We start from the raw sequence: 121,896 nt of genomic DNA, 5'->3' as shown, positions 1-121,896 counted from the left end.
CTTTGAACTGATTAATTACATTGAGCTTGCACTGCAATGCCTTATTAGATTTTTGCTACCAAACTGCATGAATTACTGCAACTTATATTTAGAGTATATCAGTAGAATTCAGCTAACAGTATACTATGAAGGGATACTTTTTAACAGTGGAAAGCAAAAATCACATCATTTCGTTGTCATTAAAAGTATTCAGATTAAGCACAGCGATGTTGCAGTCATGATATGCTGCTCTCCCCTCCATAAGCTACCTTCATTGGTTGAAAGTATCGGCACTTGGTATCAGATGGAGCAAATTTTGGGAGCGGCATACCATTGGTCGTTTGCGCCACATGATTTGCAGTTTCAGCCGCTCCTCGTGAGCCCGCGTTTAAGCTACGTGCACGCGCATCCTTCTTTCCTCCTCTTTATCGTACCCGACATTGATCCCCGTCCGCTGACGACAATGATCTGCTTATTTCTGTCCATATTTGCTCAGATCTTTCAGTCAGGTTGGTAATAAACGTGCTTGTATCTGCTCCTCTGTCACTCACGGGCCTCCAGTCTGACTTTCACAGGATCATTTTCTCCCAGGAAACCCTCCGGACAGATGCCTCGGCTAGCTGCAGGCAGCGGCACAGTTAACCGGTACAGCAGTGGTGTTGTGTTGCCTTTACTAACTTTAGTTTGACAGAAGAAACTCGGACTGACTAGTGGTTAGTTTTTCTGTGACCGTGGGTGATACTGCAGTGTGGCCAGCTTGTTAACTAATCTATGCTGAGAGCCGCGTGGTCCATGTGTCCTCCTCAGCGTGAGAAAAGTTGATTCATCATCCTATTAATAGCGCGTGTGTGCGCTGATTGGCTGCTGCAGGAAGAGCTTTGCAATGGGGCCGAGAAAGAGGGGACAGCCAGACCGGTCCGAGCTCGAGGATTTGGTGGCTAAACACGCGAGAATCGAAGAATTTTGTGAGGAACACCCAGAAAGTTGTAAGCGCGAGGTTTGTGGCACGAGCAGCTGAGCGTTAGGGGCGTTAGGTTTGATCCTCCACAGGCCTCCACGGTGTGGGAAATGTAGTGTGGATGAGTGACGAAACGTCTCTCCCACTGACAACGCTACGTGCAGATGAACAGAATCAACCTTTTGGCATTTACTTATCTGGATGATTGAGCATGCATCAAGACGTAGTGTGGTTAAAACAGCAAATGCACCTAGTGCTTTCAGACGTGTGCACTTTTGCTTGCGAAGTTTTAAAAGGGGCTTTCTGTGCTTATTTTCAACTCTGTATTTCTATTGTTGGGCTCTGCACGATTAACAGTTCCAAATATTCATTGTAGACGTTTTACTGATCTGGGTGTAGCCATTCAGTTCATCCCTGTGGAAACAAGAGGTTTAAACCAGGGGTGCCAAACATAAGGCTCCAGGGACCAGAATCACCCGGCAATAAATAAACATAAATTTGGGGCTCTTAACTGTATTTAAGACCTCCCCCACAAACCCCCCCAGAAATATTTCTGGTTTTTTGTTTCCACAGTAAAATAAGTGGTAGAACTTTATAATAATGTCCCACTATTAAGCATTAGTAAAGTTTAATTCATCATTTATATCTTTACTCCTCTTTAGCATGTGTTTTATAAATACAGATGTTTATTCAGCTGTTACTGTTTCACCTTGTATTACTATCACTGCTAACAATAATCATAATCATGGTCATAATAATAAAATGTCTGTATTTAAAAATTGCATACTGAGGAGGAGTAATGCTTTGTAAATGATGAGTTCAGCACTTGCTAATACCTTAATAATGCCAATCTGTGTAACATCATTATATAGTGCTACCAAATAAATGCACAAAATACTGTATTTACTGTGAATTAACAAAAAGTTTCCTCCTTATATTTACAGGACAGTTCGGCCAACAAGCTATGAGAACCTTTTCCATAATTTTACACATTAACTTCTTCCAGTTTAAGCCCAAAGAGTTGTGCTGACAGCTTTCTTTCATTAACTACAACAGTGAGAAAACTGGGCTGTACTGTTGCCATCACACTTCCTTTTCTTATATTGAGAGATCTCTGGGACAAATGTGGCCCACGCTGATGTCATTCTTTGATATTTTGACCGGCTTTGATGTGAGCAGCCAACACTGTAACGGTACATATGTGACATAAAATAAGGAAATGCACAACAGGCCCCCTTTAATGTGTCTATGCGCAGAGTGCAGTGGCTACAAGCAGAATAATTGTAATTGTATTGCTCATTTAAGCTCAAGTGTAAGCAAGTTTTATTCAACTCTAGGCTGGACTGGGGTGAATGAACGCACCTTCATTGCCGTAAAACCAGATGGCGTGCAGCGGAGACTGGTGGGCGAAATCGTGCGTCGTTTTGAGAAGAAAGGCTTCAAACTGGTGGGGCTGAAACTTGTGCAGGTATGCCTGGAGCAGCTGCGTGTTTCCAAAATATTTTGATCTGTGACCCATGAACCACGGTATTATCCATTAATCTGTCGTGTGTGTGTTTGTATACCAGGCCTCAGAGGAGCTTCTTAGGGAACACTACTGGGACCTGAGGAGCAGGCCCTTCTTCGGTGGACTCGTAACCTACATGAGCTCGGGACCAGTTGTTGCGATGGTGAGACTCCTCGACGTGATGCGCACATTGTTCCACGCTGAGGTTTTCGCAGTAGCTTGTGGGGTCACTCAGATTACAGATGTGCTGTAGTGTACCTCTCTGTGCTCCTCCAGGTGTGGCAGGGCTTGGATGTGGTCAAGACTGCACGGAAGATGTTGGGAGAGACCAACCCTGCAGACTCGCTGCCTGGAACCATCCGGGGAGATTTGAGTGTGGAGGTGGGCAGGTGAGCGATTTCACTCTACTTAAAGGAGAATTAGATTTTTATGCCATGCATTTTTATTTATTTCAATTCAAGCTGAATGTCTCAATTGATTTGTATCATTGTGATGGTACACAGAGGCAAAAACTGTCACTGACAGTTTGCTGATATTAATTGCAGAGTTCAAATGATTAGTTAATCAATATACATGGTAATTATTGAAATTTTAAGCTTTCATGCTTTTTTTGGAGCTAACAATCTTAGAAACATGTTCTGCATGGCCTCTAGTAAGTCTGTGAGGAACCTTTGAGTCTTTTTTGATCAAGATAGGTGCTGCCATTCACATTTTAAACATGCTGTCTCAGAGTGATATTCAAAAACTACTTGTTACAGCTAGACTGTTGTAATTTCTTACCATCAGGATGTCCTAAAAGCTCCCTGAAAAGCCTGCAGTTGATCCCGAATGTGGCATTGAGAGCACTGGCAGAGACTAGAAAGCTCTATATAGCCTTTCATTTTACATGAGTCCTTAATTACACCTTCCTCTGTCTCTTTCTCCCTCTGTTGTTGGGACTGCTGTCCCTCCTCCTGCACTTCTGCACTGCTGGTGCTAGCAACAACAGCCTCCTGTGACTGCGAGAGCTTGTTATTAGTTGTTGCTGGTACTACTGTTGACTGTGCAGCTGCAGCAGCTGCCCCGACAGCTAACATGTCAAAGGACCTTATTATCCTAAGGGTGCCAGTAGAGCTGGGCGATATAAGATTTTTTCATATCACGATATGTTTTTTTCATTTCAGGCGATAACGATATCTATCACGATATAAGCCAAATAACTATATTTGTAAGATTTAAATGTGCCGTTGCTCACAAGTAAAATGTGAAATAATCAGCAGCTTGTTTTTATTTAAATATTTATTTCCCATAATAAGTTCAACAGGGTAGATGTACTTAAGGAACATGAGACTTTTTCAGATAAATAAAGGCAAATATTGCAAACTCAACAACAAGGTGATTCAAAGTGCTTTACAGAGGCAGCCGCTAAAGCGTTTAAGTTTCAAAATAGAACAAACGAAACAGACTAAATTGTCAATTCCACTTAGAAACAAAATATTAATTCTAAAAATAAATCTTAGTTTGTTTTACAGAAGAACAGACAAAACTGACTAACTTTTGTCAATATCAAATAAACTGAGAACTAAAAGGAAATTCTCAATCTCTCCTTTTCTAGTCCACACGTAAATGCAAAAACTGAGTTTTCAAAAATATCCACCCTGGCCGGAGTTTTTAAAAATCTTCGTTTTCAGTGACCAAAAACGCCGTTTACGTGTGGACGAAAGGTGCAAACGCATAGAAAGATCTGCGTTTTCAAAAATACCCGGGTACGTGTGGACGTAGCCTGAGCATGCACCAGTTTATTGTATTTCCAGACTTGCTTTCGGCACAATTTACAGTGCACGCTACTCTGTTTTTTGTCAGACTTGAAATAGCCGAAATACCTTCACACTACAGAACTTCTATGGCTCTTCCGTTCGACAATCTCTCCGGCATTGGAACCATCATCTGTTTTCTCTTTGGTCACGCTCGGTTGATTTTTCTAGTCGGCACACTCATTTCCTCCATTACCCGGGCGGTATGGTGGCTGGCTGCTTCCCAAACAAATACACATGTGCGGCTTGGCACTTGTGCTGTACGTAACAAGTCACGTGACGTGACGCTGCGGCTGTGATTGGTTCGGCTCTGCGCTACTTAATTTGGATTGGCTGTTCTTTTTTTTTTTTTCTTTTTTTTAAGAGGACAAGAGCGGCGAGGTCTATCGCAATAGTTTAATTTTTCTATCGAGAAAAAGTTATATCGCGATACATATCGTTATCGTTCTATCGCCCAGCTCTAGGTGCCAGTATACCTTCCTCATTGGTGGCTTGCTTACTGACACAACATCATCACACGGTCACTTCTATTCATGCTCAGAAAGATAGTCGCCACTCAGACAATGCCGACGCATAAGCGCTGATATAACATCAGGCTTTAAGCCTTCCTTTTTGTTAAAATTATAGTTCACGCTGGATCAGGTGACCCTGAATCCTCCCTTGTTATAGGCTCAGACTTCTGCAGGACTTCCCATAATGCACTGAGAACTTCTTCTCCACTCACCTCTTTTCACTACTGCATGTCCAGTGTTGGGAAGGTTACTTTTAAAATGTATTCCGTTACAGAATACATGCCCCAAAATGTATTCTGTAACGTATTCCGTTACGTTACTCAATGACAGTAACGTATTCTGAATACTTTGGATTACTTAATATATTATCATGCTTTTTACAACAACGTGAATGTACTATTGCTGTGTGATTTATTACTATTACTGAAGGTCCGCGACTCCGAACTGTAGTAAAGGGACCTCTGACTAATACGGTGGGGTCCCTGTCGGCTCATAGCCGAAAAATAGCTTTACTTTGTTGTGTGGGTCAACTTTTCTTGCGAGAGACAGAGAGAGGCGTTGAAAGGCTGCTCCAACAGAACTTATTGTTTTCGGAGGAAAACACGAACACGGTGTACAGTCGAGTCCTAATAGCTTACTTACAACTGGGCTCGTCAGGCACTCTTATTGGCTGAAGTGGTTATTATTATATTTACATGCTTCCAGCTCCCGTTTTTCCTCGATGACAACTCGTACCTTTCCACTCCCCTTTTTCTCCCTCCTCGCGCTCACAGACACATAACGTGTATGGCAGTGCATTCTCCCTGCAACACGGACTACACTGCCCATGATGCTACATTCTTTAGAGCTATGCTTGTAGCATTCTGCCTGTTAGCTTAGCACAACAACAACAACAACAACGAAAAGGCGCTCTCTCACCCAGGAAACACACAGTCACAGAGAGAGAGAGAGAGCGTCGCCCTGTAACCATGGCAACCGTAACCCTGCCGCCTGGAACAACAGAACGTAGCTGTCAAACAAAACCCAAACAGTCCTGACCCGCGACAAAATGAAACAGGAAAGTACCGCAGTGTAATCCATTTATTTCAACAAAGTAACTGTATTCTGAATACCACATTTTTAAACGGTAACTGTAACGGAATACAGTTACTCTTATTTTGTATTTTAAATACGTAACGGCGGTACATGTATTCCGTTACTCCCCAACACTGTGCATGTCATAGTTTTGTCGTCCCTCTCACAAAGCTCCTGTTTTGTCCTTGTTTCCCTGTGCGCTCCGTTTCCCTTTTCTCTCGTTTTCATAAGGGAACATGTGATTGTTGGGCCTTTGCTTTGCAAAATAAAATGACCTGTTGTTGTCAATTGGTCCTATATAAATAAAGCTGAATTGAATTACTGTAAACATCTTAAATCAGACTTTTTGAGATGTCATCAACTTCAAAAAGTCTTTATTTGGAAAAATAAAGTCAATGATGAGGACAAACAGGTGAATTGTCCCTCAGACCCCTGCTTATTATTAATGAATGACTCAGTTTGTGTTTGGGGCAGATGGTATTTCGAGTCTCAGTGTTCTTTAAATGTTTGTTGGCAGAAACGTGATCCACGGCAGCGACTCTGTGGAGAGCGCGCAGAAGGAAATCTCTCTGTGGTTTCGTCAGAGCGAGCTTCACCGCTGGGAGAGCAGCAGCAGCCGCTGGCTCTACAACTGACTTTCTGCACGAACACTGTCCGATCGTAAACGTTTTTTTGTTTTTATCATATAAGGTGGATCACGTCATACCTCAGATGAACTGTTTGGCTTTAGTAGTTTGTAGATACTTGAAAGCTCATCTCTGCCGTCCTGTATTTCATCTTTTTCATACATTATTTTATATCTTAAGGGAGGTGAGACGACACTACCAAGCAAAATGCACTAAGTGAGCAATAACCTGGCTTCTGCTTTCTTTCCAGCTTTTGCTTGTTTTTTCAGTCCACAATATTAAAAAGTAAAACTCAGTTCATGTATGGTACAAACATGTAATGTTTATATGAAGCGTGTCCCATAGATGAATGTTTTTTTATATTTTATTTTGGCACTTCTAACTAAACGGGAGCAGTTTACCAACACATTGTCTTTGCCTTGCACACATGTTCAGCTTCTTGTACTTTCCAAGTACAAAGATCATGTAAAAGTACTTGAATGTAAACTTTCCAGCTCCCCAAATGCATATAGCCTGTTAAAGTGATGCTGCACTAAATAATGTTTACCTGATTGGTCATGTTTATGCTTTTATTGGCTGTTAAGAAGCTTTATTTTACCACTGTCCAAAAAAAAAAAAAGAATAAACCTAACATACTTTTTAAAATGTTCTTCTTGTTGTGAAGTGAGACACACACACACAGACGACACAAACCCGGGTTAATTGTTCTGAGCACACATATGTTTAATATTTAATACACAGAGATGGAGATCAATGCGAGAATTTCCATACTGAACAAAGAGGATGGGTTTCAGTGGAGATTTACACAACTCCCTGTACATACGATGACAACACGCCACTGTTCACCGTCCCATCAACAGCCAGGCAGAGAAATGAGAGAGATGAGATCTGGACTGAACCCTCGACACAGTGGAACTCCTTTTGTATGTGGACACAATCTGACCTTAGAGCCCCATCAGGACTCTTATGGAGGCGACTCATTGTGACATGTGAAGCAACATGTTTTAATCAGCAGCTGGGAGAACCCAGGCTTCTGCAGGGGGTTGGAAATTAAGTAATTTGACTTCCTATTTGTTCCGTGTATGCTCATCCTGACTTGAACGCCACACTTTTGTGTGAACTTTGACCTTAAACCGAGGCCTCAGCTTTCTGCTTCCTCGCACACCGTCTAAGAATATGTAGATGCATAAAGCAGAGTCCCTGATTGTTAATGGTCTGCCAGATGGCCGTTGGTAGGACTGATGTCTACATGCCGGTGTTGCCTTTCCTGCTGCTGCTGTTCTTTTTCCTTATTTTTGTGCATTTTGGGGCTTTGCTTTAAAATGAGGTGGAGTTTTCACTGATGATTAACTAAATGGAGGAAGATGAGGAATAACTCTGGGGCAGATGCAGGACAATTGAGGTAAATATAGGAAGAGATACAGTGTGCTTACAGGGTGAATATAAGGTTGATACAGAGAAGGGAGGTAGTTATGAGGCTGGGTTACAAAGCTCATGAATCATTACAATGCCCTGCGTGGGACAGAAACAGGATGGCAGGCAGGTTTCTAGGTTTTAAGGTCTGGGACAGGAGGGGGTATAATAGTTACAAGGGACGATACACGGCTTTAATGGTCGTTTTAGAGCCAAAGGGGGGACTTTTACATGACCGGGGGAAAATTACAAGGTTTGGGTGGCTGAAAGCTTCTGGGCAGGAGAAGAGATCTCGTTAAGGAGATGGGTGGATGCGTGAGGTGTTAAAGCAGATCTCAGGTGTCACTCGGGTACATAAGACACCTGCCAGACGATGATGTGGCTCCGCTCAGCTTTGCACAAAGTAGGTTTGTTCTGCGAAGCCCCACCACCACCATTTTCTCCTTCCTCCGTCTCATCATCCTCTCCATCGCCTGAGAAGAAAGAAAAAACAAAGCAGAGCCATGAAAACATGAAAGCAAACTTTGTGCTCAAATAGTTACAAGCATTTTGTGTACTTTTTGAAACTGTTTCATTCATCATAATTTGATGTGATACTATTGTACTTTTCATGAGTCTAAATACACTCACGTTGCTCTTTCAGACAGCTAATCAGCTTTGCTGTTCAAGCAAAAACAAAGACCGTCTGCTGTTATTTACACTTAACCAACTTACCTGGATGCTGTGGTAAAGAAGCAGGCATGAGAAAGTACATAACTATGCTGGTGACATGGATTATAAAAGGCATGTCCTATTCCAGTAGGTTTCTTTAACCTTTAATTAACTAATTACTCATTACTTGCTAATGAACCATCCAAGTCCAAGACCATTACAGGACCAAACGGAAAAAGTTCCAACTTCTCAAATTAAAAAACCATGGCTGCTAGGGGTGAGTGGTTCAATCCAGGTATCAGAAACACAAGTACCAATGCTTTTATTGGTATTGGACCGATACTAGTGCCACAGGATCGATAATTTAGTTTGTGAAAATGGAAAAAAACATAAAACGTGTGTTTTGTTGTGTTAATTATTACTGTGGAAAGTAAAAACCACAGTGATTTATTAGCCCTCTCCTACATAAGCTGGCTTTAAAAGTTGTACCTTTATTAGTGTTGGGTACTTACCTTACAATATAAAGTGCCTTGAGGAAACTGTTGTTGTGATTTGGTGCTAAGTAAATAAAACTGAATTGAACTGAATAAGTTAAAAGTATGAATATCGGTATTAGTATCGGCAATACTGTATTTACTCGATATCAGATCGATACCAAAATATGCAGTATCGGATATACGCACTGGTTTCAGGACAGGTTTGAATGCTCACCTATGCGGAAGTCGATGTAACCCTCGCCTCCACTCAGCACCAACACGTTCTGAACACTCTGCGCCTCCGTCTCTGTGGGAGCGGTGGAGCCCTGTCCTTCTGATGGACTGTCCAACACACTGCCATTTAGGGTAGCCAGGACATTGCCTGTCACCAAAAGAAAAAGAAAAACAGGAAAGAAAGATGTTACTGAAAATGACATTTACGTATTGAAAGTGTCACTGATGACACCTTCACAAAGTAACAAAACACAATCTTTCTTTAACGTCAGATTAATATATCAGAAAGGTTTGGAAAGAAGCAGAGCTTAGATAATAAATAGTCACTAACATTTTGGGAGCGATGGAACAGTATTATCACAGATTTGTGATGTCTACATATGTGTCTTTTAACATTTAAGGCAAGACGTGTAAATTTAAACATGCCTATTAGTGCACAGTCCATTTAAAATTCAGAATTAAAGGGAGCAGAGATTCAGGCAGAGATTCAGGCCTACCCGGCACAGAGACGAAGAACTTGACAGCATCACGGTGTCCATGGAAACAGAGTTGGGCCTGTGCCATTGAGCAGTAGGGGATGAAGCTGCCGCTGCTCTTCTCAGAGCCATCGTCGCCGTACACATGGATCACCCCGCCAGAAGATGTAGGTGACACCTTATTGGCTGATAGAGAGAGCGTAAAGGGTAAGAGTACACGAGTAACACGTGTTTGTGAACAAATCACATTCGGTAGCATGACATCATCAAATAAAAATTAATTTTCCACAGATCAACTGAAAACAAAGGATTTTTGAAAAAAAAATCTCAGCTCGCTAAAAGACGCCCGCTGCATGCAATGGATTTGTTACGCATAAAAATAAACAAATCATAGACATGCAAAACAAATCCCAAGTAAAAAGCTGCTTTTAAAGTTCAGCAAACTGTGAAATCCTTGCACACAGTGTACTCTGTGACCTTCAGCTAAACTGTTGCACTGCTCAAAGAGCTGGACACGTACCCAGAACAAGCACATAGCAGACAAAGTTTAACAGCAAGTGACATGTTGTATCAGGAGACACGGAGGCTCGACCGGGTGAAAAGGAGGTTAGGAGCGCTCCCACTTACCCCTCAAACCCAGGAGCTGTCCTCGGTGAAGGACCACCGCTACGGGAGGCGGAGGAGAGTGGAGGGAGAGCGGGAGAAAGAGCACAGCAACAGTAACAGTTACGACGGAGAGTTTGTGAAAGAGGTGAAACCACAGAGGGAAGCAAAGAAAAACAGAAGGTGGAGAAAGTTGGGGAGCTGATGGGGAGAAGAAGAAGGAAACTAAAGAGACTGATAGAGAGTGCTGCGGTAGCGGAGAGTGTTTGTGTGGACAAATGAGCCAAATTCGGCCACCTAATGAATTTCCTTTACGGAGGACATTTGACAAGATTGGGTTCATGTTAAGTTTACTGTAGTCCTACCTGCTGAGCTTCAGATTCAGCACACATTCAGTTTGTTTGTCTTCGTTCACTGTCATCTAAATTTCATTTACACTCTTTTTTCCTCTGTCTTTTGCGTAACCTCTGTGCTGCTCCAGTCCTGCCTGTTTATTACAAAAAGAACTAGCTGAGACCAGAAACTGCATTTCCTCTAGGAGCCACTTACCACCAATCGTAGCAGCATGATTGAAAAGGACACAGATTGTGGAGCGCATGCAAGTCAGACTTTAGGAATTCTGCTATTTAAAATCATCATCTCACGAGGCTGTCCTTAACTTAAAACTTGCAAAATCAATTTCATTATAAAGTAAATAAAGTATATTTTGATGATTATGATCATGGTGTTATGTGTGATTGATTGGGAAGTGTCCCTTTCTAATGGATTATTGAACTCATGTCTGTGTGGTTCAGATCATTGCAGAAGTTTTGGTGAGTTAAAGTCCTAGTGTTTAATTATCCAGTATGGGTGTCTGTGTTACACCATGGGGAAGCTGATAAATTAGGACTCCATCACTTCAACCTCATCAGGTTAAAAAAAACAAAAAACAAAAAAAAAACTTTAAAAGTTGAATTTTAAAAATGCAGTTTAAAAGCAGTGGGTGAGGTCACAGTGACTACATAAATATTTGATACTGCTTATAGCTGAGGGTGGAGCTGGTTTGCATGGAGATGCCTAACAAGTGCATTAAACATCTGCTTTGATAGCTTGGGCAGGGTTTCTTTGTAGTGAGTGTGGTTATTACCTCCCTTTGTGTTTATAATGGCTTGCTCCATGAGTAATATAAGTCAAGTTGTGCCCATTTGGTCAGTTTATAAGTTCTTCTTTTATTTTGTAAAGTGCTGTTGTGTTTTTGATTTACTTTTTAACATTTTGGAGGGTAAAATAAAGCCAACTTTATGAACTGTACACTGTACTCCTTTGGGAGCCTGGTCCCGTGCATCAAATGTAACAAACATTTGCTGACAGGTTATCCAGATATTCTGCTGTGTAAACCACCTAAAACTTCAAGTATTTATGACAAATAATCACCTTTGATCCTTTAGGCACCAAAAAATAAAGAAAAAAGACTCATACTCTCTGTCAGTGGGATGGAGATGATGACACCGTTTCCAGTCCCGACCCAAAGACGATTTCCACCAATCAGAAGCGCTGTGATTCGCACAAAAGAGAATCCCAGCTTGCCGGTACCTACAAGACACAACCAGAGTGAGTGGGATGCTGCACAGATCACATGCAACTCCAAAAGTGAAACGTCACACTTCACAAAATAAACTAAGATAAACTCACCCAGCATCTTGCTGACGTATGGCTCTATGTCTACATCCTGGAGGTGCTGGTGCGTGTGCGCATGATAGAGACGCAAGGTTGAATCCAGTCGGATCGACACCCAGACTCCATCACCGATCCAGGCTAGCTGCCGTACCTGACTCTCCCTCCGAGGGTGGGCATCGAAGGACTTCTGCCAAACAGAAAGGATTTAGTGGTGTTTATTATATTATTACAACTAAAAACAACACGTTTGCAGGACTGAAGCTGCAGACGTTTCTTCAGCACAGCGATGCGACAGCGGGCTCGTGCCTCACCTCTATCTGCATGCTCTTTGGCTGAATGACGTGGATCTTGTTCTTGTAGCCGCACCACACTTTATCGTGGACGACGGCCATGCAGCGGATGGAGTGATGAGGTCGGCCGAGGTCCATGAGGTGGTAGTTGGACAAATCCCACTGGCCATCTGATGACAGAAACACACACATTAGCTAAATGTGTTTCTGTGAGTTTTTGCACATCTCTGCTTCATTAAATGAGGTAAATAAAGGGACTGTCCCTGTAACTGTCCTCTGGAAACACTTTGAATCACAGCCTGTTAGACAACTGATGAATCTCAGACAAGAGATTTCTCAAGACCTGAGCTGCCGAGCTAACCTAGCTAACAATAATACTGTGGGTTGAGGCTATTTATTTATATAAAATCAATATATGGAAGAATTAATACAAAGGTAAATAAACATACATATAAATGAAATCATCCCTACATTCCTTTCTAATGTGCATTTTTGTGCCTTTTGTGTCATATTACTGGAGTCATTTATCGACTGCTTTCTCTATCTTTGATTTTGACTGTGCACGCACATTGAACTGGTGGCAACGCTCCAATTCCACCTGCAACCATAACTTCCCCTAACAGACTAACGTCTGGTGTCTCTGTTAAAGTTCGATTACCCTCCGATCTGTGGAATATCGCGAGTGTCCCATCGGCGAGGGCAACCAGCACGCGGCCTTTCACATGCCTGCAATTACAAGGATGGAGATCACTGGACAAACTGAAACTCATAAAAATAAAATCCTCGACTCTGCTTAAAACTATATATAAAAATAAGAGATGCATTGATGTCTTTTTCTTCTTCTTACACCAGACTGAGCACTGAGTCTTTAAGTTTGATGGAGTGGAGACACTTCTTCCAGTTTCCCACAGCTGAGTGGACATAAAGCCTGGAAGGAAAAACAGAATCAGGTTACTCCCGAGCTCACAGAAACTATAAGATGCACAAGATTTATGTGTGTTTTAGCTGGAAGGCACAAGGATAAGGATAAAGTAACTGTAAAGCTGTTATGTTTATCAAAAAGCATCCATCAAATGTTGATTTAAGCTTTAACTTACTCTAGTTGACTCTAATGACTCTAATGACTCAGGGTTAAAAATGCTGAAAAACGCCATAAACTGCTGTGATAGTGGACACTGTGAGGCTTCAGCAGACGTTGTGAGTGACTCACCAGCCATTCTGGGCCCCGAGCCACATGGTGGGGGCCACGCTGGTGTAGTTTTTGGTCTCATCACCTCCATCCTCTGACTCTGGAGGGTGTGATGTTTCCTCCTTGGACTGGCCTGAGCTCCTGTGTGGAAAATTCAGAGTTTCAGGTTCCAAACAGGGAAGTTGATCCACTTTTGATGGCATGCTTACAGTAACTGTTTCCTTCCCTTGTCTGATAACGTGCTATTTAATTTATCCTAGACAATCCTGAGGACTTGTCAGACTTTGACCTCCTACCTATCAGAGGCATCTGCTGGACGAGGCTGAGGATCAGTGAAGACGTGCTCAGTAAACGGTCCCGGAGGTCCAGATCTCATTTCTGTGTTGCTGGCCGTTGACTCGGGAACTTCTGTGGCCTCCGTGGCTTCCTCGGCTGATTGGGCTGGGTGAATCTTCCCATTCATCGGTGGAGCAATGGGAGCTAAAGCAAAATGACACTATGACATCCACACCTCTCACTTTCCTTAAAAGTACATGAGTGAAGGAGTATCTATCATGCGCCCACCTTGTCCTTTGTCCATAATTGGCGTATCTGTGCGAGAGGAACAGTTGCTACGTGCAACGCTGCAGTTGGTGGCGCAGCCGACTAGAGTGATGCCGGCCAACATGCCCTCCACGCTGCCGGTGTCCTCTCCTCCCCCTGCTCCACCTTCACCTGGATCCAACACGATCTCTCCGGCTGGATAGTCGTTCTCGCTGGCAGCTGTGCACAGGCACACACCCACAGACAGACACACAGACGCACTTTAACATATGAAAATGCAAGAAACCCAACATTTACCGCAAAGCAACAAGAAGTTGAAGGCAGTCACATGTTCGAACATCTAACAAAGCAGCACTTCCACTCTCACCTGGCACGCTGGAGATGCAGAGTACATGGGCATTGCAGACATTGAACTGGTCAACCAGTGAGCCGGGCTGGTTGGCATCGATGATGACCACCTTGCTGGCAGAGTGGGTGCTGGTGAGGATCCACACTCGACTGCTCATTGTGTCTGTTTCCTGGAGCTCCTTTGACTGAGGGAGCAAAGGAAAGAGGAGACAAAGATGACAAAGAGAAAGAGCACAGATGTCTTTAAATGATCACTGCTCCCTGATTATTGTGGAAAACGTGACGAGGAAATCTCACAGAAGTGAGATGTGGATAATGTGGACCTGCTGTTGTTAAACTACGTCTCAATACCTGACAACAAAAATGGCATCTTAGACACTTTCCTTCTCTACTCTGCACATTAGATAAACATGGAAAACCCAGCAGAAAATATCACTTCATTGCCGACCAGCTGCGTTACACATTTTCCTAGAGTAGCAACATGAAACAACAAGCTCTGGTTTAACTCTCGTAAAGACGACATGTGACGACCGCCCCTGGACCCTTAATGATAATTAGAACAGATTTGGATTCTTCAAATACAGCAGAGATGAAATATGATAGAAATCACTCAGTTACACCAAGTAGGTGTTCAAAGGGGGAAAGTCCTCTCCACCCCGAAGAGGAGGTGTGGCTTGTTTCCAAACAGCAGCACATGTGCCCATTGTCTCAGTGCTCTAAGAAGCCCTTAGGACAGGGATGTGAGTCGCATACACCACCCTTTTTTTAACTTATTGTAAAAAACACAAATATTTCTATAGCATGCGGTGAAAAAATAGGAACTTTTCTGTCATTTAACTGTTTTTGTATTACTTAAGTACTTATGGTCTCAGGTCTGTATCAGTAGAAAAAGATGTAAAACAGTTAAAAGACCCAAGTTAAATAGTTTTCCACATTTTCCAAAGCTGAGCAGTGGGCCAGATCTGAGGCTTTGAGATGCTTTTATTTCTTTTTGTTTCATAATCGATGGGTCAGTAAAGGAAGCACCGAAGCACCATTCATTAGTATTTGGATAACTCCGCCTGCTCCTACAATGGCTCCTGGACAGATCTTCACTTAATCCTTCTAAGCAGAATTAAATTTGCACACAGCCATGACTCGTGTATGCTATCTAGAATCGTTTTGAGCCGTTAAATGCATCTAAAGATTTTTTTTTAGACAAGAAGACAGGAAACGTGGCGAAAGACATCCAGTAAATGGCCTCACTGCACATTTGCACCCTTGTCTACTCGGTGAGTGAAACCAGCACCAGCAGAAGTATTTTTAGACATACTCTAATCGACTGAGGATAATTCTTGCACATATTAACTTATAGTGTTCTGCGTTAGCCAACATGAATGCCTGTTTTGAAAGCGAGCTGTAATCACCTTCCTCTTCTCGGGAGACGTGTGGTTCTTCTTCTTATCAGCTCCGTCCTCCTCAGCGTGCAGAGGGTCGGTGCTGCACGCTGGTGCTTTCTCTGATGTCTCCTGGCTGCTGACTCTCCATCCTGTCAAATCCACTCCTGCTGCACACCACAGCTACACACATGTGCACACACAGACACACAGGCATAATAAATACATATATACATATTATATTAATATATGTGTTTTCTAAAAGCAAGCAGATGCCTGCAATAGTGACCTTTTTAAAAATGATTTGGAGGCTTAATGTGGCTCCCGGTGCAAGAGTCATAATTTGGGTCTTATAATGTCGCCTTCAGATAGAATAATTATTTATAGCTAAATAACAGAGTTTAGCACAGAGACATTCAGCTCAAGTGCTTTATGATGACTCTGTGAGTGTGGGCTGATCATATTTGATTAGCAGTGACTGAACACCAGCTGTCACCAGATCCTCATGAAAATGTCGCTTGCAGTGAGATAGCAGAAAAGAAACACAAACAAATGTTTTCAGGGCAAAATAATCTGTATAGTCATGTGACTTTGGGTCATGAGCCAGGCTTTTGAGTGATGTGGAGTTCATGATGTGTTCTTTTGAGTCTTAGATGTCTATTATGTACAATATTATTTCCTAGTTCTGTTATATTCTTTCTTAGTTCTCGGTTCTTCCTTAGATGATGTCTGTTTAATGCTCATATGTCCTATTCTGAGTGTCAGTGTTTATGTTTCCTGTTTAGTTTTGCTAGTCTCTCATCTCCTTAGTTAGATTCTGTTCACCTGTGTTTTATTTCCCCCCGGCTGTTTCCGCTCTCTCTTTTACCTCGTGTGTATTTAAGTCCTCAGTTTTCCTCAGCTCTTTGTCGTGTCCTCCACCATAGCTGTGTGTCTCTCTGCCTTCTGTTCAACTCAAATACTTACCTAGTTTCTGAAGTTTTTTGTTATTCCTCTGAATGATCAGCATTAAAAGTTGATTTTAAGTTCACATTATGTCTCTGGAGTCCACTTTCTGCTTTTGCACAGCTAGACTTTGACATTTGAAGTTTTTTTCCCCCCAGTATTGATCATTACAAACGGTTAATTACGGGATACAACATGTCTCGAGATCTCCTTTACTGAAAAGTCTATTCTTGGTTTGTGTGACCTGTGTGCTTCATGGGCAAGTCACTAGAAAATAACTTTCCCCAAGAATGCCATCAACCTCCAGCAACCAACAATCATTGTTCCTTTACAAATGGTTGCCAGATGGTCACAGAGCAGTCTCAGGGCCCGTGTGACTGGGGTCTTATTCACCATGGTTGCCATATGTCCGAAATGGCAGGCAAGTTAATGTCACATGGTTAGTGGTAATAATTCTACAAAACCTAAACAAAAAGACATTTAACGACAGATCTGAGGTGTTTTTGTTTTTTCACAGAAAACCCTCATCCCTCCTGATTTTCTCCCACCTTCCTGTTGGGATCCTTCTCCACCAGAGGGCGACAGTAAACTGGGACGGGGACATTCTTCATGCGGTTATCCTCTTTCTCGTTGGTTGTCTAAAAGCACAGGTGGGAATTTGTCAGCAGAAAAGCAAAAGCAGTGAATTATCATCTGGTCTCCAGTTTTACTGGACACTGAAGAAAATGAAAACATTCCCAGTATGTGAATGTGCTGTAAACAGCACATACACAGCAAGCATTAAAGGAAAACTCCACTGCTTCTCTCCTATCTGCAACCCTGTAAAGCCTGAACCATGAAATAATTGCCAGACAATTTACATTTTTTAAAAATGGGAGGTTTTTTTTAACCTATAGAATTTTTTTTAAAAGATATGAAATATCAGTTTGCATACATGACTTTTAAGTTGTATAAATCTTGCTACATCTGGCATTTTTGTGCAATTTATTTCTCAAAGTTTGTTAAAAAAATCACAATGATGATGTAGATGTCTAAAAAATCTAATGTATAAAATAAAACACTTGGCATTACAGGGGGCTAACACAATCTCAACTCCTTTTTCAGTTCCCTGTTTTTCCCAGGATGCCGCAGGGCTGTCCCCAGAGAGCGTGTGCATTATGCATGAGGTGAGACACATAATTTTAGGGTAAAAGCATTTTACCACTTAGTTAAAGCACCTTTATAAGGAGGTGAAATGACTGGCACAGTAAATATACACAGGTGCAAAACAGTGCAGCTCTCTAACCGAAGTATAATCTTTACACGGCTGCTAACATTTGTAGCTCTACTTGAAAAATCGTAATATATTGATAGAATTCTGTTAGCAAAAGGAGTAAAATGAGACATCTAAACATCTCGGGTTGACAAAACTCTGCCTAATGACTTGGTGACTGTGAGTATTTTTCCAAGTGGATTTTTCCTTTAAGATATTGAGATAATGCACAGGAGTAACATCCATATGTTAAGTAGGGCAGGTTGAGACAGACAGAGGTTAGAGGTTAAAAGGTTGCAACACCACTAGCAGAGGGAGAGGAGATCAGATGGAATAAACTCCACAGGAAGGCCTTCATCAAAGAGCAAGGTGTGTAACACATGTATGTTTTCGAAATACAGCCTTTTCTGATTTGCATCATGCTGAAAAACAAAACTATTCATGCATTTCCAGAGGAACAGTGAATGTACTGTACAGTGGCAACCTTTTCCTCACAGAATAGTCTTTTTGTTAAAAGCCTTCACTTGAAGTGCTCAAAATAAAAGTCTTCCTTAAGCATCTGCACGTCTTTCCTCTGCTATTAGCTGTCCGCTGCTGTCTAGGGGTCAGAGCTTTGGTTGGAAGGTTAAAAGGGAGAGGGAGCCATAAAGGCGCATGCTGGCACTCTGTCGGTCTCACTTGCCTGCTGCCTCTTCAGCGGGCTGTCCTGAGCGCTGTCCGTCTGACCACCAGTCTGTGGGAGACCAGAGTTAGAGCCACCTGCCTACCAGCACCTTCTGCACTCTGGCCTTCAAGCTGCACAGAGCCAACCTTAAAGTCCGCTGGCCGAAATTGAAAGCACGCTTCCATGCTGCGAGCTTAAAATCAAACACTGAGGGTTGTCGGCTCGTCTCCGTGCTGATCAGTTTTAAAATCAGCAAACCTCATAAAAGCCAGAACCCAGAATAAACGGATTCCTCTAACAATTATGTATATCCTGATACTCTCACTGGCCACTTTATTAGGTACACCTGTTTCCACATGGCGGGATCTTTGTACATTTATGCATTTAGACAGACGAGCTGATCTGAGTGTTTCACAAATTGATGATCTACTGGGATTTTCCCACACAACCAACTCTAAGGTTTACAGAGTGTGGCCCTAAAAAGAGGAAATATCCAGTGATCAGATATTTTTCCATCATGTCAGTAAACAGGAAGTTTGTTAGCTAGTTCAGAGTCAGTCATGCTGTCCAGCATGTCAAGCAAATGCTCACTAAAGTACCAAATGCGTTTAAACCACAGCTGAAAATATTTCCAACCGTCTCGTTTACTTCTGTTGGGTAACTTTAAACAGCTCTGCATGCATTAGCAGACAAACTTCAAAAAGACCACATGTTCTCACTGGCTTTTGCGTACTTTTATTTCCTGTTTATACAAATGCCCCGCAGGGCCAACTAGTGATAATTTCACTTTGAAGCTTGGGTAAGCAAATTTAAAATCACTGAATGAAATCTTCTCTCACTGACAGTGTGCTGCAGAATAATGCTCAATGCCCTCAACTTTCACATATAAGAATTAGCATTAAAAAAAGAGGCATGTATAGTTTTAAATAAGATCCAGTAGCTGTTCAAAGGTTCAGAAATGACTTCATAGACTGTCTTGATGCATGCTCAGTCATCAGTCATCCAGGTAAGGATCCCAGAAAGTTGATTCTGTTCACACATCCAAGTGACAAAACGTTTCTCCGACTAAAGACGCTGCGTCCAGATGAACAGAATCAAACTTCTGGGACTTTGAATATTGGTTTTACTGAACTTTTAGTAGCAAACGTAATTGAGAACTACTAAGAAATTCATTCAAACCCAAGTAATTGGCACTCTCATTTAATATGGAGATAATGTGGAACCTGGAGTTTTTCACAACTTTACAAAAGATTTTTAAAAATTATTTTGAACGCACTTAAGTATTCACCCTCTTGCCAGTCAATGCTTTGTTAAAATCTTATGTTTCTCCTCATGTGTGTTTTCTTGTTCGCACAGGCAGCACTCTGGGTACCTGTTTGAATCGAGATGGCACGCTCCAGCCGCAGGTCTGCATGATGCCGTCATCACGGCGCACGTGCTCACGAACCTGCCGGTACTGTTCACGGCGTTGCTCTCGGCGGGCCAACATCGCCGAGTCACTGAGGAGAGACGCAACACCGTTACTGGCCAGTCTGGAAGAAGCGGGAGGCAGGGAAGGGAAGAGAAGAAAAAAGCGAAGCGTTAGCAGCCTGGCCAGCCAGCAGCAGGAGACAAAGAGAAGAGAGATGAAGAAGAGAAGGCAAGTAAAAGCAAGTGCAATAACTACCGCCAAGCAATCTTCTAAAATGACTAAAAGTAACGTGCAGTTTAGTGTTTTAAGACATAAAAGAAGAAAATTGGAGGCCTCTGTGTCTGTGTGATTGGGAGGTTGGTGTTTTTGTGGCTTTTGTGTCTTTACCAGACAAACATTTGTGGTCAAAAAACTGCGTTTAAGGGGAAATAAAAGAGGTCTGAGTGGCCACAAGCGAGCGAGCAGCGAGCTGTTTAGCAGACAAGTGTGGGAGTTTAGAGTGATGCGTGATGTGGGGAAGTTCAGCCGCCGCTCACTCTTCAGGGAAGAACTCCAGGGTACGGTTGGAGGTGGAGATCTGACACATGGTGTGGCTGCGTCTCTGAGGGAAACCGGCCGGTGAGGGAGATTTGTAATGGATGTTGACGTTGCAGAACGGCCGCTTGACGGGCGGCGGGCTGGATGATGAGCTGAAGAGACGTGCGAAGCTAGAAGATGGACAGAAAGAGAAATTTGCTTAGGATATTTCTTTTTCTTTTATATCACTATAGAAAGCTGATTAAAAGCAGAATCTCACAATTGCCAGATGGTAGACTTCTTCTTCTCTTGGATGGGAGGATTCTCACGGGATGCTCTGAGGGGGAAAGAGAGATGAAATTAAAATAATAAGACTACTTATAAAAGTTATTTATAGTACTATAATATAACACTTTTAACATTATAAATAGGGCACATGAAGTGAAAACAACTGGAAAGTATAAGAAAATGACAAAAATTGAATAAAAACAGTTAAAAATGCCGTAAAAAATATGATGCCACTCAGAAAAACCACCTCAGAACAACAAGATACTGACACAGAATATGGGTTCACATTTAAGGAAAACTCTGTGTTGACTTTAAGCCCAGAAGCATTTCACTTCCTGTTCTCTCAAGTCTACCTGATCATCTCTGTCCACCGTACGGCCTCCTGCAGCTCCATCAGTCTCTCTTTGTACTGGTTTCTCTCCATCAGCACCCGGGCCATCTCCATCCGGGTAAATCGCCGCCGCTGGGTCATTGTCATGTCGCCGTCTTGCATCGGCGATGAAAACTGGTCACATGAAAGAACAGAGACCTGGTGTTAATTTGGAAATCCCTCTCTACATCAGCCTAAAACTAGCCTGTGGCATATGCATGCACTGGCCACTTTATTAGGTACACCCAATCAACTGGTTGTTAACACAAATATCTATTCAACCAATCGCGTTGCTGTATTTGAGAAAGCGGTGATCTACTGGGATTTTCTCACATGATCATCTCCAAGTTTTACAGAGAATGGTCCAAAAAAGAGAAGGTGATAGGAACAGTACTTCAAAAAGTGCTTGTATATATGGGTGAATGAGGATTGTTGTACAGAGTACTCGAGTAGAGCAGAAAAGCCTACGTGTGCTACTATTGGAAAAACTTTGACTGGTCCACTGTGTCAATTTGTCCTGAAACATTTGGATGGTGGGGTTAGAATTTGGTGTAAACAACATGAAAGCATGGATCCATCCTGGGTAACGCTGGTGCTGGTGGTGCAGCCGACAAATCTGCAGCAACTGTGTGATGTTGTCACTTCAATATGGAGCAAAATCTCTAAGGAATGTTTCCAGCACTTTGGTGAATCTGTGCCACAAAGTAATGAGACAGATCTGAGAGGATAAGATGTCCAAACCAATACTAGACATTTCAGTCTGAAAGCTAACTGAAGACTTTCTATTCTGCTTCTCATATTTGTATAGAGACATGAACGCATCAGTAGTTCAGCCTGAGGCAGGCACAGTTCTACTCACATCATCACCAACTTCATCCTTGGAGTCCCGAGAAGCCCCCAGAGCCTCTGCTCGCAACCTGCAGCCAACAAACAAAAACACAGATTACATACTCCTCCAAAGCAACTACTAAACAATAACATTTGAACTCAATAAAGTGCTAAAGATGCTTATTAGCTAACAGAAATAGAACAGTTAGATGTCGGCATGTCTCATTAAGATCATTTTAATCATTTATGTTGCTGCGGGTTGATTTGATTGTTTTACTGATGATCTTAAAGGTGGGTGTCATGTGAAAAAACCTATTAAAGTCTAAATTACACAAAAGCAAGCACAGCATCCTGCGTCTGTGCAAGGACTCAAACATTCGTTGCTATTTTTTACCTCTTGAGTTCTTCTTCGAGTTCCTTGATTCTGGCATCCACCTTGTTCTTTGACTGTCTCACCGCCTCCAGCTCCTCCCTCAGTACCTCCCTCTCCCCCGACAGCTCGTCCACTTTGGCAATAAGGTCATTTTTGACAATATTTAGAGCATTTCTGCCAAGCAAAGGACAGAAAGGGGATATAGTGGGAAACTACCAGCTGCAATTTCACATTCACATGTAGGGTTTTGGTCTAAGAACATGTTGTATAAGAAAACAGGAGGTAACCATGATCAAGTGTCTCAATACTAAAAACAAATCTTTCAGCGTTTCCTTTGAATGAAATGCAGAAAGGGTGTGACGTTAGCATCATCAGGCGCATATTAGGCTTCACCGAGTCTCTTACTTGGTCTGTAAGAGCTGTTTGTTCTCTGCCAGCATGTTCTCCCACTCCTTGCTCATCCCTGAAACAATCACATTCACATCACTGTTACTCCCCCACAACAAAAATCATAATTTATTTATAAGCCGATCTATTCAATCGACTGATTGATGAGAAAACCATTTATGTGTTAACGCTGCTTTCAAGGCAAACCAAAGTAAGTGTGGGACAAAGGATGAGTTTTCATATAAGAGGTTTAATAAGTTATTAATGATTGAAGTTCTACTATTCACAACAAGGAGAAGTCAAGCTAACAAAGGACTTATCTGTAAAATGTTGGAAACATACTGAGAAATCTTAAAAATAACTCATTGCTCTTATCATTTATGTCTTGAATGTAGACAGAGTAAAGTAGGTTATTTTCACCTTAAACACAAAATCCAAACTAGTTGCAAAATTTTTAAAATTCAGGGTTCATCTTTTAATGATTATAGTATTAGTGTTATCATGCATAAACATGTCATCGTGTTGAAAATTCAATTCTATTTATCGACGTTATTGCCCAAACTGAACTGAAACCCCCCCCAAAAAAAACAAACCCCAAACATGGAAGCAAAAGCAAAAGCAAAGCTCACATCGACTCAGAGAAACTCTGAGACATGAGAACGCATCAAAAACAAGCAAAACAAAAACGCCAATGGGTCTTTATAGGTGTTACATTTAGTGGATTATATTATACGCTGGATTAAAAGTGTAAGTTTATGTTGTGGTGTGTGATGTCACTGCAGGGATGGAAAAATAACTCCTCAGTATCAGGATGTCATGTTTTAACACTTCTGACAGCAAATTTAAAATGAGCTCAAATTAATTAAAGAATTTCATCCTGAAGAAATAAAAAGAAAGTTTTCACATCATTCGATGCAGACCTGTGAAAAAACTAAGCAGACCCCATGATTCAGTAGAAAAACCTTTAACAGCAATAACTTGAATTAATTGGTTTCTGTATGACAGTCTGGCCTACTCTTTTTTACAATGTTGCTTCAGGTCATCGAAATTTGTGAGCATTTGTTTATGCACAGCTCTCTTATGGTCCCACCACAGCATTTCAGTCAAAACCTTGAGTCTGGACTGGACTGGTTCATTGCAACACCTTCATTCTTTACTTTTTCAGCCATTCTGTTATAGATTTGCTGCTGCGCTTGGAATCACTGTGCCATGACCCAGTTTGAGCCGTCTGACAGATGCTTCACACTTGACTGTAGAATATTTTGGTTGACTCAATGACTTTAAGGTGTCCAGGCTGAGAAACAAGCCCAAAACATCACCCCTCCACCACCGTGCTTGACAGCTGGTATGAGTTGTTGGTGCTGTGCAATATGAGAAAGTATCTCCATACTTGTTCAGTCTTTTTCTAATTGTACTGTCATTATCAGTAACATTTAACATGCCTATAGACGCCTATAGAATTTCCTGAGACATTCACTCATGGGAAGATTGGCATCTGTCTTGAATGTTTTCATCTTTCTCACTGTAGAATTAAGTTGTTTGGAAATGACCTTTTAACCTTTCCCAGATTGTTGGGCATCAACATTTACTCCTCGAAGATCATCGCTGATGTCTTTCCTCCTTAGCGTTCCTCCAGACCAGCAAACTGCCAAAACCTCTGCTTTGATGGAGGTGCTCACATTCGCCGATGATCAGTTAGTCAAGTGCATTTGCTTGGCAGCTACTGACCCTCTTAATTCCCACTGAATCACAGGGTGATTGAATCACATAGTTCTTGAACTGCACACAGTCATATGAAAACTTTCTTTATCACATGACCGCTTTTGAGCTCATGCATTTCTTAATTTGTTATCATTGCCTGACTCTCTTTTGTTATTATATCTTCCACTATAAATACATTTAGTATTTGTTTGAATAAGAGCTCTGCAACATCTCTTTAACACTGGATTATTTTAATGTTCTATAATGTCCGAAAGATTTACTGCAATTACCGAAGGATGATAACATTTCAGGCATATGAGGAATAAAAAAAATGACAGAAAATATAAATAAGAAGCCACATAACATAAACAAACAGAGGGATGTGAAAGCTAAAGCAAATGTGAGCGCAGGCATGGGGCGCCTTACCTAAGAAATCATCAGGGACTGGAAGCAAAACAAGGAGAGAAGAAAAGGAGACGAGAGAAAAGAGGAAAGGGTGAAGATTAGAGATGGAAAAAAGAAAAGGAAGAACGGGAAGAGAGGAGAGAAGACGCTGATAAGCATTTATTGATTTGGTTTTTAGGCATGGCTACAGAACCAAAGGACAATCTGACCTTTATATCATCAAATCTATTAGAAAGACCCACTGAAAGGACCCACCACTGAAATCCTCACTGAAAATTAAACAGGGATGGCTTCTAGTAATAAAATATTATAAAAATAAACTATTAACTGCTACTTCACCGCTACCTCAAAGGACTGGAACTAAACCACTGCACTGCTTGCTAATTGACACTTGTCATCTACTAGCATAGCATCACAATAACTCCAAAGTTACTTTGTTATCAATTATATCCACTGATTAGCATCTACTTTTAAAAGTGGATTTTGGAAAGTAGAGAGGAGTTGAGAGAGTTAAGAGAAAACAATACCAACCAACGTGTGTTCAGATACACACCTGAGAACTCGCCTATGGGTGTCACCGGCAGAAGCACATAAAAGGGGAAAAAAGGAAATGGGTGAGAGGTTAACAGATGGACAAGGAGACGGGGTCAGAGTGCGCTTCCTGCTTCTGTAACATAAAACTCAGGGATAGTGAGTCAATACTGATACACAAAATCTCCCAGAATCTCCCAGTGTGAATAAGCCCAAAACGGGGTGTGTGCGATAGTGGGCATCTAAACTGAGTAATGTGAACATAAGTGACAAAAACATCTGTTCAAATCTGCTCCATTTACTGTTCCTCTGCCCCTAAAACTGCTGTAAAAACAAGAGCAAAGTATAACAAAGACAAACAATGAAAGAAAAAGTGCATGGATGTGTGAGATTGTGTGTTTTTTAGGATGACTGTGTGGTGATGCAGACGTGCGCTGCAGCGCCCCATGCAAGACAAAGAATGTAAAGTTAGTGCAGCGGCAGATTCGCACAGCCTCGCATGGAGCTCGGAGCCTGCAGTGCAAAGAAAATACAAATGCTGGCTCTGTGTAACACGCGCACACAGCACATGCATCTGCCCTTATTTTCTCTATTTAGAGTGCAATAACATGGCATATTGGCCTGTTAGCTTATAGTAAAAGTCACCCTGGGAGGACGAGGTAAAGATGGCACTTTTATTTGTTTTCAAGTATCTCCTCTGAAGTAAATCATGTGCTGCTGACCAGCATTGCACTTTCATGGGAAAATGATTTATCTTTCAGGCTTTGGGGCTCTTGGATTAGGGTGTCAATAATGAATACATCAAAACATACTGAAACCAGAATCCTGTTCTTACCCAGCAGCTCAGCACCTGCATCCACATCCCCAATGATGTCCGACTTGGCGTCTTTGATCTCGTGGTAGAGAGAGTCTGTGTTGATGCCGAAGGCCTCGTTAACTATGCCCTGGGAGGGGCTGAAACACATGAAAACACATTTATTTTTCATATATTTATTTATTTAATAAATATATAATATAATGCTGTTGACATGCAGGACTAATCCATCAAAGCTCTGACCACCTAAAGGATTTCTAGACCTGTTTCTGTCTTTGTTTTGACAGGAAAACATGGATGTTGATATCCTTTTACACTGTGTGCTTAAAGCAGCTACACTGTTGCTTGTACCTGTTTCCTCCTCCATAAATACGGGGGTCCAGACACATATCCAGCTCTGGTGTAGAATCGATGAGCTCCTGAAACTCCGACCACTCGTCGCTGCTTCCCATACCTGGAAGAGCAGAGTACCGAGTGTGGCTGTCTGAACGTTTTGTGAGCAACTCTGCAATCTACTGACATTTTATGCAGCGTAACTTCAAACCTCTGAAGTGAGGACACGCTCAGTGACATCCTCTTACCGATGCTGACATTCCTGGTTTCCTGGGAAACCTGCACCTCCATATTCCGGCTGAGACGCTTAGCGCTTTTCCTGCGGTTTCCAGGCCGCGTGACGTCAAAGTCGTGCCCGTGGAAGCTCTCGTTGATGGGGGTGACTGTGGCGGACGGGACAGAGGAGGTGGGTGTGTTGGACTTACTTCCTGTGCTGCTGGGTGTGGCCGCCACCGAGTCCGACTCTGATCCGTCCTCCTTGGTGAGACACAAATGACATTATATGAGCATCGTGCAATGAAAGAAGGCCGGGGATGTCTCTTACTTTGCTCACTGATTGTAAAGTTGGGAATTTTCTGCTGTTTTATTTTGGGAATGGGTTTAAACATTTATCTTAGATAACAAATAGGTAAAGTGACGGGGCTAAATATGTAAGGCAAAACACATTAGACTCTTGTGGATAAAAAAAATTATGCTGAGTCATTTAAATTGTATTGAGTATATTAAAATTCTAAATTGTGTGTTTCAGACTGAGTTCAAGGAAATGGGGTTTCCTTGGATAACATATGAAGCACTGTATGCTGTCAGTTTATATGAACATTAATAAACATGAGCTTAAACTTTGCGTAAAAGCGTAAACTAAAACACGACACAAAAAGCAGCTTCACAACGCCACAGTAAAATAAGGACACAAGAAAAAACTGCATGAAGCCAAAAACAAACATCTAACGGCGGTCCCTGCTTGCTTGGGTCAACATATCGTTTATACCTAACTAATTAGATTAAAAAACAACAACTGAGATTTCCAATGCAAAATTAATTTCCTCAAAAGTGACACAAGCAGGCGTGGGAGGGGAGGTGGTCCGTGTGGGTGTGGCCGGCAGCAGTAATGCCAGCCTCTCCCCCTTTCCACTCCCCAGGCTGCTGTTATGGCCGAGGGAGGAGGACAGGGCCATTTTCTGTCCCACCTGGTAGGCAGAGCTGAAGGTAGAGTGGCCGAGCTCGCTGACCTGCCAGATGTCTTTCCCGGGAATCATCCTAGCCCCCCCGAGTCCCCCACGTACCATGCCATCAGGGTACAGGCTCAACGATGGTGGGCGCTCTGCTTTGCTGCTGGAGGAGGAGACACAGAGGTGGTGGAGATTAGGTGAGACTGCCTCTTGGTTATTTCAGTGTATCATATTCAGTGCCCTTCCCCCCCGGGGTGCTGGAGCTCACTCTGGCAGGCATATAATGCAAAGCAAAACCAGTTTTTTAAGTCTGTGCCTGGGTTAAACTATAGCCCAAGAATGTCAAACTCACTTTACACCGTGGCCACATGCAATTCACTTTGATCATACTATTGAAAACTCAACCCTTTGTCAATTTAAAGCCTTTTTACTGCACCTTTAAAAATCCAGAGATATCTTAAATATAGGAAAAAGAAGTGCACTTCAACAGTTCAATTCAGTTTTTCTACAGGATGAAATGCTAAAATGCCTAAACATAAATGCTTTTCTATCATTAACATTGAAAAAAACAAAAAACTAGTGCTGTCAGCGTTAATCTCTTTAAAATGGCGTTAACGCCATGGCTGCATTAACGCGGCAAATCTCCGTTAACGAGTTACCGCGGATCGCCCCGTGCATGGGGCTGGACAGCGTCAACGCATTAACAAGCTAACCGCGCTAACACGTTTCTGTCTTTTAATAGCTTAACTCTTACTTGTCTGCTTTAGAATAGTATGAATGGCATTTGGGGAGGTCTTTATCAGTAGGAAAAGCCCTACAAAAAGCTCTATGAATGTATAGTTAGTCCAAAATCTTTCCCCCCTCCACAGTTTGTATCCAATGGGCCAGACTGGAGTTTTTGTTGGGCCGATTCTGGCCCTTATGTTTGACACCCCCGCTATAGACAGTCACTCACACTCTCATTCATGACTCTTTGTTGCTGTCTCTGTACAATAAAGGTGAAGCTGTCAGTTAGCTTAGCTTAGAGTGCTATTTTGTTTCAGTCCACAGGCAAAAAGATCCACCAACTGTTTTAGCTAGCAGCAGAGGCTCCACATCATGACCTCCAAAAACTGCTAAAACAACAGACTGATGGTTTAACACTTGGCTTTTTTATAGATTTAACCCCGTACATGTAAACTAATGAGTTTTAGATGTGCTATGGCTTTGTTGCTGCCTTTGGAAATGTCCAGACTAGCTGCACCATGTGTTTGTGTGAAGCTACACTAACCTTTGGTTTAAACATCACAATTACTGCCCAGACATGACAGCATTGATCTCACTAATCCCAACAAAAAGCATCCAAAGAAAAAACAACCTCAGATCCTGATGTTTAAAATTATATATAACAAAGCAAAAGACAAGCAGGACAGGCAGACAGACAGACGGGGGACAAACTGACTGGCAGAAACACATGAGGGAGAAAGAGGAGAAGGTAGGGGGAGATATCGGGAAAATATGCTTAACATGACCCTTGATCCATTCCTTAGTCCTTAATTTAAGATTGAAGTACAACATCACTGATGCATCCAACATAATAAATAGATGTTTAAAGCATTGGTAACTAGCAAATTAAGTGCATTAGGGAATACTTTCATCCATAAAGTGTGGAAGCGCAGCAAATATAAGGGGAGGGATATTTTTAATTCAGACTCGAGGGAAGCGGAGCGAGGCAGTCGAGGAATCATGTTGGATTTACCTTTTCCTCCATGTGTGTCGTTGACTGTGCAAACAGCAGCACAGAGAGCAAGCCAGCAAGACAGACAAGACAGACACTGATTAGAGAAGGACAGGAGACAGGAACATGCCATGACGCATAACACCGCACAAACAAACACGCACTTTTACACATTTAGTTAAACTACAGTTTGTTTCGTTTTTTCTGCACATCTTCACTGTCTTGTCTTTAAAACTGCTTCGGATAATCAAATGTTCACTTTATTAATTCTGAACACCCCAGCAGGACTCCCATAACCACCTATAACACTGTCCTCATGCATTCTCCAGTATTAAGCACAGTTGATGAAGACTTGCAGGATTGTGATGCATTTCATTAGACGCTGTAGCCGAATTGACTTTAGAGATACACGATACACAGTGGCATGGAAAGCTTTGAGCACGACTGGTCAAAAGTTCTGTAACTGCATTACTTAGTGAGGAAAAAATGAGCTGAGGTGAAGATGAAATATTCTCTTTAACGTTTAAAATCTGGTGTTTTAACTTTTTGGTGTTTAACTTTTTCTAGTATCTCAGTTTTTTGGGGCTCTGGCTTGTTCACAGTCATGGTTAAGAAAGGCCAGCGGAAGCAAAGTCCTGTCCCAGCAGCTTAATGGCAGCAAGACGATTAAAGTAATTGATGTCCAAAAAGGACGAAAAGTCAACAAAAATACAGCAAACTCAATCAGAGCCTCGGAGAAATGGCAGCTAGTGACAATACTGGAGGTTTTGTTTAGTTCAGAAAGAAAAAGAAAACTTTCTGGAACAATTACAAATCAAACCCTTCTCTCACTTCAACCCTTCAACAAGATTTAGGAGACTCTGGAGCACAGATATAATCATCACAGGGAAGTTATTGAAGGGAAATCTTTCCTGCATACTTAACACAAAGTTGCATCAAAACTTTGCAAATGCCAAAAAAGGAAAGGGGGAAAAAAGGGTGCAGATTATCACCATGAGACCATCTCTGCAACTGTTCGGGGTTGAATCAATAATGTTTTGGATTCATTTTGCAGCCACTGACATTGGACATCCACTCGTAGAAGGACAAATGGATTCAATTAAAAACCTGCAAATATATCACTGTTTAAAAAAAGAAAGAAGAAAAACCGCAAGCTGAAGGTTTTGCTACGACTTTTATGGTCATCTGTAACCTAAACATAGTCGGTCACAGTCTTTCGGTAGACTTCAAGAGAACCTGCATGCAAGAATCTCACAGTTTGACACCTTTTACAGGAAAAATAGGCTAAAAAAATCGAAACTAAAACTAAAAGATAGGTACTGCTGAAAGCAAGCTCATCATTTACTCAATTGATTATTTACAGTATCAGAAGTCTGGAGCAAACTTCTTGCATGCCTTTCACTGTGGGTATTTTATGAGTTAGTGGACATATTGCTAAAAGTGACTAATCTGGAGCCTAGGTAGGCAGCTACACCAGATGTCCCGCTCCTCTTCTAGCTGTCGAGCCCATGGGATTGGCCCTGGCTCAACACAACAAGCTGGCACATTAAAGTCAAACTTCCTTCGTTTTTCTAATTATTTTCCACAGAGGTTTATAATGACTGTTGTGTCTGTTTGCACATCGCCTCTCCTCTCTGTTAGCGGGACACGGCAGCTGTTCAGTGTGGCTGATGACAAACGGCGCCGGCTTCAACACAAGAAATGTGCTGCAACACGAAAAGCCTGATAGATCTGTGCAAAACATGATAGTTCAGATCCACAGAAACAGACAATTACACACACACAGAATATAAATGAAAGAAAAAACAAAACACTCACGATCGTCCACAGCCGGTGCCTTCTGATTGGCTGTTACTCCCCGCCTGCTGCATTTTGGACCGCTCTATGTGCTCGACGTACGTCTGGATCATCTGTGATCCAAGAAATCAAGAACAAAAAATCGTTTTGAGAACAACCGGAGAGCAGGGCAATATCTATCTTTCTTACACTATATTTTACACTATTTATTTATTTATTGTACTTTTGCTTATAGTATCTTGTGGTGTTATGTAACTGAATGTTGTGCATTATGAATGTAAAAGCCCAGCAAGGAATAAGAGTTAAAAATTAGCAATAGCTATAAATGTCAGTTTCATGCTCCATATTGGTAGCATGCTATAGTGCTAATGCTAAGTATTCAGTCAACCTTCCAGACTGTTGAATTCAGGTGTTCCAATCACTTCCATGTTCACAGGTGTATAAAAATCAAGCACCCAGGCATGCAGGCTGCTTCTACAAATATTTGTGAAAGAATCTGTCGTTCTCACGGGCTCAGTAAAATCCAGCGTGGTACTGTGATAGGATGCCACCTGTTCACACATGAAATTTCCTCACTACTAAATATTCCACAGTCAGCTGTTAGTGGTATTATAACAAAGTGGAAGCGATTGGGAATGACAGGAACTGAGAGCAGGGTCAGCCGATGCAGAGGCGGATAGTGTGCAGAGGTCGCCAACTTTCTGCAGATTCAATCGTTAAAGAACTCCAGACTTCATGTGGCCTTCAGATTAGCTCAGAGCAATGTGTGGAGAGTTTAACAGTTCCATGGAAACAGCTGCATCCAAGCCGAAGTGACGAATCACGCTTCACTGTCTGACAATTCAATGGATGAGTCTTGGTTTGGTGGTTGCCAGGACAACGGTACTTGTCTGACTGCACTGTACCAAGCGTAAACCTTGGTGGAGTGAGGATAAAGGTGTGGGGATGTTTTTCAGGAGTTGGGCTCAGGCCCTTAGTTCCAGTGAAACGAACTCTTAATGCTTCAGCATACCAAGACATTTTGGCCAACTTCATGCTAACGACTTTAAGGGAACAGTTTTGGGTCCCAGATGGTCCAACATGACTGTGCACCATTGCACAAAGCAAGCTCCATAAAGTTGTAGATGAGGAAGTTAGGTGTGGAAGAACTCAACTAGGATGCACAGAGTCCTGACCTCAACTCAACAGAAAATCTTTGGGATGAATTAGAGCGGAGATTGTGAGCCAGACCTCGTCAGTGTCTGAACTCACAAATGTGCTTCGGGAACAATGGTCAAAAATTCCCATAAACACTCCTAAACTTGTGGAAGTCTTCTTCCCAGAAGAGGTGAACCTGTTATAGCTGCAAAGGGTGGGCCAACATCATATTAAACCCTATTGATTAAGAACAGGATGTTACTCAAGTTCAAATGCGTGCGAAGACAGATGAGCAAATACTTTGGGCAATATAGTGTATGTTGAACCACATCGTCCTCTTTAAATAAATACATTGACAATATAAAAGATTAGAGTTATTTCATGATTGACCTATAATCTACTACACACTGTGTTTTGTGAATTAATGGATAACCAGACTGATGGGGGTCAAAAGTGCTTTGAATACTTCACATATATCACACATATTTAGATACTCTGAGTTGTAGAAAACAAAAAAACACCATTCTGCTTCTTTTACTGAAACATCGCTCATGATGGCTGTATCATTCAAGCTTAGTATCATGAATATTTGAAATGACTGTGAGCATATTTGGTGGATTATGCCGATATGGGGCCTAATGTGTAATAAATCCTAGCTAGAAATCAAAAAGAAAAGAGTAGGTGTTCAGCAGAATATCTAACTCTTGTGATTTCACAGGAGGGCCCAAGGTTTGCTCACCTCAGTGTGGCGCTGATGCAGAGCGTTGTACTCTTTCTTCATGTCTGACTCTCGCTCTTCCAGCCGAGTGACTGTGAAGCAGACGGACACAACATCAACTTCAGCAGCAACAAGAACAAAAGTACATTTAAACAGCAGTGACGTCCAGCTCACTTTATAACCTTTCACCAATTAAATGGACATGAAGTATCATTTTGGATTGCATAGTAGGAGTGCAAAGTTATGAAATTGAAATGATTGCAAATTTATGTTTGCCTGCTTGTATTTAAATTGCTGCACTATTTAATATAGTAATCATTGGGGGAGAAACAAAGAAACATTAAGGGTACAGTGGATCCCCGCAAACATACAAATAAATAAATCCCAAAGCTAACTGGATGCCTGTATTTATAATGTACAGCAAAGAAAATCAGTGTTTCATTTCAAAATCAACCAAAGTCTAAAAATACATCCTGAGCGTGTCTACTTCTCTTTCTGCCTTCCCTTCAAAACTACAGTGGAAATGTATCCTGGAGCCTCTGTGTTATCTCTCCTGCTGTCCTCCTTCTTACACACACACACACACACACACACACACACACACACACACACACACACACACACACACACACACACACACACACACACACAGCTGTTAAACACTATTTCCAGTGTTTTGAATGAGCCTCAGCAGCCACATGTACAGCATATTCTATTAGACAGGACAGTGTAGTGTAGACAGGAAGGCAGTGGAGAAAAGCGGGAGCACGATGACCTTCAGAGGACAGCCTGGGGCGGACTCAAACCCAGGACCCTGCAGTAAGCAGTACAACCTTCGGTATAAGGGTCACCCTTTGAGCCAGGTGTCCTACATGCACTGCATATAACATGACATCTATGCACTCACTCTGGTCAGAATAGTTCTTTGCCTTCAGCTCCAGCTGTTTCCCCTGTAGCTCCAAAAACTCCACCTGTATCTGCAGGTCCTTCTTCTCGGCCTCCAGCGAATCCTCAAATTCAATAAATTTCTGATAAAAGGCAAACAAGAGAAAAAAATAGACTGAGAAATTAATTTACAGACTCTAAAAGCGAAAGGTCACATAAAATTTGCATTTTTGTTATAATTCATATGAAGGGAAACAGCATATCATTTTACTTCATATTGTCTATGAATTACATAATTGTTCATATCAGCTTCAGAGCAGTGTGTTTTCAGGATACATCGGGGCTTTTGTGCACATGTCAAAAAATGAAAACTGAACTCACTTTACATGTGGTTATATGTGCCAGTAGTATCTGTGTATTATGGTAAAAGTATTTCACAGTTTGTCTGTAATAGATTTATCTCACAATACAGGCAGAAACACAGAGCTGCCTACTCCCCCCGCCATGCTGCCTGTTCCATTTTTTTAAATAAAGCTGCTCACAATGACGTCCTTTTTTCCGCAAGTCCACAAAGTCTTAATACGGTAATCCTCTGACTGCAGACAGACCTTGGAAACACCAACGTGCAGCAGATACACGCCACACAAAATAGCAAGCACTGCAACACAACAGCACTCTGAAAATACAACCAGTGCTGATGCTGTACCTAAAGCATTAATTGCAGGGAATGAACAACACTTGTCATTGACACATGTAGAAATATCTCCACGGCTACAGGGAAAAGGTCACTAAAGAATTTAACCAAGTTTAATGAGTTACCGAATATGTGGCAAAACACACCCTGACCCACGCAGCACAGTAAACAACACTAATGCTGTGGTCTCCTTGCAGCTTTAGCAGAAGGAGAATGTGAAATTCTTGGAGAAATTGCAGAGTGATTGCTGCAGCATTCTTGTAGCTGCTGCAGTTTTTGCACTGTACTCATGGTGCAGGAAGAGCGAACCTCCAGCCTTGTCACTGCTGAACATCCACAGCATTAACATACTATAGATTCAATGATAAACGACCGAGTTTACGCATCAAAACACTGTCTTTGTGACACACTAGATGTCTTTGTTTTTCGCTGAAACAAAACACAGCAATATCTTTCGTCCTGCCCCCCTCAGACTGGGAAGGTGCCCTTCAAGTCCATCCCTCTATCCCCCATGCCTTTATCTGCACGAGGCTCCTAAACCCGTGCAAGTAAAGGCACATCGCTTTCCATTAAAATGCAGTGTTAGTGAGGCACAGCTTGCAGTGTGCACTGGTGTAACTACAGAAGCAAGAAAAACACGGTGCATTCTCATAAATAACTTTAAACTGTGCGAACAGCACTCAGACAGGTAACGTGACACAGCGTAGGAATGAACGTTTGCGCGGTCCAGTCGGAATAATTCTCATTAAGCAATCCTGCGATGTGTGACAAGTGAAACTAAGGAGCTTTCCTGACAAACTGACTCTAAGTGTGACTGCAGTGTGGTCACACGCTCAACTGTGACCACACTGATATCTGAGGAGTTATATCTGAGTGATATCTGAGGAGGGTGTGAAGTCACAACAGCATTAGGAGGAGCAGAGGAAAATCTGAAATCTTTGAAATTATTATAAAATCTAGAGGTTAAGATAACATGTGGAGCATAGCTCGTTAATCCTTTGTATGTAAATCACATTAAGAGAGATGGGGAAAAGATGGCTGGAGACAAACACAGGATGTTTTAGCAGGAGATGCTACAAAATGGTTAAATTTGTGCTTGTGGGTATCTCGGTCGAACGCTTCATGAGTAAAAAGATGCGGCTGTTGTCTTTGTTTACCATTAGCTCTAATAACTTTGTAATGTGAGCTGCCTTTTCTGCTTGTTGTTGTCCATGTCTTGCAGGAGGAGGCATTATTGTTTTCCTCAGACTCTGTTTGCTTCTTTTTCCTCTTATTATCCTTAGACTCTTTCCGATCTGGCCTGGGCTGCCTCGCCTCTGCCGTAGCTTCATAAAACCCTCAGTCTGTTTCTTTCTCTCTGCTTTTGTTATTCTCACTCTCTCTCTGCTTCTCATGAGCACAAATCAGATTACAGTCCCAGACTCCCCCAGTGAGCTCTGTGTGCTATTGATTTCCTGTGACTTCTACCCATTTGCACATCATCCCATCCCCCTCTGCACCCCAGTGATGGAGAAAACTGTCTGTTTATTTGTCATCTAAGGTCATCAAACAAGTACAGGTTTGTGCAAAAGTGTGGGCAGCCCTGCACGAAACTTCAAATCTTAAATATGCAATGTCTTCGAGACAGCTTGTGCCAGAAGTGCAAAGAGAGATTTGCATGTGCGTGACAAAAATCTAGGCAAGAAAAGAGTCCCTGCTGACGACAAAGAGAAGATCTGAGTTCTATACAGTGTTTTGGGGGTTTTTGGCACACATATAAATAGCATGTAAAGGCATGCATTGTTGTTACAGTTTTCCTTTTCAGTTTCTGCAGAGGCACGACTGATGGCTCAGCACCTACTTTAACCTGCAGCACATGTTCATTTTCAAGTACTGGCCCTACAAAATCTCATTTTCACAATAAGCATTTTCAGTCTGTAATGATATTAAACCGAAGCTTAAATACAAGGCAGCTTAAAGTGAAAACAAACTAGATAACTAACAGAGGGGACGGCGCTGGGGAGAGCAGATGACAAAGTGGGCTAAAAGCTGAGCTAAGCTGACACCAGCAAGGCTGCCACTGATACTCTGAGGCCTCTTTGGATGGGAGGAGGATTAAAGTTGCTTTATGATGTCTGCCTGCAGGATCTCACTGCTGTTATGACACCACTCAGGTAAAAACAGAGGAGATAAAAGTGGCTGCAGGTGGAGTTCAGTCTGTAATTTAATAGCCCCGTATTGAAACACACTTTTTGTTGTTTGTGTTCCTGTTCTTTCACTGTTTTCGAGTGCAAACGCCCACACAGAGAGTCACGCTGACTGTGCCTTTATCTTCATGCATGTCCTGCTAACATGTCCTCCCTCACTTTGTGTTTGCATACTGTGTTTGTGTTATATTTGCATATACTTCTGCTGTGTTGTGTTAAAGTTTAAGGAAGGAGCACTTAAAATTCCATGTGTGATGATGGTGGTAGCAGCACTGTTAACGGTTAGCTGGAGTACTGGCAGGAAAAAAGTGATAATAAAAATCTGTAATAGTGACAAAGCTATTAACTTTAACTTTAAAGTTAAACAGCAATATTTGGAAAACTTGTAGTAACAGAATTAATCGATGTTAGATTTTAACTTCATTTCATAAAGAATCTGATGTTGATAAACAGACAACGAGGGTAAAACTGTAAGATGTCTTTTGTTTCAATGCATGTGCTTAACTTCAAAGGTCAGAAGGGGGGCACAGGGTGGCACTGCCCACCCCCAGAAATATGATTGTCTCAGACAGTTCTTACAGTACAGATGCGAGCTGGAGTATAATGAGTGATGGTGTATTACTTGTAGCACATTTACTCAAGTATGTTACTGAAGTTTTCCTGGTTTCTATTTCCACTTCACTATATTTTCAGTACAGTTATTATCCTTGTACTCCATACCATTTAATTTACTCTAATTTAGCAGATTTTAAAATTTAAATCTATGGATCTAAAAATCTATATTATTATTATTATTAACATTATTCATAAAACTCCCCGTAGCAACATGATTAACATGATTAAAATTGTCTCCAGTCGTAAGATTAAAGTGATAAAGACATAAATGGACCAATAACTATGATCCGGTAATGCAATGTTTAGGATTCTGCCATAAACCCATATTTGGATGCAGGATTACAACTTTTACTCACCTAAAGTATCTAAATACTTATTTATCATGTTGCAAAAACATTGTTTTAAACCAAAACAATGGTTTACCTTTATAATAACACCATCTGCATGTGGACTCGTAATTGATAATTATGATAATTGTGCCTAGTGTTTTCAACATTGCTGTGCACCCCTGCCTTGGTCTGCCCATCCCTGGGCCCCCTGATTTCAGAAATCCCGGAAACGTCCCTGTTGTTTACCTGGTTGACCCTCTTTAAAAGAAAAAGAAACTTCCAGTGGTGTCTCTATACTGATTTAAATATCCCTAAGTAATGTAAGCAGTGTGTTTACGAGTGACTGCAGTGCATTGACACTAATAATACGTTTAGCAATCCCTGTCACGGGCCTAAACATGAGTCACATGTGCCTACAGAACAGGACGGCTGGAAGTGATGATAATGACGGGCCTGCGGTGGCCGGTGGTGCTGTGTGGGGAGCTCTTTTAACGCACCTCCTCCGCCTGCTTGCGCAGCGCTTTCTCCCTCTCATACTGGGTGATGAGCTGCTCGTTGTCCTCCTTCAGCAGCTCCAGCTCCACCTCGTGCTCCTGGTTCTCCGTCAGCACCGCGTCGAGGTTTTCCAGGACGTTTACCACAAGCGGCATCAGCTCCTTCACCACCTCCTCATCGTAGCTGTGTATCAGCCGCTCGAACTCCCGGTAGATGCTGTTTGCCAGGCCCGACACCCGCTCCGACATCACGGAGCCGGAGCCGTAGTCGTCCTGGTAGACCACCTCGTCTATCTGCAGCTCCATCATCTTGGCAGCTGTGGTCCAGATGAAGCTGCGCCTCCTCTCAACAGTTTTTCAGGCCCTCCTAAAAGGCGAGGGTGTCACCGCTTTTGAATGCGCTCAGCACGGGGGAAGGGGCACATTCAATCACAGTCTGCCTTCAAAAAGGAGAACAGTCATGCCATTTTGCAGCAGGTTTACAGAACGGAGGCAGACTGTTGTGTGCGCATAACCTTGATTCCCCTGCTGAAAATATCGGTTCTAATAAACTGATATGAATAGACCCCCTCCTCCTCCTCCTCCTCCTCCTCCCGCTCCTCCAGCCAGTTACGGGCTATCTCCTCCAGTCGCGGCCCTGTTATCCCTGTCCTCCGGCAGAAAGCATCAGATCCTGGGCGCTGTGGATGGGCACTGGGCCAGCCTGTAGATCGTCCATGCCGAGAAGCGAAACGCCTTCGTCGATGGTATTGCACCTGCCTCTCAGCAGCCGCAGCCATGGACCCCAGCCATTGCTGGCAGGGAAAATAAATAATTAATAAATAGGTAAATAAATATTCTAGTTAGTCTTCCCGATAATCGCCGATGGCCGATCCCCCACTATAGTCTCGTTTTATCCATATCTTTTCCTCTTCCGGCAGGCCGCCGATGCTGCTGGCCAGACTCGGGCGTTTTTTGGTGATGTCTCCCTGTGGGAGAGGCTCTCTGTGCTGCTCAGATGGAGGAGCCAGCTGACCGACTCTGGCTGACGTCACACCGTCTGCATAGAGCAAGCAGAGGCAGTGCGTCAAGTCAGCGAGGCAAAACCGGAAGTTGGCTGCAAAATTTCACAATAAGCTGCATAGGTTAGAGCAGAGTGCTAGCATATAATGGGCAGGTTTTTGACAGGGCTTCCACACAAACGCAAAGCAGAAGATGAAGCAAATATGTTTCCAAACTAACTTCCTTCCAAGCCAAATACTAGAAAATATGATGAGGCATATCTTATCTTGCTTTTGGCTTCACCTGCACAAGTGCCAAGGTAGGTCTCCCCAACAGAATTAGTTCCCCCTGCGTCGGGAGCACGCGCTGGGCTGTCCAAATCACGTACAAACAGTATCCCACATTCTTGATTTTTAGTTCACAAATACTTCTTATAAACTACTCCTGACCAATGACTACAGTCATTGCTGCTGACATTTTGGAGATCTTAGCTCTTTATACAGTAAAGTTACAGTGGGACACAAATAATATCAGGCTGATCCTGCCACAAATCACGGACAAACAGTATACCACAGTTGTTTATGTTTTTGAACCCATTTTGCACAGAGAGACATGAAACATGTTACTTTGTGTCTCTGTGCAGGCCAGGGCCAATTATATGCCGCAGCCTAAAGGCAGCTGAGTTGCAGAGGCCAGAGTGATCACCTGGCTTTGTGGCATAGCTGGTTCTGGCCTTGGACTGTGTGTTTTTACTTCACAGGCAAATTGGACACTGGACTGTTTTATCTTTTACTTTTTGATCATTGTGTTAATAAATTACCTTTTAGAATTTTATTGACTGTCATCTTTTTGCCTATGGCTGCGACATTGGTCAGACCTAGAATCTTTTTGTGTGTGTACAACTGTGGCAAAAGTGTTCCCTCAATGGCAGTGGCCTTCTGCAGCAGCTCAAAACAGCTGGAGGAGCTCGAGGAACGAGCCAATAGGATGAGCCGAAAGCGGGCAACATATGACAGACGCTCACATCCTATGTCAGTACCTCACTGGATCCGAGCTCATCTCAGGGAGCTGATCGGTCTGTATGAAATGATGAATAACTGTGAGTTATTGTGCCAAGACCTGCAGTTCCTCTAATGGCCACTTGAGTCTGTCTCTCCATAGACTCTCATGTTAAAATGTGCAACTGTAAAGCAGAAATAAACACGTTTACAGCTTGACACAGGGACCTTTTTGGTTTTGTGTGACTACTTTTCTCCTTCCCAAAACCTCTACCCTGTTTATATTTTATATACAAGTGAATTTATAATGTCAGTGCCTTTCCCAAGAGTCTTGGGGATCATCAAGATGTTTTTGGTAAATGTGAGAGGGCCTTTGGGACCTTGGTTTTCTCCTTGAACTCTCCCATGGATGCCATTTTTGCCCAGTCTCTACCTGATTGTTGAATCATGAACACTGACCTGCAGTTCTTTAGATGTTGTTCTGGTTCTTTTGTGGCCTCCTGGATGAGTCATTGCTGCACTCTTGGAGTAATTTTAGTAGGCTGGACACTCCTGGGAAGGTTCTAACCCTTTAATATGATCTATGGTTTCATAATTGGATCAATACAAACACAACTGGATTGATACTTTGTTTCTATCCTCAAAGTTCAGCATGTATCCCATTGTCCATCCATCCATACATTTATTCTGCAATTGCACAATGACAGACCGCCAGTCTGTCGCAGGACTACAGATTACACCGAGACACAGCCAATCTAATCCCACTTTATCCCACCGAACTGTGCATTTTTAAAAGCTTGTTTTTATTAAAAATATTTTCATTCCAAGTCTTTATAGCCTATAACAAACTTACACAACAGAAGCTGACCCAAACTCCTTTAAAGACAGCACATTTACATTTCAGGTCTCTAAAAATCCACAGTATCAATACACAAGAAAACTGTGTTAACTAGTATATTACTGTGGGTTGTTAAACTTACAACATTGTTGTGTTGGTGTTCATGAAAATGTGTTCTGAACTTGGTAAATGTACGATGATTCAGCTCATAAATAATAACACACTGCTCTCCCCTACATAAGCTCCCTTTATAGGTTAAAAGTATCGGTATCTGCAATACTGCTCTTAATTTACTCGATAACGAAATTTGCAGGATGCACAGCACTGCTGCTGATGAGTAGCAAAATAACTGAATGTGTCAGGAAATAGTTCACTAGATATATAAATAAGTAATTAAACTATACATTTACTTAGTTTAAAATGCTCTGTATTTCTATTTTTAAATAATTAATTACACATTTTTAATTAATTCTAGTTTTATTCCAGACCCCAATATACTGAGGGTGGGCTTGCACTTTGGGGTCCCCCAGTTGCTGCCCTATGTATTTGCATAATGATCTTAACTGCTTTCATAGAGAAACACCTTTAAAAAAGCCTTATAATTTAACTTATAACTTTCTTACAAGTGTGGTGTGTATTCTCAACATAGGAATGTACCGCATTAGGATTTAATGCCGCATTTGACCTCCGACCTTTTGTTCTGACTTGTCATACAGACTATAGTGAGGGTCAAAAAGATGATAATGTTATTTAGAGCTATGTTCCTTACTGCTTTTGGCAACATTTAGGAGATTATATACCAATATATGTGGATTCTAATATCACATATCCTGTCGTCCTGTATCTCTGTGAGGTCAGAGGTCAAATTTACAAATAAATACCTCTTATCTGTGACCTACTCCTACATAAAGTTTGTGTAATCAGAGTAAAACATCTGCCATATTTTAATACAATGGTTGCTACTAAAATGTTTGATTTTGAATAGAAGACAAGCACACCATGTTCAGTCTAGGCTGAAAATGTACACATTTGTGTGACAATGAAAACATGCAATATTCACAATATAATTTTTTTTAGGACTTTATTAATGAATAAAAAAAATCAATTTGGAATGCCCAATAAGATCGCAGGGCTCGCAAAATCGCCCGTCGGGTTATCATAAAGCCCGACGGGCGATTTTGCGAGCTCGATTTTGGTCGCCCGACCGAAGATATCGCTAGCTCCGGGACGTCGGGCTAGCGATTTTGCGAGCCCTGAGTTGTGTATTAGTTGACAAAAATAAAACCCCAATAATCTGACAATTCCCTCTGAGCAAGCACTCGGCGACAGTGGGGAGGAAAAACTTTCTGCAAGCTGCACTACATGACAGACATCTTCATTAGGAGGCAAGATAAAGATCACTATTTTACATGTTTATAGTGAAATAAATTTATATTAAAAAATACTTGTATGTGCATGAATATGTTAAGAAGCATATTTGATTGTTTGCTCTACTTTTTAAAATTTATTTATACTGTAAAACTGTTCATTTTCATTTGTTGCCTCAAGGCAACACTGCGCAGTTAGCCCAATTTTTTTCAGGCAATATAATGCATTTGGATATGTGTGTAGAGATGTGTTTGTGTGCATTTATATGATCATAGTCAATGTTTTTTACTTTAGAATCTACTCATAATTACAGGACATGGATGTAAAAACTTTTTATGCAAGGAAACCAAAGGAATGTGCACTTTCTGTCCTCAGAAAGTGAGGACAGTGAGTTTTCAGGGAGTGACAGTGAAGTAGAGGAGTGGATCCCTGAATGAGGTTTGAGGGACACTTAGGAGCTCAGGGGTCAGGGGTCAGTTGGTAAAGTAACTGTGTCTGTGTGTGTGTGTTAGTGCCCACATACCAAGCAGGTCTGGCCAGGATCTGGTATCAAGCCGGGACTTTGAGTAATCTGGGAGAGTAGAAAAGCGCTACATAAAAATCAGTCCATTCACTGTCTGAACAGAGTTTCAGCATGTTACTTTTGCACTGTTTTGCATGTTCTGGCACATGTTGTTATTGCATGGCTTGATTAAGGTACACATTATGCTGACATCTGGGGCCAGAGCTGAAACCGTTCTGGGCCAGCACAGGGCCAGAAGTGTGTCTACAACTGGCCCGTGGCTGCACACCACCTACAGATGGCCCACATACCGCAATGAATAACGGCCCTTTGGTGGCCCAGATCATGTTTGCCAGAGGTAATCTACACATGGGCCAGCACAGGACGACCAGGGTGTCTGAAACTGGCCTTGTGCTGGCCCATGTGTGGGCCACCTCTGGCAAACCAGGTCTGGGCCACCAAAGGGCCGTCATTCTTTGCGGTATGTGGGCCATGTGTAAGCACATTGTGTGGGCCTGATCCCTGCCATACCAATATTGCTGTGTGGGTGTCAGTGTGTGTGGTCATGTATTACTTATTGTTGTGGGGACACAAATTTGTTTACACACTCATATTATGAGGTCTCGCCTACTTTATGGGGACAAATTGCAAGGTAAATCATTCAATTTTAGGGTGAAGGCTTGAGTCAGGGTTAGGGTAAGGTTCAGGCAGGGACTTGTGATGGGTAGAGTCAGGATAAGTCTCCAGGAAATTAATGTAAGTTAATGTAATGTCCCCAAAATTTTTTGTGCGTGTGCGTGTGCGAACCCTACAGCTCGACCCACAGAGGAAAAGAAGCTTCTGATGAAAGGTTCACTTTCTAATATGGTTACAGCATGCTCTTTGTAGACCCTAATAATGAGCTCGTAAACATATCTGTGGTCTAATGCCATGAATGTCAGTATTACATCTGGGTCTTTCCACTTCTCTATGAGAGAATTGTACATCATATTACTGAGGAATATCACATGTACAGCGGGGATTGGAATCCTTTTGATTCGAGGCCAGACTTTACTGAACAACTGTTTGGCGATAGTATCAGCTTTTTCAGAAGAGCAGGGTGAGTCTGCATTTTCGACAATCTGCTTCACCAAGTCCTCAATACACATTTCCACAGAAGACTTGTATTTTTGAACCTCTCCAGCTGCCCTAAGGGCAGGATTCTGCAACGATTTGATCAAGTGATTTTTAATTGTATGAACCGTCACCCTGCGCATTAAGGGGTTCCTGTCATTCAGTAACTTTAACAAAGGTTTTTCTTTGCAAAGTGTTTGGAGCTCTTGGTAAATGGTCTTATCGAGACCTTTTAATTTTTTTTCATCTACATACAGGTCTTTGATGTTGACATCAGACACCACATTGTCAAAGAGCAGCTTGTGTAGTTTAGCTGAAGGTTTGTAGCGGGACGTTTTTTCAGCATGTGAGAGTACACCATGAATAAGTGCGCTCACGTGCTCATTTTTGCCAGCATCATAAGATCTGCCAGTAACTCCAGATGATGATTTTTCTCCCGGTATTGGAAATATAATATCTTTAAATTCGTTCAAAAGTGTCTGGGAGATATTGTCAGTTTCTGGTAGCTGGTCTTCATCATCCTCTGTTTTTCCACACCATGCGAAAAACCTTGTAAGTAGGTTTCGCTTCTTTCGAAACAGGTGGTCTTTGAATATCGAAATCACCACTTGTTGGTACGGTGAAGGTACAGCCAACGCAATGATAACAAGGTTAGGTGTAATACCCAGTACCTTTGTAATGTCTTTGAAAATTGCCTTTGCAAGACTTTTGATCCTCTTTTTTTATATTTAGAGTTTCTTCTTTAAGTTGCGCCCACAGAGCTATGAAGAGACCCTGCTGAATCTCATCGGATGGCGACACATTGGCCTCTCTTGAGGCATGTGTGATTACTGCCTTTATGAGCTCTTTAACAAGCAACTGTTCCCCTGACAGTGGAGCTTCCACTGTCACATCATTACAAGGTGCAGAGGGCTCAGCCTCGCACACGTCACACTCCTTTGTGGAGTCCTTGGTGGGCTCAGGCACTGGTGCATCTTTTGGCCCCTCATGATTCAGTTGCTGGGTGCATGAATTGTGGCAACATGCACAGTGCTCTGATTTCTCCCCCAAGTTGACACCCGGCCCTTGGCCGAAACCACCCTCACAGTCCTTGATCATTGCCATGAGTTCCGTTAAGCAGATGTGAATCACCGATGATGTAATGCTGCCAAGTGAACGCATGGTGTTTTCATGTGGGCACCCTGTTTTCAGTGCACCCTACTGTTCGTCTGTCATAGTAATAAAGAAGTCCCTAATTTTGTCTTTTATATTATCCCTGGAAGAATTCATGTTTATATTTTCAGGCGTTTTCTGCAAACTATTGTGTTTGGCTGTGAAACACTAATGCTTCTTACTAAACTGAACGGGTAACTAACAGTTTCACTCAGTAGGTGGCAGCAAACTACAAACAATGGTTGCATTTTACACTCATCCGTTTTCATTAGAGGCAGAACCCAGAAGCACATCCAGGTTTAGGTCTACTGCTTGGTGCTACACAGAAACAGGCTGAACAGACCAAAACTTACATACATTTGGATAAATCCAAGTAAGAAGAAACCATGTCAGTGAACATCCATAACCAGACATGGATTAGCCTACACCTAAACCTACTGATATGTTCACTGACTTTTTCTCTTAGTCTGGAAATGGACTTAATCAACCCATTACTCAATTGAATTGATTATCATGACCCTCACTAATATCCACTTAATAAGTTAAAAGTGATGTGCAAAACCCATCAGCCAAAGTAGTATAAATATTTTAACTTTTAGCAAACCCAGCAGGTTATTTAAGTGATTTCACATCATATTTTCAAACGGCTTGTCCATTGTTAATATATCCCACATAAGAGAAGAGCAGTCATGGAGTTGTTGCTCCTCATGATTTCTAACTAGTCAAGCTATTTAATATTTTTGTCCAGCCAGTCACTCAGAACCCATTTTTGTCATGTTTGAGTCACTTATAGCCACCACCTTCAGCTCAGGAGGACGCTAACAAGTCGAATGACCTGATAGATGTTTGCTGAACATGGTGGTTAACATCAGCACCTACATTAAAACCAACACAAAGACCCTGTTTTGTGTGGGCTGCTCGATACCATGAAGGAAGACCTCTGAACATCTCAGTTTTTATATATCTTAATACATTCTCAATCATCCAGGTAAGTAAATCTCCAAAAGTTGATTCTGTTCATCTGGACGTAGCGTTTTCAGTGGGAGAAAGTTTTCGTCACTTAAACAAGTGACTGCTTCGGTCTCAGCTGACTGCAGCTTTCCCCAGTCTTATACAGTACATTTGCAAAATGACTGAAACCAGCTCACTGAAGGAATAATGGGCTGGGAGGTCAGTTCCTTAATCTTAATTATGCAAATTCTCATGACCACTGATCAAAGACCACTGATCAATGGCCATGAGTACCATTCTCAGAGAGTTGGGGAATGGCTGCAATCACAGCTTTGTAAGATGGCGAAAGATGTACCCTTAGGCCCCCTCCTCGATTCAGAGATGACCTCCTTGACTCCGCTTAAACCAGCGTTCCTCCCTATCCAGGATGTTACATCCTCATCATTGAAACAGTGTCCACTGCCCTGTAGGTGTAAATAGACTGCAGAGTCCTGGCCTGATGAGGTAACTCTTCTATTTATAAGATTGAGGAAACCTGCAGTCAGCTGAGACTGAAGAAGTCACTTGTATGAGTGACGAAACGTTTCTCCCACTGAAAATGATACGTCCAGATGAACAGAATCAACTTTTGGACAGTTTTTATACACAAATACACAAGCAAACAGTGTTTTATGTGCTGTCATCTGTACCGTTGCTTCAAATAGAAATGTTTAAAAATTCTATACAGATTCTGTGGCTGCGAAGCAAAAATAAACTCCCTCCGGGCAGAAGTGGCCATTTTTGTATGTGGGGAGAAAAAAAGAAGCGGCTTCCAGAGAGTGCTGCCCGAGGACAAATTCAGACAAAAGCACCACTGTCAGTGATTCAAAATGGGACAGACAACACTGGATTGTATGTCAGATTTACACAAATCCTCATAAGCATCAACGGGAGAGACGAATTCCAGTTTAACAAAATGTACATGTTTAAATTAATCACCCCTGAGTGTTTCTCAGTTTTTAGTAGATGATGAATGCAGACACAGTAAACAAACTCTTACTGCAAAACAACCATTTTATTGCAATACACAGGTTTTCTTTCTTCTGCTGCGCTCGCTGCCTACCAGGCACATCGACACGGAGGAGACAGGCTGGCACCAGAACACCACAGGTCTGCCCCGAGATGAGTGTGAAAATGTGATTATCATCGAGCCCACCTGGACTTCAGGTAGGCCGCACGCTTGTCCAGAGTTCACTTTGTCTTCAAGCCGTTTTAATTTAAAACATAAACTGAGGCCTACCCCAAGCTAAAAGAAGGCAGATTATGTTCTCAGATAAAGCAAGCAATGAGGGCGAAGCAGAGAAAGTACCTGCACAATACATTCACATAAATCAAAATGGAATTTCTTTGAGGACACAGAAACATCTGGGGAGTAAACAGCTGTTTCAATTCCTAATCACAGATTGTGCTCTGTTGTACACGTTTTTAGTAAGGCATAATTAACAAAAAGGCTAGAGAGATGAAAGGATGCCAAGCTTATATCAGGCCTCAGTCACATGGATTGTTTCTTAAATTCTGAAATTAAGTGGTCATCCAATAAAGATCTGGCACTTCATAAATTAAACTGATGAGAGGCTGTGTTCACCCCAGAAAGCTCCCAAAAATTTGGGCAAATGTCTGCTGTGAAGTTTTTAGCCAAACCAAATTGCAGGTCAGTTTTAAATCTGAAAATTGTGCAAGTATGCCAAACTCTAAACCGTTCTTGAGATGCAGAAAAATTACACACAAAAATTAGATGATTGTGCCTCCAGACAAATTACTCTTACAAATGCTTGTAACACAAACGGTGAAAACAGTAACTGCAAAGTTGAAACCAAACTGTGTTACAGTTAAAGTGATAAGGTGACAGCTAACCATTCAGCTGACTCATTGGTGATTGTAATGATTGCAGGTTTCATTATAGAAGAATATCAAGGAGAAGACAGATGGCAGGAAGTCAAAAACGAGGGATGAAAGTGCAAGATGTTGAGGACAACTTAGGAGCCCAGGCGTCAGGTGTGAACAACAACAACAATAACTGGGCTGTATTTAGGTGTACAGATCACATTCCATCAAAAGAGCAGTGTAGGAATGAGAGAAGATTAACAGGGGAGCACACAAAGAGGTTTATGGACACAAATTCGGAGAGGTGGCACGCTCAGCTGATCAGTAGAACACCACACTAGATTTTCCTCCAGGAGGGTTGAGGACCCTGTTGTGGGAGCGAGGCTTGGGTCCCAGGTGAGGCTCGTGGTTCTTCGGCGAAGTGTCATCAGGAAATGAGGAAGGTGTGGGTTCAGGCTCCGAGGGTGCCGAGACAGCAGCGGCAATGGCAGCGGGTGGCTCTTCCTTAGCTGGTGCATCGGCTGGGGGTGCAATTTCTTCTTTCGCCTCAGGCTGGCTGGCTTTGGCTTCAGGAGCTTGAGGAACTGAAACAAACACACTGACATGTGATATCAAATTGGACACAGCCACCGTGACCCGACCCCCTGGTTTTTGCACTGTATGTGTTGTGTGTAGTGTGATGGACACCACCATGTTGATTTTTTGGATTCAGAAGTGATGATCATTAGACGAGAGCATGGAGTACCAAATTATAATCTAAAGCCAGAAAGCGTGAGTTCATGTAAGACACCACAAGCCCTGCCGTTTTCAAGTGCAGTTCACTAACTAACAGAGGAGGGGGAAATCACATATTTGTTACATTTGAGATCTAAGTGAAACTAGTAAGCTTTTAAAAAAAAAATAATAATAAAAAAAGAATTGCAGAGATTGAGGATAGTTTATTGAGACTATCACATATTTTTATTGTTTGCATGAAGCTATATGCAGTTAAGCAGTGGAAATGCACAGATGAGAGCATAAATAGACTCAATTTATTTTTCTCTCTCATTAACTGAAGACTGATTAAAAGTTTAGGGTGTAAAACTTAGAAAACGGTACAATATGATTAAATCTGATCTATCTGAACAGCAAGGCTTAGCAGAGGTAGTTTAATAGTATAATGCAAAGAAATTATACACAAAGAACATGTACAGTACTCACCTGGTGATTCAGGTTCAGGTCCCACACTTAGGTTGTCCTGTATTAAAAAAACAAAACAGTAAAGATAAGGAAGAAAGAAAAAAACCCCACAGGTGTTCTTGTTTCACTGCACACAGTTAAAATTGAAATTAATAATGTTAATGGGTTAATGTCAAATGGACATGAGAACAGGACAAGAAAGTGCAATTATTATACATGACTGCATACATTTCTTTAGTTTTAAAGGTCATAATGGTTATGTTTGCCACATTTTTTTTTTACTTTTGCAAATAATCTGAATGACCCTCAGTACCTACAACTCAAAGGTTACCAATATCAGGACCTTTGTTGAGTCATTAAACAATGTGCTAAAGCTAGAGGTGGCTTCAGGCTTTCGTGCTGACTTAAACACACCTTTGCTGATTAGTAATCACAGACATCTACAATAACAGGCTGACATCAGCCAGGTTTGCAGTCACTATCTATGCAAATTAGAGATCATCTCTGAGGTTACCGTACCACCGGTCTCACTGGAGGCACAGACAGGTAGGTGTTAGGGTGGGGCTCAGTTAGTGTGTATTTATTAGAGATTATTATTGAAGTGCTGCCTGTCGCAAACCTATGTATTCCTCACTAAAGAGACTTTTTTTTTTGCACAGGCTTGGAATAAAAATGTTCTGCAACTCATAAAATACAAGTCAAAAAGTACCTTTGGCTTATTTGGGTGGCTTCGGCTTGGACTTTGGGCAGGTCCCGTGCCTGCAGGCCCAAATATGTTGCTGGTTGGTCCACCTGGTGGCATGGGTCTCTGTGGTTGAGCAGCAGGCTCAGATTCACCAAATATTCCACTACTCTTTCCACCTATAAAAGATTAACCAACATACCATATAGTGACACGATCTTCAGCAATGGTAAAAAAATAAAATGCAATTTCTGTGTCCATTTCATAAAGAGTCACTCTTCTGTACCAAATGTAGCACATACCCAGTTTAGTTTTGCATACTGTGTGCACTTGCTAAATGGCAAGAATGTTCTGACCATTTCAGAGAAAAATATTTATGACCATCAGGGCAATCAAGTACCCTGAACTGTAAATAAACCCAGCTATACCAGAGTAATATGAGCAGGTGTATTATGTGCAGGCACAGAGAACAGCCAACATGTTTACAGTCGAAATTTAACATTGTAGTAATAGTTTTCACACTCTGAACATGGATTTGCAGAGACAGAAAAGCCAAAGCATCAGCCACCAGCAGGTTAATCTCACCTGGAGGATTGGAGCGTTTCGGTGCACTCTGGGCTTCCTCTGGTGGAGCAAAAACTTTGGAGGCCATCTTATTGGGTCTTTTTGATGCTGCAGAGTCCTCTTCATAGCCACCAAACAGATTGCTGGAGCCACCTCCAGGAGGCTGCAACACCCTACAGATTAACATACAAGTTAAATCTTTAAATAAACAGAATGCGGATTCATGTTTACAGTCTACTGTTACTGTCATGTCTTACATTCAAAGACTTGTAGGAAACGTTAAGTAACCGGGCTATAAATATGTTAGCTGGGCCAACTGAGCTAAATAACAGGTTACTTGATTATAGACTCGGGAATGGCGCCATATACGCATGGAAACCATTGTCTGCTATAGATTATATCAGACAGACGCTTTACTTTCTTTCGTTATTGAAAGTTTGATCATTCTACTTGGGGGAGCTGATCCGGAAACTGGTGCTTTCGAGATTTAAAAAAAAAAAAAAAAAAAAAAAAAAAAGGCACCCGAACCTCTTGCTATAAGGAAAGTGTGACCATAACGCCTCTGTTGGCGGATACAAAGAAGAGCCTTCCGAGGAGCATTTCACACTTCCGCAGGCGCAGTAGACAACGCCTGAATGGCTAGCTCGAAAGCTATCATGACTAACAAGTTTGCTAACTCAAACCACTGCAGCTCCACTTAAGCGTCCACCCAGACATTTAAGCTTTCTGGGAGCACTGCGTGTTCGAGATATGCTTAAAGAAATTAGTGGAAGGAAAAAAAAAAACCTACGAAGTTCTGACAGGCAACGTTATACTAAATTCTGGGCTGCTAACTGTCCGAGCTCCTGGCTGCAGTCGGAATAAAACGTTACTGGCGGCTCTTATTCGCACATAACCAAGCCGCGCAGCTGTTGTCTTTACCTTGAACTCGGTTTCGAACCACTATCCAACCCTTGAAACATGTTAGTCGAAGTCATGGTGGCTCTGTTTTGACCCTTCAAGTTTCCGAAGACAACTTCTTCGTCAGTTTGCCAACTGGACGACGAGCGAGTTCCCCCCTCTGCCTGCGCGTGCCCGGCTCAACTCCGTAGTGAAGAATTTCGAGCCCACCCAACTATGACACAGAGGATTATAACTGGTCCTCTGCCAAGCTGAGGTGCGCTCGTTTCACTGCACCCAGACTCCCATTACGAGTGAAAGACTTTGGAGAAGCAACTGTGCATTGTTCCCGGAACAGCACTGAGGCTATAGTTTTCTTATTTAAATATGATTTACACGGCTGTTTAATTATGGCAATAGGTTATACACATCTTCTACAAAAGCAGGAAAGTTTCGCCTTGTGAGTCTCAAAAACGCTTTAAACAGTAGTAGACATGGACTAATTTCCACGTGTGCGCTTGTTTTATTCTTAAACAGATAAGTCTGAGATGATGATATCAACTCAAAACGTAGTGCTCAACACAGTTAGTGTTTTGTTTCAGTTCTTCTTAGACATGTGGGGGTTTTTTATACTCCAATACAAAATTCAAGCGCATCCTCTGAGTTCCGCCTACTGAATTGTTCGTCAAAATGTCAATCATTTTTTGGGCGGAACTTGTTTTACAGGACCAGAAATGTTAATTGCAGTGATAAACTATTGTTAAAACAAACAAAAAAAATTAATAGCTAAAAAAAAGGTTAGATTATATATCACCCAGAGTCGCTTAAAATGTTTAGTGTACTAGTCGGTAAACTTGGCGAGGCGTGACAGGAAGAGAATGACAATTGGTCTTTCGTTGTTAACTCTTCCACTAACAGTTGGCGGAGGTTTCTGTCAATCAAACTTTAACCGCCGACCTCGTGTTTTTTTAGCCAATCACAGTCTTTGTTTTTGTATAGTAATGGGCGTGTCTGCGCGCGCTGACAACGGGGCAGCTGGAGCTGTCATCGGTAGCAAGCTGGAGGTCTACAGTCAGCTAGCAATGCTAAATTGTGTCTCGTTTGGGAATACTACCAGCAATCTTCTGCTTTAGGTAAGCTCAGTAATATTTACCAATTCAACAACCTGTTTTGGACTCTGTACAAAATAGCCGTTATGCTAGGAGCAGTTTTATAACGTAAAATCTTGTTTGACTTGTTATACTGTTAATGTTAGCTAGCCAACAACAGCAGCCATGCTGGACATAGTAGCGGGCTATCCACGGAAGAAATATTTGACTACATTTAATATATTTTGCTACATCTACTTACTAGCAACTGCTTGTAAACACCTCAAATTATTACACCACCGCACTTCCAAATACACGTGAAGCTTCCGATATAATATTATACTCGTGATGAGACTATTACAGCTGCTAAGTAGTTTTTAATGTAACACTGCTGTGGGACGCGAGTAATGTCATTTAGTGAAGTAAAAAGAGAACCGCGGTGTCAACTCAGATTGCACTGAAAGAAAATGATAAAACAGAATAAGTACAGCTATAGCTGTCCATCACTTGAAGTTTAAAGATCTTATTAAGCTCAATTGAAACATTAAATAGCTGAATCAATTATCTAAGGCTTTCATAAATTATTAATTCGTCTCAATTTGTGCCAGAATTGCCTGATAATCAGCTGTATGCTGACACGAACTGAGAGATTTAAATGCTGTGTGGCAAAAGAAGACATTCGTGATGTTTCCCCATACTAAAGCTGCCCAGGTCTGATTTTTTTTTTTTTTTTTTTGTCGTCCTTAAGCACTGGACATCCCCTCTCCTGATTATTCAGCAAGCATAAAATTAAGTTGTGGGAAAACAGTAGAGCACATAGGATAAGAAACTCTGCAGTGTTTACACATTTTAACACAAGTGCAGCACCCCTTCTACTCCTTCAGCTCCTTCTACTCAACGTGTACTTAAAGCCACGTCCTGATTTTCCTCACGTGCCATCGTGTGTATTTATGAGGGGCTGTAGTATTGCTGGCAATTAATAACATTATCATGGCAAAGGTTTGAGCATAAAATGATTTCTTTTGCAGGCACAATTTCTGCTTATGATGACGTAGTGTGAAGCGAAGTCCACTCACAGCCTAATAAAACTATACCTGCTTATATCAATTCAAATGAGCTCAACCGACACGGGCTTTTTGTAAATTATTATCCATCAAAATGCAGTTAAATATCTCGTATTTGCGGCTGGTTTTGTGTCATTTATGTCTCGTTGCATGGAAAGCATTGAGTAATGTTGTTGCTGATAGAAGAGACAGTTGAACTGCGCAGAGAGTTCAGCTCAGTCGAATCAGGAGCAAGGAGAGGGCATAAAAGCGGAGCGATCGCTCTCGGCTTTATTATGCTCAATTTGACCACTAATTGCCAGTCTAACCGCTCGGACCCATGGTGAAGAGAAAGAAGACATCGTCTACTACAGAGGAGCACCAAAATGGGTAAAATTAGGTTTGAAATAAACACTTTATTTAGAGGTCGAAGGCACCGAGGGGGTTTTCGTTGTCGTTTCTGCAGGGCGCTAAACTGAAAAGCGGTCGCTTTTGAATTCAGTTTAAATTAAATCGTCATTATTGGCCATTAGAGCGGAAAGCTACTCGGAAAAGCATCGCTGCCAGTCTTCTAACTGCTTCAGTTGTTAAATCTAATTTATCTCAAGGCATGAAATGCATATATTTGGTGTTGTTTTGACGGGACTGAAGAGGGGATTTGAAACAAACAGCGGCGGCCATGTTGAGAGACAGTGAACGTCGTCTTTAGAAGTTAATTTTGCACATCGCTTTGCTCCTAATGTGACGAATTTTGTGTAATTGTGTTGTGGCAGCATGACACCGGGCTCCAGGGAGGGGATCGGTGTCGATGGGAGGAGGAATCCGTCCAGAAAGCCCGACGGTTGCGACGAAGAGGAGAACGGAGAGCAGGCGAGCGAGGAGCGCAGTACAAAGGGAGAGGACGGAGTGGAAATTCTTAATCCATCAACCACGGGTCTCGGCTCCGGTTCAGCCCCGGTCCTTCCTGCTTCTGCTCCGAACCGAACCGGACCAGGCTCGACCCAGCTTCCCCAAATATCAGCTGAGCCCGGCCCTCCGGGCCCCGACCAGCATCATTTTCTCCGATCAAGCGTTCGACCTCCGAGCAAACGGATACGGAAGGATTCAATCGGCTCCTCCATCAATGGACATGGCGGGGCAAAATCGAAAGGTAAGTGAGTGACCAGCTCGGGAAAGAGTGTGTACAGGTGGGATCAGGAGAGATTGGGGGCTGCGCTGTCAGTTTTAGTTTTCTCTGTCGGTGCTTGTAGTGTGCTTGTCTGTGATGCCGTTGTGTTGCCGTGTATCCCCTGTGGGCCACTTGCTGGGTTGTACTCTGGGTACATTTTTTGGCTGCTCCAGCCCATGTTGCAACACCATCCTGTACACCACTTATGCGGGGAAAAAAGAAGCAAAAATCAGGAGAGGCCAGAAGTTAGATTTTAATTAAGATGTCACTTGATTGTTTTTGCAGTTTCTTGGAAACTGGCAGCAATAACAATAAAGGCACGGTGTTGTTATCAGCAGGAGGAATAAATCACAGGCTTAAAATGGACCTGATATCAGGACAGGAAAGGGACATTACTGAACAGGGTTGCTTACAGTTCTTTTGTCTTTTTTCTTATTATTTTCTTTTGGGACTATATAGGAAATTGGACTAGAATGGTGTTGCAGTTTTCAGCCAATCATTTCATTGACCCACAGATTTAGCCTAGGCTACCTTTGTTTTGTTTTTTTTATCACCCCCTTTTACAACAAATACCAGTAAAGCAGAGATTGTAATTTATTTGCCATTATTCAGTTTTGGTTTTGCAAATAATCTGAATGAGCCTCTGTAGTAACTCAGAGGGTGACTGATATCAGGAACTTTCTAAACAATGAATCAAAGCTAGAGATGACTTAAGGCTTTCAGGATGACTTTTAAACACAATGAAGGATTCCCCTGTAGGCTACCAATCACTAATAGTATTGTATTTGCTAAGTGTGAGCTGGTTGGTGTCAGTTTATCTATGCAGACGAGGCATTACCTCCTGGGTTTCCACACTACCTGTCCCTCTGGAGGCACAGACAGCTTTGGGTGGGGCTGAGACTTAGTAAGGTGGTGGTGGTTTTTGAGTTTGTTAATGAGGCTATGCCACCCAGTAATCTGTGTGTTCCTCATTGAAAAGTGGAATTTATTTGGAAAAATATTTCAGTACATTATACATCTGTGATTTTAATTTGTACATTTTTCCTTTTAAACTTGCTTTGTCCACAAAACAGCAGCCATTGATCAGATCAGAAACAATATTATTTACTTGTGTATCCTTTGACAGGTATGACTGGTGGATTTTTGTTGTTTGAAACAGAAAAGCTCTGATTGTGTCAGAAACTATATTTAGATTGAGCACAAACGTTTGACTGTCTGACTAAGAAAGCCTCACTTATTTTTATGTGATGCTATATCGGTGCACTTCTATTTTGAAGGCGACACATCTAGGTTATTGTCTGTGAGCCAGTCACATGCTTGTGTTTGTAAATTAACACCCATTTGGGCTAAAAAACAAAACAAAAAAAACAACACTTTTTTTTCTTTCTTTATTTTTTTTTTATAATGTAGCACAGTACTGCAACAGCAACTCTCTGGGTGCTCCTGCTAATGTCTCCTGGTGTTGTGCACAATGCTGGGCCAGAAAACTTGGCCAGTGGAGCCCACCATGAGTTGGTTTTGGAACTGTGTAATGTAGACCTGACCATAGGGACTGATTGCTTTTCCTGTCTCCTTGCCAGAGCTTAACCACAGAGAGGGAAGCTCTGCAGGTTCTGTGCGCTGTAATGGCAGTGGGTGGCTTTGTGTGCATGTATTTTAACATCTCGCAAATCACACACCTCAGATCAACCTTTTTTCGTTATGACATAAAAAACAGCCAGGGTGGTGAGCTGATATTTAAGTTGTGCCTTTCCTCTGAATGTTTCTGTGTTAAAACAGGGGCAGAGAATGGCTCCTCTTCCCAGGGTGTGGTGGGACAGACCGGGCCTGTGGTCAGCTCCACGGGGGGAGTATCCAAGACCTCCAAGGGCCAAGGGTCTACAGAGAAGGAAGAACAAGCTGGTAACCAGAAAAGAGCCCGTCGGCAGTGGGAATCCTGGAGCGCCGAGGACAAAAACAGCTTTTTTGAGGGTCTTTATGAGGTAAAGCTTGCAACAACCTTTTACCAAGTTAAAAGTTTACCATGTGTAGATCTTTTGACGTCGTAGATTCACGGCTGCCCTCCTTTGTTCCCAGCACGGGAAGGATTTTGAGGCCATCCAGAACAACATTGCAATGAAGTACAAGAAGAGAGGCAAGCCAGCAAATATGGTGAAGAACAAGGAACAGGTCCGCCACTTTTACTACCGAACTTGGCACAAGATCTCCAAACACATCGACTTCGCTAACGGTGAGTTGCTTTTTTTTTTCTCTCTCTTAATTCACCTTGGAATTTTTGATCCCCAAATATGAAGTTTGTACACTGTAATGACTTTATCGAATGACGCCTCATAAAAATGTGTACAACTCATACAACAAGGTGATGTCTTAGGCTGATCTTAATTGGTTTATTTTAGGTTTGTGTTTAGTTGTTTCAGTTATGCTACTTACTGCAGACACTGTGAATGAGAAGTAAAGAAGAGATGCTGTTAAACAGCCACATATATTATTATTTTTTCCTACAACAGAACTCACACTGACATTTTTGTTTTTTAGCAAGCAAAACATATGTTAAAGAAGTTCACCAGATAAGCTGGAGCTCTTTTCCCCTACAAAAAGCACCCAGTGTTACTCTCATGTTATCTTTATGTAGCACGCACAGGCCTCCACCAGTGTTGTGACTTGTGCTTCCTTTCCTTCTCAGTGTACTCCAGGGTGTTAAAGAAATCTTCCCAAGAACTGTACGGCCTCATCTGCTACGCCGAGCTTCGCAAAAAAGTTGGAGGATGTAAGTGAGGGCTGTGAAAGCGCTTGGATGCAATGTAGACTGCGTGTGTTTTGCTGTTTGTTCTGCTGGTTGTGGACACAGGGGATGTGATTAAACTCCAGATGATCCCTGTGGCTCGGGGCAGTTGCCCCTGAGGAGCATGTCTTAACTAGCTGTCTTGTGTTTTGTCTTTGACAGTGATGGATGATAAGAATGTGGCAAAGCTGAACGAACTCATCCAGCAAGGGTAAGTCTGTGGCAGAAGCTTTGGCTAGTGGGTTTACGTACACATCTGGGATTGTGATACTTTAAACTGATGCACTAGATCACATTTGGAAAGATACAGATTAGCACTTTGCTAGTATGAAAAACAAATCTGAGGGCTGAGTTGACAGTATGTAGTCAGATGCTTTCTCTGTGGCACGGCAAGGTTTAGAGCTTACAACATATATGAATAAAGATTCTTCTGTTCCACCAGGGCCACCACCGTGCGCTCTAAGGGGAGGAACCTGCGGATCAAAGCTCCAATGTGCCGAGCGTTGAAGAAACTTTGTGATCCAGATGGTGAGTATGAGCCTGCAGAAACCCAGCACACGCGTTACAGAACAAGCACTGAAAACCTCACTGATGGTGAGACTGGGGGGTTCACGGGGGCGGGGCTTTTTTACAAAAACCATGGCATCAAGTGGGCTGGTGGTGTTTCCATGGTAACTTTGGGTGCAAAGTGAGGAGGATGAAGGAGATGACTGTTCTGACCAGCTGTCATCAACCCCTCTGCTCAATAACACCCACTCATCACACTTACTGAAAATATTTGCTTTCATCAAGGGTAGAAAAAGACTGTCTCTTGTCATTGTTGTATGTAAATCTGTGAATGGATCCCACTGAGATTGATGGCTGCCTTTTCATTTTGTCGTGGTTGATTAAGTGAGAGAGCATAGTTGAGTTTATAGGTTTTGGGCTTTTCTTATAGTGGCTGAATCTGTAATTTTGTGTCCTGCAGGAGTGAGTGATGAAGAGGACCAGAAGCCGGTGCGTCTGCCCTTGAAGGTGGCAGTGGAGCTCCAGCCACGCAGTAACCATTCCTGGGCCCGAGTTCAGAGTCTTGCCCACAACCCTCGCCTCAGGTCTGACATGGATAAGAACCACAATATATTTTCAAAAGCATAACATCCAAGAGTCGGAGAGATGTCATACCTTCATTAATTCATTTTCTATTATTATTTTATTTATTTATTTTATTAGTTCAAGCCATGGTGATGCAACAAAGCCTGAGCTAATTTAAGAACCTCTTCTTGGCTTCAGACTGCTTATTTCAGTTTGATGGTTTGCATGTTTTCCACCGTTTTCTGGGTCAGCTCTTGAGAAATGAAAGTAATAAAATTTCTGGGGGTTTTTTTTTTGTTTTTTTTTTGTGCAAATTAAATATGTGTGTATATGGTTTTTTTTTAAGCTAACTCGTGAAATTTGAAAAGTGTAAACACCCTCAGACATGATGCTGTTCAAAGTTTAAACTCTATTTCTTTCATTTTTAATTTTTGTTCTCAGTTCAGTTTTCAGTTAGTGTTCAGACTGGGTTTGCTTCTTTTGAGGTTCAGTTTCGTTTTTACTGGTTTCAGTGTTAGGGTTTTTTTTTTTGTTTTTTGTTTTTTTAAATTATTATGATAATAAGGGTTATTTATCATGGGTAGGTTGAAGAAGGGTAAAGACTTTGTGAAAATGGCTGAATTACAGCAATGTCAGTATGCATTTGTTTGCAAACGTGACAAAACAAATATAGTAAAACTATACATTAATGAAAATTTCTGTTTTATTTTAGTTATTTTTGGAGCACGTAGTTGGCGTTTTGATTTTTCCCACACAGGATTATTTCGGTTTTAGAAAACTCTATTAAATTTGATCCACAGTAGTCTAAGTGTAAAATGTAGAAGTAGTTTATGTCAGACGTATTCGACCTGGTAGTGTTGTATTTTGCAAAGTTGACATCAAATGTTTTTTCTGTTTTCTCAGGATGGTGGTGGAGCTCCACAGGAAAGTTTCCAGCCTCATAGAGTATCTGAAACAGAAGTGGGCTTATCATGACCAGCGGATTGTATCCTTTTAAAAAAAAAAAAACATTACAGTGCAATATGTATGCAAAACTCTTCAGAGTGTTTTTCATTCCTAGTGTACATATTAGAAATGTACTGCTCTAACATGCTGCTTTCTGGGGCATATACCAGCTTGTGTCGAATATAAACTGGTCCTTAACGTTGAAAACTCAGCTTAAGAGTCTCATGGAGAGAGAGGCTCTAGAAGGCAACCAGACCAGCACAGCCTCTCCCAGCATAACTCAGAAGGAAGAACTTTTTCTTTTTCCAGCTGAGAGCTGCACATTGACTACACTGCCTGGGGTGGCACGTGTGGTTCACTCCAAAGCCTCCTGCACTGTCCATTGGATCGAGAGTGGCAAGAGCCGGCCTAATGCCAAGGAGTTGCCAGCTGCCCAGATCCTGGGCATCCATGCAGCTCCACAACCTCGAACTGGCAGCAAATCTGGGCGGGGAAGCGCTGCTGTTGCTGGTGCTTCACTGACTATAACGGGTGATGCTCGTCGAACTGAAACCCCCAACCCTGATCCATCAGCAGACAGTTCTGCAAAGGTAGAGGAGAAGAGACTTCAGTCCCCTTGTGTCCCAGTTTCCTCTCAGCAGACTGTCAGAGAAGAGGGAGATGGGATGGGATCTTCTGATCCAGGAAAGGCCTGCACTGGCGTTGAGGTCAGTGGTGGTTTAGCCATGACCAGAAGCACGGACAGGTCATGTAGTGGTGCCGATGGCTCCGCTGAGCAGTACAAAGAGGAGCAGAGCACCAGCGCGTCTTCCTCGGAGGCAAATCAGCCTCCTTCAGTCAAACCTCCAGTGACTGGCTCAGACGAAGCCGTGTCGCAAGCTTCCCCACCAGCGACCAAAGAACGGGTCGTTGAGCAAATCAGAGAGGAAGGCTGGAGCGCCCGTGACGCAGAGAACGTCACCCTGGCCGAGCTGTACCTGATGTTTGGGAAGCCAGGCAAGCTGCAGCTGGAGTACGAGTGGCAGCCGGTCACAGCTCCACCCAGCAACTCAGAAGAGGGACAAGCCTCAGTGCAGCCAAAGCCCGACAGGACAAATCGAGTTTTGCGCTGCTTACTCAAGCTGGTTTCCACTGAAGTCAACCCCAAACCTCTGGTAAGTTTTCCCTTTTCTGTCTTCCAAGATTGTGGCCTGGTGTGTTGTTTAAATTACAAGTTGAAAAGATGAAAAATGTGTAATTATCAGTGGCATTAAGGCTTAAAATTAAACATTTTTAAGATGCAGCAGTGTGAAGAGTTTATATTCCGTACAAAGCCAGCTGATGAAAAACATGTTACTGGTTATGTACTATGAACACCACAGGTTTTTTTTTTTTTTTTTTGTCTTTTTCAATGAAAGTGCTATTTCGAGATAGGAGCATATCATGTGCCTTTTCCTTCAGGCTCCAGAGCTGTGCTCCACAGCCACATCACCCCTCAAGACCTATCAGGAGGAGCAAAACCAGGTCCTCACACCTCTGGCGAAGGGTCCTGTTGCAGGCGCCCGTAGCCCCAGCTGTGGGCGGCCGCAGGCGTCTTTGCGCATGCCCAAGTTACAGCTGCCAAGTGCTGGAGGTATTTATGTCTCTCTCCTGCTGGCTTTTGTGATAAAGTCTTTTCTGTACTTACAGTGCTGTAGTTATTAAACAGCGAGAAGTAATTATGCAGCACCGATGCTTCCTCTTTAGAAGTTGTCTTCAAATAGCTGCCTTTCCTGATGTGGCACCACATCTGTTTCAATCCTGTTCAGGTGGGCGCAACCTTCCCCGCTCTCTGCTGGGTTCTACTGCAGTTGGCGAATCAGAAAGCAGCGTGTTCGCAGTACCCACCACGCTGCCACCCAACAGCTCACGGCACAACCGAATGTTCTCCCCTAACAAAGAGGCAGAGCTAGCCTTCAGACAGCAGCTCGACTCGATCAGTGTAAGCCAGAATAATGCATCATTTTTTGTTTATGCCAACTGTACAGAGACATAATTCATGTATTAACGAGCATTAATATGTGCTTTTTTCTTTTCTTTTTCTCACAGATGCAGTCAGATCTTTTCCTTTCTAGACAGCGAAAACCTCGGAACAGACAACTTCGCAAACCACTTGTAGTTCAGGTGAGAGCAAGATCATTATCCATTCATCAGTTCTGGGCTTGGTTGGGTGGAAGGCGGGTTTTCCTAAGTGTGTTTTTGTTTGGCCACTTCTTTCTCGTTCACAGCGAACACTGCTGCCCAGAACTACAGGAGACACTCCTCAACACGTCTGCTCCTTCTCCATCCTCTCCAACTCCTCTGCCACAGGTACTCCTCAGATGGCAGGACAGAACGATAGAATATGTCGTCAGCTGAGGCTGGAAATGTTTAGGGCGTAGTTTTACAGTATGCATTAATGAAATCACAGCTAAAAACGATTTCTCTTTCTCAGCAAGACCCTCTGGTAATTGTCTGCTCTCTCACTTCCTGTTTCTTCCTTCAGGAACTGGATCTTTCCGGCCGATCCATCCCCGACTAGCTCCTTCCTCTCGCTCTGTCCAAACTAAAACAACCCCAGCAACATCCAGCTCTGCGGGGGCCAGCCAGCTCTCTAGTATGGACTTCTTCTGTTATCTACTACATTTTTCTGTTTTATTGAAATATTGATAAACTCTACACCAAATATACTGCAAAAAAATTACATATTGTTGTTTTTATGGGGTCAACAACTTTGCTTTTATAAGCACCCAGTTTCACACCTTGGCTCAGGCGATTAGAGGATCATCAGGGGTCCTTTTGTCCCTCTGTGGGGGGATACTCCCACTAGGTTTAAATCTGGGACTCCCCACCATTTGACCTTAGAACTGAAGAAGCTTCTCGGATGAGAGGTGAAACGTCTTCAAGTAACTTAAAGAAGTCCAGACGCTTTTCTTTGCAAGCTCCTTTGACTACGATGACCTGGATGACTGAGAACCTTCACAGACATATTTTATAAAATTGCTTAAAAACATATTTAAGGTCCAAGTTGTATTTGTGTAAGATTCCTGTGTCAAAATCTAGAACTCTGAGAAGGTCAGTGACAGACAGTATTTCTGTGCAGACGACAGAAGCAAAAACATTTTTCCAGAAGACCTTGGACCATCCTTTTTTTTTTTTTTTTTTCTTCCTGCTCTGCTCTTCACATGCTGTTGCTGTTGATGCTTATCAGGAGTGATATGACAAATCTCTCGTTTGCCTGAACTGTTAATACTTTCAGGTGCCATTGACCTGGCAGCTAAGTCTGCAGGCATCATCCCAGGCAGTCCCTGTCGGGAGGTGGATTCTTCCACTGTGGATAACAGCGCTCTTCTCGCCACCACTCCCATTGCTGATGCTGAGCCAGACTCTCAACTCCACCAGCAAAATGTTCCAGAGGTCAGAGACAGACACACACACACACACACACACACACACACACACACACACACACACACACACACACACACACACACACACACGCTAGAAGCCTCCTTCATTTGATGTCTCCTCCTTGCATGTGGCATTAGAATAAATGCTATTGCCCATTACCATCTTGGTGTTACATTTAAAACGGTCAGTTTTTGATTTATCTTACTTTAATGAAAGTTATTGCTCACTCTAATGATTTTCTGTTTATCTGTGCGGTGTAGGCCAGGTTTTGCATAATGTTTTTCTTTTTACTGTGCATCTGTCGTACAAGACTTCACAAATGATTTAGTAATTTTTATAGATTTTCTTTGTAGACATTATTCTTGCATACAGTTGTCATATTCATGATCACCTGTTTATTTGTCTGTTACGGTTTAAAAACAAGCTGCTCCAAACAGTTTGCCCTGATGGGATAAATAAAGCTGTTTGTATCGCCATCAGAGCGTTTCCTTGCTCACAGTGGACCTTTGTGAGGGAACACTTGGCTTAGTTAAAGGCAGTGAGTCTGCGTAACCTCATTTGTTTTCCAGTCGTAGCTGATCACCATTTGGTAAAGAAAATTGTCAGCTATGCTTGAATAAATGGTTTAAAAAAATGTGATGTGCTAAGTTAAATCGCTCTTTCCATAGAATGGCGTACCACCTCCGTCTCCTGGAGTCACCGGCGGGGGAGACTCACTCCTCTCTCCCCCAAGCGTTGCCTCGCTCCTTGATATCTCACTCCCAGGCCCTCCTGAAGAGGCTCTAACCCCCGGAGAACCTCAAACGCAGATCAGCGACTCCATCATCGAGCTTGCCATCAACTCCACACATTACGGTGCGTGCACGTGCAGACGTCTTACCCGAGCCATATTGACAAGAAACTGCTAAATAAAGCTTGATGATGTTTGTTTAGTGAAATGGAAAGTGAGAGTAGGTTAGAAAGGTTTTGTAATTACCACTGAGGTCAGCTTTGTGGCTCCACAGCATTAATTCCTCTGCAGGTTGTGGAAAAGAGTGCACGTTGACATCCAAGCAGCTAAACATCTGAGCCTGCTGAGTTTAATCGCTGATATCTCATTTCTGTTTGCCTGCTGCACTGCAGGTGAGGAGGCTGCTCTCTCTCCAGCCAAGCTGGGCAACAGCGACGGCTCCAAACTGCTGGCCTCGTCTCCCTCGCTCAGCCCATCCAGAGGCTGGATCCCTTCACCCAGCCACGACCCTCAGTGGTACCCCAGCGACTCGTCTGACTCCACACTGGGATGCCTCCTTTGTAAGAGTTTTTTTGCTTCCTTTCTCAAGAGTGTGTCAGAAGTTACATTTTAGGCCAAGAAGAACAGAATATTAAGTGGATGTATTTTTATCATTACTTCCCACTAAAAATGCTGCATACAGCAGCACGTGCAGTCAACATTTACAAAGATTTGTTTGTAAAATCCCCAATATTACTAACATAGCTGTATGATGAAAGGCCATTTACTCAGTCTTTTGCTCTTATTTTCCTTGCAGCCAGCATGGTCTCTCCTGATAAGGGCAGACGGACCACCCTAACCCCCACTGGCCCCTCCAGTGGCACAGCTCTACTCGGTCCTAGCCTCCTGGACTGCAATTCTCATGATTCCTTTCAATCCCGTGGCCTTCCTGATGTGGCAGAGGTAAGTAAATGCTTGTTGATTAAATGAAAGAAAGTTGTGACTGAGAAGCAACACTTGCCACAAACACAACACAATCCTCTGAATCTCAGCAACCAACATGTTATATGTTATTAATTAGTCTCTAAAATGTAAATGTAAAAACATCACTTCCCATTTTAAAAATAACCTGCATTTATATCCACTCTGAAAATGTGGTTCTTATCCCCTTTTGGATCTGTCCTGCTGTGCAAGTGGACTCTGACCCAGAGCCGGTTGTGTTAGGGACCACATGGTACCTTTTGGATAGATCAGCTTCTGGGCTGATCCACCAAATTTTAGGTGATTTTTAATGAAAAACTTGTTGAGTCACACCCTGAGATTCAGACACCATACCTTTTGAAATGCTGACAGCATTTAATATCTGAATCTCAGTCTGTGAACACGTTTCCATTTTTAGTGCTCTCTCTCGCTCTCTTGCGTGCTTTGATAGCGACTTTATGAAGAAATGAATCGGGAGTGTCAGTTAGCTGGTTCAGGTGTGGCAGGAGGGGATGAGGCAGAGAGAAGCTCTAAGTTTGTTAAAGAAAACCTGCCAGTGAGCAGGTTTAGTTCAGATTGTGTTAAGTGATTCATCTCAGGGTTAACAAACGCAGACTTGTTAGCTTAAACCTGTTTCCTGGGATGGGGCCCAAACCTGCCTGGGAGGTGAATAGAGCCCAGTGACTGTTGCCTCCTGTGTTTGGACTAACACATCTGCTTTTTCAGTAAATAATTTAATTTCATTGACAGATATTGATGTGATGAACTCCCCCCCCCCCCCCTGCACTCTTGACCTAAAGCATGAAACTGTTCGAGGGATGTCTGGAAAAATCTTGTTTTTTGTTTTTTTTTTCTCCTTCTTGGATTTGCCCTTGTTGTCAGTCTGAAAGCTCTTTGGTGTTGCTTGCAGATGGATTCTCAGCTTGCTTGTATGATGAGTGAGAGCAGCATAGACTACATCGCTCGCTTCAATGATCTGGCTCAGGAGCTCGCCGTAACTGAGCCCTCCATTCCACCTCCCTGAGGAAGACTCCACCAAGCCATGGTCATCTGTACCTCTAATCTACAGCCAGTTCCAGGCATTTCCACAGTTCCAGGAGAGAGAGACACAAACTTCTGGGCCCACACTTGGAAGCAGTGACTACTGCTAGAAATTCAAAACCGATTTGCAGCCAGCAGCTGCAAATTACCCCAACTTTTACCACGTCTGGTTCTCACACCTGTCGATAAGCAGGCCGGTCCTAAAAAGAGACCAAGGCAGAACTTTGCTCACCTAGAGCATCATGTTGTTGGTGACAAGAGGTACTGTAAGTGAGGAGAGGAGAGGTTTCCTCTCTGTCTTCTCCCTGTTTGGAGAAAGAAGACTGGGGAGAAAGGCCAACCCCATCCCCCCTCAAAGCCATCCATGGCCTGTTTGTAAAAGTGCAATAATAAGTGGTCAACCGTGACCATTGTTCAAAAGCGAGTTGCGTTGGTTTCACTGAACTGTTCTCTAAGGAACAATTCCCTTTAAATACAAACACTTTAGATAAAACAAATGAGTTTACAAAGATACAACCTCATGTACAGGAAAATACTATGCCATATCCGAACAAAATATCTGCAACGATCTTTCATGTCTCTTCCTGCTCTCGGTGTGTGAGTGCATGAATGTATCTGTGTGTGCGTGTGTATTAAAGGCTGTAAGGCTGACCGCTCAAAATGTGCAGTTCAGATCATCAGCTGGTGGCAAACAGCCACTGGACTGTGATTTTTATTAAAAGTAATGTCGGTGAGAAAGAGATACTTGGCATAGTTCAGTAGCAAAAGTGGAACAAAACAAAGTGATGTGTAGAAGTTCATTTTTCCTGTTGGCCTCCTTTTTTCTTTTCTTTTTGTTCCTCATCTCTTATGAGTTCAGGTGTTACAGATTGTGTTGTAGTCACACGTGTTTGGAATCGGGTTCTTCATTTCTCAAACCCACATTTAAAAAAAAAACAAACAAAAAAAAACAAAACAAAAAAAACAAACAAATACAAATAAAAAATGGCAGCTTGTTGGTTGACTCCACTTGGGTAGCTCCACAGATGCTGAAAATGTTATTGGAATTATTTTATTGTTGCATTCATTTCTCATTAGTTTTGTGTGCAGAGATGCAAGTTCAAATATTGGATTTTGTTGCATAAACAGGAATACCTTTTTAGATATTTAAGCCCTCTTCACACGTGTGGTATTTGGAGACTGAATCAGAATGTTTTAAAGAGTCTGTGCTGACAGTGCTTATAGCCACAAACAGCATAATGTGCGTAATGTACTGTTCTTCATGGTTGTTGCGTCTGAATGAAAGCCTTGAGGAACGTTCACATTAAAACGTTTCCTTTGACTCGGCGCTTTCCCAGCTCCTCATTCGCAAGCTGCAATAGGGAGAATTTCCCTCCTGTATTGTAGATGTGAGCGTGAATTGCACAGGAAGGTTTTAATGAAGGGAGATGAACAACTCAAAAAGATGCGCGTGAGCGGCAGCACTCTGATGCGTGCCTGTCTGTTAACATACATTCAGGCTTGCGCTGTTTTAAAAGGTGACCTATCCAGACCTGAAGCTGCCAGATCAACAGCAAGGAGGGCGTGTCTTTGTTTACTTTTGCTGTCGTTTTCAGTAACGCTGACACAACAGGTGGGCGCTCTCTTGCCGACGCCATCGATTACAAGGAAATCTAACAATGTTGCTCATTTACCTTCCTTAGTTCTGTTGCTTTCTTGCCGTCCTAATTAGTTCAAACAAATGAGCTGGCTGCAGCCACACATTCATTTTGTTTGACAAACTAGAATTATGAATGTCCTGGCTACTATTGAGTTCCCAGTAGAAATACACTCCATAAGAGCGAGCAGTTAATTTAATGAAACACTAAAGCCATAGTTGACTCCATTTATTTTAATTTTTGTTTTTTATTATATGCCCCCAAATTACTTTCCTCTGACTAGTGGATGCTAACAAAACACTATGACTAAAGAGTGGCTCTTGCATGTTACAGAAGCAGACATCGTTTCTCTGAATTTTTCATGCAGTACAGACTCATTGCCTTCACATTTAATTTGATCAACCAGCATCATCTCTATGCAGCTGTGTGAACCCGTTTGGTGTAAACTGTTAGACCTCTTTGTCATTCCACAAACGAGATTGTAAGACGATCTAACAAATGTAAGCGCTCCTGTGGTGTTAGTTTGTGAACATTTGGAAACGCTTGATCTTGTCACACTAGATGATTCTTAATAAGGAATCCTATTGAAGGATGTATTTGTACAAATGGAAATTCCAGTATTCACTGCGCTTTTGTAACATAATGTAAATCAATATTTGGACTATTTATTGTTAATATTTCTGAGACAAGTGTTTTTTCTGTTTTAATTTAAGGTGACATCCAAGAAAGGAGGAAAAAAAAATACTGTTTTCAGTTTGTAAAAGGTGTTTTATTCTGTGCATAAAGATAGTTATAAAAACCTGCCTGTTTTCTTGTATTCACTGTGTTTGGGGGATACACAGCAGTTCATATGCAAGCTTGTACAAAGTTCGGTCTTTGGCCTTGGGCTTGTTTCTGACAGGTTTGTCAGCTTCTCCAGAGATGGATGAGTGGTTTATCCGCACAGACTCCACACTGAATTCCTCGCTGCTCCCAATAAAAGTACAATCATGCTCCAATCCAGACGACACTTTAAAGTGACAAAGAATATTAGCCAGAAACAAAAACTCGACTGCACGTACGTGTGCTGAAGTGACTCATTTTCAGTGATGTGCTCTGCATACTGCATGGAAAATATGACCCAGAAACAGGTCGGGTGCTGCACCATTTTTCAATGAGAAACTGTTGGCAAACGTTGACTTTGTAACCACAGTAGATATTTTAAAGGAGAGTAAGTGACACAGTTGTGGGTAGACATTCTGCCAAAACATCAGACATGATTCCTTTACCACAGTTTGGTTTATTTAAGCTGTTCTGTTTGCATCAGGAGTCCCAAATTATGGAGTTCAAATTAAACCATCTCTTCTCACCAGCCTGCAAAATGTGATACTGCAGGCTTTTGCCAACAATTTTTGTTGTTTTTGGGTGGGAAGGGTAAAAGTTTCTCAGACATGACAGACAATATCAACATGTAAATTAGACATTAAACAATGAATAGTACAAAAACCCACTCCAGCTCTGTCCCAGATGTTATAAAACAGATCTCCTCATTTCCTCCAAAGTCTTGCTTATTTCAGGTCCTAGACCTCACCAGCTCGAACATCACTTATCCTTAGGTTTTTGCTCCTTTCGAGCGCGCGAGGACATGAGCTTGAAGAAAAGTGCAGGCCAGAGTGTGCGGAGGTATACTGCAGCAGTGGGCAGAGGGCCGGCCAAAACCACGTCTTTACTTTGCTGACGAACAGCCTTTAGGACTTCCCACGCCACGTCCCTGGGGTCCCAGCCCGTAGCTGTAGTTCTGTCCAATACTGAGCAGTAGTTGCAAAGACAAGAGACATGTTGCATCATTGATACAAGAGAGTACAGATTACTTCAATTAATTCAAATTACTTTTATTTATATAGTACCAAATCACAACAGCAGTTGCCTCAAGGTGCTTTTTAATGTAAGGTAAGAAAGACCCTACAATAACTTATAAATTACTCTGGTTATGTTGCTTCTTACTTTTATTATTTAGTTATAAAAATCCATTTGGCTTGTAGTCTTTTCCTTACGTAGTCAAAAAAAAAAATCAGTAAGAAAACACAAAATCCCAGCTGGCATCAAAGATCCACACACATTCCAACACCACCTTAATAACTCTGAGATTTATCACCTGTTACCAGCTGACTCTTAAAAATGCTGCTTTTGCTACTGTTACTCTTTTGTTCCATCCTCTCACTGCCTCACCTCCATACTTGGATCCATCTCCTGTGACAGCGTTGATCGACAGGTTGGTTCGGATGTACCCGGGGCTGATCACAGTCACTGGGATCCCGTAGCGCTCCATCTCTGCCCGCAAGCAGTCGAAGTAGGCCTGGGTGGCGTGCTTGGACGCAGCATCTGACCAGCATGAGACAAATCAGAGGCTTGCTTTAGTTACCCTCCTCCTGCTGGCAAACTCATGTTGTGTTTGTTTGCATTAATCAAAGACGACTTACAGGCTGACCGGTAAGGAATGGCTATCTTCCCCTGGACGCTGCTAATCACTACAATATGGCCGCTGCGCCGGCGAACCATGGAAGGCAGGAGAGCTGTGGAGAGAGGAAAGAAATGAAAGAGAGAGGGCTGACTCATATTCATGATAATCTTCACCCAAATCTCTACATAAATGACTTATTAACTTCACATTTAGCTCGGCTCTTTCAACCACAAGCCAAAATAAATGAAAACATCCCGTACGCTGAAACCAACAAGATTAAACAAACCTTGTGTAAGAGCAACGGGCCCGAAGTAATTTGTCTCCATAACATCCCGCTGAACTGAAATGTGAGTCTCTAGTATATTGCCACGGTAACTGATTCCAGCATTATTAATGAGGATGTCCACTTGTCCGTAACATTTCAGGATCTCTTCTGCAGCTCTCTCCACCGTGTCCGTTTTAGCCAGGTCGAAGACAACAGTACAGGGAGTGTGAATCTGGTGGATAACCAAAGCGAAACAAAACGACTCTTTACATATGGATCCTTAGAGGCTAAGCTATAGTTCAGACAGACCAGACTTTATTGTGTTACTCCTTTGTGTGTATATACATACCAGTTTCTGTGTGTTTGCTGAACTCGCTGTTAGTTCTTGGACCACCTGCTGCAGGCGAGCTGCGTCACGTCCACACAGCACAAGCCGTGCACCTGCAGCGTGGAAGACCCGCGCACACTCTACAATGCAGAATTCTCGTTGTAGATTAGTGAGCATAAAACAGGGGTGGGTGCAGAGAGCCACACCACTAAGCTGAACTCAAATCTGCTCAGTATCTCTTTAATTCTTACCAGGAGCACTTTATAAAACTGAAATAAGCATAGAAGAAAACTGCTAACATTTTTATCATGATATAATAAACATTCCCCAAAACAATTGTGCACAAAATGTCCATATTTTTGCAAAATTTAAAAGACTTAACTTTATTTTAAAATAAGTGCTATTGCTATTTTTAATTATTTTTTCTTGCTCAGCTACAGGAATCTAGTCCGTCTTGAGTTTCTACAAGTGCATCCAGTGAATCAACAGTGCAACAAACTGAAGTTAACGGTTTTAGTTACAACACCAACAGCATGGTTCACTGACTTGCACAACACCTTCTGCTGTACGATTCAGCGGAAAAAAAAAAGCAATTTTACTTCTGGCTTCATTTCAGTCACTTTATCTTGCATCTGCTTTAAAAGTCCCACATTTTTCCCTGTCAGATTTTGACAGGTGTAAGTTGTTTACAAACAAACAAACTTTGGTAGTCCCTTTTACTGAGCCTGTGGCTGCTAAACTCTTTTCGTTGTCCCATGTAAAAAATTCATTAACAGGGCTGGGTCATCACAACTGTCATCCACAGCCACCAAGCACTCTTTGATAAACTCCTCAGAAGATGGCTTGTTTGAAATCACAAAGCTGGTCTTGCCTGCTCCATCCCTGGATGTGTGAGGCTTAGTGAAAAGTCCTGTTGCTTTTCGCAGATTTGCTAGCAACAGTCCAGCTCTTTTCTCTCTCTGTTTAGTCTCACAAAGGGGATTCAATCTGTAATCCATAAACAGAGCAATCTGCTCTCCACAAACTAAACACATGGCTTTACCTCTGACTTCAGTAATTAAATATTTAGAAGTCTACGTCCTGTTAAAAACTCTACACTCCGTATCAATCTTTCCTGTTTTTAAAGGTCAGCTGACATCTTTCGGGGCTAGAAACTCTCAGAAACAAAAGATCAGGCACACTTACAGAGGAGATGCATTCGCTCACAAACATGTGTTTGTAAAGTAAAAAAATAGCATTCATGTTCAAAATAGAAGTGACAAATTTGTAATGTGGTTTCCTACAAAAATCAGGAATCCACTCTCTGACCAGGAATTTATCAAAGAGTGTTTGGTGTCTGAAATGGGACAAAATGATTCATGTATACGTATATATGTTTAAATCCTAATTTCCCATTGATCGCACGCAGACTGGTCCGAAACAACCAACGGGCAGTACAATGTCCAAATCTGATAAAGAACTACAACTACATGCTGGCATCTGCACAACAACACTGAAGAATGAGATTGCACATTATCTAAATAAAAGCCTACTAGCACTAAAGCAGTATGGTTTAGAGAGTTTGCACATGTAAGCTGAAATGAATGAATGGAGGCTGACCTTTCCCGAGTCCAGAGCTGGCCCCAGTTATGACCACTACAGCACCTTGGACTGAAGCCCCTTTTCTGAGACGTACAAGTATCCGGTACAACAATACGACTCCCAACCCGGTTAAAACCACCGGTAGCATTCCTCCTCCCATCACACGCTCCATTACTTGGCAATCACCAGCTACCTGCACGTAAAAAAATTAACAGTAAATACCTTATAAGAAATTACTTACTGTACCTTTAAAGTCCATCTGAATGCAACTACCAACATGACAATAATAAACACACATACAGCCAAAAAGGGGGGAAATTAAATGGTAATTCATTGTAATAAGAACAGTAGGAGTTATGGATCTTCCTTTATCTTCTTAACCACTTAAGCCCCACCTGCTAGCAACAACCAATAACTTGATATCACCAGACTTCGGACAATCTTATTAAGCAAATGTTAACTAAATACATGTATCACTTAGCACATTAATATTCGCATGGTTAAAAAGTACAGTTCAGTATGCCAGGTGAACACCTTGCACATGCACCCACTGGGTTTAGCACTAGCTTGTTCTGCGCAGGCAGTGTCAAAATAACGGCTACTGAGGCTAAAGCTAACAACAGCTAGCATCTCTAGCAAATACTACCAAGTGTTGGTTTGTAGTTCTGTTTTTTACAGGTCTCACCTGAGCCGAGCTGCTGAGCAGAGCAGCAGTAATGTGTCAATGTGTCTCCTCTTCTTTTAGCTGATCTTCTTCCTTCTGTTTTGTCTTTATTGACGGTTAGAAAAACAGCTTTTGGTCGCTTTAGCGCCACCGTCTGATCTGGAGTGTGCACTTAACAAAATGCGCTCTTTCAAATGATTAACAAATAAGGAAATAAGCTATTATTTCTCGTAAAGCTCATAATTTGATAATTTGCTATATTAATGCTTTACATTTATATTTAGAGGTCTTTTTAAACCACTAGTGCCTATTTAATCAGCTGCTATCTTCTTCATTGCTACATGATCCATTAGAAGTGTGCTCTACATCTCATTTCAGTTTTTCTTTTTAATTATTTAAAAATTCTTAGTTTTAGTTTACTTTATTTTTATTATTTATTACAAAATGTAGGGTATTTGTCAGGGTCATATTCTTCAGAAGTTCAGAATGGAAATTGCATTACAATCAAATCAAATCAAATCACTTTTTATTGTCACATCACATGTGCAGGCACACTGGCACAGCACATGCGAGTGAAATTCTTGTGTGCGAGCCCCACAAGCAACAGAGATGTGCAAACACAACAACACAAACGAGCAAAATACAAGAATGGCCAACCTGAAACTAATAAATATATGTACAATATATAATAGTGTATGCATTTCTGGATGTGTATACTAAATATTTTCCTACGTGTGTGTGTGTGTGTGTATGTGTGTGTGTGTGTATACACATTTTTACAAATTAAATAGTAAAAAAATAAAATAAAATAATAATAATAATAATAATAAAATATATAAAATATACAGAGTTGAATATGTGCAAAACAAGTGGCATTTATATACAGTGTGGAGTGCAAACACAGGAAGTTGACTCAGAGTCATGCATCCTGACTGTGAATAAATACAGCTGAGGTCAGAAGTTTACAGGGACTCACTATGGACTTTAATTTCATGATCTCTTTGAATTGTCCTGGGTGAAATGATTGTACAGCACACATTTTTAATTTCTTTAAAATTAACAAAAATTAGGTAAACAAGTTTGAACTGGTTTTGAACTTTCTCTAATCCAAGGTTACACGAGGTCAAACGTATGTACCTCTAAGGCTGTTGCAAGTTAAAATTTGTGCTTTATAAATATAATTATAAACGATTTTAATGTAACGTTTTTTTCAAGGGATGATTATACAGCGTACATCTTTAATGACTTTTAAAAAAAGACTTCTTTATTTTGGATTTTCTCTAATCCACACAGGGTCAAAAGTATATATAGGCCCAAATATATACATACACCCCCAGTAATATTTGGTTAAATGTCCTTTAGTAAGTTGCACTTCAACCAGATGCTTTTTGTAGCTATTGATGCTACCACCCTGGTTAACACTGTTACTAAGTTTTAAAGACTCAACATTACTGCCCTGAACTTACCTCTTGTCATTGTGGCCAAACAGGTCAATCTTTGCTTCGTCTGACCATAAAACTCTGATTTATAAATCAAATCAAGGTACGGTTTATCATCTCATGTGACTTCTGATGTAGTTGTGAGTTCCGGCCACATTTGAGACCTATCGAACACATTTCCCAAGGATACCAAGAATACACCGTTGTGTGGATTGTGATCTGGACTTTCAGAATCAGAATAGTTTATTGATCCCTTGGGGCAATTGTGTAGAAAGCATTATTTTTGCAAGAATTAGTTTCCAACCTGTGTGGTGTTGTAAACAGGGACTATAACTGTTTTTTTTTTTTAAAATCATGTCTAATAGGATTCTTTTTTTGTTCTAGTTGTTGATGCATCTTTAATTAAATCTTTCCCTGCAGGTCTTCTATGGGTGGAGCCTCTAACCTGTTTGTGAGTCAGTTTTCAGTCCAAGCACAAAGTGTTTTATGTGCTGTCGTCTAAAATATTATAAAATTGCCTAAAATAGAAGTGTTTAAAACAGATCCTGTGCAGCTGCAAAGCAAAAATAAAAAACTCCCTCCAGGCAGAAGCGGCCATTTTCGTATGTGGGGAAAACCCCCACAAAAACAGAGGGGACAGGCTGGCACCAGAACACCACGGATGTGCCCCGAGATGAGTGTGAAAATGTGATTATCAACAAGCCCACCTGGGCTTCAGGTAGGCCCCACGCTTGTCCAGAGTTCACTTTGTCTTCAAGCTTTTTAATTTAAAACATAAACTGAGACCTACCCCAAGCTAAAAGAAGGCAGATTATGTTCTCAGATAAAGCAAGCAATGAGGGCGAAGCAGAGAAAGTACCTGCACAATACATTCACATAAATCAAAATGGAATTTCTTTGAGGACAAACATCTGGGGAGTAAACAGCTGTTTCAATACCTAATCACAGATGATGAGGACGAAGTCGAAGTCCTGCTGGAAACAGCAAAAGAAAAGGTGGTACGTCAGGAATTTCACAACAGCCAAGTTATTGAATTATTATTGAAACGCCACAAAGAGGAAAAAAATAAGATGCAGCAATTTTACGAGGAAAACACTAAAGAACTGGAAGACAAAGCCAATGCTGCAGACAGAAAGTTAGAAGAGGTCATGGAAATGTACACAGCAAATTCAAAAGTGTTAAATGTTTTGGTGTTAATAGTCTTCTTGCAAAAGTAGAGTTAATTTTACTCTAAGCAGAGTCACATTCTTTTAATGTAACTCTGAGGTGTAAAATGATAGTAGTTAAAATCGAGTGTTAAAAATGAGTGTTTCTCTGTCAAATCTGGAGGTGTTACAATGGAAACATTAACTCTTGACCTCTTCACTCTGAACTCCTACAGGGGCTATGACACTAATAGAGTAAATTCACAGACTCCGCCCCCAGCACGGCTCCAATCGAAGCTGAAGTGAAGCCGTTTCAGAACATTTTGCTCTACATATTTGAGTTGTTTGCCATGCTTGGTAAGTCATTTTTTCAAAGATTGTTTCAATTATTATAATTATGGAGTTAAATCAGGGTCATAATGTTTGTGTAGTTGAAAGAAAAATTTGAAATCGAAAATATGTAAACTGAAAGCAAAAGTCACATTTTTAGAGTGAACTTTGAAAAAGAAAGAGTTGGATTTAAAATAAAATCAAACGTTTTGAATATTTGTATTAACTGAAAACCCAATGGTTCTTTTATCTATAATTTCTCTGAGTAAACTTTATTTAAAAATTTTCAGTAATCTTTTTTTCATTATTATTATTTTTTTTTTTTGAAACGATGATTTATTGATTTTGTCAGAACAACACGAACAGCAACAAGTCAGCACAGCCAAGCACACAAAAAAAAAAAAAAAAAAAAAAAAAAACAAAGCAAATGCAGGTATATGAGTTACCAGTACACACGCCTGGGACAAAATATGTAAAGCGTTTCACATTCGAAGTCAAGGGAAACAATAAATTAAAAAAAAAAAAAAAAAAAAAAAAAAAAAAAGGGGGGGGGAAAACACAGACATTAATCAGTGTGTTTAAAAACAAACTGCGAGTCCCCTTTATGTAATAGCACAGTAAGGTCATGAGGTAGGTGATCAAGCAGAGGCTGCCATATGCTACAGAATGCATTACAATTGCCCTTTATGATGGCACTGAGGCGCTCCATCGGCAGCACCCTGAGCAGTTCTCTGTACCACTGTGTAACAGTAGGAGGCCGTCTCTGAATCCATTGAAACAGTACACATCGCCTCGCCAAATGTAAAAGTTTACTTAACAAAAGCATCTGTACAGAAGACAGAGAGAGCCCTTCTATAGATAGACCCAGAACGAACAGCATAGGGTTCAGTGGGATCGTTCGGTGGAAAATAGAGCAAAGCTCTATAGCAATATTCTTCCAAAATCTAGTAATTAAAGGACATTGCCATATGCAGTGGTAATAGGTCCCTACAGCCGTATTGCACTTCACACAAAGAGCAGAAATCTGAGGGTGAATTTTATTTAGGAACTCCGGCGTACGCTGTAGTCTATGTAAGATTCTGTACTGGCTTTCCTTTAGTCTGTTACAGGGAAACAATTTCATGGCAGATCTGAAAGTTTTGGACCATGCTTCCGCACCAACCTGAGCTTCGAGGTCGGTTTCCCACCGAACCCTGGCCTTATCAGTGGTTATAAAGTTCAAAGACAACAATTTCCCATAACAAAGAGAAATAAATTTCTTTTTTGTAACCATTTCCTCGTTAACTTTGAGAAGAAAGCTTTCAACAGGGTTCAAAACTGGTTGATTGGCTGGAAATTTAAGGGAGTTCACATAATGCCTTACTTGCAGGAATCCAAAGAAGTGTTTCTGTGGTAAATTATACTTAACTTGAACTTGATTAAAGGCCATAAAACTACCCCTTTCGAACAGATCACAAATAAATCTTATACCTTTGGAATACCAATCATCAAATATATTAATGCCAATACCCGGGGGGAAAGCTTTATTCCTAGTTAGAGGCTGCAGTGCACTAGAGAAACCTCTTCTTCCGACGTGGGCAGTGATATCACGCCAAACCTTTAAAGTGGGCATCAAGACGGAATTAGTTCTGACACCAAGAGGGAGGTCCGCCAGGTCAGTGGATAAGAGACTAAGAGGTGAGAGAGGGTCACAGCACCAGGCATCCACCGATGGTTCGCCCCGGTGAAGGAAGGAATGTAACCACCCTGAGATTATTTGTGCATGGCAAGCCCAGTAGTAATATAAAAAGTTAGGCAGTGCCTGACCCCCCTCATCCGTGGGCAGTTGTAAAATCTGTATCTTTAGTCTAGATTTCTTCCCACGCCATATGAATTTAGAAAGACATCCCTCAATCTCTATGAATGTTTTTCTGTTGATCCTGAGAGGCAACATTTGAATGGGGTATAATATTCTGGGTAGCACATTCATCTTGATTAAACTTATTCTACCCGTCCAAGACAGGGGGAGGTCAAACCACCTATTGAGGTCATTCTTGATTGAGGCCACAATCGGCTTGAAGTTCAACTTGTACAACTCCGCTGTGTCTGCGGACACCCTGATACCTAAATATGTGAAACCCGTGGTCGACCACCTGAAAGGGAAATTAGGAGGAGCGTCCCACCTCCCCCCGTCACCCAGTGGCAAAGCTTCAGATTTATCATAATTTATCTTATACCCTGAGAAGAGGCCAAATTGGTTGATGATATGTGTCAGTGCAGGAATAGAAGTTTCTGGCTTAGTGAGAAAGAGCAACACGTCATCTGCATAAAGGGAAATCCTGTATTCAGTATTCGACAAGGTCACCCCACAGATCTCAGGATCAGTTCTTATAGCCTCTGCCAGTGGCTCCAAAGCAAGTGCAAACAACAGGGGAGAGAGGGGGCATCCTTGCCGCGTTCCCCTACCCAGTGGGAAGACATCCGAGACCGAGCCATTAACCAAGACCCTTGCAGCTGGGGCCCCATACAGCAGTTTGACCCACTTGACAAATTCAGATCCCAAACCAAACCTGTCCAATACATCAAATAGATACTCCCACTCCACCCGATCAAATGCTTTCTCAGCATCCAAAGAGATCGCAAGAGCCCTATAATTGGTGTTCTGAGAGAACTGCGCAACATTTATGAGTCGGTGGACATTGGAGCGGGAGTATCTATTCTTGACGAATCCCGTCTGGTCAGGCTTTATCAGAACCGGCAGAACCTCCTCTAAACGTCTGGATAAAATTTTGGACAGAATCTTACAATCCACACTAAGTAGACTTATAGGTAGGTAGGATGTACACAGATCCACGGGTTTATCCTTCTTTAAGATCAGGGATATATGGGCAAGGTTTAGGGTGGGTGGAAGCACGCCCCTCTCAAGAGATTCTGTATACATTCCCAACAAAGGACCCGCCACATGTTTGGCCATTTTTTTTATAAAACTCTGGCCCAAACCCATCAGGGCCCGGAGCCTTCCCGCTCTGTAAGGATTTAATTGCATCCAAGACCTCCTGCACCCTGATAGGGCTGCAAAGATCCAATCGACTTTCCTCTGACAGTATAGGGAGGTTAACAGTGTCAAGAAACAGTTTCCTGGCGTCTACAGTATTTTGACACTCAGGGGAATATAAGTCTTGATAGAACTCTTTCATTATTTTGCTGATAAGTTTAGCCTCAAACTGTAAGACACCTGCCTTATCTTTTAGAGAGGGTATTGCATAAGAGCCCCGTTTCCCTTGGGCAAGTCGGGCGAGCAAGCGTCCAGGTTTGTTGCCTGATTCAAATAATCTATGCTTCGCATAGAATATTGCAGTTTCCGCTTTCTGAGTTAACAGTTGGTCCAGGGCCGATCTAGCTGCATCCAACTTCCGAAGCACAGAAATAGACGAGGATTTCTTAAACTCCCTCTCCAAGTCAGTGATATCGCGTTCAAGCACTAATTGTTTGGCTAAGTTGCTCTTCTTTTTTGCCGAGGTAAAAGAGATAACGGAGCCCCTGAGAAATGCCTTACCCGCCTCCCATAGAGTAGAAGCACTAACCCCCGGTAAGTCATTTGTAGAAAGATAGAGTTCCAACTGATCTTCTAAATACTTTACAAATTTAGGGTCACTAAGGAGAGCTGGGTTTAGCCGCCAATGTCTAGACGAAGGGTCATAATAAGGTGGTGATAGCTCCATTGAAACTGATGAGTGGTCCGAAAGCGCACATGTGCGGATCAAACAGCCCCGAGTTCTGTCAAGGACAGATCCAGAAACAAACATGTAGTCAATTCTGGAAAAGGAAAAATGGGGGCGTGAGAAAAATGTGAAGTCCTTCACATGTGGATTACAAACTCTCCAAGCATCAAAGAGACCAAGATCTGAACAGAGGTCCGTTGTAGCCTTTGCCATTTTTGAAGATGGTTGAGATTTTGGTGGATTATAATCAGTTTCAGGATTCAAGCCACAGTTAAAATCCCCACCAATTATTACGTGGTTCGGACACACAGGGGAGGTTTTTGCCAGAAAATTTGAATAGAACGATCTATCAAAAGTATTTGGTGCATAAACACTTCCCAATAGAATTAATTCCCCATATAGAAGCCCAGTAATCAAAATAAATCGTCCGTCCGTATCCCTTACAATAGTATGTAGCGTGAATGGTAGATTTTTATGGACCAATATTGCGACGCCTCTACTTTTAGAGTTAAAGGAGGAATAATAAATTTGTCCCACCCAATCACGTTTGAGTTTTAGGTGTTCGGAATCTGTGAGGTGAGTCTCTTGCAGTAATGCAATCTGCACTCTATCTTTTTTGAGTAAGGAAATTATCTTGCGCCTCTTAATGACGTGGTTAATTCCCTTGACATTAAGAGTAATAATTTTAGTGTTACTCATTGCAAAAGTAATCTGTCATTGGACAAGAATCGTCAACCCAAGGCAAACAGAAAGAGCCATCATAATAAAAGACATGTGAAAGACTTAACCCATGGCCTGAACCGGCCGTGCTGACATGAACAAAACCATCACAAAAAGATGGCAAAGGAACCTTCACCCACACAACAAATTGCATACAATAACAGAATTAAGATAAACGTCAAGGTATCACGGACTAAAAACAGACAAACAAGAAACAAACAAAAATGAAAATGCCACCCACCGGGTGGTGTCACAAGCCCAGTGCAGCCAAAAGAAGTTTCACTCCACGGGAGAGAAGGAGAGAGAAGACAAGAAAAAGAGAAAAAAAAAAACAAAGCAAAACCCCGCCCCCGCTCCCCAAACCTGAATGGAATCGGGTTACTGTCAGTTGTGAATCAAAATTAGAGACTGAGTAAACAATTAGGCTATTTTCCCCGTTAAACCGTCTCTGCCTCCTCAAACTGCGTTAAACGCTGCGGACTCAGGCGTCCAATGACACGGTCCCAGTTAAGTCCGGCAGTGCCACAGTTTGTACGGGGCAAGCATCTATTAATCCAGCGCATTGATGAAACTTTGTGCATCTTTAGGCGATTCAAACTTGTGCTCATTGCCATTGTAAGTCAGCACAAGCGTCGCTGGATAGCGCATCCTAAAGCGGATGCCCTTGTCGATTAAGGCACGGCAAGAAGCATTAAATCCCCGTCGTTTCTCACGGATCGCGTAGGAGAAATCCTGATGTATGAAGATCCGCTGCCCGTCGTGGTGGAGTTCGGGGGCCGCTTTCACTGCAGCCATAATCCGCTGTTTATCTCCGGAGTTGTGGAGCTTGATGATCACCGGCCTGGGGTGAGCACCCCGCGGGCCGAGGCCCCGGTGTGCGCGGTCAACTTTAATGCGGGCTTTACCCGCGGAGCTGTGTCTCAGCCCGAGTGTGGCAGGCAGCCAAGCCTCGAAAAACTGAGTAGGGCTCTCACCCTCCGCACCTTCTTTCAGGTTAATGATGCGAATATTGTCGCGCCTGCTGCGGTTCTCTAAGTCGTCCAAACCTTTTGCCATAACCTTAATCCTCCCCTCCGCTTCAGCCAGCCTCCCCGCGAGGTCAGTCACCCCATCTTCCATATCTGAGATTCTCTGCTCTGCCTCCGTGACGCGTTTGGAGACGTTTTCCAGCGAGGACGAAATTTTCTCCAGTGTCCCCGACAGTGCAGACAGTTTTTGGTCAATTACCTCACTGATGCTATCGGTCACCTCACGGACGAGAGTTGCGGTGTCCACCGGGGGCGAGGGCTGGTCGCCCATTGCTACTAGCATGTCAGTTTGGCTAGCATTGTTCATCACAACGGCCGTGGTCTTTCGAGATTGTATCTTCGTCTGCTTCGACATTATTTAACTTCCAAAAAGCGTATTTAGGACTGCTGAGTATTCCCAAAGCTCTCAGTCACTAGTTTAGGTAAAAATATAGACAGTAGTGCGCATTACACTGTGATAAGTACAGGTGGGAGCGGGAGCACAGTGAAAGCACGTCTTCTAGCCTACCATATTCACCGGAACTCCTTATTATTATTTTTTTAAAAATCTATTCAGTCTCAGATTACATTTTTTCAGATTCAGATCTTTTAAATTAATGTACAAAAAAAATTCTTCAGGTTCGGATTTTTCTCTCAGCTTCAATTTTTTTTTTTCCACTTTCAGATCTCTATTTTTTAGTTACAGACTTTTGGCCCTGTTTTGGCCTGGTGGGCGTGGCTACACAGAAAGGGGCGGGGAATCATGAGTGACAGCAGACCGCTGCAGGCTCAAGATGGTCCATTTTTCATGTTGCCTTCAGGAAACCTGGGAATGAACATAATTTATCAAACACCTCCTGCACTGTGTTATTTGATAATGTTTAGAAAACATGTCATGCATAACTGCTAAAACTCAGTTACTAAAGCTCTTTCAAGCAGTAATGTGTACAAATTACGCCGTAACATCAATTATGAGACGTTTTCCCAGCCACTACGTGAGAAGTGGTCATTTTCCATGCTCTCAAAGTAGCGCGCATTGTATCGGGTGGGGGCTGCCTGTTAACTTGTCCCTCAGTGAACGATGGCGTTGTCTTCCAACAACACTGCTGGCGGGAACAATCAGGTGAGTGTTTAAGTTTGGAACAATTACACTGCAGTCTGTGAATACTACGAATTTAAGACGTGGCTATTGTTACGGTAAATTTTTTCGGCTATTCTGTTTTTTTTTATTTTATAACGATTTTTGCTGAAATGCTAGCTCAACAGAAACGCCTCGCTATCATTTTCGGCTGAAACTTACGTCCTAGTTGATCTGTAAGCTTGGAGAACAACAAAGTTAGTGAAGTAACGTAAAATTCTTTGTATTTAATTTAGGAGCAGCTAAAAAGAGAGATGCTTCAGCGACTACTGCATAAAGTTTCCCAGGTCATGCACAGACAACCCCTCGATGTGGACTATTTGCAGTTTGTTATCGACCATGGTCCTTTTAAGATCTTTGTCCGATCAGGTTGAGATCCCTCAAAGTATTATAAATGCTCTGATAGAGCTGTCAACTGTGCTCAGTATGGAGGACGTCAATGAACGAACCCCCTTCCAGATGTCACTGTCGGAAGGAAAGCTGGGACGTCCAAATTACAATGTATCGCCTGTACAGCTCCAGATACTGACAGAAATGTTCTTATCAATCACCCAAATTGCAAAACTTCTTGGAATATCTGTGAGGACAGTGAAACGTCGTTTGCATGAATATGGCATTTCCATAAAGCAGTGCTACAGTACAACAAGTGATGAAGAGCTGGACAATTTAGTAAGATCTATAAAGACAAGAACACCTCATGTTGGATACAGGATGATGAAAGGGATACTTCAAGCCATGGGCCACCATGTACAGTGGAAGAGAGTGTACTCGTCGATGCACCGTGTGGACTCTGCTGGTATTTTCTCAAGAATGACAAGGCTGGGATTTGTGGTCCGAAGGACATATTCAGTGCAAGGTCCTCTTTACTTGATGCATATAGACACAAACCATAAACTAATAAGGTAGGATGAAGTCTGACAATACTGCTAAATACTGAATTATGTTTTATACCTGTTAATGCCCTAGTTGTTGTTTTTTGTTGTTCTTTTTACAGATTTGGCCTGGTGATATTCGGAGGGATAGATGGGTACTCAAGAAAGGTGTTTTTTCACTTTCAAAATTGAGCTGAATGAGATGTTAATTGAAAAGTGAAATACTTGTGTTTTGGTCTACCATAAAACTTACCATATACTGTAATATAGAGATCCTTCTGTAGAACAAAATGTTCCTAATCTGTTTATGTTTGTCAGTATTTGGTGACTTTAAATGCTTGGTAAACTAATTCTTCAAGTTGCTAAAAGGATTTTTTTTTTTTTTTACCCTTTGCATTTGGGTGAATAGTTGATTACAAGTACTGCTACATCTCATGGCAGCTTGCTACCTTGGGAATTATGTAGCCTGCTTTTTTTCTTGTACTTATAAATATAAAATAAATGTACCAAGCTACAATACCTGATAAACATGTTTCTATCTTTAATTATAGTAACTTGACCAAGTTTCCACTTAATGATATTTACATCTCTAGATCATGTACCTGGGTGCTGCTGCCAACAACAGAGCATCAACTGCACTTGCTTTCTTCTTGGAGGCTGTACAAAAGTATGGCTTTCCATTGAGGTAAAATCTACACAAAGTTAATTTTCACAATGATTGTGCAAATGTGTAAATATGATCCCCCCCTTGATTAGCAGTGTAATTATTTTGACATGCAATATGTAATACTGTAGCCTATATGATCAGTTGTTTATAAATCCCCATACACTTGTTTAAATGGTTCAAACATTTAGAGTTCTTGAAAGGTGTGCTTATACAGAGCTGCACACTGTTAAATGACCAAAACAATAAACTTCTAATAACCAGTCTAAAGTAAAATTATATTAAAAACACAAAGGCTGCAATAAATTTCAAGAGTGACATGTTTTGTTTTTTTTTAGATTTAAAACAAATTGTACTGTCGATGTTTAATTTTGTTTCAGAGTTCGAGGGGATCAAGGGGTGGAAAATGTTGGAATAGCAAGATGCATGTTCACCATCCTGGGCTGTGGAAGAGGAAGCTTTCTGTCAGGCAAGAGTGTTCACAACCAAAGGTATGTGTAGTATTTGTATAAATGTCCCATGGAAATAAGAAAAATGTTCTTATATATTTTTCAATTCAGTGAATTTCTGGGTAAAATTATGAAAACGTTGCCATATTTTGATGTTGAACAGAATAGAGCGCTTGTGGCGAGATGTGTGGATGGCTGTTTCAAGCGTGCACTATGAAACCCTTCACAACCTCGAGGATGAAGGCCGTCTGGATCCAACTGATGGTTGGAAAGAGTTGGATTTAAAATAAAATCAAACGTTTTGAATATTTGTATTAACTGAAAACCCAATGGTTCTTTTATCTATAATTTCTCTGAGTAAACTTTATTTAAAAATTTTCAGTAATCTTTTTTTCATTATTATTATTTTTTAAAAAATCTATTCAGTCTCAGATTACATTTTTTCAGATTCAGATCTTTTAAATTAATGTACAAAAAAAATTCTTCAGGTTCGGATTTTTCTCTCAGCTTCAATTTTTTTTTTCCCACTTTCAGATCTCTATTTTTTAGTTACAGACTTTTGGCCCTGTTTTGGCCTGGTGGGCGTGGCTACACAGAAAGGGGCGGGGAATCATGAGTGACAGCAGACCGCTGCAGGCTCAAGATGGTCCATTTTTCATGTTGCCTTCAGGAAACCTGGGAATGAACATAATTTATCAAACACCTCCTGCACTGTGTTATTTGATAATGTTTAGAAAACATGTCATGCATAACTGCTAAAACTCAGTTACTAAAGCTCTTTCAAGCAGTAATGTGTACAAATTACGCCGTAACATCAATTATGAGACGTTTTCCCAGCCACTACGTGAGAAGTGGTCATTTCCCATGCTCTCAAAGTAGCGCGCATTGTATCGGGTGGGGGCTGCTGTTAACTTGTCCCTCAGTGAACGATGGCGTTGTCTTCCAACAACACTGCTGGCGGGAACAATCAGGTGAGTGTTTAAGTTTGGAACAATTACACTGCAGTCTGTGAATACTACGAATTTAAGACGTGGCTATTGTTACGGTAAATTTTTTCGGCTATTCTGTTTTTTTTATTTTATAACGATTTTTGCTGAAATGCTAGCTCAACAGAAACGCCTCGCTATCATTTTCGGCTGAAACTTACTTCGAAAGGTAAAGTAATATTAACAATTTGATCCTTCCCCAAAAATATGGAAAACATTTTAAAAGACTCCATAACTAATCGGGCTTGGGATGCAGTCTTCATCACCTGCGCTACGGCAATGTTGCAAGACTCTCATCCATCCATTATCTGGTTCCGGGCTCCGCTTCAGTAAATAGACCCAGACTACCCTCTCCCCAGCCACTTTAGCCTGCTGCTCAGCAGGAATCCTTGTTTCTTCAAACAGTGTAAATGGTAAATGGCCTGTATTTGTATAGCGCTTTACTAGTGCCTAAGGACCCCAAAGCGCTTTACATATCCTGTCATCCACCCTTTCACACACTGGTGATGGCAAGCTACATTGTAGCCACAGCCACCCTGGGGCGCACTGACAGAGGCGAGGCTGCCGAACACTCTGACCACCACCAGTAGGCAACGGGTGAAGTGTCTTGCCCAAGGACACAACGACCGAGACTGTCCAAGCCGGGGCTCGAACCGGCAACCTTCCAATTACAAGGCGAACTCCCAACTCTTGAGCCACAATCGCCCCAGTGTGCTGGTCATTCTCAGTCTTGATGCTTAAATCTTTCCCTGGTTTCTTTGGAAAAAAAAGTTTTCTTGGAAAACGAAAGATGCATAACCCAAGGATCCCTGTGACACCACCTTTTAAAGCATGGAAGCCTTTCAGTTTCTATGTATACTTGCTGAACTGTAATGCAGAAACAACACCTACCTCCTCTGAGGAATTTCAGCTTGCACAGGCAGGACTGGGTAAAAGACATCTCACAATGTCCAGGGACATGAACCATGAAGAGGTTAAAGGAATAAATATATAGATTTTCATAGGGCTGCTCAATTAATCGAATTTTAATCACGATTACGATCTGGGCTTTCAACGATCATTAAAAATGACTGAGCCGATTATTAGCCCCTCCCTAATTTATCCGCGACACCTTAAAGGCCGGTCCGTGAAAATATTGTCGGGCATAAACCGGTCCGTGGCGCAAAAAAGGTTGGAGACCGCTGATTAAGAGGACCCGAGGGAAGCTCGGAAAGCTAAGCAGAAGTTATTTGGAGAGTGACTGCCGTTGGTTGAAAAGAGAGGTATGTGTTATGAGCTTACTGGTTTGGTGTTGATAAAAGGTGTCAATATTATTGTCTCAAGTACACCTTTCTGTATACTATGATTTCTTTTTTGAATCATCCATCCATCCATCCATCCATTTTCTTGGCCGCTTATCCCTTGTGGGGTCGTGGGGAGTGCTGGTGCCTACCTGTATGTATGTATGTATGTCTGTATGTCTGTCTGTCTGTCTGTCTGTCTGTATTGCCTCAAATGGAAAAAAAATACTGTGATATGAAAATAATCTAATTTCACCCAGCTCTAAATGAATGTTTTACATCGGATAATTCATAACTTTCTTCTCTCAATAGAAATGGTCGCCGGAATCGAGACTCGTTTCTTTGAAGGACCACCACACCAAAAAAGTCCACGCTATTCCCTTACTGACTTTGACAGTGGACTCTTCAGGCATGTTTATTTTAAAGAAAGGGAAAACTGTCATGTTTTATACTATAAGCAATACACTCATGCTGTTTGTATAAGTAGGACTGTTGGTGAGATTCTGGCCGTCAGTTTGGCACAAGGAGGTCCTGCCCCTACATTTTTCAGCCAGTGGGCTTACAGTTACCTCTGCAATGGGCAGATCAACCCAACACAGCTGGATAAAAATACAGTGGCAGATTCACAGTTGCGGTTACTGATTGACCAGGTGCTGTATAACTAGTAAAAATATTGCCTTAGTACACATTGCAGCTATATAATTTCATCTGTTAAATTACTTTTAGGTGGAATCTTCAACTGAGCAGTCACTTCAGGGCCTTACTGATGAGATTTTAAACTGTGGATTCACTGGAGCCATCTCGGTTCAAAAAAAGGAACCGATTGTCCGGTATGCTGTGACATGTTTTCGTTTTTCTATATGAATGTAAGAAAAATAGCATCTGAAGATGTTGTTTAATCTCTTTTTTGTACCCACAGAGCCATTACACTCCATGCTGTGCTTAGATTGCAGCCAATGTTGGAACAACTCAAGGAGGGTTTGCAGCTGTATGGCCTCCACCTGCTGATTAAGCAATACCCAGAAATCTGCCAGCCTCTCTTTGTCCTAGGGGGAGATGTGAAAGTGAGTACAAACGTATTTTCAGTTTTACATGTATGTATTACATACATTTACACATTTTGTTACATTACAGACACAAATATGAATCTATTTTATTTGAACTCTAAATGAAACACCTACACAAAGTGGTGTACATTAGAGAAGTGGAACAAAAATCATACATGATGCCAAATATTTATTACAAATAAATAACTGAAAAGTGTGGTGTGTGTAATTATTCAGCCCCCTTTGGTCTCAGTGTAGTCAGTTGCCCATAGACATTTCCTGATGATTGCTAAACATACAGTAAAGCCAGGGCAACAATAGAAAAACAAAACATTTCCATGTGTTAGAACGGCCCAGTCAACGTCCAGATCTCAATCCAATCCAGAATCTGTGGCAAGATCTGAAAACTGCTGTTCACAAAACGCTGTCTATCTAATCTGACTGAGCTGGAGCTGTTTGGCAAAGAAGAATGAGCAAGAATGTCAGTCTGTAGATGTGCAAAGCTGGTAGAAAAATACCCTAAAAGACTGGGAGCTGTAATTGCAGCAAAAGGTGTTTCTAAAAAGTATTGACTGAGGGGGCTGAATAATTACACACACCACACTTTTCAGTTATTTATTTGTAAAAAAATGTTTGGAATCATGGATGAATTTTGTTACAATTCTCAATTGTTTACCACTTTTTATTGGTCTTTTATGTTGAATTCCAATAAAATATATTCATGTTTGTGGCTATAATGTGACAAACTGTGGAAAAGTTCTAGGGCCCGAATACTGCATCCCTGAAGTAATCAAGCCGTTGGGTTGCTTTGCTTTCTAATATCATCATAGGTTAGTGCCGAGTTTGTCATGGCGTCCATTCACCCTCAGCTGAGTGAGAAGGGAGCCTCCAAGCATCAGGTTGAGCTGGACCTGGTTAACTTCATTCAGGACTTGCTTTATGAGTCAGAAGGTAAATGGTTATTTTTGTCTAGTTTATAGTTGTCACATTCCAAAATTATATTCTAAGGTTTTTGTGAAAAAAGTTACACTTGTATCGAATTCAAATATTTAGATATTTTTTTTGTCCAAAAGGCCAGGGTTCTTCAAAACGTCTTAAAATTCACTCTTATCCTAACAGAAGGTCAAGAACATGTAGCTGACGAAGATGGCCCAAGATCTATCACACCTGCCAAGTTTCTGCAATGGATCACCGGTCAAGGCCATGTTCCTCTCCTCCCCTCAGAAAAGAAGGACTTTGCTGTGGTGGTAAAATTTAATCATAATTGTGAAGCTGACTTTGGAAATCACAGCATCTGCTATCCTGTTGTGTCATCCTGTGCTAAGACCATTGTCCTGCCTGTGAAACATATGAAGTCCTATAGTCAATTCAGAATGGTTCTGCTGGAGGCTTTTCATCTTGGCCAGGAATTTAACAATGTGTAAAGCATAGCATTGTCTATCAATAGTTTTGAGGTGTAACTCAAAATGCTGCTCCTTCCATTTAATGTTCAGGAAGCACATTTCAAAGTTGGAGATTGACAGCCAGAGTTCTTTAATGAGTGGCATGAAGCACACAAAAACATACAGTTTTACTGTTGAAAAATGTGCCAGAGACAAAAAAAAAATAGTTTGTAATGTGATGTTTGAGCGTTCACATAAAAATTTCCTGGCAGGTTCATTTTACATGTATATCACATCAAATAAAAGTCTGAGCTATTCATGAACCTTCTCTGGGTTGAAAATTCAAAATAAAAATGTTGCTGCCTAGGAACGGTGAGTTAGTACAAAGTTAAGTACATCCAAATAAATGTCTCAGCCATGTGACTGAGAGGGCCTTGTTACATTGACAGTGTCTCTTAGTCTTGCCATGTCCTCCTCAGATAGAGGACATTCAACAGATGGAAGAATTACTCCAGGATTGCTCCCATCCAGCTCACCAATAGAGTTGACATCCAAGTACGCATCCTCGATTTCCTGTGATGATTTAAAAAAAAAAAAAAAAAAAAAAAAAAAAAAGATATTTCAAATGACAATTCAAGACAAACAGTCAGCTCCATAAATATTGGAACATGGGAATTCTACTTTTGGCTCTATATGCCACGCAATGGATTTGAAATGAAACTAACACAATTGACTATAACTGCAGAGGTATTTGAACTGTTTTCATATGTGCCTTCCACTTAAGGGACCAAAAGTAATGGAACAATTGGCTTCTCTGATGTTCCATGGCCAGGGATGTGATATTCTTGTATTTAGTGAAGCAACTCCTGACAAAAACAGCAGGATAAATTTTGAAGTGTTTTGGGCAATATATATGCTCATATTCAGCCAAATGCTTCGAAACTCATGAGGCAGCACTTGATGGTCCAGATGGACAATCACTTAAAGCATTCTGCAGAAAAAAAACAAATAGTTAAAAGAAGTGGAATGTTATGCAGTGGCCACGTCAATCACTTGACCTGAATCTGACGGAGCAGTGTTTCATTGCTGAAGACAAAATTGAAGGGCAAATGCCTCAATAATAGCTGGAAGTGAAGACAGTTGCAGTAGAGGCCTGACAGAGCATCAGCAGGTATGAAGCCCAACATCTGCTGAAGTCTGCGATCCAGTTTCAGTTATGATTAATGTTCTGTCTCATTACTTTTGGTAACTTAACAAGTGGGGGGGTACACATGCAGACTGTTGTAACTCCTACAACTTTTAACTGATTTGGATGCAAATACCCTCAACTTAAAGCTGATAGTCTGCAGTGACAGCACACAGTGTTTTTTTTCAACATCTCCAAGTGCACTTTTTGAAACTTGATTAAAGAAGGATTGTATAATTTAGATTTGTTTTAGTACCTCCACTGTGTCTGGAGTATCAACTGGATTCTGGTGGAGTCCCAGTGTCCACAGTTGTTGTGGGGACAGATTCCTCTCTGTCCTTAGAGGGTGGTTATCCCAACCCTGTCTGAAGACATCCAGATCCCTCTGCAGACGTGGAAGAAATGTATGTTGGGCACAAAACATGTGGACACCAACCATCAGTTGGATCCAGACGGCCTTCATCCTCGAGGTTGTGAAGGGTTTCATAGTGCACGCTTGAAACAGCCATCCACACATCTCGCCACAAGCGCTCTATTCTGTTCAACATCAAAATATGGCAACGTTTTCATAATTTTACCCAGAAATTCACTGAATTGAAAAATATATAAGAACATTTTTCTTATTTCCATGGGACATTTATACAAATACTACACATACCTTTGGTTGTGAACACTCTTGCCTGACAGAAAGCTTCCTCTTCCACAGCCCAGGATGGTGAACATGCATCTTGCTATTCCAACATTTTCCACCCCTTGATCCCCTCGAACTCTGAAACAAAATTAAACATCGACAGTACAATTTGTTTTAAATCTAAAAAAAAACAAAACATGTCACTCTTGAAATTTATTGCAGCCTTTGTGTTTTTAATATAATTTTACTTTAGACTGGTTATTAGAAGTTTATTGTTTTGGTCATTTAACAGTGTGCAGCTCTGTATAAGCACACCTTTCAAGAACTCTAAATGTTTGAACCATTTAAACAAGTGTATGGGGATTTATAAACAACTGATCATATAGGCTACAGTATTACATATTGCATGTCAAAATAATTACACTGCTAATCAAGGGGGGGATCATATTTACACATTTGCACAATCATTGTGAAAATTAACTTTGTGTAGATTTTACCTCAATGGAAAGCCATACTTTTGTACAGCCTCCAAGAAGAAAGCAAGTGCAGTTGATGCTCTGTTGTTGGCAGCAGCACCCAGGTACATGATCTAGAGATGTAAATATCATTAAGTGGAAACTTGGTCAAGTTACTATAATTAAAGATAGAAACATGTTTATCAGGTATTGTAGCTTGGTACATTTATTTTATATTTATAAGTACAAGAAAAAAAGCAGGCTACATAATTCCCAAGGTAGCAAGCTGCCATGAGATGTAGCAGTACTTGTAATCAACTATTCACCCAAATGCAAAGGGTAAAAAAAAAAAAAAATCCTTTTAGCAACTTGAAGAATTAGTTTACCAAGCATTTAAAGTCACCAAATACTGACAAACATAAACAGATTAGGAACATTTTGTTCTACAGAAGGATCTCTATATTACAGTATATGGTAAGTTTTATGGTAGACCAAAACACAAGTATTTCACTTTTCAATTAACATCTCATTCAGCTCAATTTTGAAAGTGAAAAAACACCTTTCTTGAGTACCCATCTATCCCTCCGAATATCACCAGGCCAAATCTGTAAAAAGAACAACAAAAAACAACAACTAGGGCATTAACAGGTATAAAACATAATTCAGTATTTAGCAGTATTGTCAGACTTCATCCTACCTTATTAGTTTATGGTTTGTGTCTATATGCATCAAGTAAAGAGGACCTTGCACTGAATATGTCCTTCGGACCACAAATCCCAGCCTTGTCATTCTTGAGAAAATACCAGCAGAGTCCACACGGTGCATCGACGAGTACACTCTCTTCCACTGTACATGGTGGCCCATGGCTTGAAGTATCCCTTTCATCATCCTGTATCCAACATGAGGTGTTCTTGTCTTTATAGATCTTACTAAATTGTCCAGCTCTTCATCACTTGTTGTACTGTAGCACTGCTTTATGGAAATGCCATATTCATGCAAACGACGTTTCACTGTCCTCACAGATATTCCAAGAAGTTTTGCAATTTGGGTGATTGATAAGAACATTTCTGTCAGTATCTGGAGCTGTACAGGCGATACATTGTAATTTGGACGTCCCAGCTTTCCTTCCGACAGTGACATCTGGAAGGGGGTTCGTTCATTGACGTCCTCCATACTGAGCACAGTTGACAGCTCTATCAGAGCATTTATAATACTTTGAGGGATCTCAACCTGATCGGACAAAGATCTTAAAAGGACCATGGTCGATAACAAACTGCAAATAGTCCACATCGAGGGGTTGTCTGTGCATGACCTGGGAAACTTTATGCAGTAGTCGCTGAAGCATCTCTCTTTTTAGCTGCTCCTAAATTAAATACAAAGAATTTTACGTTACTTCACTAACTTTGTTGTTCTCCAAGCTTACAGATCAACTAGGACGTAAGTTTCAGCCGAAAATGATAGCGAGGCGTTTCTGTTGAGCTAGCATTTCAGCAAAAATCGTTATAAAATAAAAAAAAACAGAATAGCCGAAAAAATTTACCGTAACAATAGCCACGTCTTAAATTCGTAGTATTCACAGACTGCAGTGTAATTGTTCCAAACTTAAACACTCACCTGATTGTTCCCGCCAGCAGTGTTGTTGGAAGACAACGCCATCGTTCACTGAGGGACAAGTTAACAGGCAGCCCCCACCCGATACAATGCGCGCTACTTTGAGAGCATGGAAAATGACCACTTCTCACGTAGTGGCTGGGAAAACGTCTCATAATTGATGTTACGGCGTAATTTGTACACATTACTGCTTGAAAGAGCTTTAGTAACTGAGTTTTAGCAGTTATGCATGACATGTTTTCTAAACATTATCAAATAACACAGTGCAGGAGGTGTTTGATAAATTATGTTCATTCCCAGGTTTCCTGAAGGCAACATGAAAAATGGACCATCTTGAGCCTGCAGCGGTCTGCTGTCACTCATGATTCCCCGCCCCTTTCTGTGTAGCCACGCCCACCAGGCCAAAACAGGGCCAAAAGTCTGTAACTAAAAAATAGAGATCTGAAAGTGGGAAAAAAAAAAATTGAAGCTGAGAGAAAAATCCGAACCTGAAGAATTTTTTTTGTACATTAATTTAAAAGATCTGAATCTGAAAAAATGTAATCTGAGACTGAATAGATTTTTAAAAAAATAATAATAATGAAAAAAAGATTACTGAAAATTTTTAAATAAAGTTTACTCAGAGAAATTATAGATAAAAGAACCATTGGGTTTTCAGTTAATACAAATATTCAAAACGTTTGATTTTATTTTAAATCCAACTCTTTCTTTTTCAAAGTTCACTCTAAAAATGTGACTTTTGCTTTCAGTTTACATATTTTCGATTTCAAATTTTTCTTTCAACTACACAAACATTATGGCCCTGATTTAGCCTTGAAAAAAGCTTGCATGTGAATTTTCAGTCAAACTTTTGGTCAAATACACCTAAAACAATGTCTAGAATGTGAAATGTTGGTATAATGGTGCTACTTGAAGCCTGAAAACGATCGCCCATAAAAAAAAAAGAGAAAAAAAAAAAAAACACGAGCAAACAGCAGTAGCTGATGTCCTGACTCGATTCTACGTTAGCATAGATCCCTCCAGAGTTTTGTGCACACGGTTTAGGTAAAAATTAAAAAGGTTGAGGTTTTACATTTAGTTCAGTATTACCTGTTGCCTGTGTCTTTGTCTTTTGGGAAAATACTTTACACAAGTAATGGCTCAAAGAGGATTCCTTTTTTTTTTTTTTTTACTGTGCTGCAATTGTTTACTGGATTATTTGTGCCATTAATTAGTGTCAACTAATTTTTATTCGATCTCCGCACAGGATATGCTTGTGAAGATGGAATATGGGGGAGAGCAGAAGTGCGTTGAAGTTCCACAAAGGGATGAATGAAGGACATGCATATTGTATTGAAGAAATAAGTGATGAGAATGCTGTTATTTGCATTTACCAGCTCACCTATGTCAGACCTTTTGATAAACAAAATTCTAATGAAAGTGAGAACATGTACACTGTTACATCTTTCAGAAAATGTTTTGAAATTGTGGTGCGCAGTTCAGAATAAATGTTTTTCAAAAACCATTGCATCTTTTTAGTAAATGTTTATTTCCAAAAGAAATTTCTAGAAGTTCAGAACAGTAAAATTCCCGCTTTTTAGAATGAATTAGAAGATAACTCTTACGTAGTTAAACTAAAATACTCTTTGAGAGTTAATATATAAACTCTTAATACCAAGTGTTAAATTATCAACTCCAGACAGATTTGGTGTTTAACACTAAATCGGAGTTAACGTACCAACTCTCCAAAAAGAGTTAAATTAACACTCTCTGGTGTGGACCCATATAGACACTTTAATAGTGTTGAAATCAAATCCGACAGTGTTAATTTGGACATGCTGGATTTGCTGTGTATGATTCCAAAATAGAAAAGCTTGAGAGAACAGTAAAAAATAGTAGAGGTGTGGCCGTCAATGCGGTTAATTAATTTATTATTAACAATAATATAAAATTATGTACAAAAGGAATTACTAGCGTAAAAAAAAGTGGTTTTATTCATATATGTTTATTAGGGGTGCAACGATACACAAAATTCACGGTTCGGTTCGGTTCGATACTTTGGTGTCACGGTTCGATATTTTTTCGATACAAAAAAAAGTTCATGCCTTTTTAATTTGTCATTTATTAAAATTATAAATATATATTTTAACTCAAAAGTACAGTTTTTAAATTTAACCCTAACCCTTGTGCGTGTTTTTTATTTTGACAGCGAATGCGCACCTGCGGACCTACGGAGCCCCCCAGGGGACATGGGAGAAAAAAAAATTACGGAGGAAAAAAAAAAAAATTAGGGAGAAAAAAAAAAATTAAGACGGACTTTTGCGAGATCTCGCAAAAGTCTGTACCATAGACCTCCAAATCAGCACTGAAACCTTAGAAACAACCACAGCGATGGAGGACACACACCCATTTGAGCGATTCATAGATTTTTACTTTGAGCTTGGACTAAACTATAAAGACATTAAAACTGTGCTTTGCATTAGACACAGTTTTCATATAAGCGAAAGACATCTGAAGAGAGTTCTTAGCGCAAGGGGACACACTCGCCACAAAGCGTACTCTGACCTGGCCGTCTTGGTTGAATTTATAGACAACCAATTGCAGTACTCTGGGCAGCTTCACGGATACCGATGGATGTACGCTAAATGCAGGGAACATGGACTACGCGTGAGGAAAGAGGATGTGCGCTTGGTTTTGAAGGAGCTGGATCCCCGAGGCGTCGCACTGAGGCAAGCAAGACGTTTCAGGCGGAGGAACTATTTTTCAAAAGGGCCGAATTTCATCTGGCACATGGACTCCTACGACAAACTGAAGCCATATGGCATCTGTATCAATGGTAGTATTGACGGTTTGACTATTGACTATGGCTCATAATACAATTACACCTCACCTGTTTGGACTATATTTTTATATTTCATTTTTACTTGCTGCCAGGAACGTTTGGGGCCTGTTGGGTTGCACCTGCGCTCACATCACGTCACAAAATAAAATGTATAAAATAAAAAATAAAATATAATAAATAACGTGTTAAATGGGTGGAAATCCCTAGATCAATGTTTAAATTAACACTCACGCATTGACTCTGTCGGCTATTTTTTGCCATGCATGCTCCCTTTCTTTTGCAGCTGAGGCTGTGTTACTTTTTTTCTGCAAAATTTGCATGTTATCGGCATATGCTGCCATCAGAATTTCGGCCTCAAGCGCTGTAAAATACATTGACCGCGCCTTCTTTCCCTCCGTCTCCATGGTGACTCGCTTAATCTGTGCTCCACTAATAAGGGCTTTATGTATCCTCGTGCGCGTGCTTAACTTGGGGTTAAAGCAACTCCGCGTTGATTGAACTAATTGTTATCAGCCTTTCTGAAACCGAATATTCCGAGTTGGACAGTTCGGGGTTACTCAACCCTGAGTATCGTTTTTCACTTCCTGAAATAGGGCCCTGTACCAGGTTTAGGGAATGGAGAGACTTGCAGGAAGAAAGAGACAAGACAGGGAGAAGCGGGTGAGAGGAGCAGGGAGTAAATGAAATCAAAAATTGTGTAAATACTATAATTTAGGTTTAAGCAATCGGCCGCCTTAAGGAAGAGCTCAACAACCAAGACTACAGTAACATCTATGTTGTTTATGTTGACATGGCATATGAAATTTTCTTATCTATAATATTAACTATTTACAATTTGGAATTATTTCGATTGGGATATCAAAATAACTTACAAATACAAAATACAATGATCAGTGACATAAAACAAATTGATTATTATGAGGTGAGTAGATGAGCCAAGCAGGTAGTAATAAGACTAATAGTACTAATGTAAGATATCACAGCATAACAGTAACCGTAGTTAGTGTGTGAAACACTTGTACAGATGACATTAGGTAAAGTACATGATTACAAAAATGCACATGATTGTTTAAAAATAATAAATTGCATAAATCTAATAAACCTTCCTCTCAGTGAGTGAGTTGTCTCATCGTGATTTGCGTATATGTATATACGTACATGCGATCGCATTTCTTAAATTTCTGTATTCTTTTTAACAGGATGAGCTGGATGACACTGCACAGGTTTGGAATACACACTCCATCAGGCCATCAGCAAACATCAATATCCCCAGTGGTCGACCTAATGTAATGTATACATTACCTGAGCTCTACGGGACAAGAGACTTCCTTTGCCCCACTGAAGAAGAACATGTTGAAATGTGTAAAACTGAGTGTGTTTTTCGACTGACCAAACCATGTGACCCCGATGTATATGAACTGTGCAATATCATCATGACTGAGTCCCATCTGACTCCACCAACAGACTCATATCAGGCTGTGAACTTGTACATGCATTTAAGAGAGAACATCATGGCATTAGTGTAAATTGCATACACTGCAGCAGAGAACATTACTCAAAATTGACCTGTGATATGTGCGAAAGCTAACTTCTGGATGTTAAACAGACTGTAAACTGTAAGCTTTCTAGTACACAGTCATTTATGAGAATATCTTATATAGAAATATTTATTGTTGTGTTCCAGGAGGGTCAGTGAACTAAAGTATAAAGGGGAGTCTCTGCCTGTTAATGATATTCTGAGTGTTCTTTAGCACAAAAACACTGTAATGTTCTGTCAAATGTTATCAAGTTCCATGTCTATGTGTATTACTTCGAATTACTTTAACTGTGTATTTGGCTTGATACATGGATCAAAACATAAGACACATGTTAATTTAATGTGTTAGGAGTTTTAATGTACAGTGTTTAATCAGATAATGGTGGTTTATGTTGAGTATTTTGTAATAATTTTTAAATGGTGAGTTGGTTTTTATTTACACCATCTGTATTTGTTAATGATGGGAATGTTTAGTTGTTGATATTGGCTAGAATACTGTTTAAAATCGAAGAGATATGATATTATGCCTTGCTGCTTTATATATATTATAACGCCAACTGTCACATTGGCAGGCTACATGAAATGGTACTAAGGGGCATCATGATCTGAGAGGGGGCACCTTGGCATTTTTCTGAACTCCAGTTTCTCTGGCTAAAAATATAGTTATTTCATGTCATTTTTGCTTCTTTTTTTTTAAACTATTTATTCTGATTCCAGAAGAGCTTTAGTTTTTTAATGTTGGTTAAACAAAAGTGAAAAAATAAAGAACTAAATAGAGACCTTTTGAACTCTTAGAATTTCTAATAGATATAAACATTCTTTTTTTGTCACTGAATTTATCTGAAGCTTATTTTATCAGCTGAATAACAAATTCTTTGCACCCACCTGTTCTGTTGATGAACAGCAATTTCATTCGAATGCTATTTTTGCAAAACTCACCACTTCTGAAAGGATGATATGTGTTGTTGAACTACCGGACAAATAAACTGAAATCTAATCAATTTCTAATTATTTTTGGACTATGTAGTACAGACAACTAAAAAATTGCAAATGACAAAAGCATATCGACAACATCTGTGTATTGACTGCCTGTGTTCCCAGGCACTTTAATTTCAGAGAAGGGTAGACAGAAGTGCATAATCTGTCAAAAATGTAGCAATACTTTATAATTAACCATATATACTATTTAATCTAATTAGAAATCCTGGCCTACAATCTTGTTTATCCTAGAAACTGTTAAATCTGATTATCATTGCTTGTTAATTTGTAATTATATAAGACAGTATAAAGAATTGTGAATCATCTGTATGTCACATTATGGCAAAGTCCTTTCAAAAAAACTTGTGATGGCAATATGATTTTTAACAAAACAACTAGTAAACATTTTGGAAGCTAATCAAGGGAAAATAGGACTTATTGTTACAAGATGATGTTTATAGGCCACATCAGCTTTAAGAATTTGTAAACAGGGTCTTATCATTAACTTTCAATAACTTCTTTCGCAACCATAGTGACATTCTTTACTAATATTAATGGACTTTTCACCCTAAAATCAAATTTACAAATTTTTCTGTTCGCTAGCTGTAGTATTCCTTAATCCACATTGTTTTAGTGTGAGTTGCCCAATTTTAGAGATATTGACTGTACAAGCCTACCCCTCTCTTGTTTCACATGGTACTTAATGCTTAGTAGCAAAGTCCTTATGTAGACCTTATGTAGCTTCATGTTGTTTTTCAACAAGGAAGAGATCTCTACAGCTAATATCTCCCAAAACTAGGCAACTCACGACAAAACATTCTAGATGGATAAACAGCAAGCCAATGTGTGTCACTGCGGGGTATGCAGGTGTGTTGAGAGAACGTACCCAAAAGCAGACAAGGAGAGAGAGAGGACAATCAACTTAAAACAAAAGCGAGCCTTTATTCTGGCTGATGGCTGGAGTAAAAGAAAATAATGACAATGTGTACAGCAAATTTTGATGTGATCTGTCCCTCTAACGCTAAACACAAACCTTGTTTTCAACAGAAGTTAAAGATGTGGTCATTTTCAAAGAATTTTAAACAATAAAGAGTCCTTGTGAAATCTGACCTAACATACAACTAAACCATCAGAAAATTAAATTTGTGACTGCTTGTTATACGGCTGAATATATCAAATGCTTCAATGACAAAATGAAACAAGACAGAATTTATGAACTCAAGGATAATCATACAAATAAAAATTACAGCTCTAACCATTAGTACGCTCATCAAGTTCAAATGATGTCCATTTCAAAGTAATTGCTGGAAAGGACATTGTCGAACTCTGTGCGAAATTCAGGATAAGAACTGTAAGTGCATGGCACTTCAAGGGTAGCTCCACAGGTGTGAGCAACAGGCCTTCTGTTGAGCCCAGTTTCAGCATTAAAACACACCAAAATTTTGTCAACACATATCACAGAAGATCCTGTGCAGAAGCGCAGGATTTTTTCAGCTTTGGTTTCATCAGCGTTTTTAACATAACGCTGAAGATGGTTAAACGTTGTTTGTTCTCCGTGAGACAGCATGATTTTTGTTGCTTCAAATAGCTGCACTAGTCTTTTGCCTGTGGCCTTCTTTGTCTCATACAGAGATAACACACTTTCCTTGTCTGCCAGTTTCAGCTGCAGATGTGCCATGGGTGTGGAGAAGCAATCCATTATATACTTTGGCTCTTGGAGAATGGCCTTATGAGCCATTGTTTCAATGGCAGGCTGCATGTTGTTCTTAGGTGGTAGGAAGTGGGAACCCATCCTTGTAAAAAGGTCAAGCAGGTCCTCTTCATCATTTTCATCCATTGTGCCTTGGAGAGCCTTCTCAACAGCTGATCTCTCAACAGGAGGCAGATAGTTGAGAAACGATGCAATCAGAATGTCTACATCAACTGAGTCCATTCCGTGGATGCAGGCTAAAATGAAAGCCCTTGACAGCCTCACTGGAAAGACACCATGGTCTAGTAAGCCTTTCACCCATATCTGCCCAACTGCTTGCCATTCAGCCTCACTAAAGTCTGGCCTCAGCCTTGGAACTCGTTCATTTTCACCTTCACACTGTTCCAAAAATTGCTCCCAAAATGCAGTGTAAACCTCCCTTGACACCCCAGCATCATCAACAGCATTTTCATTTACAAAGTTCATCTTTAAAGTCACATTCAGAATGCGACTGTCCATAAATACAGCCAAAAGATCATCAACAACTTTTATCCTGCGAATTGATACATGTAGGGGGCTCTGTGGGTCTCCTGAATTTGATGGGGAAAGTTGGTTGCTTGAATCTAAACGCAAACCTTGTGCGATGAAATTCAGTCCATGGTCCTGAGTAAAAGACAAAACATGCACATTCCATAAGAAATGCAAATGAATTGTACAGATTACACAATATCAATGTTCTGAAAAAGTTTGAAATTTATTTGTCTAATTTTAGTGGGCTGTACATTCCCAAACCATGGTTGCACTGACAATTTATATATAACATTAACATTGTGGCCTGATGGATGTCCTTGTATGCCTCACAGAAAATTATACAAGTGTTCTTTACATGTATGAGAAGACTCACTTATGTGCAAAATAGGTAGAGAACACAATAGTGACACCAAAACAATGTCTCACTGCTGTGTTATGTAAATAATTTGATTTCAAGACAAAATTTCCTGTTTAATCTTATGTTAATGTAAAACACTGGAATTGTCTCTCAACTGACAATATCCTTTTAATTCAAATAGACCCACAAACTGCCATATCCTCAGAAAATAGCATGACATTTTTGGCATCTCTACAGTATGTAAAGGTAGGTGTTTATGGTTGCCTGAATTGATCCATCTTACCTGTGCAATCTGGGGTGCTTCCTCTTGTATTGACTGCATATGGGGTGTGGGCAAGCCATTAGCTGAAGACAATGGTAGCAGGAAACCATCCATAGGTAATCCATTTGTGTCGGCATTCTGAGAAGGAAGTATTGCATTAATTGACAACAGACACCTTAACCCTTCAAGATTAGAAGACTCTTCTTCAATCTTCTACCTTGGCCTATTCTAAGTCATGAATGTTCTTAAAAAGTCTGCAAAATATGTCAATAGGTATTAAGAAATAGAACAAAAATACACCACTTTATTTTCAGCCTACATGTCTCACTTACAAGAGTAAAAAGACATATTACAGTGGAATCCCACAGGTTTTTATCAGATCTTGATGTACTTATTGCTACTTAAAATGTTGTATTACTGCTGCAAAAAAAATCAAGTTTTAAACAAACAAGAGATGAATTCTGATTAATAGAAATCGAGCAATTCTTTCACAGTACTGTAAGTTATTTCTTTTAAGATCCAAAAGAATATTACAGAAAATAACACACATGCTTAAATTTTGTCCAAGCAGGAATGCATGATCAGCTTTTTTAAAATCAGAACTATGCAAGTTACTGAATTTGATTATTAATAAATTTCCATATTTTGTCACACTTGAACCATATCAACCACAACTGTCCATGGTCTTACCTGTCTGAGATCCTCACTGTTGACATAATTCAGGGTTATCACGACTGTGTCATCACCATCTGCTCTGACAAGATCCTCTTCAGGATTCCATACAACCGTATCCGCTTCGTCTATGTGTGGAAAACGACATTCCAAATCTTCTGGAAGTTTGGCCAAGGACTCTAGTTTGAAGGATTTGTTAGGAACTATACTGGTCAGATCAATAATTTCAGAGCAGTGGTCAGGGAAATCATGATCACTTGAGTCAGTCTGCTGCCGCTGTCCCACGACAGTGTTTTTAATGTCTGTTGGGGTTGAATGCATATGATGGGATTTTCCTGGACTTTGTGTTGTCACTGCCTCACAGAGTGATTTCAGTTCTTTTGGATTGGGTTCCATCTGGAAATTGTGAATCTGTGAACCAGAAAACAAACACAAGACACAAACGAAAATAATTCAATTATTTTTTCAGCAGCCAGTCATTTTGTACATGTTAATGAATACAAAGCTGTAAGTCTTTCACAGATGTATTAAATGTACCTTACCACACAAGTCAACAACAAATTCCTGGAATAATTTCATCCTTCAGAAGTGCAAATATTCGTAGATGTACATAAAGCACTTGAATAAGACAACTCTTTATTGCAGTTGCACAGTCAAACCTAGTACAATAGTACAACAAAATTAGAAAATGTCGCATGTTACCACCGAGCACTACTAAACACAACAAAATACAGTAACTTTAAAGTGATCATTATTTTTAATAATAACTTTCTTATTTTAACAAACCTGTTTGCCAGTGTCACTGTCAGATGAATCCCCATGTTCAAGTAGATCTGGGACAAAATCATCTGTCTCACTGTCAAATCCAAGTAATGTCACCGGTGAATCTTCTTCAGTTATGCTGACAGAAAAATCCTCTTCAGATGAGGACTGAACTGTTAACAGTGTTTCATCTTTCATGCAAATGTAAAATCTCAGGAGCTTCAATTTGGTTTGTTCATAAAGTTTGCCAACAGTGTCATCTAAAGCAATCGGATTTTTTTTAAAATCACAGATATCAATGACAAAGTCTTCAACTCTCCCTTTTGGCGAGTACCCATCTGGAAAAAACAGGTCCTTTCCCATTTCCAAAATCTTAGCTACAGTTGTAGTTTTTTCCACAGTTGCATGTCTTGTTCCTCCACCATTTCTGGTTCTCACTTGACGGTATTCATTACTGCTTAAATGAAGCCATCCGATTTCTATTTTTCTGCAGGTCTTCTCTGCTGCAGTATTTCTCTGTCTTGCCATCCCTTCACTTTGCTTTTGGAACACACCTGATGAACCACACAGCACTCCTTTGGTTTTTGATCTTACTTTCCGTGCCGCAATTTTATCTCTTAGGTTCTGCAGAACAGTCTCTTTATCTGTGCTGTACTTAGTTTGTTGACAGAAGGACTGGACAGCTAGTCTGTCACCATATGTCCTTATGTATTTTGCCATTTGTCCATCAGTCATGACGGACAGCACTGCCTTATCCACCTGCAGACATAAAACATTAGAGAAATGGTATTAATATACTTTTACTCTAGGAAGCCACACTAGCACACATGGAATACTAACTGTATTAGAATAGAGTTCTTAATCACTGTTCATGATCATTATCAAAAGTTACTCTGTCAACTTCTGTCTTATTACTTTACTGTTGCTGTGTTAGTATTAGTATAGTAATAGTAGTAGATATTTATATATGTTGGGAGAAAACCCTGCAAAAATAAACCCAGGAGGAATAGAGACACAATGAGACAAAGTTACTTTTTTATGCTTAACGTGTACACGGGTGAGCTGCTGGAAACAACCCACAACCATGGACAGTGGCTTGGCATTTTTATAGGCACAAATCACAGAGACAGTGAGAACAGGATAAGAAAATAATAAACAGATAAAATAAACAACTCCATATATGGTGCTAGTCTCGTCAGCAGAGAGCTGGGAGAGATAAAACAATCTGAAACAATATGTCCCCGAAACAATATGTCTTTGCTGGGAAAGTCTAAAAAGACACTTCTAAACTAATCTAACCACAGACAAAGGGCATCTTTGTACATTTAAAAGAAGGTAAAGAAACATAGAATCATTTTTCCTGTAGCAATATACTACGTTACTAAAAAATATTTTGCTAGTAAGGTATAAGTAAGGTAAGTTCCACCAAGTATTTTGTGCCATGCTGTCCATGTTACCATGGTAATGGCACAGCCAGATAACAACATCCAAATTCATGGGCTGCAACCTCTTTTTTTTTTTTTAAACTGTATTTATCACATTGTCCAAATTCATGGGCTGCATCCTCCTGAGGACCCTTTTGTAGACCGATTATGTCACAGCGATGCACCGAAGGCTATCCAATTTCGTAGACTCCTTTTTTTTTATTATTTGCACAGAAATGTACAACAATTCTGGCAATCTCTACAAAGATTCTATTTTAAATTCGTAAACTCCTCCGAATGCAGCAGACAAATGCGTCCTCCTTTTCACCTATTTTTTTTTAAATTATTGAACTTTATTAAGAAACAGTATACAGAACATGTATACAACCAGAACAAAATTAACATATGCCAGGGGGTGTAATACAAAGAATTACATTCACTTTTCACCGAATTTGAAGGATGGGTCCGGTGTGTGCTTCGTGGCCCATATCCCAGAATTCAAAGTGCGGCCCAGCCAAACTCCAGTTTCCGGTAATGGCGGCCGTTAATAAGTTTTAAAATGACCGTTATTAATCTTTCTGGGTCACAAAAATTTTTTAAACACATTTCAGGGGAGAACGTGGGTGTATAAACTTGAAATATCTTCTCGGTTTATCAAGATATCGCATATTTGCAAGTGCTTCGACGTTTTCCTTGATGTCTGTTACCCACCAGCTCGATAGGTAGCCGAGAGCTCAAGGGTCACTAAAGCCGCCAAGAACGGCACAACTCGCGGCATATTATTTTCAGATCACCGCGGACTTTAGCTACTCAGGCTAAACTTAATATATAAAACACTTAGACAACCTAAAAATGTTAATGTTTGGCTTTTTTCAGTGTTTCATTTGTTCGTGAGTAAAACGGTTTGGCTGAGATTAAAGTTATTAGATTAAATTCGATAAAATAAAACTTTATTAATCCCCCGGGTGGGTTCCACATTGGTTTTACAGCGCTTAATCAACGTCACACAGAAAACTGATTAAACAGAAGTGCGAGATGGTCGAGAATTTACTCCAGTGTCGTCTTATATTTTAGATAGAAAGGAGCAGACGGACGAGCTTATTACACTCCACCGAGACAGCGGTGACGCTAATCAGAAGGCTAGACCGTCCAATTTCCCCAGCCGTTCTGAGAACCCGGCCCACGTAGACCACGAAGCCCGAGTCCTCGGGAGGATGCAGCCCATGAATTTGGACACGATTTGAAATTTCAAAACATATGTGCACTTAACGAGTTATGTTTAATGAACCTGAACATATTTACAAGAATTAACATTAAAGGCCTGCATATACGACCTCGGTTTTTCAACAAGTTGAACCGCGGTGTTTAATGCTTTGTTGTTTATACGTACTTTGTCTTGTTGCATGTGCATGATGTCGTCGTGTGGGACCTCTCTTGAAATGTTCTAAATCCTCCTCCATGTCTGCACCGTATGGAGCCCCGTACCGTAGCACCGCACCCTTCAACTGAAACGCTATCAAAAAGGAGCGGGATCTTTTGCGAGATCTCGCAATACTTATTGCGAGCGCTCGCAATACTTTTGCGAGATCTCGATATACTTATTGCGAGCGCTCGCAATACTTTTGCGAGATCTCGCAATACTTTTGCGAGCGCTCGCAATACTTTTGCGAGATCTCGCAATACTTTTGCGAGCGCTCGCAATACTTTTGCGAGATCTCGCAAAAGTCCGTCTAAATTTTTCTCCCATGTCCCCTGGGGGGCTCCGTACGGACCACTTATGTGCAGCCCTGGTTATTTAGCTCGTCATATTGCAGCCACAGAAATTATTTTGTCCATGAAACCATAAAGCTGCACTTTCTTTTTGCCTTATAGTCTGATTTGTCATAACTTTTCCGTTTTGTGGTAAGCTTTTCTTTGTCTGTCACTTCTTCACCCTGACCTGTCTTATTTGGCTCAGCAGAACTGAAATATATATCCTGCTGCTTTTACACATGCACTCACATAAGCTCAGCGATTCTCTGCACGATCAACCTCTCACATGTTTAAGCTTGCTGCGGGAGATTTCACTTGTCATGTTTGCATAGTAAGCTAACAATTAATAAGACGATGTCAGAGGAATTGGTGCACAAATTATCATCACTCACAGATCAGTGCTGTCGCTCTCTATACACAGTTTGCGCGATTGCAAAGTGAAAGCAAAAAAAACAAGCGCAAATTCAAACGCGATTTCAATATGTCACATATTGACAGTGGCTCATCGATGCCAATGACATAATTACCCAGCTACATTTCTGAAAGAATGCAAAAGCATTGACATATATTTTTCCTTCCTACAATAGCCCGACGGGCAGGGAAGAGATAGATTTTGGTAGCCCGACTGAAAAAATCGCTAGCTCCAGGACGTCGGGCTAGCGATATTGCAAGCCCTGTATCTGATTGAGGAATCACTCATCTTTGGAAAAGAGAGTTTATTACAGAGAAATGTCTCTTTCTAAAATAAAAGCTATACTATCCGCTTCTTCTGGGCTATATTCTCAGCAGCATAAGGAGAATCATGTGCTAACAGCTGTCTAAATGACTCGGCTAAAGTTAGTTAGTTGTTTTTGTCTTTGCACTAGGATGATGTCGGCGTAAATGTGCAGTCATATTCGTTGTGTTCCCACTAGTGCTTTCAGGTTAATCTCGTTGAAATGACCTTAACGCCACAACACGGCAAATCTCTGTTAACGAGCTACCGCCGATCGCCCCGTGCATGGGGCTAGACGGCCAACACGTTAACGAGCTAACTGCGCTAACACACTAGTTCCCACCCATGTAATTGAGCATTGCATGGCACATCCAACATACTGTTTTACTTTAGTCCATGACTCGCTTACCTTCAGGGTCATACGTCACATGAAAACCAAAATAATTCCAAACGCCAGATCTGAATGAGGGTGGGGGAGGTCCATGTTGCAAGGAGAGCTTAACTTCTGTCTCGCTAGCTTGCCCTGCGCTCTTCCTTCTGACTATGCTGTCTGTGTTGAGCGCTCAGTGGATCTGCGCTCGACAGTGCAGCCTAGGCGGAGTAGTCGAACGCAGATTCACTGAGCGCTCAACACAGACAGCATCGTCAGAAGGAAAGTTGATAAAATAAATTACAAATGTTGTATTGTTCGATACATATGCGTACCGAACCGAAAGCACTGTATCGAACGGTTCAATATCGATACGAATATCGTTGCACCTCTAATGTTTATATATAAATATATGCGGTGGCCCCTAGAGACAAAGCATGTACAAACTTCAAAACACATTTCTAGCATGAACTGAACTTCCAAAGCAGAGCTACTAGATCACTTAAATTACACAATTGAAAGCATGTGTGTATTGTTTGTGTATTTATACACACGCACTCATATATATATTCAAATAATTTTAAAAAAAAGTTCATTTACCTGTTCCACACACCAAATCCGGTCTTTGGTACTTGCTGGCTTGTGTAGCCACTAGGTAACAAAAGCTCAACACTGCGCCTAGCATCCTGGAGCACTTCTGTTGTCTTTTGTACGTGTTTTGAGTTTTTACGTGCTTCGGAGTTTTTACGTGTTTTGGAGTTTGTACGTGCTTCAGGGTTTGTACGTGCTTCAGAGTTCATACGTGATTTGAAGTTTGTATGTGCTTTGTCTGTAGGGGCCACCGTAAATATACTTTTTATTCACTTCACATAAAATGTAATAAAAAAAATCATATAATACAAAAATCAACTATTCACATTTCAACTTTTAACTATTTAAATTTTCAGCTTTTTCCTTTTACAAATTTAAAGTGAAACAACACAAAACACTGCAAACCACAAAACAATTAAATATAAATTAAAATATGAAAACAAAAAGAAGATGCATATTCTGCTGTCTTTCTGTGGTTTTCCTGCTCTGTGGTTAAGGGCCTTTTTTAGGTCTTCATTTTTCTTTTTCAAAGAATCAACTTCATCTTCGACCATAGCCTTCATTTTCTTTTCCAAGGCCAGAGCTCTAATATTACTCTGGCATTTCTGTTTGATCTCCATATTCTGGGCCTTTTGGTTGTCTATTACTTTGCCCATTTGATCTTTCTCGTCTGTTAAATCTTTCACAGTTTTACCCATTAATTCGTTTTAGTCCTGTAGCTTTGTATTACGTGTCAAAAGACCCTCAATCCAACACTGCGAGGATTGATGTTGTTCCTCGCGTTCTTTAACCGCATTGACGGCCACACCTCTACTATTTTTTACTGTTCTCTCAAGCTTTTCTATTTTGGAATCATACATTTCCATGACCTCTTCTAACTTTCTGTCTGCAGCATTGGCTTTGTCTTCCAGTTTTTTAGTGTTTTCCTCGTAAAATTGCTGCATCTAGATTCTAGGCTGATGGTGACTCCTGAATTTCCTCCACTTCCTCCTCATCCTTAAAATACTCCCGATGGGTGTCCACAGCATTGTTCAGTCTGATGGCATCCTCCATGACCTGGACAACATGATACCATTAGAATGACATCATAGAATGAGGGGTGTGACCAGAGCCAGAAATGCACTCATTGATCCTTTTGTTGATTTATTGCTATCATCATACACTACTGATCAACTAATCGAAGTGCAAGTGTCACAGTCTGTTATTTATTCTCCCTCCATGCAAGGCAACATCCAGGGGTGGTTCTGTGGGCCATGCTGAACCATCTGGTTCACTGGTGCTTAGGGCCTTTTTTAGGTCTTCATTTTTCTTTTTCAAAGAATCAACTTCATCTTCGACCATAGCCTTCATTTTCTTTTCCAAGGCCAGAGCTCTAATATTACTCTGGCATTTCTGTTTGATCTCCATATTCTGGGCCTTTTGGTTGTCTATTACTTTGCCCATTTGATCTTTCTCGTCTGTTAAATCTTTCACAGTTTTACCCATTAACTCGTTTTAGTCCTGTAACTTTGTATTACGTGTCAAAAGACCCTCAATCCAACACTGCGAGGATTGATGTTGTTCCTCGCGTTCTTTAAAGCAACAAAACAACCCGAAGAGCCGGCTCCTTTTAGTGAGCCCAACCAAAAGAGCCGGATCTCTAAAAAGAGCCGGAAATCCCATCACTATTAGGATGGGTTAGGTTAGGGGAATGGAAACTCCTCCCTGCACAAGGAGGGCAGGAGTAGGTGCACGCTCCGCACCATGACCCTTCCTGAGACCCGCCATCCCATCTACCGTATCCGGCAATCCCCAGGTCCGAATTGAGGTAAGTACCGTCCTTTTCTTTTTCAGGTTCAGGTAAGTACCAAATTATGTTTAATTTTTACCAAAGTTGTGTTTTATTTGTCCTGTTTTTTTAGGTTTCTGTGTTTTAATAAAATTTGTCTTTGCTCAATGAATTTAGTCTCTGTGTCGTTTTTAATTCCAATTTTTAGGCTTTTAAACTGTTTTTATCCATAAATTATCCAATTTTTAGGTTATAAATTTATGATATTCCAATTTTTAGGCTTGAATTTTTAGGCCAGTAAATCAATATGTAAATGAAAAAAAACATCAAAAGAAATCCCCCCCCCCAAAAAATAACAAACTAAAACAACAAACAAAAACACTTTTTAGTGCTGACGCATGGCTGTGGCTACGTTTCGGCTGGGCTGTGCCTTCTTCAGGCTGTGCACATGCGTCGCTGGCTAAATTAAAATGAAGAGACTCTTCTCTGCCCCTCCTTTTATAGTGTGCTGTGTCTCCTCCCACTCTTGGGATTTCTGTTTTATTGGTTTTTTTTGTTCAGTATCTTTAATGTTTGTGTCACGGATTGCCGGGGCAAGCCGTGTGGAATTGTAGAAAGGGACCAAAAGGCGGCAGCTCTGGTGGAGGTGAGTGTTTATTCACAGAGGTGGGTAAGTACAAACAAAGGTGGCGACAAAACATGAAACTGGAAACCTAAACTGGGTAAACTAATAAGACAAACCAGAAACGAGGAAATACATACGGGAAGACGCAGGGAGACCGAGGGGAAACAACACAGACGAACCAGCGATTACTAAGACAGAAAATACAACTTAAATACACTCAGAACACAGGGAGATTACACACAGGTGGGAGACACAGCTGGGAGTGATTAACATGACGAGACCAGGGAGGCAAACTGAAAACATTCACATAAGACGCAGACCTTCACAATAAAACAGGAACACACGGGGGGAACAGGGTAAACACCAATTAGAGAACAGAACCAAAATCGCGAAGAGAAAACACAAAACGCTGGGTCAAAAGGACCCAGGATCATGACAGTACCCCCCCCCCCCCCCCTCAAAGGCTGGCTCCAGACAGCCCAACAAGAAACAAAACAGCCAGAAAAAACAGAAAACAACCCGACCAGGGTGGGCGGCGGGGGCCCAGGAAGGAGGGCTCGAAGCAAAACAAAACCGGAGCACCAGGGGCCTGTTCTTCGTACGTCGCTTACTACATCCAAGATCAAATGACACATCCAAGACCAAACCATCGCGCTAACCGTGAGCTCACTAATCCGGTTCCCCGAACACACCTGCTGTTGACGATTAGTACAGCTGGACGCAGTAATGTGACATCACTGGGTGTCGTAAAAGGGGCTACGCATCGATAGTAGAAACATTGATCGGCAACCCGCTGATTGGTCGGCGAAAATGTCGAAGGGGTGTGCTCGGTATTTTCCGGCAGCAGAGCAAGAACTCATGAGTGAGGGATTCCAGGAGTTTCAGAGTTTAATTAAAACGCAAGAGAACACTGCAAAGGCTGCAAAAGCAAGGAGAGAGGGCTGGCAGAAAGTTGCTGACAAATCAAACTCGTAGGTAATTTAATAATAATAATAATAATAATGGATTGGGTTTATATAGCGCTTTCCAAGGCACCCAAAGCGCTGTACGATACCACTATTCATTCACTCCCACATTCACACACTGGTGGAGGCAGCTACGGTTGTAGCCAGGCTGCCATATCGCGCCATCGGCCCCTCTGGCCAACACCAGTAGGCGGTAGGGTAGATCTATCATATGACACTATATTATCCAATATCATATGGCATTATATTATATTATAATATGTTATATTATATCCCCTTTCACATTAGAGCCACAACAGGACCCACAAGAACATGGGAACAAGTAAAAGTGGAATACAGGAGTATTCTACAGAATGGTAATATTTATCTCTTAGATTGCTTTTCGTCTCTTGGCAAGGTAATACTGGCCTGTAATACTCTGTTAGTTTGTTCATAACAGCAACCAAGAAAAGGGCAGAGGAAAAAAAGACAGGTGGTGGTCCTGCACCCCCTCGTCAACAAGTTGGTTAAGTAAATAATACCCTCACGGGAATATCGATATCTCTCAATGAGCACACTGTCGCGCTGAGCTAAAGGATCCTGTCTATCCCGCAATATACGCTGAATTCTGAGGACTCTCCTTATCAATCTTGCACCTTCCGCAATGGGTTGGTCGCGTATACGGACAGGACATGGCTGCGACAGACTTCCCAAATCCACCTTCGCTTTTATAGCCGTGGTCTCTCATCTTGATTACACGAAGTAATTTACAATTACTACTCTGAAATATGAATTACATCTGTAATAATCACATACATGTAATAGAATGTTAATGGTACATTTCCCTTTTTTAGGAAATGACCTGTATGTATCTGTGTGACATCAATAAAAGGATCAAGTGCTGCATTATCTTTAGTTACATTGATGTTATTTATTTATGGTGAAACAGTGGTGGAATATCGCTGTTGCTTTCGTATAAATGAAGCGGACATCTAATCCTGTTTACATAAAGTAAACCTGCTCACGAGCAGGTTTACGCTTACGGCTCTGTTGCTATGACAGCAAGTCCCGGATGAGCTTCGGGGAACCGAACGATCCAGGATCACGCGAAATCGTCAACGATCTAATCCAGCTAACTTACTTAGCGAGGTACGAAGAACAGGCCCCAGAAGGCCAAAAGACAAAAACAAAAAACGAGCCCAAAACCAAAAGAAACGAAGCACACCAGAACACAGGAAAAAACAGAGTCCAAAACAGAATTCAGGGGGCCGACAGCACAGGAGTCCAAAACAGTTCAGGGGGCCGACAGCACAGGAGTCCAAACAGTTCGGGGGGCCGACCGTGCGGACGGCAACGGCGGCGACGTGGACACAGTTCGGGGGCCGACCGTGCGGACGGCAACGGCGGCGACGTGGACACAGTTCGGGGGGCTGGCCGTGCGGAAGGCAACGGCGGCCACACAGGCGATGGCGGTCCGGGGGCCGGCCGTGCGGAAGGCAACGGCGGCCACTCAGGCGAAGAGGGTCCGGGGGCCGGCCGTGCGGAAGGCAACGGCGGCGACGAGGGAGACGACGGAGCAGTTCAGGGGGCCGACCGCGCGGAAGGCAACGGCGGTGACTCAGGCGATGGCGATCCGGACCAGGCGAAGCACAGGCAGAGGCCGGACCAGGCGAAGCACAGGCAGAGGCCGGACCAGGCGAGGCTGAAGGCTCTGAGGCTGGACCAGGCGAGGCTGAAGGCCCTGGAGCTGCAGCTGCAGCAGGCGAGGATGATGATGGAGCTACAGCAGGCGGCTGGACGGGCTGAACGGGCCCCTCGGACCCTCCAGCGGAGGCAGGAGGCTGAACGGGCCCCTCGGACCCTCCAGCGGAGACAGGAGACGAAGGCCGGAGCGGTCCCTCGGACCCTCCAGCAGAGACAGGAGACGAAGGCCGGAGCGGTCTCTCGGACCCCCCGGCGGAGACTAGAGATGAAGGCCGGAGCGGTCCTACGGACCCTCCAGCAGAAGTCACCACTAAGCCAGCAGTCATGGAGTCCTCTGGCAAACACGAAGGCAACTGGCGATGCACTGAGCACTGGCTCTGCCCAGGCAACGCTGACATGGTGCAGTTCTCAGGTGGCGGCATAAACTTCAGGGGTCCAGAATCAGCCGGGGACTGAGACCTAGCCTCTGGGGAAGCCCTGGAGCGGCAAACTGTGCCAATGGCGGCTGAACCATGAAAAGCACCTTGAGGTGAAATTAGACTTTCTCCCTGCATGGAGTGAATGAGTGAAACCGGTGATACTGGAGCCAGAGCTACGGGTAGCGGGGGCACTGGAGCTACTGGGGCCTGCGCTACAGGCGGCACTGGAGACTGAACTGAGGGGGACACTGGAGGCTGAACTGAGGGGGACACTGGAGGCTGAACTGAGGGGGACACTGGAGGCTGAACTGAGGGGGACACTGGAGGCTGAACTGAGGGGGACACTGGAGGCTGAACTGAGGGGGACACTGGAGACTGAACTGAAGGGGGCACAGGAGACTGAACTGAAGGAGGCACAGGAGACTGAGCTGAGAGGAGCACTAGCTGCGGGGGAGCTAACTGAGCTGAGAATGGCTGCGGGGGAGCTAACCGAGCTGAGAGTAGCTGCGGGGGAGCTAACCGAGCTGAGAGTGGCTGCGGGGGAGCTAACCGAGCTGAGAGTGGCTGCGGGGGAGCTAACCGAGCTGAGAGTGGCTGCGGGGGAGCTAACCGAGCTGAGAGTGGCTGCGGGGGAGCTAACCGAGCTGAGAGTGGCTGCGGGGGAGCTAACTGAGCTGCCGGTAGCTGCACAGGCGATAAGCAGCTCGCGTTGACATCCGCCACACAAAATGCAGCCCCTGAATGAACAGTCATGCAGTCCGGAAATGAAAAAGAGTCCTCACTCACCACAGCCGGCGATTTAGAAGTCCGAACGTCCGGCTGTGGGGTGGCGCGCTTGCGGCGCGATCGGCGTTTCCTCCCCGCAGACGGCTCCGACGGGCCGGGCAAGATCACATCCGGCGAGTTGGGCAGCGAGGCAGGAGCGGCTGAGAGAAGGTGGGGTGTGTGCCGGAGAAAAGCCTGCACGGTCGGAGGAAGCGAAGTTAGAAGCCATGGCAGGCCGGAAAAGAGCCGTTGTAGCCGACTTTCCACGGCGCGGCGAAGCTCCTCTGGAGGGTCCTCAAGCCACAGCCCGAGGAGAATCTCCACGTTATATGTAACGTCGTCCCGGAGCTCCTCGGACGGATTTACTGCCGCTGGGTCCATGGTGGCTGGTTCGTACTGTCACGGATTGCCGGGGCAAGCCGTGTGGAATTGTAGAAAGGGACCAAAAGGCGGCAGCTCTGGTGCAGGTGAGTGTTTATTCACAGAGGTGGGTAAGTACAAACAAAGGTGGCGACAAAACATGAAACTGGAAACCTAAACTGGGTAAACTAATAAGACAAACCAGAAACGAGGAAATACATACGGGAAGACGCAGGGAGACCGAGGGGAAACAACACAGACGAACCAGCGATTACTAAGACAGAAAATACAACTTAAATACACTCAGAACACAGGGAGATTACACACAGGTGGGAGACACAGCTGGGAGTGATTAACATGACGAGACCAGGGAGGCAAACTGAAAACACTCACATAAGACGCAGACCTTCACAATAAAACAGGAACACACGGGGGGAACAGGGTAAACACCAATTAGAGAACAGAACCAAAATCGCGAAGAGAAAACACAAAACGCTGGGTCCTTTTGACCCAGGATCATGACAGTTTGTCCTGTGTTAGCTTAGGCTTTTTTTTGTTTTTATTATTTTTCTGGCACCCCCTTCTGTAATGTCTTTTCCATTATCCATCCTTATTTTTCTATTGTTATGGCACCCCCTTCTTATTTGTCCTTTCCGTTAATTTTTTCGTGATTTTGTTCCTTTCCTGTGATTGTCCTATTCGTCCTGCTCTGTCCTTGTTATGAGATCCTCCGTGACCTATGTTGCGTTTTATTGTGTTGTCAAGTGGAATTTGTGCACACTTTCCCGAGGTTTCTTCCCATCATCTGGCACCTGGGAGTTTTTCCTTGTCTTCCTAGAGAGCCAGCTTGGCCTGGGTCAGGAGCTCTATCACAGCAAAACAACAACAAAAAGACTTTTATGAAAGAACGACTTGAATTTTGTGTTATTTAAAAACACGTATTTAATTATTATTCAGTGTTGTGTGTTATAGCAAACTGCCAGCCTTAAACCTGAAAAAAAAACTCACGATTTTATAGAACTAGACAATGCATTTCCTGAAGAAAATTTCAATGTAATGATTATTTATTAATACGTTTTGTATTCAGTATTTAGTTTTATAAAGTAAATGCTGACCACACAAGTTTCCTTCTGGATTAATAAAGTTTTAAAAAATATCTGTAAAGTGTTATGAAATATAAAAATGTTTTTGTTGAGAATATGTCCACACAAAATAATTAAATAGGGCATTTTCTGTTATTTAACAGAGGTTTTCTGTTTTATAATTACACTGCAGTTTGGACGACGAGTTTCTGGAACGTTTTTGTCCTTTGAAAAGGCATTTCCACATGCAGGTCACTTCAGAGAAAAAGAAAAGGTGGAATTTAGGGATAAATTCTTCAACTTGAAAAAGAAATACGTAGACGGTGTGGAAGGCATCCCCTTTGTTGGAACAACGAAGGAGTTTCTTCTAGATGCAGCTTTACTAGATAAAACACGGGAGCTGGAATCATTTAAAAAGCAGTACAATGATATGGTAAAGTCTTCCGAATACGCTTTATTCAAACAAAAACAGGAGCTCATTGGACCAGTGAACCAGATGATCAGAAAGGCTGGCAATGAAGAAAAAGAGATAGGTCATCTAAAATCTAGAGTGAAAGACGTTCAACTCCAGCTTAAATTAGAAAGACAGAAAGGACAAAAGCTCGCACCGGTGGTCCATAGAGGCGTGATGGGGAGATGTTATGAGGAGACTCCGACTCCGTCTCAGATCTTTCCACAGATTAAACCTCGTCCACCTCCAGTGCAAACTAAATTTATTTTACACTCATCCGTTTTCATTAGAGGCAGAACCCAGAAGCACATCCAGGTTTAGGTCTACTGCTTGGTGCTACACAGAAACAGGCTGAACAGACTGAAACTCACATGAATTTGGACGAATCGAAGTAAGAATGTCACTTCTGCTCAATTGAATTGATTATCATTACCCTCACTAATAGCCACTTAATAAGTTAAGAGCAATGTGCCAAAGTAGGATAAATATTTTAACTTTTGGAAAATCCAGCAGGTTAATTAAGTGATTTCACATCATGTGTTCAAACGGCTTGTCAGTTTTTAATATATCCCATGTGCGCATACTTAAGCTTTAAAAAAATACAGTCCAATGACCTGATAGATGTTTGCTGAACATTGTGGTTTACATCAGCACTTAAATTAATGTGGATGATGGCAGCGGGACGGCTGCGGAACCTGACGGCAGCGGGACGGCTGCGGAACCTGACGGCAGCGGGACGGCTGCGGAACCTGACGGCAGCGGGACGGCTGCGGAACCTGACGGCAGCGACGCTGCAGGCGGTGATGCAAATGGTGATGATGTGAATGCCGTAGGCGGTGGCGTGAATGCTGGTGATGTAGGAGTCACAGGGGATGTTTCAGCAGATGGTAGCTGAACAAACTTCCCCGGACCGCCAGCAGATGTGAGGATGTGCTGGCTGGGTCCTCCAGGACCCTCCAGCAGACGTGGCTTGAGGCCGGACGGGCTCCTCGGGCCCTCCAGCAGACGTGGCTTGAGGCCGGACGGGCTCCTCGGGCCCTCCAGCAGACGTGGCTTGAGGCCGGACGGGCTCCTCGGGCCCTCCAGCAGACGAGGCTTGAGGCCGGACGGGCTCCCCCGAACCCCCAGCAGACGAGACATGAGGCCGGCTGGGTTCACCCGAACCCCCAGCAGACGACACTTGAGGCTGGACGGGCTCCTCAGGCCCTCCAGCTGGAGCAGATGCAGGGCCAGAGGCAATAGGGACCCCTGACTGAGGGTGGAGATGAGAGGCTGATTTAGCAGAAGACAAAGCTAACGATTCCTGCACTAGCTGCGCTACTGACTGGGCCATGGACCGTAATAAAGTCTGCAAAAAATCTGATTGAGGTAGCGACTGAGCCATGGATAACTGAACTTGAGGTGGTAGTGGTGGTGGTGGAGTTGGTGACTGGGCTACAGGTGGCTGCTGAGCAGGTGACACTGGAAACCGGGCTACAGGTGGCTGCTGAGCAGGTGACACTGGAAACCGAGCTGCTGGTGGCTGCTGAGCAGGTGACACTGGAAACCGAGCTGCTGGTGGCTGCTGAGCAGGTGACACTGGAAACCGAGCTGCTGGTGGCTGCTGAGCAGGTGACACTGGAAACCGAGCTGCTGGTGGCTGCTGAGCAGGTGACACTGGAAACCGAGCTGCTGGTGGCTGCTGATCAGCTGACACTGGAAACTGAGCTGCTGGTGGCTGCTGATCAGCTAACTGAGCTGCTGGTGGCTGCTGATCAGCTAACTGAGCTGAAGGTGTGGAAATGAAAACTGCACCAGTCCGTACTACAGGAGAGAATAGAAGTGTGGTTGGATGATGATGATGATGATGATGGTGAGGGTTGCATTTCTTCTTTAAAGGTGGATCGAACGACTTGGCAATGAACCTTGGTAAAACATACTGCTGACATCGAGAGCACCAAGTGGCAAGGGCCTCCAGGAGAGCAGCAGAATCCTCCTTCCCTGGGCCGCCCATGCCAAACAGTTTAAAACAAAAACTGGCCCTCAGAGCTGTTACTATTGTTTTTAATCCGTTAATGTCCAGAAAGGTTATGGTGAACGTAGGGGATGACAAGAAGTTGTCTAGAAACACTACCTCTGGAAGCCTCCTGTAGTCATCCACAGCGTGAATTATGCGCCAGCAATAATCCCACAGCTGTGCGAGGTACTTTCCCTCTGAGGCAAAAGGTGAGTCCGCTGGATCCATCTTGTGGTCGCGTCGTTCTGTCAAGGCTCTGTGTGCGGGCAGGCGGAGAGGAGGATCCAAACGCAGGACTCGAACATAGATTTGAGAATCAAAACCACAGCTTTATTGCTGGCCAGAAAACAAAACATAAACCAAACATGAAAACACAAGCTGGAACACACAGGCACGGTCTGAGGGTGAACAGACGTTAACGACGCGACACTGACATAAAGACACACTGGGTTTAAATACACTGAGGGAGTCATCAAGGAATTAGAGACAGAAGGGGGACACAGCTGGGAGAAATAAGACCTAACGAGACAGGGAGAGCGAAGCCGGAATACTGACATCAGATAGGAACAAGAACCTTCAAAGTAAAACAGGAAACAAAACACACTTTACTAAGACACAGACTAGACAGAGACAGACTAGACGCTGACCAAAGTCTACTAAATAATAATCATAATCACAACAGTATCAGATCATAATATAAAAAAAACACCAAGATAACAGAAACACCAAGTACCAGAGAAACATAAAGGAAAATCCATGATGCAAAAGTACCAAAACATAATGAACTCAAAATACTGGGTCCAACGGACCCAGAACCGTGACATCTGTACAGAGCCAGCTATGCGCTATTAGGGGTGCATTCCATCTGTGCTTTAAAAGAAAGAAGAAAACAAAACCTGAAATTAACAAAAGAAAAAATAAATTCAAAGGGCTTAAAGTGTTTCTTACAATGCTGGTTTTTTGTCTCCAAACAATCCTCAAACCAGTGGGGCTCTAAGGCTGTATCCCAATTTAGGGTCTGCAGCCTTAAAGGCCACATTTTAAGGCCGATTACGTCACAGCGACGCGACGAAGGCTGTCACTAGTCGTGTCCACATTCATGGGCTGCATCCTCCTGTGGACCTGTCCTTCTCAGTCTATGTGGGCTGGCCTTCAGATTTGCGTCAATGCGGTCTCTGTGGAGTTTAATAAACTCAGCTGTCTGCTCCTTCCCATCTAAAATATAACAGGACACTGGTGTAAATTCTCGACCATCTCACACTTCTGTTTAATTGGTTTTCTGTTTGACGTTTTTTCAGCTGTGTGAAAACCATGGAGGAAAAAGTTTTTTTAAATCTAATCTAATAACTTTAATCTAATAACTTATATATTACGTTTAACCTGAGCAGCGAAAGACCGCGGTGATCTGAAAATGATGTGCCGGGAGTTTGCCGTTCTCGACGGCTTCAGTGACCCTCGAGCTCCCGGCTAGCGGTCAAGCTGGTGAATAGAATAGAATAAAATAGAATAATCCTTTAATTGTCCCACAAGGGGAAATTTGGTTGTAACAGCAGCCAGAAAGGCACACATACAAACAAACAATACACAGGACACAGAACAGAAACATACACAATTTTTCTTACATATTTAAATTAAGGACAAGGGTTACTATAAACAGAGTACTGTACAGTTATTAAATTAAATTAACTACAGAAAAGAGGCAAACCCAGGTTGTAGTGCGAATCGGTTGATTAAATTATTGCAGTTACAGTGCAGATGTAAATATCTATGATTGTTGGGAGCAGTTCTGATTGTACAGTCTAACAGCTGCAGGGAGGGAGGACCTGCGGAAACGCTCCTTCATGTATCTAGATGCAGCAGTCTCTCACTGAAGGAGCTCTGCAGTTCAGCGATATTTCCATGCATGGGGTGGGAGACTCTGTACATCAGAGATGTTATTTTGGCCAGAGTCCTTCTGTCTCCCACCACCTGCACTGGGTCCAGGGTGCATCCCAGAACAGAGCTGGCCTTCCTGATGAGTTTATCCAACCTCTTCCTCTCAGCTGCCGATAAACTGTGGCTCCAAAACACTGTAAAAAAAGAGTCATAGAAGGTCTTTACAAGCTGACAGATAACAGATAAGCTAACGGATAACAGACGTCTCTGAAAACATCGGAGCACTTTTGCAAATATGTGATAACTTGATAAAGCTTACAAAGCTACATTCTCGCCCGAAAATATGTTAAAAGTTTATTTTGTGAACCAGAAAGAGTAATAAGAGTAATATAAAAAACTGAGGAGCGGTCGCCATTGTTGAAAACTGGAATTGGCTGAGATGCACTATGAATTCTGGGATATGGTGGGCCACGAAGGACACACTTGACCCATCCTTCAAATTCGGGGAAAAGGAGGATTCATTTGTAGACTGCATTTGGAGGAGTCTACGAATTTGGACAGTCTTTGTCGCGTCGCTGTAACGTAATAGGCCTACAAATGCGGCCTCAGGAGGATGCAGCCCATGAATTTGGACAGCCCCACATACAAGGCACCATCATTAATTCAAATTCATTTTAAGGCCAATTACGTCACAGCGACGCGACAAAGGCTGTCCCAATTTGAAGGCTGCTCGAAATGCGGCCCTCAAATGCGTCCTTCATTTCCCTGAATTTTAAGGATGGGTATGTGTATCCTTCATGGCCGAACATATCCCAGACTTCATAGCATGGCGGTGGGTGTGGATAATTTTGCCGGAAAAAACGGCAGACGGCTGAAGCTTTCAAATATACTCTGCTCAATAGTCAACCTTAGTCTTACAGAGAATTTGATGTTTTTATGGATAATTAAAGTCAGTCATATATACACAAACACAACAAGCTGAAAGTCAGTGATGCTGCTCGGTTTGCAGTCCTGAATATCACGGCACAAGCAGGATTCACTGCACTGTTAACTTTAGCTATGTGATATTGCTGCCTCTGTTCGGTGATGTCGAACCAAACAGACTTTAACGTGTCTTTGAACGAGCTGGCGGTTCACTCGTGAAGCTGAAAGAAAGATGCTTTAATCACAGGAGTCACACATGTGTCCACTGAATCATCTGGGAACTCTTCTTGTTTAGCACTTGTAATAACACAAACACTAAATCCTCCTTCTCTTGTGCTGTTTGTAGCAGTGTGTACACCTGAGACTGTCACCTGTCTGTCTGTCCTGCACTCTCTCTCTCTTTGTCTTTCTTTCTGATTGTGTAATAAAAGTATGAACATGTATTTATAAGTTACACTTGTGTTTGACTCCTGCAGCTTCTCACACATTTGATTTCCATGTGTGACAACTGCAGACAGACTGAGGGACCCTCTGCTGCACATCATCTGTGAGGCTTTGCACCCCTGATGATCCACCAGGACAAACTCAGCAGTGTGTGAGGAAGCAGAGGAGGAAGAGCCAGCAGCAGCTGACAGATGGAGAGAATAGACAGACTGTTCCCTGTTTGTGAAGGACTGCTAGAAAAGTTTAAAATAACTAATTGTCTGTCCTGAATCAGTCTTATTAGGTAATGTTCAAATAATTTGATCATTCCAGTGTTTTCAGTGTGGGAGAAAGTACTCAGGGCCTTCAAGTTACACACTATGAAAGGCAGCAACAAGTTTAATATTCAGAAACATAAAGTCTGTATCAGCAGCAGAATGGACCTAAAAATAAATGTTTGTTTCAGTTCTATGAAGCTTTGAGTATTTTGGATTAGTAGCACTGCTGTGTTTGTTGCATCACATTACTGTAATTGTTTATATGCTTTATATATTCTGAGGTAAGGTGATCTATAGTGTTACATCATATTATATAAGGATGTTATGTGTTTGTATACTTTCTGCCCAGTTTGACCCATTTAGCAGAAGTCAGCCTGTTTAAGGCTCTGATATCTATTCTGTATGACTTGAAGCAGTTATGACATGGTCTGATTTTCTCACCCAATAAAGGATTATTTAATATATCAGTCTACTCTTCATTCTATCAGAAACAGTTATCACAGCTCGTACATTTTCTTTTTACACATTAATGTAAGCATTGAGCCAACATGTTAAAAGAACAATATTTGTCTCTTATATATAATACATGTATATATAAACTGTGAGAGATACTTGTCTTTGAGTGAAGATTTAAGGTGATAGGAAATATAAATAACTGCAACTTGAATCTTTACTGAAGCTGTAATAACTAATATTGATTAATATAATACTAACTTTAATATTGGCCATATTATATTTACATTACCAAAGTGAGATGACTTTAGTCTCATGAACAACATTAGCTAATTGTTATTTACTAACTAATCCTAAAATGACTGTTCAGTACAAACATGAAGCCCAACAATCATGTTTTACAGTCCTCTGGTCTCAGCCTCAGATACTTATCAAATCACGCAAAGCTCATGTTGACACAAACAAACAAATGAACAAAAGATTTTCTCCTTCATTTCTGTCAAACAAAGCTGTTTGAAACGTTTCCAGCAGTTAGTATCATGGTTGCTGGGCAACCTGGGCAGCGCGACAGAGGCTGGACCGTCCCATTTCACAGGCCTCGCACTTCTGGCCTTAGCGGTCTTTGAGTACGCGGCCCTTGTGGACCGTTAAGGCTGCGTACTTTAAGGCTGCAGAGTGCAGACCCTGAATTGGGATACAGCCACTGTCAAACCTAAAATGAGGATGTGGGCACACCTGAGTGAAATAAGTGGAAGCTGAATGAAGCTCCACCCCCTCATGTCACTCATCTGAGAGAAACGAGGAATCAGGCTGTTCCACTTCTTTATTAAAGACAGATGC

General features: G+C 41.8%; 6 protein-coding genes across 29 annotated transcripts; 2 read left to right on the top strand and 4 right to left on the bottom strand.

Annotated features, from left to right (window-relative positions):
- Positions 1–338: 338 nt before the first annotated feature.
- Positions 339–7,088, top strand: nme3 (NME/NM23 nucleoside diphosphate kinase 3). 4 transcript variants are annotated; one of them, XM_026165419.1, is made up of 5 exons: positions 339–488; positions 2,275–2,405; positions 2,506–2,607; positions 2,721–2,825; positions 6,341–7,088. In XM_026165419.1, exons 1-5 carry the CDS (start codon positions 443–445, stop codon positions 6,485–6,487), a joined length of 531 nt encoding a protein of 176 aa, XP_026021204.1. In that variant the 5' UTR covers positions 339–442; the 3' UTR covers positions 6,488–7,088. The 4 variants fall into 4 exon arrangements, with proteins under 4 accessions (XP_026021204.1, XP_026021205.1, XP_026021202.1 ...); XM_026165420.1 differs by having other exon boundaries at positions 341–488; positions 2,721–2,833; XM_026165417.1 differs by lacking the exon at positions 339–488 and adding an exon at positions 796–965.
- Positions 7,089–7,147: 59 nt separating this feature from the next.
- mapk8ip3 (mitogen-activated protein kinase 8 interacting protein 3) lies at positions 7,148–39,317 on the bottom strand. Of its 20 annotated transcripts, none has more exons than XM_026165346.1 (34): positions 38,267–39,317; positions 33,968–34,088; positions 33,082–33,152; positions 31,227–31,318; positions 29,430–29,453; positions 27,710–27,854; positions 26,771–26,999; positions 26,541–26,643; positions 26,211–26,329; positions 25,398–25,409; positions 24,866–24,883; positions 22,757–22,814; positions 22,373–22,525; positions 22,010–22,067; positions 21,134–21,285; positions 20,773–20,829; positions 20,513–20,683; positions 19,938–20,097; positions 18,584–18,634; positions 17,198–17,287; positions 15,735–15,887; positions 14,348–14,513; positions 14,002–14,199; positions 13,734–13,917; positions 13,459–13,578; positions 13,096–13,176; positions 12,907–12,974; positions 12,270–12,418; positions 11,974–12,142; positions 11,761–11,874; positions 10,327–10,365; positions 9,721–9,885; positions 9,225–9,371; positions 7,148–8,335 (listed from the first exon to the last, which is right to left on the bottom strand). In XM_026165346.1, the coding sequence occupies exons 1-34, from the start codon at positions 38,570–38,572 to the stop codon at positions 8,205–8,207; spliced, it is 4,074 nt and encodes a 1,357-aa protein (XP_026021131.1). In that variant the 5' UTR covers positions 38,573–39,317; the 3' UTR covers positions 7,148–8,204. The 20 variants fall into 20 exon arrangements, with proteins under 20 accessions (XP_026021131.1, XP_026021129.1, XP_026021136.1 ...); XM_026165344.1 differs by having other exon boundaries at positions 11,974–12,145; positions 38,267–39,316; XM_026165351.1 differs by having other exon boundaries at positions 11,974–12,145; positions 19,938–20,064; positions 38,267–39,316.
- A 7,882-nt stretch (positions 39,318–47,199) lies between these two features.
- Positions 47,200–51,652, bottom strand: jpt2 (Jupiter microtubule associated homolog 2). Its single transcript, XM_026165413.1, has 5 exons — positions 51,376–51,652; positions 50,476–50,627; positions 49,918–50,069; positions 49,230–49,266; positions 47,200–48,613 (listed from the first exon to the last, which is right to left on the bottom strand). The coding sequence occupies exons 1-5, from the start codon at positions 51,429–51,431 to the stop codon at positions 48,351–48,353; spliced, it is 660 nt and encodes a 219-aa protein (XP_026021198.1). The 5' UTR covers positions 51,432–51,652; the 3' UTR covers positions 47,200–48,350.
- Positions 51,653–52,334: 682 nt separating this feature from the next.
- Positions 52,335–67,871, top strand: cramp1 (cramped chromatin regulator 1). Of its 2 annotated transcripts, none has more exons than XM_026165367.1 (20): positions 52,335–52,466; positions 54,238–54,614; positions 56,412–56,614; positions 56,709–56,862; positions 57,316–57,399; positions 57,577–57,625; positions 57,857–57,942; positions 58,382–58,505; positions 59,389–59,470; positions 59,643–60,584; positions 60,871–61,042; positions 61,218–61,390; positions 61,498–61,572; positions 61,677–61,758; positions 61,934–62,044; positions 62,687–62,844; positions 63,507–63,693; positions 63,961–64,128; positions 64,365–64,510; positions 65,439–67,871. In XM_026165367.1, the coding sequence occupies exons 2-20, from the start codon at positions 54,239–54,241 to the stop codon at positions 65,550–65,552; spliced, it is 3,486 nt and encodes a 1,161-aa protein (XP_026021152.1). In that variant the 5' UTR covers positions 52,335–52,466; position 54,238; the 3' UTR covers positions 65,553–67,871. The 2 variants fall into 2 exon arrangements, with proteins under 2 accessions (XP_026021152.1, XP_026021151.1); XM_026165366.1 differs by lacking the exon at positions 52,335–52,466 and adding an exon at positions 53,652–53,854.
- A 594-nt stretch (positions 67,872–68,465) lies between these two features.
- dhrs7b (dehydrogenase/reductase (SDR family) member 7B) lies at positions 68,466–72,672 on the bottom strand. The gene is made up of 7 exons (XM_026165402.1): positions 72,506–72,672; positions 71,839–72,013; positions 70,261–70,379; positions 69,933–70,143; positions 69,666–69,758; positions 69,415–69,567; positions 68,466–68,993 (listed from the first exon to the last, which is right to left on the bottom strand). The coding sequence occupies exons 2-7, from the start codon at positions 71,990–71,992 to the stop codon at positions 68,788–68,790; spliced, it is 936 nt and encodes a 311-aa protein (XP_026021187.1). The 5' UTR covers positions 71,993–72,013; positions 72,506–72,672; the 3' UTR covers positions 68,466–68,787.
- Positions 72,673–99,138: 26,466 nt separating this feature from the next.
- LOC113021562 (uncharacterized) lies at positions 99,139–103,134 on the bottom strand. The gene is made up of 4 exons (XM_026166305.1): positions 102,162–103,134; positions 101,394–102,034; positions 100,725–100,841; positions 99,139–100,215 (listed from the first exon to the last, which is right to left on the bottom strand). The coding sequence occupies exons 2-4, from the start codon at positions 101,769–101,771 to the stop codon at positions 99,139–99,141; spliced, it is 1,572 nt and encodes a 523-aa protein (XP_026022090.1). The 5' UTR covers positions 101,772–102,034; positions 102,162–103,134.
- Positions 103,135–121,896: the final 18,762 nt, after the last annotated feature.

This window comes from Astatotilapia calliptera, chromosome 4, assembly GCF_900246225.1.
Source record: "Astatotilapia calliptera chromosome 4, fAstCal1.2, whole genome shotgun sequence".
NCBI lineage: Eukaryota > Metazoa > Chordata > Actinopteri > Cichliformes > Cichlidae > Astatotilapia > Astatotilapia calliptera.
Note: the sequence above shows the minus strand (reverse complement) of the source record. Positions and strands in the feature narration are given on the sequence as shown.

Excerpts from the sequence above, each read along its gene's own strand:
- nme3 (XM_026165417.1), top strand. The coding sequence starts at position 863 with ATGGGGCCGAGAAAGAGGGGACAGCCAGACCGGTCCGAGCTCGAGGAT. Across the intron at positions 2,406-2,505 it reads TGGGGCTGAAACTTGTGCAG|GCCTCAGAGGAGCTTCTTAG; the intron begins GTATGCCTGGAG and ends TTTGTATACCAG. Across the intron at positions 2,826-6,340 it reads GGGGAGATTTGAGTGTGGAG|AAACGTGATCCACGGCAGCG; the intron begins GTGGGCAGGTGA and ends GTTTGTTGGCAG.
- dhrs7b (XM_026165402.1), bottom strand. The coding sequence starts at position 71,992 with ATGGAGCGTGTGATGGGAGGAGGAATGCTACCGGTGGTTTTAACCGGG. Across the intron at positions 70,380-71,838 it reads CAGCTCTGGACTCGGGAAAG|AGTGTGCGCGGGTCTTCCAC; the intron begins GTCAGCCTCCAT and ends TCTGCATTGTAG. Across the intron at positions 68,994-69,414 it reads AGATGGATCCAAGTATGGAG|TATTGGACAGAACTACAGCT; the intron begins GTGAGGCAGTGA and ends ACTACTGCTCAG.
- mapk8ip3 (XM_026165344.1), bottom strand. The coding sequence starts at position 38,572 with ATGATGGAGCTGCAGATAGACGAGGTGGTCTACCAGGACGACTACGGC. Across the intron at positions 14,514-15,734 it reads CGTCTCCCGAGAAGAGGAAG|TCAAAGGAGCTCCAGGAAAC; the intron begins GTGATTACAGCT and ends TTGCTCCCTCAG. Across the intron at positions 14,200-14,347 it reads CTGCATCTCCAGCGTGCCAG|CTGCCAGCGAGAACGACTAT; the intron begins GTGAGAGTGGAA and ends GCCTGTGCACAG.
- LOC113021562 (XM_026166305.1), bottom strand. The coding sequence starts at position 101,771 with ATGGAACCCAATCCAAAAGAACTGAAATCACTCTGTGAGGCAGTGACA. Across the intron at positions 100,842-101,393 it reads ACAGTGAGGATCTCAGACAG|AATGCCGACACAAATGGATT; the intron begins GTAAGACCATGG and ends CTTCCTTCTCAG. Across the intron at positions 100,216-100,724 it reads AAGCACCCCAGATTGCACAG|GACCATGGACTGAATTTCAT; the intron begins GTAAGATGGATC and ends TCTTTTACTCAG.
- jpt2 (XM_026165413.1), bottom strand. The coding sequence starts at position 51,431 with ATGACTTCGACTAACATGTTTCAAGGGTTGGATAGTGGTTCGAAACCG. Across the intron at positions 50,070-50,475 it reads GAAACGCTCCAATCCTCCAG|GTGGAAAGAGTAGTGGAATA; the intron begins GTGAGATTAACC and ends AATCTTTTATAG. Across the intron at positions 48,614-49,229 it reads ACCTGAACCTGAATCACCAG|TTCCTCAAGCTCCTGAAGCC; the intron begins GTGAGTACTGTA and ends TGTTTGTTTCAG.
- cramp1 (XM_026165366.1), top strand. The coding sequence starts at position 53,805 with ATGGTGAAGAGAAAGAAGACATCGTCTACTACAGAGGAGCACCAAAAT. Across the intron at positions 57,400-57,576 it reads TCGCAAAAAAGTTGGAGGAT|TGATGGATGATAAGAATGTG; the intron begins GTAAGTGAGGGC and ends TGTCTTTGACAG. Across the intron at positions 59,471-59,642 it reads CTTATCATGACCAGCGGATT|CTTAAGAGTCTCATGGAGAG; the intron begins GTATCCTTTTAA and ends TTGAAAACTCAG.